The 144,179-nt window shown below is 37.1% G+C and overlaps 9 protein-coding genes and 1 pseudogene across 18 annotated transcripts; 4 read left to right on the forward strand and 6 right to left on the reverse strand.

Moving 5' to 3' along the window:
* Window positions 1-20,737: 20,737 nt before the first annotated feature.
* LOC133866816 (protein indeterminate-domain 12-like) lies at window positions 20,738-23,656 on the reverse strand. Of its 3 annotated transcripts, none has more exons than XM_062303465.1 (4): window positions 23,424-23,656; window positions 23,050-23,160; window positions 22,570-22,966; window positions 20,738-21,875 (listed from the first exon to the last, which is right to left on the reverse strand). In XM_062303465.1, the coding sequence occupies exons 2-4, from the start codon at window positions 23,147-23,149 to the stop codon at window positions 21,020-21,022; spliced, it is 1,353 nt and encodes a 450-aa protein (XP_062159449.1). In that variant the 5' UTR covers window positions 23,150-23,160; window positions 23,424-23,656; the 3' UTR covers window positions 20,738-21,019. The 3 variants fall into 3 exon arrangements, with proteins under 3 accessions (XP_062159449.1, XP_062159448.1, XP_062159447.1); XM_062303464.1 differs by having other exon boundaries at window positions 23,050-23,170; XM_062303463.1 differs by having other exon boundaries at window positions 23,050-23,270.
* Window positions 23,657-37,760: 14,104 nt separating this feature from the next.
* On the reverse strand, window positions 37,761-37,858 carry LOC133867529 (small nucleolar RNA R71; annotated as a pseudogene).
* A 2,361-nt stretch (window positions 37,859-40,219) lies between these two features.
* Window positions 40,220-46,768, forward strand: LOC133865818 (ATP-dependent zinc metalloprotease FTSH 4, mitochondrial). Its single transcript, XM_062302303.1, has 7 exons — window positions 40,220-40,487; window positions 41,889-41,976; window positions 42,448-42,711; window positions 43,436-43,672; window positions 43,757-43,881; window positions 44,471-44,947; window positions 45,536-46,768. Exons 1-7 carry the CDS (start codon window positions 40,461-40,463, stop codon window positions 46,466-46,468), a joined length of 2,151 nt encoding a protein of 716 aa, XP_062158287.1. The 5' UTR covers window positions 40,220-40,460; the 3' UTR covers window positions 46,469-46,768.
* Window positions 46,769-48,574: 1,806 nt separating this feature from the next.
* Window positions 48,575-52,920, forward strand: LOC133865773 (uncharacterized). The gene is made up of 7 exons (XM_062302243.1): window positions 48,575-48,832; window positions 49,547-49,665; window positions 49,774-49,856; window positions 50,661-50,782; window positions 51,324-51,488; window positions 51,789-51,882; window positions 52,213-52,920. The coding sequence occupies exons 1-7, from the start codon at window positions 48,781-48,783 to the stop codon at window positions 52,457-52,459; spliced, it is 882 nt and encodes a 293-aa protein (XP_062158227.1). The 5' UTR covers window positions 48,575-48,780; the 3' UTR covers window positions 52,460-52,920.
* Window positions 52,921-53,113: 193 nt separating this feature from the next.
* Window positions 53,114-58,533, reverse strand: LOC133865772 (UDP-sulfoquinovose synthase, chloroplastic). Of its 2 annotated transcripts, none has more exons than XM_062302241.1 (3): window positions 58,377-58,533; window positions 54,180-55,264; window positions 53,114-53,688 (listed from the first exon to the last, which is right to left on the reverse strand). In XM_062302241.1, exons 2-3 carry the CDS (start codon window positions 55,224-55,226, stop codon window positions 53,287-53,289), a joined length of 1,449 nt encoding a protein of 482 aa, XP_062158225.1. In that variant the 5' UTR covers window positions 55,227-55,264; window positions 58,377-58,533; the 3' UTR covers window positions 53,114-53,286. The 2 variants fall into 2 exon arrangements, with proteins under 2 accessions (XP_062158225.1, XP_062158226.1); XM_062302242.1 differs by having other exon boundaries at window positions 58,372-58,530.
* A 23,922-nt stretch (window positions 58,534-82,455) lies between these two features.
* On the forward strand, window positions 82,456-84,404 carry LOC133866880 (acyl-lipid (9-3)-desaturase-like). Its single transcript, XM_062303535.1, has one exon. The coding sequence runs from the start codon at window positions 82,567-82,569 to the stop codon at window positions 83,908-83,910; it is 1,344 nt and encodes a 447-aa protein (XP_062159519.1). The 5' UTR covers window positions 82,456-82,566; the 3' UTR covers window positions 83,911-84,404.
* A 2,240-nt stretch (window positions 84,405-86,644) lies between these two features.
* Window positions 86,645-88,060, forward strand: LOC133865330 (LOB domain-containing protein 22-like). Its single transcript, XM_062301717.1, has 2 exons — window positions 86,645-87,457; window positions 87,735-88,060. Exons 1-2 carry the CDS (start codon window positions 86,787-86,789, stop codon window positions 87,835-87,837), a joined length of 774 nt encoding a protein of 257 aa, XP_062157701.1. The 5' UTR covers window positions 86,645-86,786; the 3' UTR covers window positions 87,838-88,060.
* Window positions 88,061-88,978: 918 nt separating this feature from the next.
* LOC133866958 (probable leucine-rich repeat receptor-like protein kinase At1g68400) lies at window positions 88,979-91,941 on the reverse strand. The gene is made up of 2 exons (XM_062303623.1): window positions 90,680-91,941; window positions 88,979-89,806 (listed from the first exon to the last, which is right to left on the reverse strand). Exons 1-2 carry the CDS (start codon window positions 91,938-91,940, stop codon window positions 89,145-89,147), a joined length of 1,923 nt encoding a protein of 640 aa, XP_062159607.1. The 5' UTR covers window position 91,941; the 3' UTR covers window positions 88,979-89,144.
* A 9,766-nt stretch (window positions 91,942-101,707) lies between these two features.
* On the reverse strand, window positions 101,708-102,962 carry LOC133867347 (NDR1/HIN1-like protein 13). The gene has a single exon (XM_062304080.1). It carries the CDS (start codon window positions 102,726-102,728, stop codon window positions 101,931-101,933), a length of 798 nt encoding a protein of 265 aa, XP_062160064.1. The 5' UTR covers window positions 102,729-102,962; the 3' UTR covers window positions 101,708-101,930.
* A 2,871-nt stretch (window positions 102,963-105,833) lies between these two features.
* On the reverse strand, window positions 105,834-116,013 carry LOC133866844 (uncharacterized). 7 transcript variants are annotated; one of them, XR_009899931.1, is made up of 9 exons: window positions 115,758-116,013; window positions 115,550-115,649; window positions 115,334-115,454; window positions 114,758-114,879; window positions 114,523-114,644; window positions 106,991-107,150; window positions 106,503-106,617; window positions 106,112-106,287; window positions 105,834-106,004 (listed from the first exon to the last, which is right to left on the reverse strand). XR_009899931.1 is itself a non-coding variant. In XM_062303495.1 (7 exons), exons 1-7 carry the CDS (start codon window positions 115,909-115,911, stop codon window positions 106,590-106,592), a joined length of 807 nt encoding a protein of 268 aa, XP_062159479.1. In that variant the 5' UTR covers window positions 115,912-116,013; the 3' UTR covers window positions 106,350-106,589. The 7 variants fall into 7 exon arrangements, 6 of the variants coding, with proteins under 6 accessions (XP_062159479.1, XP_062159480.1, XP_062159483.1 ...); XM_062303495.1 differs by lacking the exons at window positions 105,834-106,004; window positions 106,112-106,287 and having other exon boundaries at window positions 106,350-106,617; XM_062303496.1 differs by lacking the exons at window positions 105,834-106,004; window positions 106,112-106,287; window positions 106,503-106,617 and adding an exon at window positions 107,521-107,651 and having other exon boundaries at window positions 107,020-107,150.
* Window positions 116,014-144,179: the final 28,166 nt, after the last annotated feature.

Here is a 144,179-nt window from a genome sequence, read left to right on the forward strand (position 1 = left end):
TTTTACCAGCATGGTTCACTTGGTCGTACATTTTGTGCGCGAGTGTAGACTCGGCGGACCCGTGCAATATAGATGGATGTACCCGGCAGAGAGGTAAAATTCGGCGTAATATGTAAATATATATTTTGATTTTATTGTAACCCTAATTGACGACAATTAAATTGTCGTGTATGTGTGTACACCAGGAGTCTGGAGAATTTCAAGTCTAATGTGCGCAATAAAGCTGCTCCTGAGGGGTGCATTGCGGAGGTGTACATAGCGACCGAGCTGGTAACGTTCTGTTCAAGGTATCTGAATCACGCACCAACATTCCACAACAGACCTCAGAGAAATCCTGATGGATCCAAGGGGGCGGGCACGCGTGTTACCCTGAACCGGTTGATAATGCACCAGATTCATCATTATATTGTGTTCAACTCTGAAGAGTTTCACAATTTGCGGACGTAAGTAATGTTTATATATTTAACAGAATTCGAATAACGCAATTAATAACAATTACTACATAATTGTATACGCTGAATGTAGGATGCACAAAGACGCGCTTAGGCGATCATGCACTAGAGGTCGCATTACGGAGGCTCTTATTGAAGCACAACATCATGAGCAGTTCTGCGAATGGTACCGTGCATATGTAAGGAAATAGTTGTAATTTTGAAATTGGATAAATTTATGCGGGTTCAATATGATTACCCAATGTGATGTTTAATATTTGTAATTATAACATAGGTCGATGGCCTTGACGATCAACGTAGGGAGGAATTGGGCCACAACTTGTTTATGCGTTGTAGAGGGCTGAAGGAGACAGCGGTCAAGTACAACAGGTACGTGGTAAATGAGAAATTGTTTCGCATGCTTGCCCATGATGTGGGAAGGAGGACTCAGAACAGCGGCGTATGTGTTCCAACCGTTGAAGGCGAAACGTACTACGGGCAGTTAACCGATATAGTTGAGGTCGAGTACTATGACAGGACTACATACGTCCTATTTAAGTGCAATTGGGCAGACCCTACGATGGACAAAGGATTCACAATAGACGAGTATGGTCTAGTGTTTGTCAATTTCAATCACCTCTTCCACAGAGGAGAACTGATTCAGGACGAGCCGTACGTGCTTACATCTCAGGTGGATCAAGTATTCTACGTCGAAGATGGAAGGAACCCAAATTGGGTTTGTGCGGTTAGGACCAAACCGCGCAACGTGTACGACGTTGGCTAGGGGGATGGGAGTAATGAGGATGGTACAACCTACCATGAGTGCGTACCACTCGTACTAGCCACTGATGACCTACCCGATACGAATGATGAATTCGAGTACGACAGGCCCGACATTGATCCGATTGAAGCTCTCGTGATACAATGATTGATGTATTTGTTGTGAGTATAATTAGCTTGAACTCAACACACTTGACTGATATATATATTGTTTGTACAATTCGCTTGAACTCAATACGAATTTTTATTATTTGCATAAATTTCGTTGTATAATTTGAATATTCATTAAAAATATATTAGAAAAAATATTCTAATTAATTTGTCTACATTTGTTCGCAGGTATTGATGGACCAGAGACTCCCTCCTTATGCATATCGGGCACCTTGCCCACCCGTGCCCCCCATGACCACGCCCACTGATTTGACGGCATTATATACTGCAGCGTGGCCACACCACCCAGACGGGGCTTATAGACCATTGTTGACGGGTATGGTGGCCGTACCCACGCCAGATCACGGGCAGACCAGCACAGCTGGACCTTGCAGCTCTCCATTGTCGGAGGTGCCGACATTATCTCAGATAGGGTTCACCCAATCGGGTAACGCCTATCGATGGTGGGTGCGAGAGGGGATGGGGTCACAGGGTTATGCGCCGTACCTTCCGTATACGTATAGTGTACCGTCGACGTGTAACCCTGATAGTGAGACGCAGGATGGTAGATTTCCACTGTCACAGACCGGGGAGATGCAGATGCCGGCTGTGGGGTTGGGACAGATACCGGCACAGGCGGCGATGCAGGGCCAGATTTTGGGGGCGAGACAGATGCCAGCATCGGGGGCGAGTCAGGGCCTGGGGCATGTAGAGAGCCAGATGCCTTTACCTGGTGAGAGCCAGGTGCCACTTTCCGGTGAGAGTCAGATGCCAGATGTGGGGGGGAGCCAAAGTACCCATGAGGAGGACGTTGCGACGTTGGGTACCGATCAGTTGGCCCCCGGTAGCCCCCAGGGTATGGATTCAGATGATGATCAGCAGCCTCCACCAGCCGGAGGGGTTGGCGAGGAGGTTGCAGGCGACCCAGCGACCCAGCACATAGGGATTGAGCAGATTCGGTTGATGGGTAAGTACATATTTAGACATCCTTAAAACTCATATTATGTTACCAACATATTTTTTTTTGTTTGGAAAAAAATAACTATTTGATTACAATTTGTTTATATATATATATATATATATATATATATGTTATTTAGTGTTAACCAATTAAATGTTGAATATTTTTTTCATTAGGGTACAACCCAGACGGGACCATTTATTATGAGGTGATTGACGACCCAGGGAGAAACTGTGTGCTCCCGAGGGGGAAGAGGTTGTATTGCAATACAATGCTGCTATACAACCTGTAGGATGAGCGTGCAATCGTTTTCGGCGGGCAGAGGGCAAGATGATCAGGAGTGGGTCCTACATACACATGAAGGACGAATGGGCGAGGGTAAATAAGCAGATTAAGCAGTCAATGTGGGACGCGCTGATGGTATGTTTATGAATATAATTTAATTATTTATTTGAATTAAACTTTAGATTAATGTTTTTCTTGAATTTTTTAAACCTATAATGCTTTGATTGAATGTGCAGGAGGAGTTCTATCTACCTGTATCAGTAGATGCGCGCAGGGCACAACAGGAGGCGTTGAATGATATTGGCCGTAAGCACCGCTCGTGGAAGTCGAGGTTCAAAACCAAACTATGTATTGGAGACGGTGACACGCCCGAGAGTATCCATGCGAGAATGCCGGACAATTTTTTTGAGGAGTATGATGCAGCAGATGTAGAGTTCCTGCTGAGAGATTGGTGCAGGGAGCATAAAATCGTATGTAGGCCAAAAAAATGTCAACTATTTTTTAATAACAGTTCATTTAATTTTAGTTTTAATTTAAGTGTGTCAATGCTTACATTTTTATTTTCATGTTCAATGCGTAGGCAACCTCTGAACGGATGAAGAGGTTGCGGGAGCAGAATGACCTTCCCCATTGTGCGGGATCTAAAAGTTATGCCAGATTTAATCACAAGGAGGTATGAAAATATATATGTTTATGTTTTTCATATTTGTTGGTAATTGTTTTTCTTTTTCTTTATACTATTTTTATCACTATCTGTTTGTTATATATGTCAACTGCATGACGACAGACATGTACATCTGGCACGCCCCCCACTCGCGCCGCGTCGTTCGTGAAGACCCACACAAGGAAGGACGGCACTTACGTGAACGAACGTACACGGGTCCTATGTGTATGCTACTGATTTAATTTACTAATATTTTTAAATTATGTGTGATATGTCATTATTCAATATATGACTTTTTCATGTTGACGACGTACAGGAGGGGATGACGCAGAGTTTATCCAGTGATCCAGCCGCCACGCAAAGCGTCTCCGCAAACACGGTGCGTTGGGCACCGAACGACGCTTACGAACAGGCGGTTGGGAGGCCTGAGTATACAGGGAGGGTTCGGCAGGTTGGGCCGAACGTCACACCTGTTCGGGGGACATGTTTCTCATATAGGCCTCGGTCACAGGGGGGACCATCTCAGGGCACGTCTCGGGATTGGGCCGAACAGTCTCGGAAAATGGAAGAGATCCAAGCGGAGCTACAGGCTGAGCGAGTGAGGAATGACCAGTTGGAGCAGCGCGTACAACAGTTCGACGGCATAGAGCAGCGCATGCGACAGTTTGAGGTCTTCATGTCCTCCATGGGAGTATCAGCACCATGTCTTGGTGCTTAGTCTTCACCTGCACACGTAGGTAGTACGTCGTCTGTTAGTAGTGCATCTGCAGGTATGATTTATATTGTGTGTAGGACAAAATTAATTTCAATTTGTTTTCATTACCCCTTTAATTTTGTAAGTAATATTATATACTTTAATTGTCTATATTATTTGCAGGTAATTCGACAACGGTTGGTACGTTGTCGCCTGTTGGACGACAGCTGAGCCAGCACTCCACTGTCGCTACACCTTCGCCCGCTACACCATTCATTGCGCAGCAATCGCCGGTTGGCGAGAACACGCCTGGGACGGTACCTCGTGATTCACAGGGACGCCCTTCAGATTTGTAGATATTTTTTGTAATTATTTTTTGTTCGTAAATATTTGCTTGTTAACGAATATGTTATTAACTATTGGTTTGTGTAATATGATTTTGTGCTGTTTTTGGGTAAAATAAATAAATATTGCGTTATTTGTGGTCGGAAATTATAAAATCTGAAAAAAAAATAAAAATAAAAATTAATTAACCCAAATAAATTTTAAAAAACAATAACAAAATTAAATTTAAAAAAAAAATCCAAATTCAGTTTTTTATTTAATTAAAATTTTTATTTAATTATTTAATTGTATTTTTAATTAATTGGATTTTTTTTTAAAAAAATTAAATTAAATTTGACACGTGTATTGTAATACACGTGTCAAATTGTGCAGTTAGTGACATGCACATTTGACACGCGTGAGACGCGTGTCAAAATGAACGTGTCAAACTGTTTGACACGTGTACGACACTGTACACGTGTCAAAATGCACGTGGCAAAATGAATTGATTTTTGTAGTGACAACACATGTTTTCTTCTCTGGAAAACACACGATTTTCAACATTTCCTAAACCAGTTGCAATTTTGATGTAGGACGGAATTTAATAATATTTTCGGTGCAAACGAAAATAGAAGAGATGCCAAAAATAATATTGAAGCAAAGCCGTTTGATTAGAAGTTTACCTGTTTGCAGACAATGGAAGTACAAAAGGAAAGACTTGATCATCAAACCAAGAGTTTATTTTATTTTATTTCCTTATTAGAATTAAGACTTTATTTCCTTTACTTATTAGGACTAGATTTGCTTTATTTATTTGATTTCCTTTTAGAATAAGTTTTACTTTTACTATTAGAATAAGGTATACTATTGCTATTAGGAAAGATTTACTTTTACTACTAGAATAAGGTTTACTATTGCTACTAGGAATAGGTTTACTTTTTCTACAAGTATTTCTCTCCTATAAATAGGCTTGCTTATTATGTAAAACTCAGAATCAATTGAATTGTTATAAAATCAGAGAATTCTCTCTCAAATACTCTGCGGAGTTTTATCTTTCTTTTAGCCTGCAGGCTTGTTTTATCTTTTGGGGTAGAAGACGAAGACGAAGACGCTTCTCCTTGCAGAATCGAAGACGCTGTTCTTTGATTAGTTACTTTAGTCTTCCGCTACGTCAGTTGGTATCAGAGCAGGCTTTATCCTGATCATGACCAATCAGCGCAACGGTGACAAACTTCTCCAACAACGCCGCTTGTAGGGGAGGGGCTCTTTTGAGAGCCAAATTCATGGGGTATCCGAGCCGGCGTTATCCGGGTTCAATGGCCAACTTATATCACAGTAATAACTTCTATAATGATGCCTTTTCCAACAATGAAAATCCCTTTAACGACACTGCTCGTGACAGGGAAGCTTTTTGGAGAGCTGAATTCCAAGAATTCCAACCGATCATGCAAACGATGCTACAAGAGATGCGACAGACGCGAAAGATGATGGAGCGCATGCTCATGGGTCCTATTCGTAATCACAGGTACAATGATACCCATGTTGACTATGGGATCCGAGTGAGGCATACTCGTCACCAACGACTTGCACCCATAAACCAACCACCGGTCTATGAAGATCTTAGCGATGATGATGTAAGTTGCGTTCAACCCGTTTCTAACCATATTTATGAATTTCCAAATAGGAAACCCATATATGAAGATAATGTTAGTTACGGTAAAAAAGTGGAGTTGTCGTTAGAGAAATAATACGTGCAACCACAACCATTGGTTCCAGCTACTGTACCAGTGAAAGAATATCCACCACAAGCGCAGCTCATCACGATCACCACAGAAATAAATGACAATTGTGATTCGTTTGACGAAGAAAATCAAATTGAAGATGACATCAAAGAAAAAATATTTGGAGAAATTATTATGAAAGAAGACGAAAAGGAAAAGTCATGTCTTAGTGCTATCTATGTAGATTTCTCAAAGTATCTTTCTCCAGAAGAGCCTCGTATGACTTATCGCAAAGAAAACTCGAGGACGAGTTTTTTTCAAGTGGGGGTGTCTGATGTAGGACGGAATTTAATAATATTTTCGATGCAAACGAAAATAGAAGAGATGCCAAAAATAATATTGAAGCAAAGCCGTTTGATTAGAAGTTTACCTGTTTGCAGACAATGGAAGTACAAAAGGAATACTTGATCGTCAAACCAAGAGTTTATTTTATTTTATTTCTTTATTAGAATTAAGACTTTATTTCCTTTACTTATTAGGACTAGATTTGCTTTATTTATTTGATTTCCTTTTAGAATAAGTTTTACTTTTACTATTAGAATAAGGTATACTATTGCTATTAGGAAATGTTTCCTTTTACTACTAGAATAAGGTTTACTATTGCTACTAGGAATAGGTTTACTTTTTCTACAAGTATTTCTCTCCTATAAATATGCTTGCTTATTATGTAAAACTCAGAATCAATTGAATTGTTATAAAATCAGAGAATTCTCTTTCAAATACTCTACGGAGTTTTATCTTTCTTTTAGCCTGCGGGCTTGTTTTATCTTTTGGGGTAGAAGACGAAGACGCTTCTCCTTGCAGAATCGAAGACGATGTTCTTTGATTAGTTACCTTAGTCTTCCGCTACGTCAAATTCGGCTTCCCGGGTACTCTTCATTCATTTGCTCGTAGCTATAGAGACACTTCACGTGTCTCCAAATCAAACCACTTTTCAAGCCAAATGAGAGAATGAAATTGCTTGTACGTTGCCTTATTAGTTATCTGTAACTTATAATACCAGAAATAATGACAAGAGGAAGAAATAAAGGGGGAAAATAAGTCCCTTTCATGTTGTGAAGTTGTGAACCATGCTTTACCTGTCAAAAGAAAATGGCCATGGAAAGAAATCGAATATTGTAAATCAATTTAATTAGAAAATGGGTAGAAAGGAACGGCTAGTGGAGTACTGATACAGATGAATATATAAGGTTCAAAGCAGCATCAGAAAGCAGGTGAATACATGTTCTTATTCCTTTTTGCTCAATCTCCATTAAATTGGAGAACCTCTTTTAAGGTTCTCTTCCAATACAATTCTTTCTTGCAGCTACTGCAAGCAATTCAAAATGCACTTGCAGACTTGTGCTCTGATGTTTATGATCAGTGACCTCTTATTCATTGTACGTTTTGATCAAAATCCCAATGAAAACCACAAGTTTATGCTTCGTTTGTTTCGGCACAAAATGTTTTCTAGAAAATTGATTCGGCATTTTTCAGTGTTTCGAGGGGGCGAAAAATAATGGTCAACGAAAATCATTTTCAATTTGACCGTAAAAGCCTCGTTAATTTTTGGAAAACGATTTATGGTTTTAAAAACCATAAATCGTTTTTTGAATTTAAATTCTTCATTCTTGCATGCATGTTTGTGAAAATCCGCTACCGTTGGGCACTGAAGTTTGTTGGTAATCCGACTCTACCATCGAAGATCTCCGAATTTTAGTATCCGATTGCTGGAATCCGGTGGCATTGGCCGGATTCTGGCAATGGTCGCTGGATTCCGGCAATGGTCGCTAGATTTCGGCTACGGTGGCTGGACGTCGCCAAATTTCATTTTACACTGTTGGTGATTTTTTCGTACGAGCCAAATGCCAAAAAATATTTTCAGAAAAATCATTTTTTTTTAATTTTTTTTTAATTTTTTTTTTCTGAAAAATAATTTTTGTTGAAAATATTTTACGACGGAAAACATTTTATGTCGAAACAAACATAGCATTAACAACAACATAAACAAAAACAAATTACCAAAAAGTGGAAACCATTATACATCAATTAGGGGGGCATAACCAATTTCGCCAACGCATCTAATCGTCGTTAAGGCTTCATTTGTTTCAGTGTAAAATGTTTTTTAGAGGAAAATATTTTTCAGTGTTTGGCATGTACAAAAAATCATAAATAATTTTTTATATTTTCATTCAATCATATTAATCTATAAAAATCAATTTTTATTCACAACATAAAAATATTAATATAATTTTTTTTTAAAAAAAAAAACCTACTAATTTGCATTCGGCTAGTGGTTTATAAAAATAAATTTAGACTCCTAAGTAACTTCAACCAGACAGTTAACCAAATATGTAAAGCAGTAAAAGGAATTAACATAGATATTTAGTTACGAAGTGGAAATTATTTGCATCAAAGACAAAAATCACTCCGGGGTAGCCAAACCCAGTAAATAAATTATTAGAAGAAATAGTTAATAACAAGAAGTTTGTACTCACAACCCTTTGCAGTAGTCATATTATTGAATTCTAACAAGCGTCTACTTGCATGCCTCTCTCTCAAACCCTTCTGGAGAGTGCTTCTATTGATCCCTTAAATGGAGCTCCTCTCCAATTAGACTTCAATAGTTGAATAAAAATACAAGCAACACTCTAAGAGAGATACATATAACAGTTTAAACTTAATAAACCTTCTCTTAACACAATAGAATTCTCTATAAGAATTCTTAAAGAGACACTGCCTAGAAGCCCCTTTAAATAGGCTTTAGAAACCCTAAAACAAGTCAGGAATGGATTTCTAGGCGATGGTGTCCGAACATGTCATCGTGTGTCCGGACATGTATCACAAAGTAAACTTTCTGTAACTTGTGTTCGAACACGGCTTTTGGCTATCCGGACACTGTGCAAGAAATTCAAATTTTTAGGAACAGTATTTCCAAATCACAGCTCTTTCATTTTCTTGATAAATATTATGCAATACTCTCCTTACTCAGCTCTTTCATTTCTTGATTAATATTCTGCAATATTCTTTTCATTTGGCTCTTTCCTTTCTTGAATAATATTCTGCAATATTCTTCTCACTTAGCTTTTTCCTTTTTTGAATAAAACAAATAAGTTTTGACACCGAATTTGCCAATATTAAAAACCTAACAAACTCTCCATTTGGCAATTCGGTAACAAAACTCAATTACAACTTATATTGAATTCTGAGTATAACATGTTCTCTGAAACAAGAACAAACCATTAAACGCATAGAGATTTGAAGTAGTAAAACTTAGATTAACATAAAGATAGATCATTGAATATATATCTAATAAACACAATAGCACAACTATGTTTAATCAATCACATCATCAAAAAGCATCAAAGTAATTACTCCCCCTATCAAAGTAATTCAAACATTCACCCCCTTTTTATCATGAAATGACAAAGGGTTTCAAAAGAACGATCAAAACACAAAAGCCAGCAATAAAAACAAACCAAAACAATAAACCATGTATGAAATGTAATACCATGAACAGTAGAACACATGATATGTAGAATTGAATATATATATATAATGAAATTCTCTCACTCAATGCAAGATCCAATATCCAAGAAAAACGACACAATAAAAACAAAGCAATGAAAGGAAATGGCAATTTAAACAAAAACTGACATACTAAACAGCCATCCAGGCACACCACACACAATTTTTTTACTCAAATGAAGATTGCTTTGCGACTGTGATTCGAGCATATTCGAATGCGGACAATATCTTGATCGGGAAGATGATTTTTGGGTTTGTCATAAAGACCGCATATTTTGAGTCTGATTTATGTGTTAGATTGCATTGATTGATATTTTGTAAAGGTAGTGGTGATGTGGATTTAACATATAAGGTGTTTCAGAAAATGCCTAAGAAAAATTGCTTAAAATCTTCTTCCTTTGTTTCTTCTTCAAATTGCTTAAATATGTGAAACTTTTCAAACACACTAAAAAAAATTCCACCTAAAAAAGCCTTTCATTTTAGAGCAAAATCAATCATATCAAAACTTTAAATTTCCACACATTTTCACGAATTCCAGCTAATTAAAGAACTCAAAATTGTTCTTCAATGGCGGACGAGAATTCACAAGTAATGGCTCCACAACAAACTATGCCCAACAATGTCAATGCCAATACTAGCGGTAATAGTGCAAGCTAAGGCCAACAACAACTAGCTAAGCCAATGTTCCATGACTTTCTTGGCATGAAGAAGCCCGCCGATTCGGCTCTGGGTTTTTCCCCCAAAGCTGCCGACTCACCGTCAACCTCAGAGTCTCTTGGGGCTTCCTCCAGTGGTGCCCGAGGGCTCATCTCTACCACCTCTGATCTGGGTTCCGAAAGACAGGTTGGAAATCATCTTGAGGGGATCCCCTTTTATGGTCCAAGGAGTAATATTTCTAGGCATGAGATAAGTAACAGAATAGTAGGAAGTAGGTGAAATAATCCTTATTCTGCTTTTATGGGGTCATCCAGAGAGGGAATCTTGGATCATGACTCTTTCGATAACTCGGAGTTGTTGTTGGCTTGTGACGCGAGCACCTTGGGCCGATTTTCATCGAATTGCCCAATCAATAGGTATCAAGACTGAACTTGGCTTCACTTTCTGTTGCGTAAGCACTCGCCCTTCGACATCTTCTTGCAGGAAATACCCATGGAAGGATTTAGGAGCCTTAGGTATTCCATTAAGCTTGTCTCCGACTCGACAACACAACTTCCATGAGATAGAGATATTCATCGAACCTTCGAGTAGTTTTTTTTTTTTTTTTTGAAGGGACTGAGGGGCATAACGGGTAGGGAGGATTAAAAAAACACGTGGGTCGCACGTGAGTCGGGTTTCGTCAGGATTTAACAGTGAATCCTGACTGAATACCCTTAAATGAAAGATTTGGATAATTGGCTACCCCAGTTTGAGACCTTTACTAATTCAGTAGGCTTCCATCTAAAACGCATATAATTCGATACTTTTTTGTGAAATTATCCCACGATTCTTTTAGACTCCACTTTTCATTTAGAGAATCAAGACCATTCAATTGGAAAACACAATAAAGGATGTGTGTGGAAAACAACTATTCATTTATGTTAAATTAATTCCCAAAATCATTCAAGTGAAACAAATTTTCCCAAAAGCTCCAGTAGGGTACGGTGTAAAGAATTCCCAAAAGCCAAGGCCTTTATCTTCTTCTTTTTCTTCATCTTCCTCCTCTTCTTCTTCTACAGGCTCTTCTTTCACAAACCCATCTTCATTAGACAATTCAAGGAGTTTGTCCACAAAAAAATCGTCACAAGCCATACAATTTTGCCCATTCACGGCCCACGCTTCATTCAGAACTGCCTATGGGAACAATTTCACGGCCAAATCCTTCCTGAAATTGGGCTTCAACGCGGCTTCCACACATTCCATTTTTGTTTCAACCTGAAAAACACGCACACACAAAACCCAAATGTTTAATTCAAAAATACACAACACAATCTCTGTCAAAACCCCAAAATTTCTTCCACTTTCAAAGCCCAAAACCCAAATGATCTGACCGGATCTCTCTTTGTATTCCGGTAAGAGATCCTGTCGCGAGATCCCGTCGTTCCGATCCCGCTGACCGTCTAGATCCCGTCTTCAGTCGCCAGCTAGAGAGAGAAGAAGAAGAATGAAAGAGATAGTTTTTTTTTTTTTTTAAGGGAACGAGAGAGATAGCTAGAGAGAGAGAGGATCGATGGTTTTAAACTTACAGAGATGGGAAAAAAATCGGACAGTTGTGATTTTGGCTAGGAAAAAAATTGGATGGATGTGGTGAAATTTGAGGGCATCACGTGGATTGATGACATGGCGTGGAAAAAGAAATTTCCAGACGATTTCTTTTGAAACCTTTTGGAACTGAAATTTTATGGACGGTTTGGTAAAAACTGTTCATAAAATTCCAGGCGGCTTTAATTAAACCGTCTGGAAATAACATTTACAGATGATTTCAGAAAAAAACCGTTTAGAAATGAAAATTTCCATATGCGCGGTTTAGTTAAAATCATCTACAATTTTATAGACAGTTTAATCAAACTATCCATAAAATTTTTTTACATACTGTTTTGGAAAAACAGTCTGTAAATTTTGTTTTCTAGACGGTTTTAGAAACCATCTAGAAAAAAACCATCCATAAATGCCTTTTTTTTTTTGTAGTGCCTTTTTTAGAGATTTTGATAATAAAAAGAAAAAAAAAAAAGAAAAGAAAATGAGAGTAAAAAATAAGGCCAGGTTTTAATCTTGTGGGATTCAACCTTGTGTCCTCATAATAATAGTATGAGAAAACTTTACTTAACACCCCGAATTTTGATCACTTTTGCAATATATTCCCTAAAGTTCAAAAGCTCTCAATTTAGTGTATCGAACTTTTAAAAAACTTCAATTACACTCTTCCGTTATGATTTTCTGTTAAATCCTAACGGAGGCTATTAAAATTTCTAAAATACCCTTATTTAAAAATAAAAATGTCATTGTAATTTAAGGGTAATTTTATATAATGTTTACAGAGGTATAAGGGTCATTTTATCATTTGATTGTTTGATTTAACTTCAAACCTAACGGGAGGGGTGTGATTACAGAAAATTGAAAGTTTAATACACTAAATTAAAAGTTTTTGAACGTTGGGAGGACATTGCAAAAGTAATAAAGTTCAGGGGGGTTAAGTGAAGTTTCTTCCACTAAGCTCACCCTATCATTTGACATAGAGTCTTGAAATTAATATATATTTTTATTCATAAACTATGATGTGATCCATTCCTTAGTATTTTTTTTTTTTGTTCATCTTAAAATGAACTTGCATTTATTCTAAGCTTATCTATCGAGGCTAATTCTAAAATCTACCTTAATAGAGAATTGAGGTTCTACAAATGCTGTCTTTGGCACATCCTCCTTATGGACTTGAATTTGATGGTAACTTGAACAAAGATCTAGCTTAGAGAATTGTTGTGCTCCTCCCAATTCATTAAGTAACTCCTCTATCACTGGAATTAGATATTTATCTTTAGCAGTGATGTTATTTAAAGCCCAATAGTCCACGCACATTCACTAAGATCCTTTTTTTTTTTTGCGTAATAGTAACATAGTGAAAAATAGGGGCTGATGATGGGTCTGATGATAACGGCGTCTCGCACTTCTTACACATTCCTTTCAATCTCTGTTTTATAAAAGTGAGGGTGATTGTACAGTCACACATTGGTTGGTACACTTCCTGGCAATAAAGGAATACGATTATCATGTGACCTTTGGGGTGGGAGCTTATTGGGTTAAGCAAAAATATCAAAAAATTCTAATAGCAATGGTGCTAAATTGCTAATGCCAAACCCGATTCTTCAGTCAACGTCACAACTTCACTCCTTAATTGTAACAAGTACCACTGACAAGTCTTCTTTAAAATTTGTTCCATCCTGTGCCTACTAATAGTAGTGACGTTGCTACCATGTTTCCTGCAGAATGTCACTATATTCCTATTCAATGTAAACTTCATGGTTAACTTGGATAAATTCCAAAGTGTTAGTGAACCTCCTCCAACCAGCAGCTCCACATCATCAGCCGACACTCAAGACACGGTCATCGACAGTAGGCTAGTGGCCTCAGATTATGAAACACATTTGAATTCAATATTAGAGAAAGGATAAAAACTTAGTTATCCTTAGTTATCCTTGTTTGTAATTCAAACTTATTTATCATCATGTGCAATTCAAATTAGGTAGTTTTACTTTCAAATGTACAATATTAGAGTTCAACATAAACTCTTGTAACACCTCTATATATACAACATTCACATTTAGGTTTTGATTAAGTTAATCAAACCTATTCCCTCAAAAGTCTTTCATGGTATCAGAGCCAATCTAGGCTAACCCCTTTATATATTTTTCCGTATCCAATGGCCTCTTCTTCTGTTTTTAATGTTTCTGCACTTCCAACTCCTACCCAGCTCATCAAGTTGACTGACACCACCTATCTTCTATGGACTTCTCAATTGGTTCCAATTTTGAAAACACATGATCTCATGGGCATTGTGGACGGTTCAAAGCCCTGCCCCCCAAAATTCTTGCCTGATGAATACTCTGTCTGGGTCAAAACTTATCAATACATTTTAAGTTGGATCACTCTCAATCTCTCTGAATCCGCGTTGTCTACTGTTTATGGATTGCACACTTCCTGGCAGGTATGGCTCTCTTTGGCCACTCAATATGCCTCTGAATCCAAGACGCGTATTTCTCAATTGAAGCGTCAACTTCAAACATTACATCAAGGTTCCAAAACCTATGCTGCTTATCTTCAGCTTGCCAAATCATATGCAGATCAACTTGCTGCTATTGGCCAACCTGTTCCTGATGAGGAGTTTATCTCCTATGTTATGAGTGGTTTAAACCATTCTTTCAACTCCTTTGTTACTGTCATTATGATCTCCACCCGCAAAACTTCTATGACTTTTGCAGATTTTCATGATGAACTGTTGAACCATGAACTTCTGCTCAATCAACAGACTGCACCATCTGCCAACAGTACTTTTGCTCTTATGGCTCAGAAACTATGAGGTAGCAATCCCTCTGGCTTTCACTCTAGCCCCAAACCTCACTCTGGCTCCAGACCTTTTCAGCCTCACTATCCTCAGAAGTATCCTCCGCGGTACAACAATGCTCGGCCTCCTATGGGATTGTCTTCGTTTCCCAGGAGTCCACATACCTCAACTCGTCCTGCTAGAATATGAGGACCTCCTCCCAATGGCTCTTCTGGCCCTAGTATTTTTAGCCGTCCACCCTGCCAAATCTGTGGAAAAACAAGTCATCAGGCATTGGACTGTTTCCACAGAATGGATTATGCTTATCAGGGTCGCCATCCTCCTACACAATTGGCTACCATGGTTGCTCAGCATAACACAGTTCTTGAAGATCAATAGTGGTTTGCTGACAGTAGAGCGAATGCCCACATTACAAATGAGCTCGAAACTTTGGCAATCCAAGAGCCATTCCAGGGTCCTGATTCAGTAGCAGTGGGGAATGGAGATGGTCTAGCCATTGCAAATACTAGTTCATCTACTCTTTCTTTCTACTACTTTTCCATATTCCACTCCTCATTTTTAAACTTAAAGACATTTTACATTGCCCTGCAGCTTCCACCAATTTACTGTCCATTCAAAAATTTTGCAAAGATAATACTTGTTTCTTTATTCTAACTGATTCTCATTTCTATGTGAAGGACAATCAGACTTGGGCGACTCTGCTAGAAGGCAGGAGTGAAAATGGCTTGTATCCTTTGCGGTTTCAGAAGTCTCTCTTCAAACACAACTGCTGTTTTATTGCTTTCTTAGGCTTAAAGACCACACCTTTTGTGTGGCACTCTAGATTAGGTCACTCGTCCTTTGCCACAGTGTCCACTGTAATTAAATTTTATCACCTACCTGTTCTAAGTGGTGATTTATCCAATAAAAAGTTATTTTGTGTCAACTTGGTAAAGGAAAATCATTACTATTTTCATCTTCCACTCGTGTTTCTTGTGCTCCTTTAGAACTCATACATTCGGATCTTTGGACATCTCCAGTGATCTCTTTAAGTGGATGCAAATATTATATTATCTTTGTAGATGATTTTTCACGCTACACTTGGTTTTATCCTCTGCAAGCTAAATCAGATGTTTATCAATGTTTTGTCAAATACAAGGTTTTAGTTGAAAACCAATTTTCTTGCAAAATCAAGAGTCTTCAGTCTGATGGTGGGGGTGAATATACCTCCCATTAGTTTCAAAAAATTTTGTCTCAACATGGTATTCTCCATCGAAAGTCATGTCCATACACATCTCAACAAAACGGCCTCGCAGAAAGAAAACTAAGACATCTTCTAGAGACTGGTTTGACTCTCCTTGCTCACTCAGGTCTTTCCAACAAATTTTGGGTTGATGCTTTTCTTACTTCTACTTATCTTATCAATCAGCTTCCCATTGTGGTCTTACAAAATATCTCTCATTTTCAAAAGCTGTTCAATACTCCTCCAGATTACAAATCTCTAAGGGTCTTTGGTTGTAAATGTTTCCCCTTACTTCATCCCTATACAACACAAATTGGAATTTAGATCAAAATCCTGCATATTTTTAGGATACAGTAATGCTGGCTATAGGTGTCTAGATATTGCCACTAATAGAGTTTTTCTCTCTAGGAATGTTGTGTTTGATGAGAACTGTTTTCCTGCAAAAGATCATGCCAAGCAGCACCTGTCTTCTAAGCTCAATGCCTCTACTGATGTGTCCTTTCTCATGCCTCCACGCATTACACCAATACTGTCAAGTTCGGCTCCACCTCCTCAACCAACTGATCTTACTTTGATCTCTCTAGCACCAGTTTCAGCTCCATCTCCACATGCCTTTACTGATTCTTCGTTGGACTCCAATGAGGTATCTCCCCAATCACTCATTACATCTCCTATTTTACATGAACCCTCTCCTTCTGTCCATCTTGAATCTGCTACAGCGTTACCCGACTCTGCCATTGTGCCTAATCATGTTCCTCTACCTGATCCCCTACCTATTCTTGCTCACCCTTCTTCTAATTCTTCTCAACCCCATCACAGTATGGTCACAAGATCCCAAACCGACTCCCTGAAACCTAAACCATTTTTAGATTTCCATCTTTTCTACACATCCAAGCATCCCCCTATTGCTCTTCATACATCCCTATCTCTAGTTGAACCTACTTGTTACACTAAAGTTGCTACTGATCCTCGTTGGAGAACTGCTATGGCTCATGAATTTGATGCACTTATGACCAATGGCACTTGAACTCTCTGTCCTAGACCTTTACACACCAATATCATTAGGAATAAATGGGTTTACAAGATCAAACAACATGCAGATGGCTCCATTGAACGGTTCAAAGCACGCTTAGTTGCTAAGGGATTTGATCAAAAATGTGGACTGGATTACACTGAAACTTTCAGCCCTGTAATCAAAACAGCCACTATTCGAATTGTGTTAGCTCTTGCAGTTCAGTTTAATTGGGAGATTAGACAATTGGATGCCTCCAATGCATTCTTACATGGCACATTGCTAGAGGAAGTTTTTATGGAACAACCTCAGGGTTTCCAAGATAAAGAGCAACCAGATTCTATCTGCAAACTACATAAGGCCATTTATGGTCTCAAACAAGCACCAAGAGCATGGTTTACATGTCTCTTGGCTGCACTGCTTAGTCATGGATTTCGGGCTTCTCTTGTTGATACTTCTCTATTTATTTTCCTGCATGGTGATATTCAAATTTTCATCCTAATTTATGTAGATGACATCATTATCACTGGTACTCACAGCAAGGTTATTTCATCAATTATCTCCAAGCTTCAATTGCAATTTCCTCTCAAAGATTTAAGTCCTCTCCATTTCTTCCTAGGTGTACAGGCCACCTTCTCCTCAAATGGACTTCATTTATGCCAGACAAAGTACATTTCAGATCTCTTACACAGGACTCGGATGCTTGGTGCTAAGCCCTCCAAATCCCCGTGTTCCTCAAGTGCCAAACTATCAAAATTTGATGGTGAGATTCTGCCAGATCCATCTGAATATCGTCATGTGGTTGGTGCCTTACAGTATTGTACTCTTACCAGACCTGAGATAGCATTCTTTGTTAATCAGCTATGTCAGCACATGCACTCTCCATCTTCTACACACTGGACTGCTGCTAAGAGGGTTCTTAGATACCTCAAAGCTACACCCTCACATGGTCTTTTCTACTCCAGGACCTCTGCAATTGCAAGCTTTTTGTGACTTTGATTGGGCTGGTAGCCCTGATGACCGCCGCTCAACATGCATCAGGATTTTGTGTTTTTCTTGGTAATTGTTTAATCTCATGGTCAGCCAAGAAGCAACCGATTGTCTCTCATTCTAGTACAGAGGCAGAATACCGTTCAATGGCCATAGCAACCGTGGAACTTTATTGGTTAAGAATGCTTTTTAAAGACTTGTCAATACCATTCCTACATGCTCCAATTCTCTGGTGTGACAATGTGAGTGCATTAGCCTTGGCATCAAATCCGGTATATCATGCTAGGACAAAGCATATAGAAGTCGACTATCACTTTGTCTGAGAGAAAATCATCAATGGGGATATTTTGATGAAGTTCATCTCCACCCTTGATCAAATAGCAGATATATTTACAAAGGGTCTTTCAACAACTCGGTTCACGTTACTAAAGTCCAAGCTTTTGGTTGATTCTCCTCCCATAAGCTTGCGGGGAACTGTTAGTGAACCTCCTCCAACCAGCAGCTCCACATCATCAGCAGACACTCAAGACTACTCTTCATCACGTATTATCTCCAACAGCACACCACAAGACACGGTCATCGACAATAAGCTAGTGGCCTCAGATTATGAAACACATTTGGATTCAATATTAGAGAAAGGATAAAAACTTAGTTATCCTTAATTATCCTTGTTTGTAAATCAAACTTAGTTATCATTATGTGTAATGCAGATTAGGTAGTTTTACTTTCAAATGTACAGTATTAGAGTTCAACATAAACTCTTGTAACACCTCTATATATACAACATTCACATTTAGGTTATGATTAAGTTAATCAAATATATTCCCTCAAAAGTCTTTCACAAAGCACATCACCAAGGGTCTTCTGCCATTATATACCTAAAACCACTTCATAATCGCCAAGTGGCAATAAAAAAAGAAAGATAAGCTTGCGACTCTTGGTCTTGCACAACCAACTTGACGTTCAAGCACTTATGTTGGCACATCAAGGTTCTTCCATTCGCCAATTTTACTTCAAACTGCTCGCAACGCTCTGCAAGGTTTGAGATTCTTTGAGCACGCAATACCTTCATCAAGAATGTTATTGGTGCTACATGTGTCGATCAATACTATAAATGGCTAACATTTGAGAAGGCCATTAACTCTCGTGGTTTGTGGGTTCGAATAGCCGGCCAAGGCATGTACAATGTAGGCCATCTCACCTTCATCATTGACAACTTCATTGTCTTCTTGATTTGACTCGTCACTATCTATTTCTGGCACGATCTGTTCCACCATCGACTCAATCATCAATAGGTTCCCCTGTTTACACACATGTCCTCTATGTCACTTCTCATCGCAGTTCCAGCAGAGCCTATTTGTTATTTCTTTAAGTTCATTCTGGATCGATCGGGCAATCTTTCTTATTGGAGCTGAGGAGGAACCACTCCCACCAACAACTGGCTTACATGACGCCATGGTCGTTCAACGAGTTTCTTCGTTAAGCCTCTCTTCCTACACTCTTGAGAACGAAAACGCATCTACAATGGTCCATGGCCAATAATTATTGACTTCATCTGATATCAGGTCAAAAACCTTCAATAAAGGTGACGATCAGCTGTCTCTCAGACCAATCATGGGCACGGTTGGTAAGGCGCTCAAATCGGCCTTGATATTCGTTGATTGGGAAGGTTTATAATCAAATCTTAGCTAATTCATCGTTGATATTCTCAAATGTCAAGGGGCCAAACTGTACAAGAAGCCCTTCCTCAAACTCCGCCCAAGTGGATATCCCATGGCATGACTCAAACCAATCGTACCATTGGACGGCTTCACCTTCAAAATGGATGGATGCAATTTCTACTCTGGATGCTTCTACATCCCGCGTAAACGAAAAAATCGCTCCTCTCTCGACACCCAACCGGATAGATTGTTTCCATACCATTGATGAAAGTCGATCTTCACGTGCAGAAAGATATGGTCATGATCTCATGCATATCCAAACATGTACAGTTCTAATATCAAAACTAGAATAACATAATCCCTTTAACTGGAACAAGTATATTCTTGCACTGGAATAGGAATAAAATAAAGCACACCTGGCCTTGTTAGGTTTAGCCTGTAGCCAAACACCCAATGTCTTCTTCAACTAAAATCGTTCCAGTAGTCTACGTCGCCCAACTCGTCACCCGTACTCCATCACCACGAACAATGACGGAGCAACATGCCACCGTCGAACACCAGCACGCATATATAGCACAATGACACCTCCCACGGATGAACTGCTATGATACTAGATGATAGGATCGATGGAAATTAAAAAAGGAAAAATTAATAGAAAACTTAAAGAGAAAGAAAAAGGGATGATCTCTTCGAGGGGATCGGGCCTCCAAATATGGCTCGAGCAAAGAGTGTTTTTCCTTGATGATCGGCCATACATGCAACATCTGCAGCTTATTAATTTATAGGATCAAATGCAAGCTTAAATAGCTAGCGCCTGCGCTGCCTCTAGCTACCACTAGTCATGGTGGCCATTTCTTGGCCTGCATGCCAAGATCTTATTGGACCTGGTTTAGGGCTCATTTCCAAAACCTCTTTTTTCCACCAGCACTATATATGAGACCTAATTTTTGTTTTTTTTCGGATTTCTTTTTGTACTCTCGTTGAATTGTTGTGTTTATATATATATATATATATATATATATATATTGGTAGTAATGGGAATCTCATCTTACCCATAAAAAGAGAAAAGTACGTGACCAAAATACTTTGATTTGTTGTTTTACTTGGGGAAAAATAAAATAAAAAATCAAACACCCGACACTAAGCCAAAAACTAAAGTTTCTAGTCCAAAAAAAGGGAAAGTAAAGTCGGAAGAGCAAAAAATTAAATAATCAGCAGGCACTTTCTCACAATGGAGCTGGACTTTACTAAGAAAAAAATATAAATTACTTCCACGTTCTCTGTGGAATGAATAAGCATGCTTATCGCTTGCATATTTCTCCATTTATAATAATAATAATAATAATAAACATATGATGAATTCCAACAACAAATAATTGATAATCGAAACAATTCCAAACCTGATCCAGCAAAATGATAGGTGCTGCTCTTTCTTTCTAGGGAAGGACTTAAAAGCTAGGTCACTAAAAGGTACCGAAGCAGAAGAAAGAAAGAAAGAAGAAAAGAAAGCAAGGTCAGCCAAAGGCTAACCTTGCCAAGGTGGTTGGTTCTGATTGTGCTGTCCATATGTTGAAGAAGGATTCATGTAATCAAAGCCAGCCATGTTGAGAAAATCTTTATGAGAGAATGCCCCAACACCCAAAAAGTCTCTTGTCAGTCCATCGTTGCCGCCACCTCCATTGCTTTTGCTAAATGGTGATTCCGTTGCTTTTGAGAGAGCATCCTGAAAATCACCCTCCCTTTTTGGATTCATAATCATCCTATGATAATCCTCTTCAAAGGAAGATCCTTCAAACCCAGTTGAAGAAGGCAAAGACCTCATCATCATGTCATGAAGAAGCTGAGAATGAACTCCACATGATCCTGAGTTTGCAGCAGGCACGCCCTGCTCAATGAACCCAGTACTACTGGTGACAACAGCAGCTTTATTCCCGAAAGATGCCAATGAATGAGACCCACTTCCCATTTCTTCACGTGAAGACAGACCCAAACAAGAAACAGCTGTAGGTGATGGTGAGGGTTTGCTCATTGTAACGCCCATTTGTGCTGCTTTTTGCAATAATGCAGTTGCCGACATGTGTGGGGAAGCTGCTGGTTGAAAGGGGGGAAGTGTAGAATCAGGTTTAGAAGAGTTAGGGCTAGGGTTTTCATGGTGGGCTAAATTTGTCGAAAATAGATGCGAGGAGAGATTTAATGGGGAGGGACCAGCCAACCATGGTTGTATTTCTGGTGCAAGATTTAGTTCTTGTTCTCTTTTCAGTACTGGAAGTGCTGCTTGGATTCCATGGCTATGGAGAAGTGAGTTTGTCGCTGTGATTGCTCTGCCACTCTCCTGTGCTAAAGCATCACAGAAGGCTCTGTGAGTGATGAAACTGTCCCTCCTGTGACCATGAAAACAAGAAGAAAAAACAAAAAGAGGAACCATAAAAATACTGCTTAAACAGTGTAAAAGTACTCTCTCTATCTCATCACACCTTTTTGAATTGTCGTTCTTTTTTCTCTGAGGACAAAAAAACTTAGCAGCAGTATTCTCTACCATTAAAGGTTCCTAATCAGCTGGCCACTTTACAGCAGCTATTACGAGTTAAAAAGTTTCAACCTCACTTCTCACTCTCTTTTCTCTCCGTGCTTCATCACGTTCACTGCAATAAGATGTTAATGGGTATTCGCATAAAATTTAAAGTTGATGTATATCTAATGATGTATGTTGATGCGTTTTTTTTTAAAAAATAAATAATATAACATGATAAATGTTCTAACTTTAAATTTTAATTTATAAAATGAATACTGTCAAATTTTATTTAAAACGAAAAATATCCTGATTCAAGTTAAATGCGGTGACTCTCGGAATTCTAATGAAATGAAATTTGATTTCTGCTATTAAATGGAGAGTCTTCTTCTTCTGAAGTCTGAACCCCCCCACCGACATGCAATACAATATACATGGCAGAAGAAGATGCAGATTTGAAAAGCTATTTGTTCAAACATGGAATAAAGATTTAAAAATGAAAAACCTGAACCCTAAATTTCTTTTCTCATTAATTATTCAATAGTATATATGCTGCTCGATCTTACCTAGAGAAAAGGGTTCCACAATCACATCTATACTCTCGAGTGCCACAAATCTTAGAGTGAGCTTTCCAGTCTGATTGAACTGCATAACGCTTTGAGCACCTTTCACACTTCCACTTCTTTTCCCCATGCTTCCTGGAAAAGTGCTTCTTGATTCCTGTGAGGTCCCCAAGAGCCCTTGACGGGTCATGGTGTACGCATGTTAGCTCTGGGCATACATACACCTTTTTCCTTACCTGTTCGCCTGTCCTTTGCTTTAACTTCCAGGGCACGTTATGCCCTCTTCTATGAAGCTGAAGGTTTTGATCTCTCTGAAACCCTTTGTTGCAGATGTCACATATGAATCTGTTTGTTGCTAAGAGACTTTTGGGGGACAAAGCTATCACTTCTGCTTCTGGGTCTGGTTCAAAACCAAGATTAAATGAAAACCCATCAAACAAAAATTGGAAAAATTAATCCTGGTTAGTTGTGATGATCTGAAACCTGGTTTGCCTGGAAGACTCCTCTTCTTCTTCGGTGGTGGTGCTAGATTTGTAGACGCAGAGGGCTGTTGAGAGTACAGAGTGGCAGAAGTCTCATTCATCCTCTTCCTTTCTATATTAAACTAAACAGCTTTGTGTGAATAACGACACAAATTAAAGTATGAGATTCATGAGATCATCTTTACATCTATGACATGGCGTCCTGAGATCTTAGCTCAGACCCTAGTTTAGAAAGACTTACATAAGTATAATCCCAACAAGGAAAAGCTGTATCATAGAGCTGATTTCAGCTTATCACAAACTTTCAAAACGCTTGGAAATTGAAGCAAAGAAAGAAAGAAATGAGAAAAATTAATAAATAGTTTAGCAGCAAACCTCTTGTAGCCTAGTTAGCTAGTTGCTGCTAAAACCAAGAAGATTCACCATTAAACAGAAAAACAATTGTAAAATATGAAAGATGAGAGAGATCTAGAGAGAGAGAGAGATGTGGATGAGATTGAGAAGAGATTCTTTTGAAACTCCCTACCCATCCAAGACCACAGCCAAGCCAACAGGCTTGTTCTGACGTGCGCTTTCTGTCTTTTCCTTTGTTCTCTTCCCAGTACCAGAAAATCTCTCCTTTATCATTTGTATTTAATTACTTTATTCAATTATATTTTCTGCCTCAAATATATATTATTAACTTACACCGCCTTTCCCTTCCCAGAAAAGAGTAGGCCGTATAGCAACCAAAGTAAAAAGAGGACAAGATTTTTCACCCCATCTATACAGTACAGACTACAGAGAGAGTTGATAAGGAGATGATAAGAAGTTGATTATGGGGTTTTAACTTCATGGCTAAAAGAGATAAAAGCAACTCCTCTTTTCTCTGTGCAGTTACACTTGGCATGATTGCTTCAGCGATTGAGTTCCAGCCGATATGCTCATGGGAAACAGTTCTCCATTCGTTTTTTTTAACAGTTATTCTCAGTAACTTTTCCAATTTTTCTTTCTTTTATTAACCAAAACTCAATAAGTCTATGAAGCCTGGCATTGAAACTCTGTTTTCAAATATTAAAGTAATAAACAAGTAGGTTGGTCCCCCACCCCAATGCTGCCCATCCCATCATTCACTTTATATTGCATGAGAGATAGAGAATCGGAAGTTAAAGGTCTATCTGGTTTGGCGCGGTATATATATATATATATATTTTTTCTCTGCCTTTTTTATTTTATTTGTTTTTTTATGAAAATTTAAATAGCTAACGAAAAGAAAAATATGTATATAAATGAATGATTGTATTTTCTTGATGATCAAACTGTACAAAGTTCAACTTATTTATTGTTGAATGAGGCTGATGAAATATGCATGGAAAAATAATATTCTACAATAATTAGGCTTACAGCTTACTCTTCACTTAATCAAATTCCCAATACGAATTCAAGGGCGAATTGAACACAAGATGAGACTTTATCACCGTGGAGCGGCTTTTTATATTTTGTTCGAAAAATTCACGATTTCAAATTTTATTGTTGTATTATAAGAAGAAAAAAATAGAATAAATCCTTTTTTTTATTGAGCGTGTTGCTTGTTCATTTTGACGACTTTATTATTATATTTTGTCATACTAATTTTTATTCTACCTTCCCAAGACAAGATTCTGCAGTAACTAAGATATGAAATATTATGACAATATTCTGAGAATATTTCTAAGAACATTATCATAATATTATGTACATAGTAGCATGAAATCTAATAATAAAAAATACATTAAGCAATAATATATTCTAACATCTCCGCTCAAGCATAAGGTATTAAGTTAAGAATCATCTTGAATTTGAAAATTAGATTACGAAGACTCCTTGAGAGATGAGATTTGATGAAGATATCGACATGTTGATCGAGAGAAGTATTGAGTTGTAAGTGTATACTACCTTGTTGAAGATGATGATAAATAAAATGATAATCAATCTCAAAATGTTTGGTATGCTCAAAAACCCTCATTTTCGATCTACAACAATCAACAAATCCAAAGAAGCTCAAAAGTTTGAGTTAGCAAGATCAGCTCGGTATTCGACTTTCGTACCGGAGAGGACAAAAACAAATTGCTTTCTTAATTACTATGCAAAGAGAAAAGTGATGCCCCAAAGTAAGAAAAATAAAACTGGCTGCTAAAGACCTAAGTCATCACAAGTCATCATAAAAAGGTTTTCCCCATGAAAACCTTTTTCTTAAATAGGAGTAGGAGGCCCTAGAGTTAATTAACCAATTGTCCTCTATTTTTTTAATCTATTCGAAAATGCTTCTTATTTAATTTAAAGGAATTCTCTTTTGTAAAGACACTATTGTTTAAAACCTTTTAAGTTTTTTAAACCTCTAATTTTTTTTTAAATTTTTTTTTTTTCATTTTCTCTTAGAAAATCACTTTGTCAAATTTTCTATTTTCAAAATTTCCAAAAAATCCAGAAACTCTTAAATTAACTTTTGGGACATCTAATTATTAGGGGACATTAATATCAAGATTGGCCCATCATGACCTTCTCCTAACTAGTTTCTAAGTTATTAAAGCCCAAAACTCTAAATCACACTAATCTCATGCAACTTGGGGCCCATAACCTAAAATAAATAGATCAATCACGAGTTTATGAACTAGATTATGAGATTCAATAAAATCAGTGCATGGTGCATGATTCCACATGAAAAACAGTGTCGGATGCTTCCTGAAAACTTCCTAGAATGATATGAATAAACTATACTAATCGAAACTCACTTTTTATTGATTTTAGAATTGATTTATGGACCTTTGAAGTTTCTATCTAGAACCCAAAATCCCACAAAAATCATTTAAAAAAAAAAAAAAATCATTTTTGAAGATTGAAGAATGACATTTACCCTATTTAAAGATTGAAAACATCAAAACAAACTCATATAGGACTCGGTCCTACTATGGCTGATGGTTGATCCCTATGTAGCGTTTTTGTATCATGTTCGTGCAACTAAAAATCAACAATCCAATGCACTCTCATGCTTAGATTATTTTTTAAATTACGAAGTTATGATTTTTATGAAACTATATATGCCTAGTTTATCATGTCCACAATGAAGTATGGTTTAAAACATGTTTGGATGATTGAAAACATGAACCAACCAGTATCATACACGTGTTTATATGATGTCTACATGCATGAAAACAGCAAGAAATCCAAGGTTTATGCAACTCACATCATATATCTATATGAACTAACAAAAACTTTCAAGATTCAAAGATATAGTCTAGTTTCATCAAAACTAGAATTTTGACAAAACTTTTGAGTAAAAGAGTTGAAAATATGTGAAAACTTACAATCAAAAGGTGAATATTTGAATGAAAACTTTCTCCCAAGGTTCTTCCTTGATCGAATAATTAATGAAGAGGAATTGAAGAAAACTTTGTTTTCTTCAAGAACTATATATATGGGTGGCCGATTTTCCTCAAGGAGTTAATTAGGGAGTTTTGTGTTCTCTTGTGATTTGAAAAATTTTGCAGGAATGAGAGGCTAAAGAGGGTACACAACCAAAGAAGGGTTTAAATTGGCTAGGAATCTAGGATTGTGTCATTTTGTCTCAAGGATTAAGGTTTTAACAGTCCAAATTAAGTTAGGATTGTAATTTTAAAAAAATAATTGACAGATTTGGACAAAAATGGCCCTACATAGTCAGCCAACTTAGGGAGCTTAAAAAAATTATTTTTTTCAACTTTATTTTAAAGCCAAAATCATGCTAATACCGTGGCAAAACATAATAAGAATGAATCTAATAATGCTCAATTATGCGCTAAATGTGACGCAAAAAAAATTATTTTTATGCCAACATGCTAAAAATTTTAATTGGTCATGTGAACCTCATTTGATCCAGTAACTTAGGCTAGTCTAACTAGGGTTGGGATGTTATATCGTAACATTGAGATCCCCACTTCACTTCAAGGTTTTGGAAAAGCCTGCAAAAGGCCATGGGCATTAAGCTGTTATTCAGTAAGGCCTTCCACCCACAAATAGACGGCTAGTCATAAAGGACTATTCAGATCTAAGTGGACAGGTTGCGGGCTTGAGTTCTAGACTTCAAGGGAAGTTAGATTCAATACCTTCCCTTGATCGAGTGCATTTATAATAATAATTATCAAGCGACTGTGAAGATGGCACCATACGAGTCATTGCATGGATGCAGCTATCTCTCACCTTCGTACTGGGACAAGGTGGGTGAGAAACAACTTTTGGGGCCGGAGGTTGTACAAAATACATAAGCAAAAGTCACCCTCATCATGTAGAGAATGATGACAACCCATGATCGTCAGAACATTATGCAGATAAGCGCCGACGAAGCTAGAATTCGGAGTCAAGGATTGAGTGTTCCTGAAGATTTTGCCTATGAAGTGCGTGATGAGATTCAGTGAAAATTGAAAGTTGAGGTCCCACTACATTGGACAGCTTGAGATGTTGTTGAGGGTAGGTTCAATGGCGTATAAGGCTGCCCTACCTCCAAATCTCACTTAGGTACAAGATGTATTGCATGTGTCGACGCTGCGAAAATAAGTGCCCAACCCCACTCACATCATTAGTTATAAGCCACTATAAATTCAAAAGAATTTGCCTTATAAGGAGATATCGGTAGAGATCTTGGATCAGAAGGAGCAGGAACTGAGCACGAAAAAGATCAAACTGTTAAAGGTGCTATGGAGGAATTATGGAATTGAAATGGCCTCGTAGGAGTTGGAACAAGAGATGCGCAACAAACACCTACAACTATTTGAAGATTAAGGTTTTCTTTAATATATAATTCATTGAGTGATTTTATAAGTTGTATGTAAGCCATGTGTAGAATGAAGTGAATAGTTAATTCTGTCTAGTGTTGGACATCATCTTAGTTGATCTTATTTTTCAAGGTGATTAGGTACATCCATATGCTCGTTGGACATCATATCGATTAGTTACGTGCCTATTGGAAGTGAGGTGCGCAACAAACACCTGCAGCTATTTGAGGATTATAATTTTCTTTAATATATAATTCATTGAGTAATTTTATAAGTTGTATGCAAGCCATGTGTAGAATGAAGCGAATATTTAATTCTGTTTAGTTTCAGACATTATCTTAGTTGATCATATTTTTCAGGGTGATTAGATACATCCATATGCTTGTTGGACATCATATCAAGTAGTTATGTGCCTATTGGAAGCGTGTGGAAGACGATGGGATTGAAGATGATTATTACGACATGTCTGACATAAACTATGATTACCTCAACAAGGATGAGACAGAAAATGATCAAGAAAATTGGGAAACGAATAGGAAGGTCTTAATGATTGGAGGCACGATTGGGACGAAAACCCACAGTTAAGAGTGATTCAAGACAAATGTGATGAAATTCCTCAAACGCAGATGGAGCACGACGTATTCACTTTCAACCCATATGCTTTTGTTGACCTAGTGGACTCAAGTAATTATTCTTATTGTTTCTCGATAAATTTCAAGGATGAAAAATTGTATAAGGAGGGAGGGTGTAACACCCCACTTAGAACAATACAAATATATATATATATTATTGATAGAAATAAAGAGAATTTATTGTGCAAATGGATAGAGATGAATAGAGCTTGTAAGCGTTTGATCACTATTATATATAGTCAACATTGGGTGTTCGTTTTTAATTAATATGAACAATTTTGAAAAAATTCAATCAGTCGAACTTGGGGTTCGATCTATCAAAATCGGATCTCCATGTGGCGAAACCATGCACGCTAGTAGGTGAGAAATGACCCGCATTAAACGGGTGTGACGTACTTTGATCGATCAAATTGGGCTATGTTCAATTGAACAAGGAATCAAGTGTGCAAGTAGGTGAGATTCGAAGTACATTTAATGAGAACTTTCATGTTTCGATCGATTGATATTGGATTCGATTGATCAAACTTGTTTTAAGTCCTCATAGTCTTATTTGATTCACATACATACTATTACCATTCAGACGATATTCGTATCGTTTGGACGTTTTGCTGAGATGGACCATTTGAATGATTTTCACAGGAAATTTTTCTTAAGCGTTTAAAATCTTATGTTCTTACATTTTTGGGACTTTTGACTATTCTCACGCTAATATAAACGCTTAAGCACTAATTAAGGGGGCTTTAATCCTAATTAAGTGCGGATATTACATGGAAAGAGAAGAAAAAGGCTCATATTAATGAATAGTATGAAAGTTTTATTAATATGTTATGAAATATAATAGCAAAAAAAGAAGCATGTGCCTATATATATTTATCTCTCTAATCCCACTGCCAACAGAGATTAGCATAACAGTCATAGATACTGTGTGAAAAAAGATTAGTAGACGAGAAAACATGATGCAACCACATTGACTTAAGTTGAGAAGGTGTGGGTTATCAACAAGGATTCCTTCCTTGAGTATGCCACTCATAGCGTCAGCATAGTCATGGTTGTGTGTCTCCCATGGCGTTATCATAGTCATGGTCGAGCAAGGATGCTTCTCCTTAGTTAGTTTAGTGTGGCCTGCAGTCGCAGAAGTGTTCAAATGCCCAAAGGGGCTCGTCAACCCTAAATTGTAAAGGGGTAAGTGTACGGTATCAGGCCAATGAAGAAGGCTAGAATAGTTAGTAAGAAAAGTTCAAGAAATAAAGTATTTTAATGGTAGAGTAAGTTCAGGTATGTTTGTTATTGTATTTTGAGTGTATTTTTATTTTTTTTTTCAAAAAAAAAAAAAAAAGTGTTTTGATGTAACATAAATGTAAAAATAATTTTGAGTATTTTTTGTTTTGGATTGTTTGTTAATGTTTTTTTTTTAAAAAAAAAAACATATAATAATAATAATAATAATAATAATAATAAAAGCATATGAAGAAAATTTTAACAAACCAAGTCTTCAATTTATGATGTAAGCAAAGTTTAGAAATAAAAAGGATTAAATGATAGAATATTTTCTAACATTGTTATGCATTCAAGTTTAGAAAAGAAAGAAAGTTTGTATATTAGAATATTTCTAGTTCTATTATATGTGTTAGAAGAAAACTCTCTTTATACGTTTTAAGAAATGAGAATTTTATTTTTGGCTTTTCAAACAAAGTGAGAGTAAATTATTTCACAATTTTTCTCGTAGTAAGTTATTATGATAAACTAAAATGTTATTACTTTTACATTCAAGAAAAAGATTAAGAAATATATTTTTATTAGAAAAAAGAAAGGGATCGCACCACACATTATTTTGAATAGTTGTTTACTTCCTGAGCTTTGAATTCACGTTTTCACTTATAAAATATTGTTTTACAGAGATTATAAATGCAAAAGAGGGTAGAATAGATGGTAGGCATAGTCCTTAATATTTTGAGTGTACAACTTTTGGTCCAACTTGGAGCTTAATTAGTTGAATGACACAGTAGCATTTTGTTATATAATTAAAACTTATTTAATTTGAGTGACATATTTTAATATGTAAATTGCAATTTTGAGTACTTGAAGTACATAGGTGTGAATGACTGCAACGATGATTATGCCCTGGAGCTTTATTCCATATATGCTAGTGATTTTAATTATATAAATAATTAAGGACACTACACCTTTTCTCCATGACAATTTTCTCTCATACTATTTAACACATAAATCTCTCATACTAGGCCAAGTAAGCTTGCAAGCTAATTTTACCATTTGATAAGCTTACACAGTCTTCACCCCATATTCACACTACACACCAATGTTCGTCCTTGAGTTTTCTTTTATTAATCTAATTATTTCTTACTTCTCTCTTCTATTTGTTAATGATTTTAGGGTAGGAGTTGCCAAGAAAATTTTTGGTGAAGCTCAATGTTTATGCTAATGACTCAATCCTTCCAATGTAGAAGATGTGGGCATACTTCTATCTATAAATCTTCTTCCCATTTACCATAGATTGACACAACAGTTTCTATTTCACTTTTATCGATGATCATTTGTCATGTGCTTGAAGCGAAGATGCACCCTAATAATGTGATAGTCACCCTGTCCAAAAATTTCTCAATTCAAGGGAATTGAAAAATAAAAATAAGTTTTGAAAATGTTTAATAACCCCCTAAATCCCCTCAAATCCTCAACGCTTGCCCAAATAAAAGAATCCAAACAAGGGAGAGTGTAATGCCTCCATCCTTTCTTATTATATCGTGTATCCCTCTATTACTTAGAAAAGAAAAGAAAAAGAAAAGAAAAAAATTTAATCTTCTATCAAAACATTCTCTATGAGGGTCATCAAGTCATAAAGCACTAGTCCAGCTACTTGAATTAAGGCTAATAATTTTTTTATACGGCTGGTAAATTTGACACGAATACAGTACGAAATTAGTGAGTTAGATTTTAGTGTAATAAGATTTGATTCAAATCGGGTTGATCCAATTAGACATAGTAAATAAATAGGTTATTTTTGGATCAACCCAAAATTGACTCACATAACCCATATAAATTTAAATTATATTTTAACTTCATCTACCTCCCATCATGTTAATAATTAATGTTGATGCTTACTGAGGAAGTCAATTCATAATATTTGTTGGAATGTAATTCTTTATTGCTATAGGTTTGTTTATGTTTTTGAATAAAACTTCTAGGCCTTCATTAACTCAATAAGAAATATCATGCTCAGCAAGTACAATACTTTGAATAAATATAGGACATTTTCTCCATCCACATTTGTTATAGAGATTGGTGAAGATCTGTTTTTGCTAAATAATGCGTTGTTTCATTAGCTTCCCTTTTAATATGCCCTACAAACCATGACTTAAAACCATTCAACCTAGTTTTTACATCTTCAATTAATTAGTTATACCAACTCCAACAACCTCATTTCTATTGCAAAACATGCACAATTTTAAGAGCATTTTCCTATACTATTACTCGTTGGATCCCCAAATCTCTATAGAATTCTACCGTCTTCCATACTGCTATTGCCTCAGTTATTGTTGGATCAAACATGCATGTTTACAACTCATATGAATTTGTATAAGTTTAGCAGTGAATTTGATTTGAGTTGGGGGTGGGAGGAAGGGGAAGAATCCTGGTGGAGAATTTGGGTGACTATGAATAAAACTCATACGGATATTTGTTATTGATATAATTTATGTTTATAAGAGCATATCCAGAAGGAATAGGCAAAATAACTAGTGAAAAAAATACAAATTTCTATTTTAGCTACTTATTTTTCTATACATAGTTCAACATATTTGCTATTCTATTCTCTATTTTTTTTAAATATTATTTTTGTGTGGGAAAAAGTGGGGGGAAGGGGAAGAATCTTGGTGGAGAATTTGGGCGACCATGAATAAAACTCATACGGATATTTGCTATTGATATAATTTATGTTTATAAGAGCATATCCAGAAGGAATAGTCAAAAATAACTAGTGAAAAAAATACAAATTTTTATTTTAGCTACTTATTTTTTTATACATAGTTCAACAGATTCGCTATTCTATTCTCTAATTTTTTAAAATATTATTTTGTGTGGGAAAAAGTGTGAAAGAGAGGAGAGGAGAGGAGAGGAGAGGAGAGGAGAGAGAGAGAGAGAGAGAGAGAGAGAGAGAGAGAGAAGGAAAGCGAGAGAAATAAAATAATAACAAACTTTTTGTAGTGTGAATAGTGAATAGACAGAAGAACCTATTTAGAGCATATTCAACAGAATAGACAAATGACTCAAAATAGTCAAATTTGACTATTATGAGCTATTTTTCGTCTCTAGCAGAATATGCGTAGTATAATTTTTTTTTTTTTTTCTTTTAGTATGAATGGTAATTAGGCTCTTCTGCATATTCACTATTCACACACCTATTTATAACATATTCAACAGAATAGGCAAATAGCTCAAAATAGTCATATTTGACTATTATGAGCTATTTTTTGTTTCTAGCAGAATATGCATACTATAATTTTTTTTCTTCTAGTGTGAATAGTAATTAGGCTCTTTTGCATATTCACTATTCACACACCTATTTAAAGCATATTCAACAGAATAAGCAAATGGCTAAAAATAGTTAAATTTGACTATTATGAGCCATTTTTCGTCTCTAGCAAAATATACATCATATAATTTTTTTTTCTTCTAGTGTAAATAGTAATTAGGCTCTTCTACATATTCACTATTCACACTACATTAGTTTTTTTAAAAAAATTATCTCTCTCACTTTCCTTCTTTTACTCTTTCTCTCACTCTTTCTTTCACACTATTTTCTACACAAAATAATATTTAAAGAAAATAGAGAGTAGAATAAAGAATCTCTTGTAGTGTGTATAGAAAAATGAATAGCTAAAATAGAAACTTGTACTTTTTCAGTAGTTATTTTGGTTAGTCTTGCTGGAGATGCTCTTATTATTCACACAAAAATGAAAAATTATATTCTGCCTATTATGTTGGAGACGAAAAATGGCTCATAACTGTTAAATTTAACTTTCATGAGTCATTTGTTTATTCTATTAGAGATGCTATAAATTATGTGTTAATAAGGTCATAAAATATGTGTTAATGCTATCAAATATGTGTTAATTAGGTCATACAACTCTAACAATTTTTTTTAAAATCAATCATTGGATGTGTAAGACCCACGTGTAGGAAAACATATCCAATTGTTAGTTTGAAAAAAAGTTGTTGAAGTTGTACTAGAGTTGTCTCAAGAGTTGTACATGCAACTAGGGTTGGAGGGTCGGGTTCGTGTCAACCCAATTGACCTGTTAACATAATCGGGTCCAACATGAACCCGACCCGATTATTAATCGGATTAAAACATGTAACTTGAACACGACTCGATTGTGAACCGGATTACCCGACACGACCCGATGAAACCCGTTTAGTTAACGTGTGCTCACCCCACAGGCCACTAAAGCAGGGCCGGAGAGCCCAGGCCTTTGGCTCCAACGACCAAAACCGAGGACTTTATGAGGTTTGACTAGGCTTGGACCCCGAAAGATGGGAGCAAGAGGTGCCGGCTGTAGCGGTGGATCATTTCAGGGGTGAGATTGTGATCGTGATGGTCACTGAGGACGGAATCAACGGCGATGGAGATCGGAGGAAAAGAGCCATTGGGGACAACGCCGTTTTGGAGGGTTGCGTGGTGGACACCCACCTGTTTCATAAGACGATACTATATGCTCTAATTTCATCAAACAAAAACCATAATTCAGTAAAACAGAAACCCTAATACTTACCTATCCAAAAATTTATACTTGTTCCCATGGCAATCAAACGGCAAAACCCCAAACCACCCACCACCCAAGAAGAAAGAGATCGAGAAAACCCAAAACCAAAAAGAAAAAAGAACTCACAAATCTTATCAGCTATCACCTCCTTTACTCCTTCATCAAATGTTTAGTTAATGGTGAAGTGAAAAGAAAAGTGATGGTGAAACTGTGAAAGTATGAACTGTGAAGGAGTAAAGCAGCCAAGGAGGCGTGCCGCATGAAGACGGTGAAGTGAAAAGAAAAGTGATGCGGCTAGGGTTTTGGACCTGAAGTGACTTTAAAAAAAAAAATAAAAAAAATCGCGTTAGCGGGTCAACCCGCGCAGGGGTGGACCCACGTTCAACGATTCGTCCCCCTAAAAGTTTTTTAAGTCCCTGTTATTAAGGGGTTTCAATGAGGATCGTCCCTCCAATATTTAATATTTGTCCCCCCTAACTTGTCTTTTCTTCTCTTTTGGAATGAATTGTTCTATCTTTCATCTTCTCTCTCAGCACTTTATAGGCTTACCACCTAAGAATTACTTTTGAGAGTCTACTAATGTTTTTTCTCCCCTGCCACGTCTTTTCTCCTACCTTCTCCTCTATTCTTCTATTCCCATAACTCATAAGGTATTACTCATATATAGGTTATTGGGTATATGCAAAACCTAGGGAAACTCTCTCTCTCTATATATATATATTGATAACTCTTGAATTATTCGATTCAAGACCCCTTAATTTGCATTTGTTAGACCTATTTGTGTTGTATATATAACGTTTTGTTGTAGTTTTGTTTTATGTCTTATTTTCAGGTCCTAATTGAAATCTAGTTCAAAACACTTGAATTAGACCTGAAAATACATCAAGGGCATTTTGGTCATTTCCAGAGTTCGAGGCTGATCATGAAAAGATGAAAAAGTGACCAAGGCAAATCGATCGATCGATTATTTCTTCAGTAAAGAAATCGATCGATCGCATTTTCAGTCGAAGAAAATCGATCGATCGATTATTTATGCAGCCACGAAGTCAATCGATCGAACCTGGATATTTTCCGAGAAAATATTTGGATGTCGACATGCTTTGTGTGGATGAAATTAATCCAATTTGGGCGGTTCACAGAGGATATCGACACTATTTTGTGCGGCCAAAAATTGTTCTTTGATGTTTCCTTTTGTAAATTAAATTTCTATATATATGATATTAGGGTTTTAGGTTAAAACATGCATCTTTTGGAGTTTTCGGATTTTTTCAGGTGTATCACTTCATTTCTTAAGTAATTTTCTAGTGCTTTTCATTTCCTTTAATGCACGTTTTCTGGGCTTAGTTCCAGAGAGCAACTTCTTCTTCTTTTCCCTTTTTTTTCTTCAAGTTTTAGTTTAGTTTTTATTTTTTTTGTAATCCGAATTTTATGAATTTATTCTAGTAGTTTTTAATTCATTTTCTTATTGTTTCTTTACTGTTTTTCTTAGATTTCATACATAATTTAGTTTATTTCATGTCTAGCTAAATTAGTTCTTAGGGTTTGCTCAAAATCCTCTCCAAAAACCATGACGTGTTCTTGAAGTTCTTAGGATTTTCTTGATATGTTTGATGATTGTTAAGGGCTAGAGGATATCAAAACTCATGCTAAAAGGTTTTGTTATCAATATTCCAATCTAATTATTCATGAAAAAAGGATTGACTTGTCTATAAGTTTTCTTGGATTTTTGAGTAAAACCAACGTTCTTGAAAACAAGAATGATGTCTTTTGCAATGGTTCTAATTTGACATGATATATGTTTACCTGTTAGAGTCACCTTTTAGGGTATACTAGGGAGCACCAGTCGTATCACACATTTGGTAGTTTAAACCGTTTTTCAATTATAGTGTAACTTTTATGTGATGTGATCGGTGTGAAACTAGATACTTTATCATTGTGGCCTAATTAGGGTTTTCATATATTGCGTATGCTTATTAGGATGTGTTATAGAGTAGTAAGTTAGGAAGCATTAATCATTTCACACCTTTGGTAGTGTAAACATTTTTCAATTGTAGTTTAAATCTTTATGTGAAGTTGTTTAATGTAAAACTAGGTGCTTTATGATTACGTCTTAACTAAAGTATTTTCATTTCGAGGTCGTCATAATGGTTGACGCCCATTACGTGCTCATATCATGCATGTTAGGAAGATCCATGTAGACCTTAAGCATTTCATCGGTTGAGGATTGGATAAAATCAATACCCTCCGTTTCCTTTAAGTTGTTTTCATTTCTTCACTTTACTTGTTATAGCTTCAATTCTACAACCTTTACTTTTATTTTTATTCTTAACTTAAGTTAGATACGTTCCTTTAAATATTCTGTTACGCAAAACAACTCACAATCTCTGTGGTTCGATAACCCTTACTATAGTACAATTGATTCGTACTATTGCGAAGTGGTTCAATATATAAAATTAAAATCCATGTAGCCGGTTTGCGACTACCAATTTTTGGTGCCGTTGCCGGGGATCTAACGGTTGTTTATGGGATATTTAGGACTGTATTTAGTTTGATTTAGTCCATAAGCTGTTTTTGGTTCTGTATAAAAACTATTTTTAGTGTTTTTAGTGTTTCAATTCGGTTCTGTCTGTTTTCTGCAGAATTCTGTTTCTGCAAAAAATTTGATCGATCTATTTCAATAAGCTAAATTTTTTGATCGATCGAATTTCGATCGATCGACATAAAATCCGATCGATCAATTTTTGTTTTGAGCAGCATTGCTTTTATCCTGTCTCCAAACCAAATTTACAGTTAATTTCTTACTTTCCTTTGTATATTTAACATTTAACTTTGTTTTAGATTTATTTTTCTGCATTTTTCTTGCATTTTTCTTTTCTGCAGAGAATCGATCGACTAAAAAAGTAGATCGAGCGACTTTTCCTACAGTAGCACTCCAATTGTTGCTGCACTGCAGAACCGGTTAGTTTTTCTTCCTTGTTCATTTTATTTTTTTTCTGTACCTTGCATATATAGATTAGTTTTTGTTGATGCATGTTTGGTTGTCGTTCATTGTCATTGTATATTTTTCCATATGACCCAAACTTAGAGCGGATTTCTAGACGGAGTAGATCCAAACGGAACTCACGTCTAAGAGCACATTCTAAATCACCATTGGCTGAAGAAACAAAGCATGTGCTGTTGAGGGACCACTATGTTCCCTCAACATACATACCTACTTCAAGCCTTCAGTTGCCGAACATTACGGCAGCTCATTTTGAAATTAAGTCCGGATTCATTCAAATGCTTCCATTATTTTACGGACTTAATACCGAGGACCCTTATAAGCATTTAGTCGAATTCATTGAAATCTGCTCCACCATAAGGTTGCAGAATTTTTCAGATGATGCTTTAAAGATGCGCCTCTTTCCGTTCTCCTTAAAAGAAAAAGTTAAGTATTGGTTGACTTCCTTAGAGACTAACTCCATTACTTCTTGGGCTCAAATGCAACACGAGTTCCTTAAGAAGTACTTTACCATAGGGAAAACCAATCATATACGAAAATTCATAACTGGTTTTTCACAAATAGAGGGAGAACCATTTCATGAAACTTGGGAGAGGATGAAGGACCTTTTGCGAAAGTGTCCACATCATGCTGTTCCCAAGTGGCAGCTTGTACAGTGCTTCTATGATGGCTTGACCGAGCCTCATAGACAGATGATAGATGCCTCATGTGGGGGTACTTTTATGTTGAAGAGTGAGGATGATGCATGGACACTTTTTGAAAATCTTTTTGAAAACTCTTTACACCACTCATCATCCGGTCGTAAGACAAATGCTAAGACCCAAACTCTTTATGAGGTATCCCAATCTTTAGACTTGAATGCCGAAGTGGATGCCTTATCTAGAAAATTAGATCAATTGTTAGCATCTGGTTTTGTGCCTGCGACCGCATCTCATATACACACACCACATGATGCATGTTCATTTTGCTCTAACCCTTCACATCAGGCCGAAAATTGTCCTATTGTTGGACAATCTTCTGAGCCCCCTATTGAGCAGATGAATGCAGCTTTCTCTAAACCGGGTAATGATCATTTTAATAAGAAAAGTAGTATTTATGTTGTTTTGTAGAAATTAGTTGATTTATAATTGTGATTTGCTTTTCATTGACAATTTTAAAATTTTGAACACATGATCACATAATTAGAGATTCTAAGTCTGCTTGATTACTTTTGGCTATGAAATTCACTTGTAAAATTTGAAAATCATGACATACATTGGCATATTGTTTGTGGGGTATGTACTTAAGTTAATACTTTGCATATGGTTTTTAGTGTTTCGGAAAACCAAAATTACCTGTTAGATGAATATCGTGGGCATATATAGTATTAAAAAAAAAACTTCATTGAGTAACCAGACCTCTTGCCTCATTAACCATTGAGTGTTCGCGTCAAAAGATGTAAGTAATAAAAAAAATGGTTAGCTTGACTTCGTAGTTCTTTTTGACTTGAGTTATTAAGCCCTTAGAGATGTTTTACATCTAGTGCCGTAAAGCCATCTGGTTTGGGAGTCACTGGCCTAACACTTGGTACATAGGTCATTTAGAAGCTTAAAGGAGTTGAGCATTGCACAACCCTAATAATGTAAATAATATTAAAGTATGTCTATGCCTTAATTATTCTATCTAGCAAGAGATATAAAGAATTTTGAGACACCGGAGCATGTATGTAGGTTATATTCTTTGAAAGCCTCATAACTGTATGCTAATATCAAACTGCATCATTTTAACATGTGAGATCTTAGCCGGCCTTTTGTAAGCAAGTAGACTATGATTTTCTTAAACTGTGTGAAGATGGAGTTTATTAGTTTAAAGTTGTTCATTAATTTTGAACCATTGTTGTGATAATACTTCTTTTTATTAGGTAACATGTATGTTTTGTAAAGATAATGTTTGTAGGTAGCATTTTTGCTAAACCTTCACGAGACTTCACTCGTCCATTATGGTAGCTTAAGGGTTTAAAATGCTTATTGCATGTGCTAAATGCAATCGCGTTTCCCACGAAAGATGATATAGATTAGTTGCTTATATTTTAATTTCTAGTTGTAATGCTAGGGACTAGCATTATGTAAGTTTGGGGGTGAAAAAAAAAACAAAAAAAATGTTCTTTGACTTCATAATTTTGAACCTGATTTCAGTGATTTTTTTAATAAGAAAAGTAGTATTTGCAATAAGTAGTGCACAATCTCACCATCATTTCATGATTATTAATTTTGACACTTATTATCTTATTTTATTTTTAATCTAACATGTATTAATGGGATTGTGATGAAATTATACATGGCTCATGTACAATAAACACCATTATTTTTTCAATGATAGGGGGATTAAGTCGATCAAATTATCATTTGTCTTAAAAACTGAAATGTGATAAAAGAGAAATACCATCAATTTTTAAGGATTAGAGAAAGTTCACGTTAAATTATTAATTATTCTAAAAGTTTAAAACTATAAAAAAATAATAAATTTAATCATTTAGCTACACAAATTTGATAAGAAAGTTCAACTCTTCGTCATTACCACAGCTACGTCCACGTAAGTTCGTCTCCCCACATAACAAATCCTAGTTCCGCCCCTGAACCTGTGAGTTGACCTGCCAGACATAATTATCAACCCGATTATGACCCGAACCCGATAATACCAAAATCAAATTCTGTATTTTCGTGTCGGGATTGCGGATTGTGTTAAAAATTACCGGCCCTACATGCAACAACCATTTCTCTTACGCTAAACATGTCTAAATAGTTGAATAGAATTTGGGTCAACCCAATGCAATTTATTTTTCAAACAGATTATGCAAGTTATATTATTCATTTGGGTCGTGCTAGAATTAAAATATTTTGACCCGTTTAATTAGACCAAAATTAACCCACATGATCGTCGATTATAGCTATGGGTCGACACAATTTCTTGGCTGACATCTTGTCACTACAAATATCCTTAAGCTTCCGGGGTTATCATTGACATTTCGCGTGTTCCTACAACCTTTCTGCGAAGACTTGAGGTGCGCAGCAAAACAGCGCGTGCAACTTAGAACTCAACACCTGCATCACACGGTCTTCCAGCATCGTTCGATTGTTCCTCGTTCAGAACCCAACACAGAATCGCACAACGCCGAGTAACTTAGAGAGAGAGAGAGAGTTTTGTAAAGGGGAGGTTCCGGACTCCGGAGAGGGAAAACTTAGACCTTTTTGGTCTCTATGGCTTTGAGGCGCCTCATCACTCAGGTTTGTTGAATCTTCGCTGCGACTCGTAAATCTTTTGTTTTTCGTCATGTAATTCGAAGACTTTTTTTTTTTTTTTTTTTTAAACACAGGAGTATCAATAATATTTTTCTTTTCGATATTTTGGTGAATTTTCGGAAACCCTAGTCTCAAAATAATTTTTGGGTTTCAAAACGAGTCTAGTAATTTATTTTCATCTTTGTGGATCTATTCCGTGTTTGTTTGTTAATTGGTCTGTTTGTCCTAGTTTATTTGATTCAGGAGCTATATGGTCTGTTTAAATGCTCGGAATACGTATGAAATATGAATAACCTTTGGTTGTTTAACATTCCAAAATTGTTTCTTTAACTGGGTTTCATAAGAAAAATAACAGAGGGTTGTCTGAAATCTCTGGTTGTGTTAATCCAAAGATGAGTGTTTTATTTTTGGTTGGGGTTGGGGGGAAGATTGCATCTTTCTATTAAATTGGAGTTTGCTTCGTCACTCATCTTGTTCGGGGCATGGTTTATTTGGTTTCACAAATGAGGGACGTCTCTTGCATTATATTTATGAAAAGTTATTAGCTTCTTGCAGCAGTTTTTATTGAATTCTATAAGTTATGTTGCTAGTTTTGTGCTTGAGTGGAGTTCTTGTGCTGTTTGGTTAGCATCTTAAAAGTATACTTTGGTCGCTTGTAGAATCACTATTAACGTTTTTTTTTTTTGTTTTTTTCAAACCCAATAAATTGGAAAGAAATTGCTTCCTTATTATTTACTTGAGTAGAATCCTAGAAGCAGAAGTTTTGCTTTCCTGTTTCTCTTTCTCCCCCATTTTTTCTATATGGTCAACTTTTTGTCACTAATGCGCTGCCACTATGGATGCATATATGAGCATGTGTGTGTGTTTATAAAGGACTTTTATTGTGACCTTGCTTGCTAGAGTTAGGATTAGTTTGCTTGAACATACTAGCAATTTTCTTTGTCATTTATATGCTTGTAGCATGCTTTTTTGTATTACCTAATTGCATGCACAACATTATATGCTGTCTATTTCTCTATATCTGTGGACTTTGGCATGGGTTTTATGGATGTCAGTTCCCTAAATCTAGACTAGGGGACACAGCTATAAACGTTTCTCTTGGTTAATATATACAGCAAGTATGTGTATATATATATTAGGTGTTACACAGTTATGTGAATAATGATTAATGTACAACTTTCTTCACAAAAACGCATAATATAATCTGCAATATTCGCTAAATGATAGCAAGCACATTCTTTTGTTGGTCTCCATGCAAGTGTCAAACATGGGTTGACAATAGTGTCATGTCCCCAATCATTTGAAATGCTAAGTTTTCAAGAAAAATGTCTTACAACTAATTGCTATTACTTGGTGTATTAAAGTTCATGTTCTTTATTGCACCAGGTTTCAAGTCATCGATCAGAGTTGGGAAATTTTAGAAGATTCTTTGTTGGAACTTATTTCCCTGTCAATAAGTTTGGACGTGGTGGAGGTTTGTGTACTTCAGGCCATCATAAGTCTCGTATTTATTATATCTTTGCGTCTTCTACTCATGTCCAAATATATAAAAGATTTTATTTCTCACTTACGACTACAAGCTTTTGTCCTTTTTTTTTGGTTCTTTTGTTGTTCTCTCTTTTCTTTTCGCTTATCAAGGCTAGCTTTTCTGTAGTTGAATATTGTTATGAGGTTCCAATCAGAAATATCTTTTTACTTATTCTAAACCTTAATTATTCTCCCTATGCTCCATATTGTTGGTCTTGTTTTGAAATTCAACTTTTTAAGGGGGTATTGACTTTTGAAAATGAAGTGGTAAGGTAGGATAATATTTTGGGGACATCCCAAAATGGAATGGAGGACCAACAATATGGGATAGAGGGAGTACTTTCTTCCATAGGAGTGAAGCCTATGAAGCTTTAGTTATGTTTTGGTTGCATCTTCTGATATTTTCCTTTTTGTGCAGGTAATAGGTTTTCAAGTGCTCAAGAGCGGTTTCAGTCTAGTTATGTTGGCAGTTTGGCTCGCAGAGTACGTGATGTAGATGAAGCAAGTGAAGTTGCACACCTTAAAGAACTTTACCATCGAAATGATCCTGAAGCAGTAATAAGGCTATTTGAAAGTCAACCATCTTTACATTCTAACTCTTCAGCACTCTCTGAATATGTCAAAGCATTAGTCAAGGTTGACCGGCTAGATGAAAGTGAGTTACTCAAGACACTGCAGAGAGGTTGGTATAGGAATAGAGTTGTTTCTTTCCTTTTAATTAATTCTTCCCCCATACTTTTTCCTGTGATTTGTTTCTTTTAGATGTGTTTTTGGTAACCTAATAACCTTATTTATCACGTGGGAATCTAAATGTTTGCCACACTACAAAAACGAGGCTTGATAAGACTGCCTGTCCTTTCTACAACAGAGAACATATTTTCATTCAGAATCTGTGGAGATTCTGAATTTCTATTAGTTTTAGGAAGATAAGGATGGTGTTCTTCCGATTCTCTTTCTAATTTTATGTGCAGTTAAAATTACATTTGGTTTATTATTTCCCCTTGTTTTTCCTAGAGGGGAATTGGTTTCCATATTTAAGTTGAATATTTTGTTTTAAAACAATACTGCTGGTTGGCTTGGAGACATAAAGCTAGCTTTAAAGTTTTTTACAACTTATAAGAGTCATTGCAGATATCTGCAGACGGCAGCAGAAATGAAAATAGCATCTTCAAAACTCATATTTCATCTGGAAAGCACATGGTATTCATGGTGCTCTTTGGACCCATGTATGTGGTGCTTGAACATGCAGGGTTCTCCAATCTAAAACTTAGTTTTTGACTTGATATCCTTCTATATCTAATGTCTCCAATAAAATCTGAAGAGTTCTGTTTACTTCGCATTCTCACCCTCCCTTGTCTGTCTTATGATTTTGAGCTGATGAGCAAAATGTGTCTTTAAATTTGCAGGTATTGCAAACACAGCAAGGGAGGAAGAAAGTGTCGGTGGTTTTTCAGCCTTTAGGAATGTGGGAAAAGCTACAAAAGATGGTATTCTTGGAACTGCAGGTACTCCTATTCATATGGTAGCTACTGAAGGAGGGCATTTCAAAGAGCAGTTGTGGCGCACAATTCGCACTATTGCACTTGCCTTTCTCTTGATGTCTGGTGTAGGAGCGCTCATTGAGGATAGAGGAATAAGTAAAGGTATAACTATGTCTTGCTACTACAGGTGCTCCGTCATGTTAAGAATCCGATGAAAAGCATTCTTTGCTTGTTTCCATTTTTCAGGGCTTGGTCTACATGAAGAAGTACAACCTAGCATGGAATCTAACACAAAATTCAACGATGTAAAAGGTGTAGATGAGGCAAAGGCAGAGCTTGAAGAAATTGTTCACTATCTCCGAGACCCTAAGGTTAATTGCATTTGTGATGCCTGTTTATTATTTCTCTCTCTTCCCCCCCCCCCCCCCCCCCCCCCCCCTCTCCAAGGGGCCCCTCCTTGTTCTTCTATTTTTGTGTGTGTGTGTGTGTGTGACATGTTGGACATGCTAATTGTTCATTATTTACCTATCAGATTTGTCCAATTTAGTGAGAGACAATCTTAATCCTTGTTTCCTAAGTACTCGCAATAGTTTATGACTTAAGTGTTTTTTTTTCTTTTCATTGCACTATTTTGGTATAAAGGATCACCTTTGCTGTACAATCAGTGACATTTTCATTTACTTTTTTGACATTTGTTATTTCAGCCATGACCCAAGTACCCTGTTTTTGGAGATTTAAGGAGAAAAGACATGTTCCTAGAAGATTCTTGGTAGTCTGTGTAATATAGTTCTTGTCTCTCTGCTTGCATGGTCAAATCTTGTTAGGATGTCATAAGTAGTTAGTTTCTTCCTTTGTTGTTCTACTCTAAGTTTTCTGGTCGATCTTGTTCCATAATGATAATTACAGTTAGAGCTTGATTTTTACTTTCTTTGTCTTTTAAATTGCTTTCCCTTGTTGCAGCGCTTCACTCGTCTAGGTGGAAAGCTCCCCAAAGGTGTTTTGCTTGTTGGCCCACCAGGCACTGGCAAAACAATGTTAGCTAGAGCTATTGCTGGAGAAGCTGGGGTACCTTTCTTTTCATGCAGTGGCAGTGAGTTTGAAGAGATGTTTGTTGGTGTTGGAGCTCGGAGGGTGAGGGATCTTTTTTCAGCTGCAAAGAAGCGTTCACCATGTATAATATTCATCGATGAGATAGATGCCATAGGAGGAAGTCGTAATCCAAAGGACCAGCAGTACATGAAAATGACTCTGAATCAGTTGCTTGTTGAACTGGATGGCTTCAAACAAAATGAAGGAATAATTGTGATTGCTGCTACTAATTTTCCAGAGTCATTAGACAAGGCATTGGTGAGACCTGGACGGTTTGATCGTCACATTGTTGTTCCTAATCCAGATGTTGAAGGGCGAAGGCAGATTATGGAATCCCACATGTCAAAGGTATTCTTTTTCACTCCTAAAGAAATCTAAAGTATCGTTTTTGGAAGACTAAGCTTGGGTTGGCCATGACTAACCGTCCTGTTTTCACAATGTCTTTTGTAAACCCAGACCAACAACTTTTTTAGTGGATGGAATTGGAGTGGGTGGGAAAGGAAATGAGGGAACAAGACTTTCTATACTGGGAGGTCCATAATTGGTGGATTTGGAGGGTGAGGGAACTTGTTTAATGATCAAGTTGCCCTTCAACTGAGAGAATAAAAGAGATAAGTGATGAGCGGTTTAGTAATCATTAAACAGCAAGACTTATTAAAAAAAATGAAGTGATTGATAAAAGCCTGGCATCAGGTTTATTATCATGATTCATCCATCACCACATGAGGATAGATTATAAAGCTCCGTAGAGGTGCAACAAGTCAATAGTTTCGATGGTAACATTATATTATAGATCTTATAATATAAAATGATGTCTTCAATTCTTGGCTGATGCAAATATAGACGCATCTGATTCTTGTTTTTGACAAATATCCCAAACTACTAGTAATTCAAAGTCCGACTCTGAATTTTCTATAAAAATTGCTCTTTTTACAGGTTCTGAAGGCAGACGATGTTGATTTGATGATTATTGCTAGAGGAACTCCCGGGTTCTCAGGTGCAGATCTAGCAAACTTAGTCAACATTGCTGCTCTAAAGGCTGCAATGGATGGTGCTAAAGCAGTGAGCATGGAAGATCTAGAGTATGCAAAGGACAAGATTATGATGGGAAGTGAACGAAAGTCCGCTGTCATATCTGATGAATCACGAAAGCTGACGGCTTTCCATGAGGGTGGTCATGCCCTTGTGGCTATCCATACTGATGGGGCTCTTCCAGTTCACAAGGCAACAATAGTTCCCCGTGGGATGTCACTTGGCATGGTTGCCCAATTGCCTGACAAGGACGAAACTAGTATCTCTCGCAAGCAGATGCTTGCCCGGCTTGATGTTTGCATGGGAGGGCGAGTTGCAGAAGAGCTCATCTTTGGAGAAAATGAAGTTACTTCTGGTGCATCTTCTGACCTCCAGCAAGCAACTTCTCTTGCAAGAGCGATGGTTACAAAGTATGGTATGAGCAAAGAAGTTGGGGTAGTCGCTCACAATTATGACGACAATGGAAAGAGTATGAGCACGGAAACTAGGCTCCTTATTGAGCAAGAAGTGAAGAACTTCTTGGAAAGGGCTTACAACAATGCGAGAACCATTCTTACCACCCATAGCAAGGAGCTTCATGCGCTTGCTAATGCTTTGCTCGAGCAGGAGACACTTACAGGAAATCAGATTAAGGCTTTGCTTGCCCAAGTCAACTCTCACCAGCAGCAACAACAGCAGCAGCCGCAAATGGTTACAACACAGAGTAGCTCACAGTCCAACCCAGTACCTCCCTCAACACCTAATCCAGCGGCATCGGCTGCTGCAGCAGCGGCTGCAGCGGCTGCTGCTGCAACTGCCGCAGCCAAGACTAAAGGCATTGCTCCTGTGGGTTCATAGCATGACAGAGGTTGGTGTGACCCCTTGCCCAAGTGCCTAATTATGAGATTCAATGTGCACATAGCAATTTACGTACCAGCCTTCCGTGTTTGAGTACTGTAGTCTGTTTGCCGCACTGTGAGGTTTTATTCATGTATCACTGGGAGTCAAACTGACTGAATACTGTGGAAGGAATCAATTCCATTGATTAAGATGGCACCGAGTCTAGTAGTAATGATCAAGCAGCGGATTGGAAGATAATTGTCTTTTAATTTTTCTTGTTTTTATTTTTTAAGTCATTACTTATGCAGTTGAGAATAATGTTTGTTTTAAAGTTAGCTTCCCTTAAGACTAATTGTAGAGCTAAATAAATTTACGAAATGGTCATCGTACACATGTTACTTACAAAAAAATGGCTCCCACTTTCCACATTAGATTTGTTAGTCCTGTTTCGTCCTTCTCAACATGGAGCAGCCAGGGCCACGTATATTCAATGTAAGACATGTTAGATAGCACTGAGTACCAGTGAAACATTACAGCACAGAAAAGGGAAACAAAAAACAAGAAAATCTGGCACGTCTATTGGGGGCGGATCCGGCTTGTGTGCTGTAGTTAAAACTATAGTACACATGCTGTGTAAAAGTATTCAACGGCATAGATGCTGTAAAAGTATGTAAAAGTATTCATAGCCCTAGATGCTATAAAAGTATTTAACGGCCAAAAAGGCCTAGATGTTATAAAAGTATTTAACGGCCTAGATGTAACAAAAGGAAATTTGTTTTTTCATCCCTTCTCTCTTTTTGATCATGTTCTTGCGTTAGGGCTCAGAATCTTCAATTTCTTCATCCTCTGGTACCAAGCAAGAACTAAGAAGGTTTGAAATTTGTCTCAAAAAAATGAGGACTTTGGTGGGGCATGTTACGCCAAGCTATGGCTTCTTTCTCATTGGCTTATGGCACCTCTTCAACTACATCAAGCTTCATGCTCGGTACCCAAATTCTTATACCTCTCCCCCATGGTTTCCCACCTCAAGATTCATGTACTTGGAGCTCTTCTTGATCATGGCAGGTTGCTCTGCCTCCATAGCCATGGCTTCATCGGCCCCAGCCGCTTGACCCTGATGGAACCATCACCTCCAACCATCTCTACAACTTCGAGCACTCCTCCATCTCAATGACTTTCTTGGTCTACGCCGCTTTGCCATTGTTTTTGACAAAATTGGCCCAGAGCTCAACATCGGCTAACCCAATTGCTCGATGTCATAGTCTTTTTTCAACTTCTTTTTCACCTTCACTCGGCCGACCACAAAAGTAAATTTTCTTTTGTTACAGCTAGGCCGTTGAATAATTTTACAGTACGTGTGCTGTAGTTTTAACTACAGCACACAAGTCGGATCCATTGGGGGCAATAAGACACTTATTATGCTAGCCAAATTTTTTGTTTTTGTTTTTTTAGGAGCTGAGCATCACAAACAATGTGAAAGTCGAGAATTACATATGGACTCCAATATGCAACCCTGGTTAAACATCTACAACTTTTTTCAAAGAAAAACTTTTGTGAATTGAGAATGAGAGAACTAGACGCCTAGTCATTAATCCAAGCCCAAAGACAAACTCTCAGTCTTAGAGAAAAAGAAAAAAGGTTAAATCCTTTACAAAGACGGTAGTTTAATGTGAAATCAAACACAGTATTATACATAGTACATGTAAAGATTTGATAAACATAGTTCGTCTTTCTGTCCAATAATTTAACGGCGTGTCATGTCAAACTAATTAGCAACTGTCATGTGTCACGTATATCTCATTAATATTATTATCATTTTTTAAAAAATGGGTACCATATGACCAGCACACCCAAATGGCCAAATGAGGGTTGGCGAAAACTACTCTCTGACTATTTAGGAGTGGCTTGGCCACCCCTATTTGGCCAATGGGGTTACTCGACCACCCCTTAAATTTTAATGTGGCATATGGAATACATGACAATCGCTGCTCAATTTTGCGTTTCACTCAGACAGAAGAATCAGGGTTTGTCAAATGTTCACAAATACCATATGCAATACTTTTTAAAATAGAAGGGTCTATTTGTTTTCTCATTACACCACAAATACTCAAAAGAGTTTTAACAGAAAACCATAGACAAGCTTGAGAATTGAGTTTCAGGGTCAGTTTAACTGCCAAACGCGCCTCAAGCAACAGGTGCCAACTGCCAAGTGGTTCACGAAGCTAAATTCCACGCAAGCTGACCTTAACACAGCACTGTTTCTTCGGTCTGCACAAGGTCCGACTCGTCCATCTTTCCTTCGCGCCATAAAGAACCCCAAAGCCTAACCCATGTCGATAACTCGGCCGGGTCCGACTCAGGAAGAACGGGCCAAACACTCTGGTGAGCCATATTTATCTTCCCACGCTTCAACATTCTTTCAACTATTATCTGACAACCAAAGTTTTATCAAGGATTGTTCTTTGCCCATTCCCCATTAGTGGAATATCTCAAATTCAAGGTCATTTTAGGTGATGTCCTGAAGGGCTTGCTTATGAAGTTTTCTGATATGGGTCTTCTTCGACAATAAATAAACTGATCCATTGCGTGATGGATTATGATTCATACACTACATTGATGGTTTTTAGGTTTACTTTCACAAGTAAAAGAATTTTCTTCGTTGCATTTTACTTGGGATAATGATTCCTTACATGCCAATTGTTGCTTAAGATTAGTTCCACCTTGTTTGTGTTTCTGGGTCTTTGATTCTGTGGCTAGTAGCTCTCCCTTTCAAGATCTAGTCTGCCCATTTGGGGTCAAGAGCCTTAATAATTTGCTATATATGTCTATATTTGTGCCCCTATAAATATAATTCATCAAGCAGACAGAGATATCTGGTTGATAGGTTCGCTGTTTCAATATAATTTATTTGTGCTTGATAAAACTTTTTCTTATTGCAGGGACAAGTATGTGTAACAGTACATCTAATTGGCTTTGGCACCTAATTTGGCATGCAAAATGCATATTCTTTTTCCTTCTCTTTTATATTGTATGCATGTTATTCTAATAATTCAATTTGGATCACACCCGTGTCTTCTCCTTTTGATCTCTCTACAGTGACTCATCCGTGGAGGGTTACTATAAAAAACAACCACGGTGAAGAGCTTGTGGGAATATTACATGATACAGGTTCAAAGGATCTTGTTATATTGTGCCATGGATTTCAATCCTGGAAGGTTATTTTTCCTGATAAGCAGATGTATCCTTCGAATGTTTGTTCCATTTTTTGGGTCAAATTTTGGGGTGGATCAATCTGATTGGATTGGTTGATCGTTAATCTCTAGGAACGAATTCCAATGGTGAACCTTGCTGCTGCTCTAGAAAAAGAAGGAATCAGTGCCTTCCGCTTTGACTTTGCTGGCAACGGGTAAGCTGTTTGCACTAAAAGGAATAGCAAAAGGGCTGTTTCGTTTGCTGTATAGAATGAACTAACAACATATGTTTGGAGGTTCTTTTCTGTATTTGTGTGCCATTTTTCTTTTTTCTGTTGTCCAGGGATGAATCTTTGAAATATTTTAATGGCCTGTCTCGAGTGATAGGCATTCACTTCAGTACAAAACCTTTGCAAGTGTTTTTTGGCTGATTGGATTCAGATTACTTGCATAACAATATGTCATTGTTTCAGCTTTTATTTAACATGAATCTTACATAAATCTACAGTGTGCTAGAACCGTCGTGTATTCTCTGGAAGTTGCCTTTTCCTGCGCTCTCAATTTTCTGAGTTAGCCAAACCAAATATGCTTTTTGCATCTGCATATATTGCCTTGAAAAACTGTGTGAATTACTTTATTGAGATTGAAATTCAACAAGTTTGTTTCACAGTTGCGGTGTTGCAGTCTTTGAAGTGCACTTTTTCCCTCCTTAGCATTTTTGTTCATTTTTCTTTACCTGGATTCTGCTCCTAATATGTGTGTGTGTGTGTGTGTGTGTGTGTGTGTGTGTTTATGAGTGTAAGGAAGGAGGGCTTCTAATGGCCAGAAACAATTTTGTTGGCCCCTTTTAAATGCCTTCAATTAATAAATAAGGCTGTAGCTTCAGAATAACGAATCAATTGATTACAAAATTTAGTTTAGAAGCAATTCTTTCTTCGAATTGCCTTTAGATACTCCAAATGTTGAAATTTAGGATAATATGAATACTTAATGATTAGATGATGTTACGTCTTTTGCAGGGAAAGTGAAGGTTCCTTCCAGTATGGTAACTACCATAGAGAAGCTGATGATTTACGTGCAGTAATTCAACACTTCCATAGGGAAAAACGTGTAATAACTGCAATCGTTGGGCACAGTAAAGGTGTGTTAATAATTCATGTCCAATCTATAGGATCCTACTTATAAGGCAGGTGAAAATTTTGAACAGAGTACAGTATAGTAGAGTGTAGCTGTCATCTCACTCCTACCCAATCTTATTAGATGTTTAGGTGTTGTCAAGATACTTGTAGATTTTTTTCCCTGGTGAAAGAATTACGGTTTTACACTGCTAATGGTTCAACGCTTTTTCTTTTTGTCTGCTTGTAAAATCTTCCCTAGTTATCAGATGCAAGGGTTTTTTGGTTACTACCATATGTTTCTACCAGAAATTCTTAAATTTGAAGCTCTAGTTTCTTCTTGAGCAATGATAGCCCCTTCCAAGGAAGTCACTTGTCATGCCATAATGATTTAGAGGCAATGCATTTCAAAGGGTTTGTCTAGAGAACAACTTTTATTGATCAGCAAAGAAAATGATAATTGTTTCGTCTCTCTGGTGCCTCATTGATTTTTGATAGTTTAGAAAATCTATTTGAATAATCAAATTTTTGGATTTGTCTACTATACGCTTGAAAGAGATCTTGCAGGGGGCAATGTAGTTCTCTTGTATGCTTCAATGTTCAATGACGTTTCAAAGGTTGTCAACATTTCTGGCCGTTTTAATCTGGAGAGAGGCATTGAAGGTCGCTTGGGTAAAGATTTTTTACAAAGAATCAAGCAAAATGGATTTATTGATGTTAAGAATAAAAGAGGTAAGTAATCAAATGTGATTGATTAGTCTAATAGTTATATCATTTACATAGTTTGTTTTTGTCATTTGATAACATGTTCAGTTCTACTTTGTCTTCATTTTTCTAACATCGCATGGAAGCTTTTGTTGTTACATTGGTTTTCAAAATTGAATGCTGATAAAAAATAAAAAATAAAAAAATTAAGCACATATTCTTGGTAATAACAACTCACGCTTCAGCAGTTCTTTGGTATTTATGAAGTTCCTGGATTATATTTCGTTTAGATTGACAGTTACCTGGTTGATTGTTTCTCATTCACAGGGAAGTTTGAGTATCGAGTGACAGAAGAAAGCTTGAGGGACCGTCTAAGTACTGATACTCATGCAGCCTGCCTTTTGATTCATCAAGACTGCAGGTCAGTGATTTCTTTTTTCCTTGTTGGCCAGACAGGTCAGTTGATTCAAATTGCTTCAATGGATTTCTGCAATGTTTGTGATATTGCATAATCATCTCCCTCAAGTTTCAACAATAAATGTCAAACAAGGACCACTTTGCAAGGCTAAAAACTCTTGGGTATTTGCGTCCCTCCATATTATGGAGTAAAAATATTCTGTAGAAAGTAATATATGACCTTTCACTTTGCCATCTTGTAGAGTATGTAAAATATCATTCTGTTTGCACTTAATATGATTAAATATTGCTTCTACCAATATCTAGAACCCTTTCCAATGCTATTTATTTACAGGGTATTGACAGTTCATGGATCCATGGATAAAGTTGTACCAGTTGAAGATGCTATGGAGTTTGCCAAGTTCATATCTAATCATAAACTACATATTATAGAAGGAGCTGATCATGAATACACTTCATATCAAGATGAGTTGGCTTCAGTTGTTCTCAATTTTGTTAGGACACATGTTCCTCGAGACGGAGATACGTCTGAGCAGCTACCGTTACGGACAAGAGTTCGATCCATTCATTCACGATTGTGACAGATTTCCATTTGTATCATCAAAATAAATAAGTAGAGAACAACATGAGAAATTTGTTGTTAACGAGAGTTATTCTACCTTGTCCTGACCTCAAGTTCATCACTACAGGCAGTTTCTCAACCCACAGAGGCAAAGCTCAGGGCTTTTGCTGCTTGGCCATTGTGCAAGTTAAATGGATTCGGTATTCATATTGTGTTATAAGCATGATCCATATCCGTTGTTCAGAGCCCAATGATGCATACTTGTATTGTTACAGTGGGAATAGTCGTGCCTATTGCATGCGTATGGTTTTAATCCCATTGAACTTAGGCGAGAAAAGCACAAAAGTGAGTTGCCATGAACAAGATTAGATGAATGAAACAATAAATTGTACACTTTGGAATATCTCTATGCTTACTTCCTTCAAAGATATTCACTTTATTATTATAATTGTAGCATAAAAGCACATAATATTGGCTATTGGGTTATGAATTTAGTCAACGCAGCTCATTAACCACTTCCTAGACTGCAACTAAGCAATCACGGACTATATTTATGTCGAAAGTTCATTAAGGTGCAAATAAAAAAAAAAAAGACATTAAGGAGGCTAATTCAAACATTGTTTGTCTAAGTTTATCGAGGAAACATTCTCTCTATCAAAAGCTATAAATCAAGTGCTCATTAACCACTTCCTAGATTGCAACTAAGCAATCACGGACTATTATTATGTTGAAAGTTCATTAAGGTGCAAAACAAAAGACATTAAGGAGGCTAATACAAACATTATTTGTCCAAGTTTATCGATGAAACATTCTCTCTATCAACAGCTATAAATCAAGTCTACTGGATTATGTCGTAATGGTCCTAGGCTTGACCCCCATTTTTCTCCAAGAAACACTGGGCATCATCTGTTTTGTGTCAACACGATCCTTAAACTTAATAGCGTAGTTGAGCAACGAATCCACAAGAGAGTCAGAAAGAAGGTGTGGTTCAAGTCCCAACTCAATAAGTTTAGTGTGCTTCGCGTTGTAGTAATGTTCCTCTGCCTCTACTCTTGGGTTTGGGACAGAAATGCTTTCAACATTCAGCCCAAGCTTCTCTCCAGCTTTCGTAACAAGGGCGGCAAGTTCATTGACAGAAAACTGCTCAGTGAACTGATTGAAGACCCGAAACTCACCGGACTGCCCGGGGTTTGCAATGGCAAGCTCAACGCACTGCACTGTGTCTCTTATGTCAAGATATCCCCTGGTCTGAAGATTTTTTTTTTTTTTTTGATAAAAAAAAAAAGAAAAAAAAAAAAAAAAAAGTTTGCACAAAAAACCAGGTAAGGCACATTTATAAACATGAGCAGCATGAATAACAAGAAAATTGCTGCAGTTGATGGTAAGTTCCTAACCTTATCATGTTTTACCGCATCCTAATAAACAGCAAATATTAACTTTGCCGAAAATGATCAATTATTACATTGTATATTAACCTTCTTTCAAAGAAATTCTAGAAGACATGATTAAAGAAGCTTAATATACAACTCTTCGAATATTGCAAAAGAAGATTCGTGCAGTAAAGCTGCAGGCTAGTGCTACAATTAACAATGAAGAGCTCTTCTTGTAAAATAAAAAACAACTGAAAATTGTCCTACAGCCATAAGAAATCATTATTCCTCATAATTGCTTCTAAAAATTCATTCTTATCTTATAGTAATGCAGCAATGCCATCGTTTTATCGAGTAAAAGATTCTTACCTGGCCCCCTTTGCCATACACAGTAAGTGGATGACCAACAGCAGCCTGAACACAAAACCGATTCAGTGCAGTTCCAAACACTCCATCATAATCCAACCTGTTACAGAGCTCCTCATGCATCCCAGTCTCATCAGTTTTCATCCCATAAACCACCCCTTGATTCAGATCAGTGGCTCTAATCCCCCAAGCCTTGCAAGTAAAGGCTATATTATTTGAATCGTGAACCTTGCTCAGATGATAGAACGAGCTAGCTTGCTTAGGATAAGGTAGCGTATCTGTTCTTCCATTATGAGTAATTGTAATGTAACCCTCCTCAATATCGATATTTGGAGTCCCATATTCTCCCATGGTCCCAAGCTTCACCAAATGACACTGCTCTCTGAATTCTTTTATAGCAAAGAGCACATTGAGTGTTCCAATCACATTGTTGTTCTGTGTAAAAACAGCTCTTGACCGATCAATCATGGAGTAAGGGGCAGATCGCTGTTCCCCAAAATGGACAACAGCATCAGGCTCAAATGACTTGAATGTTTCTGATAAGAACTCAAAGTCACAAATATCGCCAATGTAGAGTTCAATAGTTTTTCCGGTTAGAGATTTCCAACAGCGGAGGCGGTTGTGGATTGAGGCGATTGGAGTCAAGGACTCGAGGCCAAGCTGGTGGTCAAAAAGACGGCGTACAAGGCTGTCAACTATGGCAACCTCATAACCTTTGTTGGATAGGTGGAGGGCAGTGGCCCAACCGCAGTAGCCATCTCCACCAATGACCATGACCCGCTGTGGCTTGGATGGTTCATTGACGGACTGATGGGAGCCAGAGCCGGGTTGAGTAGGAGCTTCCTTGCTTATAGGAAGCGTGGTTGCGTGGACAGTCAAATTTCTTTGTGGCTTCTCTCCATATGATACAAGTCTTCCAAATGGAGATTTGGAAGCTTGCAAAGTAGAAGAGGTAGAAAATGCTCTTAAGCCTTGGTTCAATGGAATATAATAAGGTTTGCAGCCAGACGAGACATTTATCATGCATGAAGTTGAAAGTAAATGTGCCATCTCAACGATTGCTTCCCCCCACCTATATGCACATAAATCTGCAAACGAATTATGGAAATTGTCAAGTTATAGAGTTTCAATGTCCTGCCAACTTTACTTCAGACGAAAAAGTGAGTGCAGCTTCCACCAAGTATTAGTGAAGCTGCAAAGTGGAAGAAACTTGAGAGAGAGAGAGAGAGAGTGCTGAAATTAAGTAAGGTCATACTTATACTCCTAAAAAGTATGAAGGGGAAAAAATAAACCAAGTTATCAAATCTCCTAACAATGCCATTTAACATCTAAGGCTTCCCAATACGCTATTCGTCTCATCTGCAATCTTTAAAAGTCTCTTTTACATGCATGCCAGTGCATCTGAATGTCCATCCAACCATCTTAAGTTTAGCTCCAACAATCATGAAAGTGTTTAGTTATAATCCCCAAGTCAAACTTCAAGAGGTGAAAAGTAATCACACACACCACAAGATTACTTTCAACTGCAACTGCACTAGTGTTGTTAAAGTGCACCCATGCACTCTTAAAGCAAAAAGCACTAGAGAAAAAGCACTTCTTACCCCTAAAGCAAAGAGCACCTAAAGCATAAAAAGCATGTGATTTTTTGCAAAGCGTTACACACTAAAGGGCGTGCATCTTTTATTTCTTGTTAAAAAACTAACTTCAATTAAAGATAACAATTGGATCTGAGCCCAAATAAAACTTGTAGCTGATTATTTGTACCAACTCTAGTCTTGTGGTCTTCAACAGCAACATTAATTTGTGATCGAGTCTAGAAGAAGAAGAAAACAAACAACAAAAGTGACTTGACACGTGTTTCAAATTGTTTTCTTTCCTTCGGGGTTGGGGTGTGGAAAATAATTAGGAAGGGGTGGGGGGATTTCTATAAATTTGTTAGATTCGAGGTGGGAGATGGGTTTAAGATCAGGTTTTGGATTGATGTGTAGTGTGGGGATCATACCTTGAAGGCAGCTTTTTTGGAGTCATTTAGTATTGCTCGCTGTAAGAAGGCTTCAATGGCTGATCATGTACAGTTTTCTAACGACACTCTATAGTAGAATATCACTTTTACCATATTAGTACATGATTGGGAGGTGGAGTTGGTCACTTCGTTCTTTAATCTTTTGTAGTCTCTCAGGTTCAGACTAGTTGACAAGAATAAAATTTGTCGGATCCCATTCTAAAAGGCAGACGTTCGAGGTTAGATTCTTTTATCATACACTTAGTCCCCTCCTTGACTAAGGTGTTTCCTTGGAAGAGTAATTGGAGAAATAAGGCTCCTTAGAGAATGACATTCTTTGTATGGACAGCAACGTTAGGGAAGATTTTAAATATGGATAACCTGAGAAAAAGGCACATTATAGTGATGGATTGGTGTGGCATGTGCAAGAAGAGTGGTAGACCATTGATCATCTTATTTTTCAGTGCGAAATGGCTAGAGATTTATGGGTATTAATTCTCCATCTTTTTGGGATAAAGTGGGTCATGCCCCAAAGGGTGTTGAAGTTGTTGGCTAGCTAGAGAGGTCAGTTTGGAAGCCACCGCAATGTAGGAGTCCGGAGGATAGCTCATTTGTACTTAATGTGGTGTATTTGGGGAGAACATAATGCTCAAAACTTTGAAGACCGTGAGAGAATGTTGATTGAGTAAAAAGCTATTATGTTCAAATCTCTTTATGTTTGGATGGTTGTCTACAACAGTTCTTGCTTTTCTAATTTTCTAGAATTTCTAGATTTGTGAATAGGAGGACACTTAGTGTGATGTCCTCCTTTAACCCACCTAGGAAACAACTTACCATGAAGGATTCAGTTAATCCTTCTATTCTATTGGCCAAGACTTCAAGCTGAGATTGGTATTGCTCCACAGTTGAGTGTTGTCGAAGCTTGGTGAGAGATTCAGCAGGGTCCTTATAGGTAGTGAGACCAAATCGAATTTCTAAAGCTATGGTAAAGGCTTCCCAACTTGTAAGAACTGCTGAGGACTCCATCCACTTCTATCAGCAAGCCTTCCATGTGAAAGGAGGAGATGAGTAATCAGAGAAGGAGTGGAGTTTGATGGTAGGTGAAAAACTTATGGGCTCTATACAACTATCGTGTAGGGTCAGAACCATCAAACCTTGGAAAGTCTATTCTGACTGTTCTAATTTGCATAGCTCCTGCCTTTTCAAACAATGGATTGTCTTGGCGTGTATGGTCCCCCAGACTCTCTGGTTGTTTGGTTTGGGCACGGGTCAAGGAATCAAGGCTTGAGGCTAAATTGCTCATTTGTTGACTGATTTCAATGAGAAGTTTCTGATGAGCAATTTAGCCTCAAGCCATGATTCCTTGAAATAATGTTTAGCAAATTGAAGACTTGGGTCTGAAATAATGTTTATATTTTATTCAGGCTTTTAGGCAGCAACATTTTCAGACGTTCAACATAGATAAGTGAATTGGTTAATTTAGTACTTTTTCTCAAAATGCCCGAATTTTTTTTTCATAAAATAATAAACTCATGTTTTTCTTTAGTACTAATTCGAGTAGAATTTATTGCATGTTTTTAATTACGGAAACTATATTTTGTGCATGAAAATGTGTAATCTGAGCACGTTTTGAGAACTATGTTATCAAAGGAAATGTTTACATGCATTGAGATGATACCTAGCCACATATTTTCCTATAGATTACATACGTTTATATAAAATGAGTGTTCAAATGAAATGATAGGATCAACATGTGATGTGATGTGTTTCTATGAATGAAAAGACGATATGATAATATTATAACCCATGACAGAACACCTACATTCCTGAAAAAAAAACCTGCGGTTTATATCTTCCCACATTGCAAATGTAGCAATAACAAATAAGATTTGTAAAAGGCAGCCGTCGAACAAATAAAAAAACCAAAGAGTCGAACACAAAAACTAAAAATTAATTAAACAATGGCTCGTAACATTTATGGGTCATAAAAATTACTCTGTTCGATCGGAACATCATAACAAGCAAGCTAACACACCCGCAGAGACAGCAAGACGTAAATTGTCAAATAATCAATTCATTTCTAAGCAGTTTGAAGATCTTTCCGCGCTCCTCAAAGCCCAGATTAGGATTCAAGAAAAGCACACACAACAGTAGAAATAGCAAGAACTAGTTTAGTTGAAAGAGAATTGTTACCTTACCTTTGATGGGATTTCTGTGAGTTCAGTATAGTCCGTACAAACCGGTGAAATGGGTGCGACTGAGTGAGTATCAGATTGGAACGAAGAAAAGAGGTTTTTGTATTTTGGATGTTTGGGGGACAAGACTCAAGAGTGGGGTTATTGGAGGAATATTCGTTTTATCCGAAAGAGAAAAGATCCTCCACAGTTTGAGGAGAAATCATGCGGTGAATTTTGGTTGATCTGGACCATGCTTGTAAATCGAAATAACGGTGCAGAACATGCCACGTACGCACAACCTTATGAATCATGGAAACGGCACCGATTTTCTAAGTCCGATATACTATTACTCCATTTCCTCCTCTCTCTCTCTCTCTCTCTCTCTCTCTCTCTCTCTCTCTCTCTCCATTTTCTTGTAATTATCGCATAATGTTAATATCAACCTTTGATTAATTATTGTTTTAAAAAAAAGTTCACATTCCCATCAAATTACTACTTGATTGTCAATGTTCTTCCAAGCTATAGATTGCGTCAATTTCTACTAATGCTCCATTTGTTTCGGCGTAAAATGATTTCGGCATTTTACAGTATTTGGTAGGGGCGAAAATAATGGTCAACGAAAATCATTTTCGGTTTAACCGTAAAAGCTTCTTTAATTTTTGGAAAACGATTTACGTTTTTAAAAATCGTAAATCGTTTTCCGAAATTAAACTCTTTGTCCTTGCACGCACGTTTGATATCCGATTGCCGGAATCCAGCAATAGTCGGTCGTCAAAATCCAGGTGGCACCAGGATCCGGCAACATCCAGCCACCTTCACCAGATGCCGGCGGACCAGATTCCGGACGAATCTAGCCGGAATCCGGCCATGGTCAGAAGTCGGCCAGATCTAGCCAAAATGGCCGGGATCCGGTCACTAATCCGGCCGGATCTGACCAGATCCTGCCATTGATCCGGTCGGATCTGGCCAGGATCCGGGCACTGATCCGGCCGGATTTGGCCAAAATGGCCGGGGTCCGGCCAGATCTGACCGATCCGGAGGAGTCCGGCCGGAATCCGGCCATTTTAGCCAAATTTGGCCAAACATGCTCCCCGAAATCCGGCAACGGCGACCGGACGTTGCCAGATTCCGACGACAGTTGCATTTTCATCTTTCGTAATTTTTTCATACAAACAAAACTTCGAAAATATTTTACGACAGAAACCATTTTACATCGAAACAAACGGAGCATAAACTACCAAAAATTGTTAATGTCTCTTTAAGAACAAAAATACCCTTAATAAAACAATTTTAATAATAATAATAATAAAAGATGTTGGAACAGCCGAACAGGGGGTAGTCGAGCCACCTCTTGGCCAAATGGGAATGGTTCGATCACCCCCTGCCGACATGGGGTGAATGGCGGTTTGATTCTTTTGATGCGAATGCTAAGAAAGAATTGAAAGAGCAAAAGGAAGCCATAGGTCAAAAAGCAAACTTAAAGATGTAAATGAAAATGTGGAATCTGACATGGCGTTTTCTCAATTAAAAAACTTAGAGAGGCGTAGACTGACGTGATATCTCTTTACTGTTCACATCAATGTACAATTTTTTTTTTTAAAAAAAAAAAAAAGAGAAGAAGAAGAAGACTGATTGTTCATCTTCCTGAATCTTCCTACTTCTTCCTAGACGGCCTCTCTCTTAAATCGTGCGGTCTCTCTCCAAGTTTTTCATAGAAGAGAAAAACAAGACTGATTTCATCGTGTAGTCTTCATTTTCTGTGGGTCTCTCTCTCCAAGTTTTTCATTCTCTCTCCAAGCCCCTCTCTCTCCAAACTCTTCATTTTCTAAGAAAAACCAACAGCAATTTTGGTTTTTCTTCCTGTTTCTCTCTATCTCTCTCTCAGAAATTTGTTCACTCCCAAAACTACCCACACACAGGGCTCTAAGGATATTATCTGCTCCGACCGTTCTACAGCAAGAGAGAGAGATGATCAAGCTGAGAGCAAGAGAGAGTTTGTGTTTGACGGTTGAAGGCCGTGGCACCACCTCGTTGGTACGCCAGCCACCGTGCGGTTAAGGAGAGAGAGATGCTTAGTGGTTGAGGCAGAAAGCTTAAAATCGTTTTTGGTAGGTAATTTTTGATGATTTCATTAGGTTGTGTTTAAATTTTTTATTTTCTATAGTTTTGAGTTTTGATTGATTTGGTGTTTTTGACTTTCAATTGGTGGTTGATTTTCTGTAGGTGTCGATGGTGGTTGATGGCCGATTGAGGTTGGGGTGGCCAATTGTTCTTGATAGTGGTTTTCTATAGTAACTTGAAGCATATCTACAATTGAGACTAGGGGTGTACAACCAATTGCGGTAGCGGTTATTTGCTCATAACTGCTACCATAACCGGGGTCTCCGATTATTCATATTTTAACAACAGCAACCGCAACCGATAAGTCGGTTGCAGTTTTTACCAACCGCCAGTTATCCGGTTATTTTAAATCAGTTATTAAGCGGATAACCGGTTTTCTTTTAATGTTGCAATTTTTATTTTTATTTTTATTTTTATTAAAAAAAAAAAAAAAAAAACCAATATTTGGCTGGGTAAGATGGGGATGGCTTCCATCCACTTAATATGGGAAATCTCGCCATGAGAGGACGGGAGCCTTTATTCATTCCCTGCACTCCAAAGGGTTGCATTGAGTTATTGATTAGGTCTGGTTTGGAAATCATAGGGAAGAAAGCTGTGGTGATTGGAAGAAGTAATATAGTTGGATTTAGAGGTGGGCACGGGTCGAATCGGGGCACCTTTTTGCCCTTTTTGGACTCACCTCGCACCCCTACGGGTTGTGTAAATTGGACCCGTGACCCTCATTTTATACGTGATACCCGTGCGGCGCGGGTATCAATGGGGCGGGGGGGGGGGGGGGGGAGCGGGTTTGAGAGGCAGGGCGGGTTCGCCATTAGCAACGAAAACCAAAAATGAGATTGAATATCTTTGAATCTGAGAGCAACGAGAAAAAAGCAAAGATTGACGGGAACTGAAATGGAGTAGATTTGAGGGAGTGAGAGTAATATAAGCAACCGTTTTCAAGCGAAATGCAGTAGATCTGAGGGAAGCAAGAGACGATTTGACTCAAACCTTGACCACCTCGCGAACTTGTGGACCTCCAGCAACCTTGACCACCCTACAACGTTCGCAATGCTCGCCATGGACTTGGAGATCTTGAGAGGTTTGTGAAGACTCAGAGGAAGGAGTACTACCGGAAGAAAAAATGAAAAATGAAGAGAAGAGGAGGAGTGCGGTGCTAGAAGAAAAGAAAGGAAAAAATGAAGATGGGTTTAGGAAACGCTAGGGTTAAGTGGTTAGCTGGTTATGGGTATTTTTATTCTTTTATTTTCTTTTCATGCAGTGCGGGGCAGGTCGGCTCGAGTCCCCGATTTTTTTTAACATCCCAACCCACAAACCGCACCGCACTGCACTGTTTGCGGGATTTAGGAACGAAAACCGGTTATAAGGTGCGAGTTAAGCGTTTTTGCGGGGCGTGCGGGTTCTGCACACCCCTAGTTGGATTGCCTACATCCTTGCTATTGCAGGTGATACCCACCCTTTCTAAATTTACTGCATACAATGCCTCTCTTTCTAGATTAAGTAGGCATTGGTGTTCAATTTGTTTCGCAGAGGCACCATGCGACTGTCAGCATCAAACAAGCATTTACGTGGTTATTAACCAGTTTATATATATATATATATATATATATATATATATATATATATATATATATATATATATATATATATATATATATATATAACATTATAATTATATATAATAATAAAAACCGGTTGCGGTTATTTTCCGTTACCGGTTATTTTCGGTTAATAACCGGACCGCTTGTACACCCTTAATTGAGACTAAAGTACTCTCTGTCTTTGTTATTAACAACTTACAAGATACTTAACATTGAAAATAATTGTTCATCTTTCTAATTTCCAATATCTTTCTAAGCTCTCACGTCCATCAGAACAAATTTGAGAATCAGTAGAAATTCCTTTAAGTTTAACATTTGCAGACGAGGGAAATAATGAATGTATATAATGATGAAGCTCTTGACCCTCCTCTTGGCCCTCCAATTGGTTAGTAAAAAAAATTGCTTGTATTGTATGATTTGTTCAACTATGTTAATTGTTTCCTTTTAATTTATTTTTTTTAAAAAAAAAAAATTATAGATGGGAAGCAAATTGAATGTGAGTTAGATATGGATGATAATGAGAACAATGATGGACCAGAGGAAATTATTCTTGGAAATCAAATGGTTGAAGAAACGAAGATTGCTATGATGTTCGATTCTGAAAAAGAGGTTTTATCATATTATAAGCAGTATGCCAAGCAAGTAGGTTTTGGTGTGACAAAAAGAAGCTCTGCAACTGGAGATAATGGGAAGTTAAGATACTTCACCATTGCATGTGTTCGTCAAGGCACGTTAAAAAACAAATTATCTAATATTGTTATGCCAAAACCAATGGAGAGAATGGGGTGAAAGGCGAAGATCAATGCAAAATTAACAAATGATGGAAGGTTTACATTGTCTACTATCAAGCTTGAACACACTCATATTGTAAGCACAAGCAAAGCAAGATATTTTACATGCCATAAAAAACTAGATGCTCATGTGAAAAAAAATAAAAAAAAATAAAAAAAATATAGTAAATGGATAAAGCTGGAGTCCGTCCGAGTAAGAACTACAAAGCTCTTGTTGTTGAAGTGGGTGGACATGTGAATCTTTCATTTGGAGAGAAAGATTGTCAAAATTACATTAACAAAGTAAGGAATGAATTGCTTGGAGAAGGAGATGCTGAATCATTGCGTAACAATTTAATGAGAATGCAAGAAAAAAATGACCGCTTCTTCTATGTCATGGACCTAGATGAAGAAAGTTGTTTGAGACATGTATTCTGGGCAGATGCACGAAGTCGGGAAACGTATAAATCTTTTGGAGATGTCATTACATTTGACACAACATACTTGACTAATAAATACAAAATGTCATTTGCACATTTTGTTGGAGTGAATCACCATGGCCAGTTCATTCTTTTTGGGTGTGGATCACTATCAAATGACACTGATAGTTTTGTGTGATTGTTCGAAGTATGGTTGAAATGCATGTCAGGTCGAGCTCTTAATGCAATTATAACTAATCAAGATAGAGCTATGTAAGCTGCAATTGCGAGAGTGTTTCCAAGAGCCAAACATAGATTTTGTTTATGGCATATCATGAGGAAACTTCCACACAAGCTTGGATCACACTCTGAATATGAAAAATTTAAGGGCACTCTATTAAATTATGTATATGACTCTTTGACTTGTGTTGAATTTGAAATCAAATGGCAACAAGTAGTTGAGAGTAATAATCTTCAGGAGAATGCATGGTTGTGTTAGTTATATGGTGAGTGGCATCAACAGGTACTGGCATATGTGAAAGATACATTTTGGGCCAGAATGTCTACTACACAACGAAGCAAGAGCATGAACGCCTTTTTTGATGATTATGTGGGGCCAAGTACCCCGTTGAAGAAATTTTTTAGGGATTATGATAATGCTTTGATGAGAATGGTTGAGAATGGGCGTCTAACTGATTTTGGTTCGTTTAATAAAATGTTTACACTCATAATTTTGCATTCTATTGAAAATCAACTACAAGGTATTTACACTAATGAAAAGTTCAAATAAGTTCAAGAGGAGTTTGATGGATTTATGATGTATTTTGCATCACTAGCGAAATGAGAAAGTACAATTTCTACGTATGAAACTGATGATTGTGTAAGAGTTAATGATAACTTCACAAAAAAGTAAAGTATTGTGTTTATTTTAATAATAATGAATGTGAGGTGAAATGCACTTGTAGATTGTTTGAATTTAAAGGAATCTTGTGCAAGCATGCACTTATTGTTCTCACATTGATAAAAACTGTGAAAGAGTTGCCATCTAAATATATTCTTGACCAATAGAGGAAGGACTTGAAAAGAAAATTTACCCTCGTTAAGAGTAGTTATGATGATTTGAGTAACAACCCTTGAAAATAAATTTAGACTCCTAAATAACCTCAACCAAACAATTAACCAAATATATAAAGCAGTACAAAGAATGAACACAGATATTTGGTTACGAAGAGAAAACTCTTTGCACTAAAGAGAAAAATCACTTCGGGACAGCCAAACCTAGGAAATCAATTATCAGAAGAAATAACTAATTACAAGAAGTTCATACTCACAACCTTTTACAGTAGTCACTCTCTTGAATTCTAATAAGCGCCTACTTGTCTGCCTCTCTCCTAGACCCTTCTGGAGAGTTATTTTATTGATCCCTTAACTAGAGCTTCTTTCTAGTTAGACTTCAACGGTTGAACAGTTACAACAATAACAAACAAAAACTCTAAGAGAGATACATATAAACGTTTATGCCAAATAAACATTCTCTTAGCACAATGGAATTCTCTACTAGAATTCTTAAAGAAACACTGCCTAGAAGCCCCTTTAAATAGGCTCTGAAAACCCTAAAACAAGACAGGAACGGATTTGTAGGCGGTGGTGTTCGGACATGTCATTGCATGTCCAGACATGTATCAGTAAGTGAATATTTTGTTGAAGCGTGTCCGAACATGTTGCCCTAGTGTCCGCACATGCGCATGGCAAATCCTCTATGTCCACAGTCTTCACTTCTGTGTCCGAACATCTTGGAGACAAGGACTTTCTGGAACTTGCGTCCGCTGGGCTGTCCGGACATGTAGGGTACACAGACTTTTTGTAACTTGTGTTCGAACATTGCTGAAGGCTGTCCGAACATGCGGCAGAGAAATCCAAATTTTTGGAACAAAAAGATGTTCAGAATATTTTCCAAATCAATGCACCTTCTGATGTAGGACAATCCCAGGAGGCGCCTCGGAACATCGATGGTATTATCTCGGACAATATCCAAGACGGAGATTCTGGATCGGCACATAGCCAAGATGTGTTGGGAGCTGTCTCGGTGAAGAGTCGATATCCAATCTCGGCAAATAACCGAGACCCATCTCAGTCCCATTCGGCAAATAACCGAGACCCAACTCATTGAATAGGAGCAGAAGACTTCTGCGGAAGGATCAGCCAAGCGGATTTCCGGGAGGATTTTGTGCTGATTTCGTGGAGATTTTGTTGACCTTCTATATTTTCTTTTTGTTAATTACCATAACATGTATTTCCTTAAATAAAGGGATTTCCTTGTCAATCAAATCTCCCTTGATTAAGGAAGATTTGCTGACACCTTTATTATTGTTTATTTCTTTTACAAGCCTTTAGGGCTTCACTATAAATAGGGAAACAATGTAAGAAAGGGATGATTATTGATTATCATTGAATTGAAGTTTGTTTTTTCCCTTTAACTTGTGAGTTGAATGTTTGTGCTTAAAAACACAGATTTCCAATCACGTCTATTCGCTTGCGCTACATCAATTGGTATCAAAGCCTTGACTATCCTGGTCTGATTGCGAATGACGGAAACAACGGCAATCGCTCCGACGGCAAAGAACATGGAGTGCAGGCCCTTTGGGCAGCCATAGATGCCAGAGATCAGCAATTTCTTCGCATGGAACGCACACTTGAAGCGTTACAGCAAGTAGTTGTCGGATTCGAAGTTGACAGCAACAGGAACCATGAACACCTCCAAAATCGCGTCCACGAAGAGGCTCGTGGCCATCTTGGAGGAGAACGTGGCCCTGGACCTCAACGAAGGCATCAAACCTTCGAAGAGTCATCAAGTGAGGAAGCGACCACTTCCGGAAGGAAGTTGGCGGTAGAAGAAGACCGGAAAACTCCCATAATTTTTGGGTAAAAATTGACCGGCCTTGTTTTAATGGTCATCTCCACGTCGAGAACTTCCTTGATTGGATTCTCAAACTAGAGAATTTCTTTGATTACATGCAGACACCGAAGGCATAGTAGGTGAAGTTGGTGGTGTACAAGTTGCGTGGAGGTGCACTTGCCTGCTAGGAACAAGGCAAGCAACCGATTCGAAAGTGGTTGAAGATGAAGAAGTTAATGAAGGTTCGATTCTTGCCCCCAGATTACGAGCAGATGTTGTATTAGCAATATTATAATTGCCGACAAAGATCACGGTCGGTTACGGATTATACTGAGGATTTCTATCGCTTGGACTCTTGGAATAACCTATCGGAGACGGAGGGACAGCAAGTAGCTCGGTATATCGATGGGTTGTGCTTGGCTATTCAAGACCAAGTCTCTTTACATACGGTGTGGAATTTATCCGAGGCAATAAAACTGGCCATGAAGATTGAGATGCAAATGGTGTGTCAACTATGTCGATCACAAGCTTTTAAGCAGACCGAGAAGAAAGTTCACTTGGAGGTTGTACCGAACCAGCAACAAAGTTCACAGCCCTGAAGGTTCCAAGGTGAGAGTAGTAACACCCAAGCGGCTAAAGGAGTGTCCTTTCCACATCGGGAAAAGGCTATCGACGGAAACAGTAGCAATCCATATGCCAGACCCATTCTCGGAAAGTGTTTCAGATGTGGTCAACCGGATCACCAATCTAACGAGTGCCCGAACCGATGCCCAGTGAATAAGGTGGACTTGGTAGGAGAGGATGGATGTCAACAAGAGGAGGTGGGAGATGCCGACGAAGATGATCTCGGTGAATATGTTGGGGGAGAATTTGCCGAAGGTGACGATGGAGAGTTTGTCAACTGCATGGTCCAGAGAGTGTTGTTAGCTCCGAAGCTTGAAGAACCAACGCAATGGCACAACATTTTCAAGACCTGTTGTACTATCAATCATATGGTGTGCAATCTGATCGTTGATAGTGGGAGCTGCGAGAATATTGTCTCTCGGGGATTAGTTGTCGCGTTGCAGCTAAAAATCGAGAAGCATCCGAGCCCCTACAAGATCAATTGGATCAAGAAGGGAGTCGAGACGAAAGTCACGGACACTTGTCGAGTACCTTTTTCAATCGGGCAGTCCTACCGAGAGGAGGTTACATGCGATGTGGTAGAGATGGATGCCTGTCATGTGTTGTTTGGACGATCGTGACAGTACGTTGTAGATGCCACATATAAGGGTCGGGACAATGTCTACCTCTTTTGGTGGCACGGGAAGAAGATCATACAAGTACCTATCGGGACTAATAACGAACTTCAAAAGAGTACCACGACGGTCAGACAGTCTTTCCTTACCCTCGAAGAAGCGTAGTTTATGGAGGAAGTGAAAACTGCCGAGACGATGTTAACCCTGGTAGTTAAAGGTGTCAAGTCGGATTCAAAGGCAAAAATTCCGAGATTGATACGACAGATGATGGAGGAGTTTGAAGATCTCGCGCCAGCTGAGTTGCCTCCCATGAGGGACATTCAGCACCAAATTGACTTGGTGCCGGGAGCAAGTCTTTTTAACCTACCCCACTATCGGATGAGTCCTGAGGAGCATAAGACTCTTCAAGATCAAGTGGAAGACCTGATCTGAAAAGGTTTGATCAAGGAGAGCCTAAGTCATTGTGCCGTACTGGCCCTGCTTATACCGAAAAAGGATGAGAGTTGGAGGATGTGTGTTGATAGTTGAGTCATCAACGAAATCACTGTGAAGTATCGGTTCCCCAAACCTATGCTAAATGATATGCTAGATATGCTGACCGGGGCCAAGGTATTCTCTAAACTTGACCTGCGCAGCGGCTATCACCAGATTCGGATCCGACCGAAGGAAGAATGGAATACAGCCCTCAAGACGAATGAGGGTTTCTATGAATGGTTGCTGATGCCATTTGGGCTTTCAAACGCACTAAGCACGTTCATGCGAGTAATGAATCAAGTGCGGAAGCCTTTCATCGGTAAATTCGTTGTAGTTTATTTCGATGATATCCTGATTTATAGCCAAAATATCAAGGAGCATCTGGAGCAGGTACGAGAATTTTTGAGTGTGTTGAGGGCCAACAAACTATACCTCAATCTAAAGAAATGCACTTTCCTCATGGAACAGTTGTTCTTCCTCGGATTTATTGTAGGTGTCGAGGGCATACAAGTAGATGAGGAGAAGGTCCGAGCCATTTGAGAGTGGCCAACCCCTATTGATAAGCGTCGAATGTTGCGCATTCAAGCCCATTAACTTATATATATTAATTCCTTAGCATTGTTATTTGTTTGATTTTGTGTTGTTTTAATGTTTTCAGGTTTTAAATAAAGGGGATAATTACACTTAACCCCCCTGATTTATCCACGATGTGGCGATTTACCCCCCAATGTACCTAAATTGGTACATGACCCCCCCGAACTTGCCAACGTGTGGCAAAATCAACCTTCCGTCCAATCGACCGTTCGTTTGGACGGAAAGTCGGTCACGTGCAAGTCACGTGACTTGGGGAGGGTCTCTGTCTTAAACGGTCACGTGACTTGCACGTGACCGATTTTCCGTCCAAACGAACGGTTGATTGGACGGAATGTTGATTTTGCCACACGTTGGCAAGTTCGGGGGGGTCATGTACCAATTTTGGTACATTGGGGGGTAAATCGCCACACCGTGGATAAATCAGGGGGGTTAAGTGTAATTATCCCTAAATAAAGATACAATTAATTTCATTAATTTTGGGTTTAAAGCACACTTTGAGAAGACCTAGAAGATATGTTTAAGTTTAACCAATCATAATAGAAGACCTATATGATGTGGTTAAGTTTAATCAAATCAAGTGAAGGATTAAATTGGAATTTCTCCAATAAGAGTCAAAATTGGATTGGATTCAAATTTTGATTCTGCACATATCTCAGTGTTTTGATTATAACTTTTGGTTCAAATATTGGATTTCAATGAAATTGGTGTCGTTAGAAAGCTTATAAAAAATGAAACAAATATGTCAGAAATAGATTTTCCCTAATTCGGAATATTACTATGCCTAAATTTCCCCGCAATAAAATACCACAATTTTGGACGAATTTGGAATCATTTTCCTACTACTTGGACAAGAAGACTCAAGAGATGATTTTTCTGGAATTCCAAGAGCTTCTAGGCCTCTCCTAGTCTCTATAAATAGACATTTAAGCTTCAAGAGAATGTGTTTGTGCTTGTGCTTGAGCTTAATTTTAGATAGAAAATTCTTATTGGATGCCTGGCAAGTTGAAGAGGAGATTACCATGGCAGGAAGCCATCCCAGCACCACGATGAGCGGCTGAATTCGTACTAGAGTGTTGATGTAGCTCTTTTCAAGTAACGATGGTTTAATTGTATTTTAATTTGAGATTTTCTATATGCATGATGGTTGTATAACTGTGAGAATTGATCTTAATATTTATTATATTCAATCATTATGAATTTCTCATTTTGTCTTAGAAAGTTTTTTTATATTGATTGAACTCAATCCTTCATATTTTCTGTAATTATGTGAATGATTGTTATACAACGGTTTTAATTGATATATGATCAAGAGGATTAGATAGACTATACCTAGGAAAGACGAATTGTACTACACCCTAGTTTAGTGTAATTTAGGTAGACAGTTCATACCAACTGAAGATGGGTTATACTATTCCATTGATTGTGTATATCCTATTAAAGACGTAGCTAATCCATACCTAGGAAAGACAGGTTGTACCACATCTTAGTGGTTAGGTAGACAGTCCGTGCTAACCAAAGATGGATTATACTTATTCTTTAGAGGTAATTTCTTAACTACTCGAGTGAGACGAGCCTTATATCATGCATAGTATGAATTTCCCTTGTTAATTTATGATTGACTATTGTTATGCGGTGAGTGGTGAAATCAATCTTCTATTCTTTATCTCATCACTCTTCTCTTTACATTTATGTCTTTTTACTTTTATATTTATTTTTAGAAAAATCAAATCAAACATCTTTTAATTAAATTATATTTAATCTTGAAAAGCTTGATAACATTCATACACAGTCCTTGAGGTTCGACACCCTCAATATAGTCCTATCCTATAAGGATTCGTACTATTGCGAGTGGTAATTTTATTATTGATATTTTTGTACACAAAACGACCACATCACCTACTACTGTCGGACACTTTCGAAGCTTCCACGGCTTGGCAACTTTCTACCGAAGGTTCATTCGGAATTTCAATAGCTTGGTAGCTCCATTTACCGAGTGTTTGAAGAAGGGGCAATTCTGATGTGGAGACGAACAGGAAACCAATTTTGTCGTGATCAAGGAGCGACTGTCGATAACACCGGTCCTAGCATTGCCAGACTTCGAGAAGTTATTTGAAGTAGACTGTGATGCCTCCATTGTAGGGATTGGGGCAGTGTTGTCAAAGGAGGGTCGGCCAGTCAAATTCTTCAGTGAGAAGCTGAATGAATCTCGACAGAAGTGGACAACCTACGAGCTTGAGTTCTACGCAGTGATCCGAGCCCTGAAGCATTGGGAGCGTTACCTGATTCATCAGGAATTTGTTCTGTATAATGATCACCAAGCTCTGAAGTTCGTCAACACACAGAACACTTTGAATCAGATGCAAGCCCGATGGATTGCTTTCATGCAGAAGTTTACTTTTGTACTGAAGCACAAGTCGGGAAAACAGAACAAGGTGGCGGACGCCTTAAGCCGAAGAGTGACCTTACTTGTGACGTTGCAGTTCGAGATAACTAGTCTTGAGAACTTGCAGGCTCTATATTGTGAGAATGAAAATTTTAAGGAAGATTGGGAGAAATGCCTGTCGAAGCAGCCGAACTTCGACTTCCACATTCAAGAGGGATATCTGTTCCGAGGGAATCAACTTTGTATTCCCCGAACCTCTTTGTGAGAACAGATATTGCGAGAGTTACATGGAGGAGGACTTGGTGGTCATGTGGGTTGGGACAAAACCATTTCCTTGGTTTCGGATCGGTATTATTGGCCACAGCTCAAGCGAGATGTCGACAAGTTTGTGCAGAAGTGCCATGTGTGTCAGACCGAGAAGGGAAGTACGCAAAATATCGGGCTCTACACTCCTCTGCCAGTGCCCAAGACCATTTGAGAAGATCTAAGCATGGATTTCGTGCTTGGACTTCCGAGGACCCAACGAGGTATGTATTCTATCTTTGTAGTCGTTGATCGGTTCTTCAAAATGGCACACTTCATCCCCTGCAGGAAAACCCCAGATGCTACCCACGTAGCCCATCTCTTCTTCCAAGAAGTGGTTCGGTTGCATGGTGTGCCAAAATCCATCACTTTGGAACAAGATGTCAAATTCCTTAGCCACTTTTGGAGGACTTTGTGGCGGCGGTTCGACACCTCCCTCAACTACAGCAGCATTTGCCACCCGCAGACGAACGGACAGACCGAGGTGACCAACCGTACTCTCGAAAATATGCTTAGGTGTGTTTCCCGAGACAAACCGAAGCAGTGGGACATTAACATTCCTCAAGTAAATTGACGTAGCACAAGCGAATAGACGTGATTGAGAATCTGTGTTCTCAAGCACAAACGTTCAACTCACAAGTTGAAGGGAAAAAAAACAAACTTCAATTCAATGATAATCAATAATCATCCATTTCTTACATTGTCTTCCTATTTATAGTAAAGTCCTAAAGGCTTGTAAAGGAAATAAACAATAATAAAGGAGTCAGCAAATCTTCATTAATTAAAGGAGATTTGATTGACAAGGAAATCACCTTATTTAAGGAAAAGCACGTTATGGCAATACAAAAAGAAAATATAGAAGGTCAACAAAATCTCCACGAAATCAGCACAAAATCCTCTAGGAAATCCGCGCGGCTGCTTCTCCAGGAAATTCGCTCGGCTGATCCTTCCACAAAAGTCTTCTGCTCCTATTCGCTGAGTTGGGTCTCAGTTATTTGCCGAGTGGGATCGAAATGGATCTCGATTATTTGCCGAGATTGGATCTCGGCTCTTTATCGAGACAACTCCCAAAACATCTAGGCTATGTGCCAATCCAGAATCTCCGTCTCAGATATTGTCCGAGATAATACCATCGATGTTCCGAGGCGCCTCCTCGAATTGTCTTACATCACCTTTCTTTCTTGATTAATATTCTTCGATACTCTCATTGTTTAGCTTTTGCATTTCTTGATTAATATTCTTACAATATTTCTTTTAATTCAGCTCTTTCCTTTCTTGAACAATATTCTTGCAAGATTATTCTGAAAGTCTTCTGAGTAATTTGTGTCCCACTACAGTAACCTTTTTGTCAACAGAATTTAGTCAGTAATTAAAAACCAACAACCCTGAAGCACAAAAATATAACGATTTGTGCAATGATTTTTTAGAAGTAGCATTGATCGCATCGAAAGACATTAATGAAACCTATATGAAGGCGAAGATTAGTGTACGTAAATTAAAGGGGGAATTGCTTCAGAGTGAGTCAATGGGTGAAAGCAATATAAGTAGTCCACATCCTCATCACCTTCCAGGTGCATATTCCATTTGTAATGAAGCAATTCATGGAAGACCTAAAAAATGTGATAAGTTACGGAGTCCTTTAGTTGCAAAAAGTAAAGGGAGGCGGCGGTCAACACGAATACAGTCTGTTGTAAATAAGGTAGTTAAAAAATTAAAATTCAAAAAGATACAATAGAAGAAAAGACAAAAACAAGTTATTTGTTGGTCTTTATTTTATTTGTATATCTTGCTCGAAAAGCAAGTGCATATTCTAAATATTTTTTTTCATGTGTTTTGTAACACTTGTTACTACTTGTTTATGTACATATATGATATCTCAATAAAACACTTCCCAAGCAACAAGATGAAGTGAATTTAAATGAAGCCATCTTACCTTTTATAGCCGATTCACAACATGATTATATAATTGGAACTCAAGACAAGGTAGTTGCTCAGGTACAATTTATGTTTTTAAGTTACGGTGAATAAATGATCATTGATGCTTTGCACATGGAATTGTATGTCCTCATTTCTTTCATGAATTTGAAGCTTTTTTATAAAAAATATATATATTTGCCACATTGAGAGATGGAATGAGCAAAAGGAAAATATAAGATTTCAAGGTTATTTGTAAACGAGGCAATAACAAGCATCATGCCAATATTCTGTCATCTTAATTCATTTTCAGAAATAACTAAATTGATCATATGAGTTTATATTAGGTTGGTACATGGTCTATATATTATTTTGTATGTTTTTTTTTATTGTATTTTTAGATATTTGAGTGATATTAGCTAACTTTCTCTTGTTTTTGGACTCCTTAGGAAGGATGATTCAATGGAACACGACCTTTTAACGATGGGCAAATTCAGAATGTGCTAAACGTAAAAAGAATGAATATTATATCTCCTAACAAGAAGATGAAGTTTGTGTTGAAGTTTGTTGTGTTTTGATCTTGAACATTGATGTATTTTGTTTTTAACAGTTATGGATGTTGGTGGCATTTTGTTTCCTTTTATGATTGTAAGAAATAGTGAATATGTGAATGAAATTCTTAGTTATGAACTTTTCAAATGTGTATGAACTAGCCATATTAATACTATGCAAAATTGATCATAGGCCCCCCCCCCCCCCTTTTTTTTTTCTCAAGTCTTATACAACAAAAATCAAACATTTTAGATTATCCATTTCTTTTCTTTCCTTGCAATTTATCAAGAATCAAGTAGGACACAAAACAAACAAGGAAATAGTACTGATCCAACAGTGCAGAAGGAAGATAAAACATAGTAATAAGAATCCATTTTAATGGTTTTTCTATAAACCATTTACAATTACAACCCACACATTGACAATTTGAACAAATGGAATAAATAAGAAATAGGAAAAGTTAAAAGCATAAATGAATTTGACAAGTGGAAGCAATATAAGAAACAAACTGTACAAATTATCTTATGAATTTCATTTGGTTAAATGTGTTCAAGCATGCCATATTCAGCTTTTGTGACAACATTTACAATATTATTTTGAATGATATAAAAAAAAAAAAAAAAAAAAATTCCATCAACAAATCTCTACTGCTGTGAGAGCCATCTGGTCTGCATGTATACGAAAATATAGTAGCACACGATAAAGTAAACCAAAACAACCAGACTAGTTAGCAAGACAGCAGACTCGCAACACATTAGTTCTAGACGAACATTTATATCTCTTCCACTCTCTGAGTATCTTCAATCCAACACATGGGGTAGCTTGAACATTTGACCCTTCCTCTCAAGTTTCTGCTTCAGTTCCTTGGACAAAGCTAACTCATTGCAATTCCTAAAACTTTCCGCTTATGTTCTTCCTCAGTTTGCTTTTGCATCCAAACACCAACATCCTAGATTGAAAGGAAAACCTCAAAAAATTTAGAATTAGAAGCGAACTAATTCAAAGAAAGAAACTTGAAGAAACAAAATACCACAAAAAATTTGGACAAAACCCAGCCAAGCACCAAACAGAATTAACCCAAAATCAAGCCTCAACCTCAATCGGCCATCAATCACCATCAAGAACAAACACCCGCAGAAAATCAACCACCAATTGAAAGTCAAAAACACCCAATCAATCAAAACTCAAAACTATAGAAAACCAAAAATTTAGAATTGGAAGCGAACTAATTCGAAGAAAGAAACCCAAAGAAACAAAACACCACAAAAAAAATTCGGACAAAACCCAGCCAAGCAGCACCAAACAGAATTAACCCAAACTCGTGCTTGAACACATTTTCTTATGTCATGTAAATATGCTTCAAGTTACTATAGAAAACCACCATCGAGAACAATCGGCCACCTCAACCTCAATCGGCCATCAACCACCATCGATAACAAACACCCATAGAAAATCAACCACCAATTGAAAGTCATAAACACCCAATCAATCAAAACTCAAAACTATAGAAAACCAAAAAAATTAAACACGACCTAATGAAATCGCCAAAAATTACCTACCAAAAATGATTCCAAGCTTTCTGCCACAACTACAACGCCTCTCTCTCTCCTCAGCAGCAGGGTGGTCGGTGTACCAGCAAGGTGGTGCCACGGCCTTCAACCGCTAGACATAAACTCTCTTTTTTGGTTCTCTCTCGGTTTCTCTCTATAGCACATCAGTCCCATATTGGAAAGATGAGTAGCCCACATAAAGTGGGTGGTTTATAAAGACAATCATGAGCGCTGAGTCCCACATTGCCTATTTATTAGGTGAAACTGGGATTTATAAAGGATTCTAGGAAAGTTCTAAATTGACTAGTCATTTTGAGGTGATAGCGTAGATGTGGCTAGCAATTTTCCTTGGGTCGTTACACTCTCTCTTGCTCTCGGCTTAATCGTCTCTCTCTTGCTGCAGAACGGTTAGAGCAGATAATGTCCTCAGAGCCCTGTGTGTGGGTAGTTTTGGGAGTGAACAAATTTCTGAGATAGAGATAGAGAGAAACAAGAAGAAAAACCAAAATTGCCATTGGTTTTTCTTAAAAAAGGAAGAGTTTGGAGAGAGAGAGAGAGAGAGAGAGAGAGAGAGAGAGAGAGAGAGAGGCTTGGAGAGAGAATGAAAAACTTGGAGAGTGAGAGTCACCCATAGAAAATGAAGACTCCATGATGAACTCAGTATTGTTTTTCTCTTCTATGAAAAAGTTGGAGATAGACCGCACGATCTAAAAGGGAGGTCGTACATGAAGAAGCAGGAAGATTCAGGAAGATGAACAGTCAGTTTTTTTTTTTCCCCAAAAAATGAAAAGCTTGGAGAGAGAAAGAACGCAGCCTTTTTTTTTTTTTTTTTAAAAAAAATGTACACTGACATGAACTATAAAGAGATATCATGTCAATCTACGCGTCTCTAAGTTTTTTAATTGAGAAAACACCACGTCGGATTCCACATCAGTTAGTAAAGCTCCCTTTGTAAAAGTTTAAATAACTGTAGCATTTATCGATGTAAATTATAAAAGACCCTCCCTTTATGGCTGTAAATGAACAAGTTAAGTCGACAACTCAGCCATTCGATACCCATTTATATAAACTTGACTCGAATTCGATTCGTTCAATAAATGAGTCGATCTTGAACACAAGATTATGCTCGATTATTATATGAGTTTATACAAGTATAACTCATTTAAATGAGTTATACTTGTATAAACTCATATAACTTCATTTTTAATTATTTTTTATAATATTATTTTAATTTCGTAATTAGAATATCTTAAGTGAAAGATGAATTATCTTCCTAATATAATAGATTATAGCTTGAATTTTTTTTTTTTTTGAAAAAGAAAGGATCTTATATCATTAATGAATAGGAAGATTACAAAAACTCATCATTAACAATAGCATGTAAGAAAGGCAGACAACCCTCCTTCCATACCATTTCGTGATGAACTTCCAACGCATACTTAGCTAAACAATGGGCTACTTGATTTGCTTCCCTCCGTGTAAAACTCACTGTCCAATCTGGGTGTTGCAGTAACCTCTCCTTCAGAGCCTCCACCATATTTCCACAAGGCCTGCAGCAGACCTCAGAAGAATTAATGGCTTTTACCACTTTGAGAGAGTCACCTTCAAAGATAGCTCGATGCCCTCCTAGCTCTTCACCGAAAAGGACCGCTCTCCATACTGCGATAGCCTCGGCCACCTCCGGATCACAAATATACGGCTCGGTTGAAATCAAAGCCGCCTTAAATGCCCCTGACTCATCTCTGACCACTATACCCACCCCCATCCGTTTACCTGAGGAATCCAAGGAAGCATCCCAATTATACTTCAACGAACCAAATGGAGGTTTAGACCACCAGATAGTCACTGGAGATAACTGGGGAGCAGGCATTACCCGAAGGATGTTTGCTGACTCAAATGCCTCCCTGGAGTCACGGGCTTGTTGGACTAGAAGAGAAGGTGGAGAAAACAGACCATCAAAGATAAAGGAATTTCTCCTCAGCCAGATTAACCATGCCACCAGAATCATGTGAATAAAATCGTGTTCTTCCAATTTCTCATGAAGAACCTGCAATAGAGCCATTCCATCATCTTCAGCTAAGGAAATCTTCTGAATTTTCCTGGAGCTCTCTTGCCAGACAGCCTGAGAAGAACGACAGCCCCATAGGATGTGACCTGTGGTCTCTCGCTCCCGAAGACATATCGGACATAAAGGATCCTGGGCAATCTTTTTTCGGTAAAGGTTGTCCTTGGTAGGTAAAAGGTTGAGGCTTACCTTCCACATAAAATTCTTAAGAACCCCTGGGACATTCATAGCCCATAAAGACTTCCAGAATAATCTGTTAATTCCCCCATTAGAACTCTCCCCTCCCTCCTGTTCTTTTCTTTTCTTTTCCAAATAATAGGCACTTCTCACAGTGAAGATGCCTTGCTTGGTCGAAGCCCATACCAATCGATCTGGAGGCCTTAAAGGACTTAAAGGAATACTACAAATATTGTCCACCTCTCGAGGAGAGAACAAAGAATAGAGCAAATGAGTATTCCACTGGTTAGAGCTGGGATCAATAAGCTTAGATACCTTAGCTTCAGGAAGAAGAACAGACACCGGGGATTGAGCTTTTCCATTTCCGAAATTGGGAATCCACTTGTCCTTCCAGACTGAAATCTTCTGCCTGTTCCCAACCCTCCACACCAATCCAGCCTCCAGAATCTGACGAGCTTAGGAGATGCTCATTGTGCATTGTGAGTCTCAATACAAATATATGTATGTTTATGTATACACGAATGTGTTTATATGTATGTGTGTGTATGGGGGGGGGGGGGGGGGGCATTAGGAGACTAGGGTGAGTTGGTGACCGGCCATTTAGGGTTTTCTAGCCCTAAGAGGTTTTGTATTTCATACAAAGTGAGCTTTAAAAAGGAGCACCCATATTTGGGCTAATTAGGCCCCTAAACTCTTATTATTCTCTTGACCCAAAGGCTCAAAACGAGGTCCAAACTTTATGCCTACAAAATAAGTCACTTTCCTAAGAGTAATGCTAGAAAGTACATTTTTATTCTACGGTTATCTCACAATACTAACGTGACAGTCCCAACCAACCATTGTATCAATTATTATTAAAAATAAAAAAAAATCAAAAATCAAAATAAAAAAATCAAAGAGTTGGTTGATACAATCATATCAATATTGTGTGATAGTTGTATGATAAAAATGTGTTATATAACATTATTCTTTTCACAAATATGTTAGTTTCCTAATCCGGACCCTTCTCGGTTTAGGAAACCCTAAATGCTGTACTTTGAGCTTTTACCCTAGACTAAAGCTTACTCTTAGTTAAACTAGCTCTGATGCAACAAAAATAATAAAAAAAATGCAAACAAAAAAAAAAAATCACCTATTAAGGTTTTAGTCTTTTAGATGTCACACAACATACACATGTTAGAATGTTTAGGGATTGATCATCGTGTTAAAGTAAGGTGTTATCGAGTTAAGGGTTAAGAACTGACAAGGGGGTGGGTTGTGGACTTGTGGACTTGTGGTTGAGTGCAAGCCACCAAAAGTTGAGTTTGAAGTCCAATAAAGCTTGTTTGTTCCTCCCAAAAGTGAAAGGTAACCTCCTTTTGCCTAGGTTCTTCTCTTCCATGAATGATTTGTGATCCCTATGGTGGAAGATTTGAAATGGTTGGCTTAATTAAATAGGGCTAAGAATAGGTAAATCACTTAATTAATCAAAATTTATGATAAACTGAAATCATAGGATTTTGTCTTATTGTCCTATGTGTCATGTGTCATGAATTAAACCATTAAATTACAAAATTCAATGGCTCTTATGATTTCCGAAACGAAAATTTTCAATCTTATTAGTATTAGCCTCATTGATGCCCTAATGAGGCTGTATCAGGCTATGATTCAATTAGACTTGAGAGAACGCTTGCTGTTTCCACCGCTTAGGCCTCTTACATGCAGTTCTCAGTGGACAGATGCTATTATGGTCACCTCTAGATAAAATAATTATATGTTGGTCTCCCACCTGCCTTTTGGCTAAAAATTAAAAAATAAAAAAGAGCCTGCATTTCAAAACCCAACACTTTGCCCTAATTCTCATACTAAGGCCTACACCCAAATGTGAGGTGTTGTGTATCAAAGAAATTTGGCTTTGTACATAAAGAAAAACCATGTCGCCTGGCATATAAAAGTGGAAGTAACTTTTAAAGCTTTTTGGACTCATTCGATAATATTGTGCTATCATCATCTTTTCATTTTGATCCCCACAACATGTGCAGGCGGTACGAGAGAGAGAGGAATAAACTGTAGATACCAAAAAGAACCATTGATTGTGATAGCTGATAAGGAACAAGGAAGCTGGATAATTTTGGTCTTGTCTATAGCATATTCAATCGGCATATTCTAAAACCCTGTTGGATGTGAATCAGAGTTGGCACATCGACAAACTCATTCCAGCTTTAAAAAGAACTTTTAAAAAAATATAAATTAAATAAAAAAAAAACTACCATTCAATGCCAGTTGTTTTCCTTTTTGCCTTACCATATCCAACATTTCAATGTTGCTTATGTGGCCGGCCAACTACCATTCAATTTACCAATATATATTATATAACAAAAAAAAAAAAAAAAACTACCATTCAATTTACTAATTTTCATACCATATCTAACAAACGTAGCCATCATTCACATCCGATCAAATTTTCAAATCACTTGCATCTCTCTTTTTTTAATTATTTACTTTCAATAAATATAAAATAATTTTTGTCGTAAAATAGTTTCAACTTTCAAGGAAGTCATTTTTCAGAAAAATATTTATCGCCGAAAGCATTTTTTGGTGTTTAGCGCGTACGAATAATCACAAATATTTTTTATTTTTTATTTTTATTCAATCATATTAACTTATAAAAATCAATTTTTATTCACAACGTATAAATATTAATGTAAAATAATATAAAAATCGCCGGTAACGAGATTTCATCACTGATCGGCAGGATTCCGACCACTTTTATCAGATTCTGGCTACTATTGCCAAAATTCAAGATAAATGCCAGAATTTGGATTGGCTGGATTCCGGCAAAAGTGGTTGGCATCTAGCCTTTTGTGCTAAAATCCGGCACAAAACGACCGAATTCCGGCCAGTAGGCCGAAAGCCGACTGTTCTGGCCAGAATCTTGCAAAAATGGTTGGAATTCGGCACAGAACGACTGGGATCCGGCCGTCCTAGCGAAATCCAGCCAGCTAGTGGGAATCCGGCCGTTCTGGCCGAAATCCGACCATTTTGGTCGTTGGAATTTGGGTTGATCAGATTCCCGCAAAGGTGCTAGGATTTTGGTCGCAGGAATTCGGCGACAATGACCCGACATTGTCGAATTCCGCCACTGGCCATATTCCAGTGGTGGTCTACTGCTTGAATGTGAATGTCAACTGCGTAGTTTAAAAGAGGGTCGAATGCGTCTACCGTTTGGAGAAAATGATTTACGTTTTTAAAAAGCGTAAGTCATTTTCTGAAATTTACTAAGCATTTTTGGTCAAACGAAAATCATTTTCTGGTTGACTATTATTTTCGCTCCCACCAAACATCAGAAAATGCCTAAATCATTTTTCAGAAATCATTTTACGCTGACACAAACGGAGCATAACTTTTAATGATTTCCTTATTCTTTATTTGAGAGAAGAGATAATATTCACTTCATAAAAACATATTAAATTTAGAAAGAAATTTCAAATTTTAAAAAAATTTGGCGGCATAGGGTGGGGTTATTGTTTTGAATCATAAACATATATGCCATGAGTCATAATTATTTTGTGCTTTTTTCCATCTAATGTCAATGTTGAATTCTAAGTTGATCAGGATACAACTAATTATAGGATGAGTATAGATTTAAGAGTCCAAGTAGACAAAAAGTTTGTAAAGCTCCAATATTCTGATCGAGATACGATAGGTTTACAATTTCTATACAATTTCTTTTTTAAAATTAATCATTGGATATGTAGGACCCATATGTAGAAAATAAATCCAATGGTTAGTTTGAAAAAGAAATTGTTAGAGTTGTACATAAGTTGTAAATGTATAGGAAATGAGATATAGATATGATACATGTACAACTTCTATACAATTTCTATATAACTCTTGTACAACTCTAACAACATTTTTTTAAAAAAAATTAACCATTTGATATGTAGGACTTACATGTCGAAAAACAGATCCGATGGTTAGTTTGAAAAAAAGTTGTTGAAGTGGTGTCAAGAGTTGTACAACAATCATTTCTCTTATAGTGAAATTATCCCCAAAAAATACACTTATCATTATCAAATTATCACTTAATTTGCAATGTCCTCCAAACGTGCAATTGACTCTCCAAACTATCTATATCTTTCACTTAAATCATTCAGTTAGAATTTCTTGTTAAATCCGTTAGAAAATAAGTCACGTGTGAAACATATGATGTAAAATGACAATAGTATCTCGAAATCAGATAAATAATTCAAATAAAAACAAAAATAAAACCCGTAGTGGCTCCATGGCTAGAAACCCCCAGCCTAACCATGGGTCTCCAGACCCTCGGCAAGAGAGCAAGTCGTGTGTCTCTCGCCAAATGCCAAAGACCCACTATAAGAGAAATGATTTTATTTTCATACAACTCATGTTTTATGGGAAATAATTGTTATACAACTCTTGCCATAACTCTTATACAACTTCAACAATTATTTTTCAAACTAACAATTGGATCTGTTTTCCTACATGTGGGTATTACATATCAAATGATTGATTTTAAAAAAAGTTGTTAAGAGTTGTAGAAGTACAATTTTTTGAAATTTTGAAGTGACATTATAAATTAGGGGATAATTGAGATGCATTTGTATCTATATTAATAATCAAGAAATTCTAATAAAAAGAATGAGAGATAACAAGAAAATTACATAGAATATTAAAATATTATACAATTTTTTTTTTATTTTTTATTTTTTTAATTTGAAATTAAATCTCTCATAATCCCTTTTTGTCAACCCTTCAAAATTCCAATCCCAATCCCATAGAACCGAGTGGTGAGATCGAATTTGGCTCAGGTGTTGCAAACAAATACAGTACATTTTTTGTAATATTTTAAATGATTCAGATTTAATTTTAAAGTTTTTTTTTTTTTTAATGGAAAAACAAAAATGAAATTAAATTTAAACCATTAATTGATGTTAAATGTTTTTCCCAAAATCTAAACGAGAGAAGTAATTAAATAACTGAATGGGGGTAAAAGCGAAATTTCGCCAAAAGCCGAGAAGGTTTAAACTATTGTGGCGCATCTTGAACCATTCTTCGGAAAGCCTCTTCCTTTCGCAAGCCAGCAGGAAGAGAAGAGAGATTGGAGGGAGAGAGTTTCAGATCTCTCTCTGAATCCCTTCAAGTTCAGCGCCAATGGCAGAGTCGAAGAGGTACATTTCACAGGAAGACCTTTCGAAGCACAACAAAGCAGGAGATCTGTGGATCTCTATACAGGGAAAGATCTACGATGTGTCAGATTGGGCTAAAGACCACCCAGGCGGTGAGCTTCCGTTGTTCAATTTCTCTGGCCGAGATGTCACGGACGCGTTCGTTGCGTACCATCCCGGCACTGCCTGGCAGTATCTTGACAAATTCTTTACTGGGTATTCTCTCCAAGATTACTCTGTATCGGAGGCATCCAAAGATTACAGAAAACTTGTCTCAGAGTTCTCCAAGATGGGCCTGTTTGAAAAGAAGGGGCACACGGCATCCTTTACGCTTTGCGCCGTGGCAATGCTTTTTGCTGTTAGTGTTTACGGTATTTTGTTCTCTGATAGCACGTTGGTGCATCTGGCTTGTGGGGGTTTGATGGGGTGTCTTTGGATTCAGAGTGGGTGGCTTGGACATGACTCTGGGCATTACCAAATAATGTCCTCTCCTAGATTCAATCGCTTCGCTCAGATCCTTACTGGGAATTGCCTTGCTGGGATAAGTATTGCCTGGTGGAAGAAGAACCACAATGCCCATCACATATGCTGTAACAGTCTTGATTTCGATCCGGATCTGCAGCACATTCCTTTCTTTGTGGTATCTTCGAAACTCTTCCATTCGATTACGTCTTACTTTTATGAGAGGAAGTTGAAGTTTGATTCTGTTGCTAGGTTCTTGGTTAGTTACCAGCATTGGACATTTTATCCTGTCATGTGTCTTGCTAGGATTAACTTGTTTGCGCAATCGATCTTGCTGTTGTCATCAAAGAGAAGGGTGCCCAATAGGGGCCAGGAGATCTTGGGAGTGCTTCTTTATTGGATTTGGTACCCTTTTCTTGTTTCTTGCTTACCCAATTGGGGTGAGAGAATAATGTTTGTTCTTGCAAGTTTTGCGGTCACGGGAATTCAACATGTTCAGTTCTGTTTGAACCATTTCTCATCCAGTGTTTATGTTGGCCCGCCTACTGGAGGTGATTGGTGTGAGAAGCAGACAATGGGCACGCTGGATATATCGTGCCCGTCTTGGATGGATTGGTTTCATGGTGGGCTGCAGTATCAAATTGAGCACCATTTGTTTCCCCGTTTACCTCGACGCAATCTCAGGAAAGTCTCTCCATTTGTTAAGGAACTATGCAAGAAGCATAATTTGCCTTACAACTGTGTCTCATTCTGGATGGCCAATGTATTGACAATCAGGACACTCCGGACTGCAGCCATACAGGCCCGTAATTTTGCCCATCCAGTTCCGAAGAATTTAGTCTGGGAAGCTATCAACACTCATGGATGAGACGGACATCTTTTGAAGCATTCTAAGAGTTTGATGTTGAAGTATTTAAAAGCCTCTTTGACAATTGATGTTAGTGGGTTTGATAACTTCATTTCGCTTGATATCTGAGGGTGGCCATCCTTGATTTCAATGGAAAAATAATAGTCATCTTTCTGATTGCTTGGAGGCTTCAATCCTTCATTATTCGATCTGCATCGTGTTTGTGGGTTTGACAAACAAATCACACTAATTATTTGCAGGCTGCTAAAATTCCTTATCCTCTTGTTTGTTCTAAACACCGCACATAGGATTAGAGGGATGTAAAGTGTTTGTGTTTTCATTCAAGTGTTTGCAGTTGATAGCCCTTAGAAGGTTTCGGGGTCTCTCTATATTTTAGGGTTATGTTTCTAATTTCATTGTTGTTTGAGACCAATGGTGTTGTTGGTTTTCATTCAATGCCAAAGCTATTTTGAACTTCAATATCAATATGGGCATTTCTTTGTTGTTTTTCAGAATTGCATATCTTGGTATTATATTTCTAATTCCCGCTTCATAATAAGATCAGTTTGGTTTCATCATTCATGATACTGGTTTGAATGCAGAAACAATTCCAATAAACCTACATTTGGCCAGTTATGAGTAGAAGCTATTCTGGTTCTTCTCCTGAAAGCTACTGTGATTCATAAATTGTCTGTAGGAATCCTACTGAGTTCTTAAGTTTGAGTTGGCTGCAATTTTCAGCTGAAAAAACTCAATTGATATGCGTGTGTGCTTTATATCTACTTTGGCCTACCACTGGAGCCACTGTGATTAGTAAATTCTCTTCATATTAATTTTAACTCAATAGCTGCTGCAACAACTTGGACTGAGATAAGCTTATTCTCTGCAAGATCCTAATCCAGGATCTTCCAAGAAGCCAAACTGGTATTCTGCAAAGTGGCTATTTATAGAATCCATAAGCTTTGTTGTATTCCAAAAACGATTTTTTAGCAACTTGTTAACAAACTCTAATGGAGTGGGGGCAAATGCAGTCTTAAAAATAGCGATTCAATGCACCTCAAAACCAATTTTTATTTATGATTCTTCTTCTTTCTCACATTACTTTTTAACAACACAGTTATCACATAAATTAACTTGAATTCAAAATGAATAGTATTGATAAGAAGTAAGAAGTTATTACATTCACTTTATACTGTTGTCACATTAACTGGTAAGAAGTGAATATAATAAAATGATTGTGAAGAATATACATTACCTGGTAGTAACAATATTCCACGTGTTCACATTCCTCTCTGATTTTATTGGGTTGTGACACATGCATTATAAGTGCACTTATAATTCCAACGTTACATTGGGGGTGAGGTCCTTCTAATGTGTCTTAGAGTTGTGTACTTGTAATGTACTTTTGTAATTTTAACATTTCCCGATTTCATTTCGGTACGTAACAACAGATTTTTTTTTGAAAGATTAGAATCAGTTACGACAATATAAAAAACACTAAATACTAAAATCACACGGTTTAAGTGAGGTAAAAAAAAAATTACAGCAAATATGTTATAATTTTTTCAAGATTTTAGATCCGAAAATGATTTACTTTTCAATTTTTTTTTTTTTCAAAAGTGATTTTCAAATAATGAGTCATCATCATGTGAGATGTGACACATTTTTTAAAATAGTAAATCTCATCCATGATTAATACAATATTTAGGAATCAATTTTTGAAAGAAAAAAAAAACTTAGTTTTAAGTTTCTCTGATAAATAGAGAAAACGTATAATTAAATTTGGATCCTTTAAAAATTACGATATAAGTGATGTAGGTTTTTTTTTTTTTTTTTTTTTTTAAGCCAAATCCAAATTTGATTAAATCATACTCTTTACTTGATAATTATTTCAAATTGAATGCTAAATTATCGTAACATTTTATATGAGCAACAATCAGACGGAGACTTGATTTTTGAGAAAGAAATCAAATTTCCTTTATTTTTTTTTTGTTTTTAAAGACTATTTAAGAGGAAGGCTTGATTTCAAAAAAAAGAAATAAAAAAAGAAAAAGAAAGAGGAAGGCCAAGCTATATTTTAAATTTTGCACCAGGTAATTTATTCAAAATTTGTAGTTCTTAATGAATAACTTAAAATATAAAATAATCTTTTCTTTTTAATAAGTTCACATAACAAGTTTTTAACTTTTGCCGGGATAAAAACTAACTTATTCTCTTAAAAAAATTAATTAGAGTGATCCTATGGCCATTCTAAGTAGATCGGGGTGACAACATGACCACCCTGATTTGGTTACAGTGGCCAAGCAGCCACCACAACAAACTTAGGGATGTTGCGTGGCCACCCATCTTTCTCTATTGACGGTTGCCCATGACTACGTACTCTCTCTCTTTTTCAATTTTTTAATATTGTTATAAGTAGCCCTACATCTTTGTAGGCCTTCTAAAAATGAATTGGTGTAATTAAGTGCCATAAAAAAAAAATAAAAATAAAAAAAAAAAAAAAAAAAAAAAATTACAACTATAATTTTTCCAACGATTCAGATTTAATTTAAATGGGTTTCTTGATTTTATCAAAAAAAAAAAAAAAAAAAAATCTAAAAATTATCTAAACAATTCAAAACCAACAACTGATTTTGAAATCTTTGGATTTTCAAAAATAGAAAATGACACAAACACGTAGCTAACACGTCCCTGATTTATCTGGGTGTCCAGTACGTATATCGATCCAGTTCGTCGATCAGAAGGCCATGTCGGTTACGTTCCTTCCGCTCTCTCTCCTATAATCTCTCCTCCAATCTCCCCCCCTATTTGCTGAATTTACTGCAAGAAGCCAGAAACTTTGCGCGTAAAACAGGCCGATATTCTCTTAATGAATGGAAATTAAAGTCTAGAAAGGGATGAACAATAGGGCTGGCAACCACAACAGCCCCACCGGATCGCAAGCTTGCGCCGCATGTAAATACCAACGCAGAAGATGCGCCCCGGATTGTCCTCTCGCCCCATTCTTCCCTCCCCATCAACAAAAGGATTTTCTCAACGCCCACAAACTCTTCGGTGTCAGTAACATCTTGAAGATCATCAAGAACCTCAACCCCGAAGAGAAACACATCGCCATGAGCTCCATCATTTTCGAGGCCAACATGCGCGCCAACGACCCCGTCGGCGGTTGCTACCGCATCCTCTCCGGCCTGCACCGCCAGATCGCACATTACAAGGCCGAGCGCGACCTCGTGCTTCAACAGCTCTCCATTTGCCGAGCCACGCTGGCGGGTCCGATGGCAATGACGACGACGACGACGACTCATCACGCCCAAAACATCACCCTGGATCCTCTCAGCCTGTACGGGGTGTCTCATTTTCCAACTGATCAAGAACAAGAACAAGAACAATGCAGCGTCGTCGTTCCAGATCACGCTTATCATTCGTCGCAGGATTACAACAACCTGCGTTCCATCAACAACGAAGCATCTACGTCGTCGTCTTTGTCCGAGGATATTAAGCCCCTTCTTGTGTTCGATGAAAAGGAGGCTGCTGCTGCTTTTGATGCCAAAGACTCTGTTCAATGCAGGTACGTACTCGTATAGACTTTTTCTGTTTTCGACGTTTTTGGGTAATTATATCAATTATTGGGTACATTAATTACCAACATTTCAAAAACAAAAATATTAATGTAATGGACTAATTAAGGTAAAGGGTGAGAGTTTAATTACCCCCATTAAAGCCTTCCTCTTTCTCTGTTCAGACTGTTCCTCTTCCTCTGTTTTCCCTTAATATAATTAACTATGGTATGTAATTGCAGTATAATTAATTACTCACACAAAAATTAGTTGGTTTTATTTTTCCAGTGACAAGCTCGTGTTGAAAGATCTTGACTCGGTCCAGCAAGATCAAGAACAGGATCTAAAGGGTGCAGCTTCTCTCTTTAATCTCACAAGTCTTGAAGAATAAGTTATATAAATTAAGAGTATAAACAAATTTCCAATAGGTCAGTCACTTTGATTAATTTGTTGTGTAGATATCTAAAGAGAGCAAATTCTTTTTGTGACACAGAGTCGAGTTGTATTTGCAGAACTTGTTTTGTCTCACATTCTTATGATCGAGAGCATTCATGCTAGTTCTTGTTTTCTTAATTTCTTTCCTCCCTGTAATTGGCAAAATCTAGTTTAAACTAAACTCTAAGATCTGTACCATTTGGTGCTTAATTGTGGGTTAAGATTAATTTTTGAACTTGTTTATATACGTGCATGCATTCAAACTTTGTGACAACCTTTGAGATTAATTTCGGCATTTTGTCAACTGTTGTGTTGCATTATATATATAATGGGGGTAAATTGGATCGGGGCAGCAACTGTGAAGTGCAGGGCATGCAAGAAGAAGAAGAGGGTAGAAAAATAGAGCCAAAAGAGTCAAAATTCAAACCTTGAAATTAAAAATTTATTTATATAACCTAACCGTCGGTTTGGTTGGTAGTTATTTGCCCCTATCCTAGTATTGCTATTATGGGAAAATTTTATTAAACTTTTCCTAAATTGGCATCACATTTGTAATTATTCTTTAAACTTAAAAATTCCCAATTTAGCATATCTATTTTTTTAGTTTTTTTTTTTTCCAATTTTATTCTCGATCGATCAAGTTTTTAACGGAAAATCTTAATGAATGGGTAAAATTGAAAAAAATTTGAAAGATGGTTAAAATTTTTTAAATTTAAGGAAGATGATTAAGTGAAGTTTTCCTTTATTTTTTTTATTTTTTTATTTTTTTTTACCAACCTAGAGATCAAGAACACAAAAGAGATCAAGATAAAGAGGAACACAATCTATGATCAGATAAAGGTATAGTGTTTGATTTCAGTGTTAAACTATACCTTTTGCAACAATAAATTTACAATAGAATTCTTGTAAACTGCAAGCAGAGAGTCCTTATGTAACACCGAAATAAGATTTTTTAATTTGTATAAAATTCTACTGCTCATAAAAAAAATTAAAAAAAAAAAAAAAAATTGCAACAAATTCTTCATGCTTAGGACGCAAGTAATGCTATATATATATATATATATATATATATATATATATATATATATATCATCATCATTTTATTATCTCCATAATTCACTTGGCATTTAAAATTACGATTAAATCAAAATTTAATAGTGATGGATGCATCCAAAACTCAATGGTATTTTTTTGAAACCACTTCAATTTTTAAAGATAAAAGGTGAATAAAAGGATTATTATTCTTAGTAATTAATAAATAGCTTAATTTAGATGGTTTCCGATAGAGACGGCCGGCGAAGAATCAAAAGATAAATCGTTGAAAATAGACTTTGCCCCAACTTCTCCCCCAGTACCCCTCATCCGAATATCTTCGATCATCCTACGCACCATGCTCATCTTGGGACGATCTCTTGGCGACTGGGCGACGCAAAGCAAAGCCAGTTGCAGAAGAGCCATCATTTCCAACTTCATCTCTTTGTACGCCAACAGCTCAAAATCAAGCACTTCCCATGGACAGCACTCTTCTCTTGCCACGCGTTGAAGAAGAACCCACTTCACCAAATCCATTTCTCCCTCTTCCACTACTGCCATTCTTCCCGTCAAAATCTCTAATAAAATCACCCCGAAGCTGTAAACGTCGCATTTTTGGGTGAAGTTGTTTCTTTGGCTGAGAATGAGTTCTGGGGCTTTGTAGGCGTCGTGCGAGGAGGATGCGGTGGCCGGGAAAAGGTGGTGGAGACCGACGTCAGATATACAAGCAGTGCCGGAGTGATCGAGTAGGATGATGTTTGATGATGTGAGGTGTCCGTGGAAGAGCTTGGCTTTGTTGTAAGAATGGAGGAATGCAAGGCCGTGCGCAGAATTTGAGGCTGCTTTTATCCTTGTGCTCCACTCCAATGGAGTTCTTCCCGGTCCTCGATTTCCTGACATTAATGTAGCACGAATGAAGAAATTAGACTTTGTTGATGACACTTAATTATGCATTAATTACGCTCCATTTTTTATTTTTTATTTTATTATATTAATTTGGACACAATCTAAGGAAAAACTTGTGTAAATTGGTTAACAGCTTGCATGTTTCAAAGGGCAGAAAAACAAAAACAAAAACAAAAACATTTGGTTTGTGTGAATGTTAATTTAACATGGTATTATAGTTAAAAGTTTGAATTCGAACCTTGATTCCGTTATTTACTTTTAATTTTAATTAAATATTTCACGTGTTGGGCCTCACATGTGAGGGTGAGTGTTAAAGTATTGATTAAGTGATTAAATATACCTCTTTCTATCAGCTTAAGCTTTTGGGACAAATAGTGATTTAACGGTAAATAAAAAAAAATAAAAAATATATAACTCTTACGAAAAAGATAAAATTTTAAAATATGACCGTTAGAAAAAGTCAAATTTTTTAAAAATATAACCATTAAGAAAAGGACAAAAACTTGCAAAAATATAATGGTTAGGAAAAGACAAATTTTTAGAAATATTACCGTTTGGCAAAGACAAATTTTTGAAGATATGATTATTGGAGAAAGAATAAAGAAATTTTTTAAAAATTAAGATTTAATTAGAATATTTATAGGAAAAGTAAAAATAAAAAATAAAAAATGTTACTTTTTAACTAAATTCAACTTCTTTTTAAATAAAAAAAAAATTCTCAACTTCTTTTTGCCCATTTCATTTTTTTTCCTCAATTTTTTTTCTTCTTGAATTTACAGAATTTTTGCAGGAATAATTGATAATGGAAAGCAAGCGTAATGGAGTAACAATCAAACAAGAGAAAAGAAAGAAGTACAAACCATGCAAGAGAGAGTGTAGGCTTCCATTGGGTAGAAAATCATAAACCAAAAGCAATTGATGGTTGGAGTGATGGTATGCTCTGAGGCTCACCATATTACCATGCCTCATCCCACCGATCAACCTCAACCAATCATCAACCTCTTTCTTCTTCGTTCTCCCTCTCACCATCTTCGCTACCACCACATCACCACCGTCCATCACAACCTTGTAGCTGCTCCCCATGCACCCATTGCCCAACAATTCGGCCGAAGCTTTCAACAAATCGCCGACTTCATCTAATCCTTTACACCCTTCAAACACCACCATTTCCTTCTCCTCCCCTTTACCACGGGTACCACTTGTTTTCCCCGAACCGAACCCGAACCCGAGCCCGTGTACCATCACCGTGTGGGTCCCGCTGCTATTTCTCCTCTTGATAACACAGCACGTGACGGCCACGATTATTCCCAACACTGCCGCTGCATCGGCACATATGTACACGGGCGCCAGCGGATCTTTTTGTCCCCGAGTGCGAATGTGATCAGCTTTTCTCGAACCACTGTCGACCGTTAGATTAGAGCACTCGTATGGTAATGGCTTGCCGCAGAGGTGCTTGTTCCCGGCAAACGAACTCGCCGGGAACTGAGAAAGCCATCTTGGAATTTCTCCGGTGAGATTGTTGTTAGAGGAGTTGAAATCCGAGATTGAAGAAGAAAAGGACGAGTTAACTGAGTTTAGATCACCTGTGAACGAGTTAGATTCGAGTCGGAGAGTTAACAAGTGCGGTAGCCGAGTCAGCTGGCTGAGCGGAATTTCGCCGGAGAATGAATTATGCGAGAGGTCGAGTCGTCGTAGGCGGTGGAGGTGGGATATTCCGTTAGGGAATACTCCGCCGAAGCGGTTGTGGGAAAGGTAGAGGTGCTTGAGGTGTGGCCACGAGGAGAGGTTGAGAGGCGAAGAAGAAGAAGAAGAGAGGAGGTTGCGCTTGAGGCTGAGGTGTCTGAGATGGGCGAGTTGAGTCAGCGGCTGAGTCGTACCGGCGAGGTTGAGATCCTCGAGGAAGAGCCCGGTGATCCGATGGGTAGTGGGGTCGCAGGCGACGCCGAGCCAGGGGGCGGAACACGGGTCGGACGAGTTGAGCCAGGAAGAGAGCGAGTTGGAAGGGTCTGAGGAGGCCTTGAAGGCTAGTAAGGCTGCCAAGTCTTCTTCTGGTTCAGAGAGGGAGAGAGAGAGGGAGACACAGAAAATGAGTGCGATGGTAGAGAGTTGTTGCGCTGACATTTTTCCGGGTAAACACTGGAAGATAATCTCTCGTGCAGAAACAAGAAGGTGGAGTAGGTGCCCACTAGCCGTTGGGAGAGCCGTTGGGAGAGGACCAAGAGGAAAACTGACTCGAGAAATGCGGTGGTATTTGATAACCGTTTTTAACAGGTTTTATTTATTTATTTTAATTGAAAAAGTGTTTTTGCGTTATATATATATATATATTATTCAAAATTGAAAGAAGTTTTAAAGCTTTTTTTTGGAGTGTTTTGTGAGGAAAGTTAATTATTAACGTTCTAATTTAGTAATTTTTTTTTTGGATAGAAAAAAAATAAAAATAAATAAGAGAGCCAGAAAACAAGCCTATTAATGTTAAGTTTAGAGCGTGTTTGAAAATGGGTTGAAAAATAAAGTTTTTAAGTTTTTCTAAAATGCAATTTTGTATTTTTAAGAGCAAAAGAGTAACCGCCCCTAACCGCCAATTATATAACCATATGGGTGGGTGGTTGCATAGAAAAAACTTAGGAAATAACACTTAGCTGACTGAATTATATATCTCTAATAATTTATTAAAAGTCATTTAACAAACACAAAACATATTTCAACAAATGTCACTGATGACACATAAATATACAAAGAAATTCTACTGAAACATACATACAGCCAGAAATACAATACAAACGTTTACAATAAAATACAACTTGCTAAATAAATGTTAGCCTTATAAAATCCTTAAGCTAGCATAAACCGTTTCTTCATCTTTAGAACCTACACCAATAAGTATGTAATTGCGGATTCTTCCACAATCTCATACTTGAAATATTTTCAAGTGAGTCAACAACCTTCAATAAAATTATGACATACTGATTTACTTAAAAGCATATAATGCAACAATATGATGACAGTTATAAGCACTTATGCACATCTTCATTAACAATTCCATATTTGTACAATCTTATTCGTTAGTGCCAAGGGCCTCTAACTCAGAGTCTATCTATTTATTGGTCCCAAGGGCCTTTAACCCAGAGTCTACTATCATTTTGTGCCAAGGGCTTCTAACCCAAAGTTTCATATCCTTTTGTGCCAAGGGCCTCTAACCCAGGGTCTTAGCCTTATTATATAAGTCTATGTTCCATTATTATGTTATTACCCTTTGAACCTTTGGTTTATCCGTCAGTCTTATCAGTGAATTGATGCATTGGTACCTAAACTTTTGGTTTATCCGTTGGTCTAGTCAATTGCTTGACGCTTTGGTGCCTAAACCTCAGTTTATTCGTTGGTCTACTCAATTCACTAACGCCTTGGTACCTAAACCTCCGGTTTTTTTTATTCCTAACTTGTAACTCTAACACATGTAATTCTCCAAACAACTTGCATACTATTAAATAAAACAGAAATCATAACATTAAAGAAAACCACCACGTATCATTCTCAGTGAGTAAGAAATATTCATAGTTATTTTCTGCTTCCAAAACAGGTTCATAGATAATTGTTCACTGCAATATATTTTTGTACAAATAATAGTGAATTAGTATAATTCACTAAAAATACATTTAATTACTATTCTAATTTCTGACCTTTAAATCCTTACTTAATCTCATTTAAATATTATCACAAAATATACAATTTGTCTATTTACATATTATTATTAATCTTTTATGCAGATCTTGTTACGACATTTATTAAAGCCTTTAAATATAATATTCCCTTTTTACTATTTTGGATTTCTAATTAATATAATGTCGTTTGGATATTATAACAACATATAAAATTGGTTAATTATAATGCCACATATTTTATGCGGACATTAAAACTGCATTTTTAACTAATAACCAAAATACCCTTTTATATAAAAATAGCAAAAATTGATCATAATTTTCACAATAGAGTTTTGCAACCCAAAATAACTTGAATCTTTAATTAAGTAATATCAAAGCAGGTAATGTTTTAGTTATTTTAACTGAAATAGTGAGATACCAAAATAGATTTTAGCCAACATATGGCTTATTTTACATCAAATAAACTTAATAACTTCGTTAATATAATTAATGTCTAAAAATACTATTTAAAATTTCAAGCGGTGTAACGCGCTTTTGTAAAACATTTACTTTTTACTCGGGCATCACAATGGCATGTTTTATAAATCATTTGTGCCATTTGAAAAGTCTTGCTTAAAACACAACATTAAAACAGATAACTTTAAATAAACTTATAAAATCACAAATATTAAAACACGCAACACTTTATTTAAAACTAAATATCATTTTCCTTATATTTTCTTCTTCTTTCTTTTATCTTTTCCCTTATCTATTCTTTTTCCAAAAACCAAATACACAAGAGAAAGGAGGAAGCCTGTTGTGTTTTTGGGTGTGGATCGAGTGATGGAGGAAGGGAGAGGTTTCTGGTTTACATGAAAGAGAAACAAGGAGAATAAGAGAATTCTGCTACTACTGCAACAGAGAAACAAAGAAGAAATGAATTTCTATTGCAGCACCTTGCTGCACTTTGAGAAACCGAGAGAATTTAGAGGAAGGAGAAGAAGATGATGTGTGAAATGAAGGGAGGAGTGCCTTCTGTTTATAGTAAATTGAATGGATTAGATCTCTTTGGGTGAGTTTGATCCAACGGCTGGGACACCTTCTTGGGCAAAAAGTTGGGCTTCAATTCAAAGAAGAAAAGAGAGGTGAACGAAAGGGCTGCACCTTGCTTAGACGGCCAGGATCAACATGGAGCTAATTGATCAAAGGTTGGGAGTCTTGCACTTGGGTAGATGACTTATCAAGGAATCTTAAATAGTCATAACAGCCCAATATCATCAATCTTTAAGAAACGAGAAGTTCATTTCTAACTAATCTAATGTTAACTTATTAACCAAATTTTGCTAAGTTGTTTTAATGTGTAAGAAATGGACTGGGTTCTAGTAACGTGTGGGCTGGGTGCCTTTTTAAACATGTGGGCTGAGTTCTTGAAGAAATAAAATGGGCCTACAAATTATTAATGTTCAATTTTTCGTTCAAATCAATGGTAATTTTTTTCGCACCTTAAACGGAGTCCAAAAATTATGAAATTTGGAGGATAGCTAGAGGACTTCAAATAGAGTTTCATAGTTTTTAAATCAACTAAAATAGAGTTCGTTTGACCCGGCTTCAATCGTTCTAAAGTTTAAGGTCCATTTGAACTTTTATCAAATTGAAATTATAAACGCTTCTTAATAAATGAATATTTATGAAATTCATATTTATTATTTTGCATTATTATTATGTCTTAAATTCTATTTTAAGACATTATATTTTATGTCTTAAAATCTGAAGCGCTAGAAAAATAATAAAAGAGTTATAAGTGAACTTTTCCGTAATAAGTGCATCCATTGCTACGAGAGGTTAGAAAATCGGATCAAATGTGTTAGGATGTAAGCTAATTTTTAATTTAATAATATTTAATAAAATTGTTTTATTACCCTTTGCTCCCTGTCACTTGAGGCTATTAGATCTTACTTTTATTTGTTCTGATGTACATGCAGGATAATTGGAGCACTATAATTAATATACCTTGTGTGAGGAAAAAGTGAAAAGAGCAAGTTTGGGGAAGAAAAGGCCGCAGTTAATTCCCACAATGAAGGGGAAAAGTTGTACCAAATGCTTCCCTCATCCGACCATTACTTCACCAGATATAATACCTTTATAATCTTTGTTTAATTTTTGTACAATTATAATTTTTTTTTTTAAAAAAAATTAACCATTAAATATGTAAAATTCACATGTAAAAAAGAAAAATTATTTTTTAATTTTTAGCTCTAGCACTTAATTCTACTATAAAACCATTTGCCAAACACGGCTAGAATAACCTGTTTTTTTTTTTCCACAAGAAACCTTTTGTTATATTTTTTTCTAGGCAAAACAAAAAGAAAATTTGTCTCCATCGGTGGGTTAGCACTTTGAAAAATTACTATTAGATCTTTAAGGTATATGTAGGTCTCATATATGGAACCCTATAGATCTAATAATAATTTTTAAAAGTGAAAAGATGAGAGAATGACAAAAAGATGATGTACATCACATTTTTTTCTTCTTTTTATTTGTCTAAAATAAAGAAAAAATTTGGTCATTCTTGTGTTGTTACCAAACGATCAAATATGAATGGTCATTGCATTACAATTTTTTTTTTTTAATTCCTAATTATATCCCTTTTTATTCTTAAAAACAATCATTCCAAAATAATAAACGTATCCTAATTTTATTTTTGTGAATTTTTGGGAAGGGCTACTAACCTTTGCCTATTTCCGTCGAGATTATTGGGTGTAAGTTGAGCCCAGTTACTCGTGAACGTGGCTCGGTTCGGTTTGGTTAAACTCGATTTGGTCTCAGTTCGAATAATAAATAAGTCGTTCATGAACACAACAATATATTCGAATATTAAACGAGACATATTAGTATAAACTCAGCTAGATTTGGATAAGCTGGCTTATATAAACTCGTATAACTTCATTTTTACACACAAAAAAAAAAGGTCATATTATTTTAATTTTGTAATAAAAACATCTTAAGTAAAAATGACTTTAATTTTATAAATTTGTGTGTACATGAGTGTATTTGTGTGTATGCATGCACGTAATTTGTATATGTGCATAATGAATTTATATACATACATATAAACTTGAGATTATATTATTTAAGATTCAAGTTAATTTATTTAACGAACTCAAATGATAAAATTTTAACAATACTTAATTAATTAATGATTAGTATAAATTTACAAAAATGTAAACAAACATTATATTTACTTTATATAATAAATGAATAAGTTAATTGAGCAGCTTGTGATAAAATCAAGTTCGACTCATATTCAAAATAAAATTAAACGAGCTAAGCTTGAACAAATTATCTAATTCAATAATATATTTAAGTTCAACTCGTATTTAAAATAAAATTATATAAACTAAATTTAAACATTCAATGGAGATCATAATTCAACTAAAGAGGCCCAACATACTCTTTCCTTGTGTCCCTCTCCTCTCTCCATCTGTGTGTAAAGAGGCCTGACAACCTCTGCGGAAATTCGAACTGTTCCTGTCAACCAGACCAAACTCCCCTGAATCACGTGCACCCGAATTTAGCAACCCTCTGCCAACCTCCTTTTGTTCAGCATCACGCGGTTAACTTGAAATTAATGAATTATGAATATATACATAGTTGAAAATAAAAATGTGAGAATTATAGAGATTAATGAAAGTAAAATAAAAGGTTGTATAAAAAATGGCTGAACTTACATGTGTTTTTTATGTGATAATCTTATACGTGGATTGTATAAAATTTCTATTCAATAATAAGAACGTAGCTCGTGTGTGCGTCTAAAGCGACGGTCAGTACGAAGACAACTAGCATGTATATACTCAAAATATAATCTAGCTAGTATAAGAGTAAGATAAATGATTATAAAGCACACAAAAAGTTCATAACTTTTTAATGTGGGACAAAAAATAATTAAAAAAATAGGAAAAAAGTTAAAATATTAAAATTGGAAGGAAAATTAAATTTTTATGAAATAATTTTCAACGCACACGAATCATATATGTGCTCTATTGTCTTGTCAATGATTTAACATCGATAAATTTGATAAATTCTCTCATTTTGATCTTTCAAGAGGGAAGAATATAAATTTGGTTTTGAGAAATATCCTCTAATTTTTGGTGTGAACATGCTTATTAACATTAAAGGTAAAGTCACACTGAAGTCATTGATGTCTGGGGGTCTGTAATTGGGGATCAGGATTCGTATTGATTTTGCATATTGGATCACAAGATAAAGCTGAAATGCAGCACACCCAAGATGAAGATAAAACAGAGCATCATCAACATAAACCTTCAACAAACCAGAAAAAACACAAGATCAAGAGTCTCTGGAGTAGATTTGTATAGCTACAAGATAATAAAATGATATTGAAATTCAAACTTCCTTGTGTAAGATTAATCTGTATTGGGCGTTCTATAAATATGAAACTCACCTCCAGTTAAAAAAGTGTGAATTGTCTTTAAGCAAATAGTACTTAGGCATTACATCAAACACTTCAACTACATCTTTTACCAGCGATGGCGATGATTCAGTAACTTTAAGAAATTTTTTAAAGTGGTTGAACGTATACTAGGGAAGACTCTTGAAATAAGAATCATTAATCATATTAGTATTAGCCACTTTGGATCTTACTGATGCTCAAATGAGACTGGGTCAAGTTATGGCTGAATTGAACTTGAGGGAGTGCTTGCGGTGCCTGTTCCCACCATTTAGAACCCTTTTGTGCAGCGTCCAGCGGATATGTGCTACTATAGTAACGCCCAAATAGAATAAATAACTACAATTAATCTGAACCGCCTACTTTTTCATCAAAAAAAAAAAAAAATATTTTTCTTTCTAAAAAACACTACATCCTTTATATTGCATGTGGCAGTACTATAGCATTATCGATTCTAATTTCTTGAACCGACAACTTATGACATAAAATCAAACTTGGTCACCCATTGCATGAGTCCATTAAAAAGAACAAACACCACAACCATGTAGTGTGTAAAAATATATGCACTCCACTGAGTTGGGGGAGGTGCGATACAAATCTCGAATAGAAATCACTCTTGACGTTTATGATGACCTATTCTATTTTATAAGTTACTCATTTTGTAACTCGAACCCGTGACATAATGATTGACTGTGACATGATCTGTCAGGTGCCCATCGGCAAAGAAAGAGTTACTCATTTTGTAACTCGAACCCGTGACATAATGATTGACTGTGACATGATCTGTCAGGTGCCCATCGCCAAAGAAAGAGATTAGCCCACGATGACTTCCGTTATCTTTGATGACGTGACCATTTTTAGGCCTTAAACTAGCCATTAAATGACACATCCATTTCACTTAAATGGAGAGGACTCCTCATCCGTCTGGTGCCCATCACCAAATATATAGCCTCTTGTGCATAATGTTATCAATCAAATCTTGCATGATCTCAAAAAGTTAAATAATTATATTTATGTAAATATTGTTTTGCAGTATAGATTTTAGACTTGTTATTTATTGAATTATTAGTTCCATCTTATTATATATAATTTATTTTTGTTTAGGTTGTCTCAAAAATTATTTAACTATTTTATCATTAAATTTGAATTTATACAATTTCAAATTTTGAGCATATTTTTCTTAACCCATCTAAAATTATTTTTTTAAGATTATCTGAAAATAGATATGGTTTGTAAACTTTTATTGATAATAAGTAAATTAAAATGGTTCTACCTATTTAAAAATTATAAACTGAAACTTTCCCAAAAGAAATTAGTGGTAATGCCATGCACGCAAAGGGCAAACAACTTTAAATGATGCGGACCCACAATTCACAATAATCAAGTTAGAAGCAGGAGTTGGTTTAAACTTCATTAATTCATTTCGAATATGAGAATTACTGCCAAGAAAATAATACCATTTTTTATAAAGTCAACGTGTTTTGGAGAGTATTTTTTATTTTTTGTTTAAAAAATTATATTGATATAACATAAAAAGGAAATATATATATATATTTGTGTTTTTAAGAGTGTTTTATAGTTATATTTGTTAACATTTTTATTTGTATATTTTTAAAAAATAAGGGAGTATAAATCTTTTTCTTGAGGGGCGTTGTGCTAACTATATGAACGGAAATTTTGGTAGTGTGATTCGGTGAGGCCTTGAATCTGAAGCCGTCAGCTGACTCAAGTGACAAAACCTGGACGTGAAAGCAAAAACGCCGTGCCAAATTTGAGATCATGTATTCTCTTCGTAGAGAAATGTTACACACATTCCCAGTCGAAAATTACAATTAAATTTTAGATGTATGACTATTATATTTCGAATCTAATGATAAATTTCATTGTCACGTTAAAAAATACGTATTTAAAAATATGGAAGTGAGAAAATGTGTAGTATTTCTTCTTCTAAATAATATCTAATTTAAGAAGCAAAAAAAGCCTCAAATGTCTCTGATTCGGGCGTGATTGGTGTTTTATTTGTGTTTCTACTGCTCTGTTTTGTTTGTTGTGTTGTATAACATGTTTTTTGTTGTTTCTTCTCATCGAGGGGTATGTCCTTGATTAGGAGTTTTGATCTAATTTTTTTTCGAATGATTGTTTTATATGAGCTTGGTTTATAAAAGGTTTTAATTCATTTAAAAAAAAAAAGTCCCACATTTAACCTTTTTTTTTTTTTTTTCTTCCAATAATTATCCTGCAAAAAGAAGGAAAAACATGATGCCGCCAACTAGAACAGGGAATTTAGTTTATTACAGAATTTTTGTACTCTAAACATTAGACCATTTTTGTCTCTTTTTATACATTGAAAAGGATCTTTGAATTAATAACAAAAAAATAAAAATAAAAAAAAAAAATTGAAAATACCTCTCTTCTTTCTCCTGATATTCGTCTTCTTCGTGCAACAAGTGAGGGAGGCTCTTCTCTTCCCTCCTCTCCACTCTCATTTCCTTTATGTTTTTTGTTGTTTTATTTGCTTTGGTTTATCTCCTATCCTTCTAGGAAGCTTTGTTCTCCCGGACTAGATCCGGTGGTAGTTGATGTTCTCCTAGTCCTTCTAGGGCTATGGAGGTTGCTTTTTAGTTTTTCCTTATGCTTTTTCTATTGGTTTTCTTGGCATAAGGCTACACGGGACGTCTGTGTTGGGGAGCGGCTTTTCTGGTGTGTCTCCTGCGAATTTTTTTGGCTGTGCTTTTTTGATGTCTTTTTTAGAATCAGGTCTGTGTTTTACGGCTGGGTCCTTCATGACACGCACCTCTCTGTGGTGGAGATCGGTGATTTTGGTGGTCGTCTGCTTCAGAGGGAGGTCCCCGATGAAGGCACGTGTTTACAGTTTACATGCACTAGTGCCGATGACAACTTTTTCCCGACGCCAGTTTCGTTTGGTTTATGTTTGGGTTTTTTTTTTTTTTTTTTTTGTTCATAGTCTATCTTTGTAATGCTCAATTGTTACTGGACTATTTGTTGGCATAGTAGCTATATTTGCCCTCTTTTTCTTTGTTTAGATTGTGTTTAAACATAAAAAGCGGCTCAAACGTTGTTTATGTAATGTTTGTGTGTTGTTTAGATAGCTGTTTTAAGTCAGATTTTTTTGGCTTAGGGTGTATGAAGTTTAGTACCTCTATTCTCTGTAATTGTCTTCGGGTGTTCTTCAGTAATATATGGTATGTTATCTGTTAAAAAAAAAAAAAGAAATTATTGGTGGGTACACGCTCAAAATAAAAACCTTTGCTTATGATAAAGGTTAATCGAATTCACTTTCGTCGTCGATTGGTCCGCCAGCCACAAAGGTCAAATAACAATTTTTTTTCTTTTTATTTTTTTTTGCCGTGGTTCCTATAAAGTAATATGTACAACCCGACAGAAGAGCACGCATCTTACGGTTACGGCCCACTCGTTTTCTTTAAAGACGTAAATTTAAGAAACATACAAATTCTGGAAAAAAAAAACATTATCCACTAAATCTTTACAAAACAAATCTTCATCAAATCTTTCTAAAAATGAAAATAATCAATATTTTTTTTTTCTTTGTTTTTTGCTGCTTTACTTCCTGTCGGTAGCTAAAGGCTAAAGAGCCTCAAGGCATTTTGGTCATTTGGACCTTTCTTCTACTTATGCAAGACTTAAAAGATAATCAAATCAATCGCAATTTGATCATTCCCCACTTAGAGCAAGTGTTATAATTAACTAATTAAGATTACAACAAAATTAGAAGAAATGGAAATCATAATTCTATCATCAAAGTATAACGCAATTAATGCATTAATGGCAACCATTTGGAAATCAGGAATCGAACAAACAATAATAGTAAAAAAGTTTACTAAAAAGAATTCTACTCTTAACCCCTCTTCTTCTCTGTAATCTCCTATCGACCTCGATTTTCTCAACTCAGTCTTCATCTCAAAAGTCATGCAAGGAAAACCCAAAGAAAAAGAAAAGCAAACAAACAAAATCATAATTACTTTAAAAGGTAAATTTCCAGATCTTGATCCGAAGATCCACCTTGCATTTCGACCCAGAAACCGAAGCCACCGACGGGGACTTGGATTTCGGTGCAACCCCGGTGATACCCTGACACGAAACTCTAATCCCGACCTTCTTGCTCCTCACCCCTCCTAGCTTCACCTTCACTTTCGTGTCCATCTGAATCTTCATGGGGACACCGCTCTTCCGCTTCAGATCCGACCTCAGCGACGTCACCGACTCCGTGTCCAGATCTGTTGACGCCGTCAGGATCGCTCTGAAACTCGTCTCGTTCTTCTTGTCGCTCGTGAAGGCGGGGATAGAGCCGTTGGCGATTTGCACGGAGCCGGAGGACAAGCAAGACAGGGTAAAGGGGTCGTAGAAGAAGGTGATGTGGGAGTTGGGGTTCTTGGAGGAGAGCGTGAGGTTGAGGAGGGAGGTGAGGTGGGAGGAGGAGGAGTCGGCGGCGGTGGTCAGGTTCAGCTTCGCAATGCGGAGGGAGGAGACCCAGAACTGCGGCCGCTGCGGGCGGTAGAGCACGTAGAGGGCCGCCCCGGCGATGGCTGCCAGGAGCCCCAGCGCCAGGAGCAAAAGCAGCGACCAGAAGCAGCAGCAGCAGCAGAGGTTGCGGCGGCTGCGGCGGCGTCGGTGGCTGTGGTACTGCGGTTGAGGGCGGTACGGGTGCCGCAGTTGGGGCTGCTTGGCGGCCGCCGATGGAGCGGCGGCGTTGTTGGCGGCTGCTGCAGTGGCTGTGCCGTTGGTGGCGGGCTTGGACGAAGGGTAGACTCTGTCTGTCATTGTTTTTGGGATTTGGGAGATCGAGGAAGAAGAGAGGGCTGTGAATTCTGTGTAGAAACGAAGGGAAGAAGAGAATGAGAAAGACAGCTAGACAGAGACGAGACGAGACTAGATTGGCAAACTCCAAACAAGGAATCTCTTCACTGCTAGTTTTCTTCTAAAAAATTCCTTTTCTCTACACTCATATTTTCTTTACTGTCTCACTTGAATGCCAAGATTGCTTACTTTCTGATCTCAATCGCACATCTTACACGTAGTTATAGCTTTTGTCTCGGTGCTTGACATGTGATTGAGTGAATTGTCAGAAATGTGGGGTCCTGTCTTTTTTTGGTCTCGCACATCCGACGGCTGAGACGAACTTTGATCAACAACGTTTGCGAACGAGTGGCGTCACTGTTTGGTTCGCCTCCTACCTTTTTGCCCTTTTCTTCTTTTTTTCTTTTTTTCTTTTTTTTTTTTGCATTTAGGTCAAATTTTCCTCTAATTTTGGGCGCCACAAATCTCACTAAATTGATTACTAGAGTATTTTATTGGATTCCAATTGGTACTTAATTAAGATTTTGTAGACATATACTTTAACAAATTGTCAATTAAGATATTAACAAATAACTTAAACATAAAACACCTTTTTTTTTATTTCACAAAAACAAAATATACTCTAAAAAAAAAATTAATAAAAGGAGCACAAATGCATGGTAGCGGATAGAAGTTCCACCGACGACCCTTGATAATTGTTCCGAAATTATGGTTGGATTAATTAATAGTTATGCATTAAATTGACTCCAGAGTCAACAAATTAATAAGAATGATGGTTTCGAGGTTGAAAACTTTGTGTCCACCTATAAAAAAGCACATTGTAATCAGAAAAAAATAAATAAATATTCTTATGATATAAAAGTGGAATAATGAATTTCGTACTTTGAACTTCCGCGCACGCATTCCGCATTAACAAAAAAGGCAGCCAAACTAACAAAAAAAGAAAAAAAAAAACATAATAGTGTTAATTATCTTTTGCCATAGTGAACTACCAATCATATATAAGAGAAATGATATATATATATATTTATACATATATATTTTTTTTTTTTGTACATTTACATTCAATCAAATTTTAAATTTACCATTAAATTTGTAAAGTTCTAATGTGAATTTCTTAAATTTAAAGGTAGATTTAAAAATGAGATGTATAAGAGATATATAGAAGATGTAAAAAATATCATTTCTCTATATATAAATTGTTCTTATAAACGGACACTTGTCACACTCAGTTGTATTGAACTATTATTTTATTATAAAAATCTTATAGAAATGATTAATGTTGTACAACTCTAACAATTTTTTTTTTTTTAGATCAACCATTGGATCTGTTTTCCTATATGTGAATCCTTAAATATCTAATGGTTGATATTAAAAAAAATTGTTAAAGTTGTACAAAAGTTATACGAAAGTTGTTTAAATAATAATAATAATAATAATAATGAAATTTAATATCTAATAAGAGAATATTTCGTTTAATTTAACGAGATTTTCTAACGATAAATTTGTTTTTTTGTAATAAAATAATAATTTAATGCAGCTAAATGTAACACGTATCACTTCACGTGGACAACTTATAAATGCGTGGTGGTTTGGCAAAAGATAATTTATTAAAAAAAAAAAAAAAAAAAAAAGGGAAGAAAAAAAATGAAAGAAAAAGAAAGATGGCTAAAACTGTAGGGATTGATACTGTGGACAAGTATAATTAATATGGATGGCTATCCAATTCTCCAATAAGATAAATAATTGCACAATAAAAGATGGGGCAGAAGGGTCAATAATGCAGTAGGCAATTGATTTTGAAGCACATGCTATTATCCTGTTCCTCCACTTTCACCTTCCATCATTCCCCGTCAAATCACCTTCAAATTTCCTTCTTCAGTTCAGGCCGCATCACCAAAATGGAAATTTTTTTTTTTTTTTTTTTTATTCCTTTTTCGGTATGGGGTCCTATTCTACTGTAGAACGTACAACAGTAGGGGCAACCTGTTTGGTCCTTTGAGGTGGATTTTGAGAGGTAAGAACCCTTGTCCTAGTCTTATAATCTCTTAGTATTTACTGTCTTCCCCATAGTAGGTGTTCTAAACAAGGGATCTCGAGAAAGGTTATTTGTTGATTTAATCGAACTCAATAGGTTTAAATACAAGCTTTATGCTCTGTAATGTGTGTATATATAAACTGTCCGCCGAAGCTTTTGGAGATTTGTTAATGGTAAGTTTGTAAAGTTGAAAACTTCATGTTTTTAATGCAAAAAGGTTCACACTTTGTGTTAAAGGGGACATCTTTTTGAGTCTATGGCCTTTAGAGACATCACCGGAGCTAAAAGTGTGATTTTTTTTTTTTTAAGATTTAAGACGATTAACATCACCCCCACTGTAATCATTCACATAAATTTACCAATTCAACTTGAACATTAGAAATTTTCCAATCAAACTTCAAGGACAGCTCTCACCCATCGTAACACTCGCCTTACACCCTCAAACTTGGGTTATTGTTTTCCTTTATGGGAAACTACTGTATTTAAAATTGTTGGTTTCTCTCCTTCCTGTAGTCCTTTTTTCAAACTTCTTTTGATGGTTGTTGCAGGTCTCAAGTAGAGATGCCGTTAGGATTGTCTTGATCTGTTTTCCTTTCACTTTTGAAACAGTCTTGTGTAGCCATTTGAAATGATCGGGTCATTTATTTGTCCCATTTCCTACCTTTTATAAATATTTCAGCACTGTTTTACTTTAATCTGGATCTACTGTTGGGCCCATCCCTATTTCTTTAACACGATTGTCCGCTTCTTCCTTTGGGGTTAGAAGTAGGAAGTATCCGCCCTTGTAACCCTTTCTTCAATCAATTATATATATATATAATGCAACTGATTAGAAAATCTAATGTAAATCAATCATAATACATCCCAAGAGACAAATTATAATGCAAACACATTAACACATTGCAGCTTTTGTTTTCGTTTTAAATATTAAATCTGGATATTAAAATCCTATGCAACTATAATTATCTACAAAATGCATGTGAAAGCATGTGTATGTTTGTCATGTAAGCCCCCCCCCCCCCCCCCCCCCCCCTCTCGTGTGCCAAACATGCATGAAGCTTTCCCCATCATTGCCTTGGGTGCTTGGAAAATTGAATTCAATATAATTGGCAGATCAAAGTAGAATTTAGTACAACATATCATGTCAAAAAACCAAATAAAGTTCCAAAATATTGCCCCCTCACTGCCTCTGTCTCCTAAACCTGAAACCAATCATAAACACACCACATTACAGTCTGAAAAGCAGTCCTTATAGTAAGAGCATTAAAATAAAATAATAATAATAATAATAAAAAAGGAATAATTTTACCTTTCTGATCAGTAGATTTCCCCCTCCATGCAATGATTGGACTGTAGAGAATCCATTTACAGTGGCACCAAGATAACCAGATTAATACTATGAATTACCTTCAAATGGAAGAGGGCCAACCTCAACAAAATTTTCAAAATTTCTACATGCTGGCAATAGTCCAGCAATGGACACCTCTGTTGAAAGGAAGATATATGGTAGAACCAGCATCTTATGCAAAGTTGAGAGGGCACAAAAGTATAGAATTAAACAATTTCATTTCCAGCTCAGTTTTGATTAAAAAAACATCTTAATGCTGGATGATAGTAAGGGAGAAACAAATATTCATTTAGTTCCTCATCCGCACTGATGTTCTTGGCAATAACCGATGATAGAATAAATCACTTGTTACCTCCAATAACCTTAATCCTTGACTAAAAACTCTTAGGCACCAACTAGCCAATGCCCCACGCATGCCTTCACCGATCGTTCCTACTCTTCACAGACGCTCTTTATGATCGTCTAATCTGTTAGAAATCCCACTAACATGTCAGAACAGGGAAGACCTCCAGCTTGTGTCTAAGGTATAAGGAGAGCCCTATAATCACAATGGTTAGGCATAAGAGCAAAGATATCAAAGGAGAAATTTGACCTCTTCTCTCACACAGTAGGACAATGGTTATGGAGTGAAATGAAAAGGTACTATATAAGTAATATTTTCTAAATGGGAATTGGTAAAAATAAATTTAAAAATGCAACCACATCCTTGGTATCCCAAATCTATTCTTGACTATACCATTAAATGGGCTGGAAAACACTACGATTGGCTACTTTCAGTTCCATGAGACACTAAAATGCCCCTAAAATGATTTGTGTAACTTAACAGCTAAACTCAAGTACCTCTGAAATTTCATCCTTCTATACATGAGCATAACACTGAGCAGAACAGGGACCATTGCTAAACATAAATGCTCCAAGGAGTGCCCACTGATGAAGTAACAATTTACTCGGTATATTTTCCTGTCAGCAACACCTTCAAATTTGGCTAGAATGTGTGCCCCTGTGACAAAGTTTTTCCAGATTTTAAATTAATCGACATCCACATGGGCTAGACATGGCAGGTGTATTAACAAGGGTGATAAACATCAAGGTGTTTATAGCTACACTAATTCCTCCTAACAATATAATGGCAAACCAATGCCAGGCAATGAACAAATATATCAAATGGAAAAAGAAAGAACAAAAAGGGAAAATGAAATAATACAAAAGATGAGTTTGGCAGATTGTAATCAAATGAAAGCTGTTATATACCTACCCATAAATGCTTGCCAAATAATGGGGGAAAACATTAAAAAGGTGAACTTCCATTTTCATATTTGTGAAAAGCAACTATCTACAGTACCAACAAAAGAAAAAGATTGAGACCAAACCTGTCCACTTCCTTTTCAGGAGATGCCGGTAAGCAATCAAATTTTATTAAAAAGCGAAAGAGCACAGCCCAAGTGCCTTTTCCAGCAAGCGAGGAGATCCACCACCCACCTAAGCATGACCCACTCTAACCCTATAAAGGCCAAAGATAGAACTCCATAAGGCATAAGCAATTTCGCAATGGAGTTGGAGGCAATCTAAAATATTCCATATTCTTCTTGCATATGCAACACCAATCTACCGCTATGAGATTGTTACGATCCTAGGTGTCCTATATGGCTTAAATGTAATCTTAACCACAGATATGTAAGCTTTTAGGCACCCTCCCCTTGCAAACTGATTTATCAAAAAATGTGAGTTGTACCTTAGGTTTGTACTATTTGGCATCAGAGCCGCTGTTACATCGAATATGGGATCGAATGAGTTGCGGCTTTGTAATCAAGTCACGGAGGGGACAATCTATAAACTGGATTAAAATGTCTACGTACCATGTATGAGCATAGTGTTAAGTCATTGAAAAGAGAAAAGGCTACCATCAGTTAGTATCGATATAGTGGGCCACCGATAATGTCAACTGCAGAAGAATGTGGTGGTATATTATGATCTTAAGTGTTCCACATAGCCTAAGTACACTTTTAACCATGGGTATGTACGCTCTTGGGCACCCTCCCCTTGTAAATTGGTTTTTCAAGAGTGAGTTCTACCCAAAGTTTGTATGAGAGATGTCGTTTCCTTAAGGTATCTAATATGAGTATCTTCCCCAAAGCAGTAGACCAAACAAAAAACGTGACTCACGAGGGAACCTTATTTCATCAAACAACCCTCTCTTGGAAGGGCCCCAACACAACTTGTCCTCACCACCCCATCTTAGATTGAAGAAATACAACAAATTGAAAAATGTGATGAAGACATTCACCTCACAATCTTGCACCGCTCTGATAAAATTAATGTTCTCTTGATGAGAGTCATAAGAAATAGTCTACCACAATAGCGTCTTTGTAACAAGCTAAACTGAATAAATCTGGAAATGCTACCTTAAGGGACTGCTCCTCACGCCATACATCATGCCAAAAACTACTTGGATCCATCCCTCATCTAGTGTATCTAGAGAACTCCTCTCAACCCTTCCTAATAAATTTCCATAAACCAACCCCATACGACCCATTAACCTCACTAGAACACAACCCACCCCACAAGCTATCATATTATCCGCTACCACTCTCAACAAAGCCTTCTCTAAAGCATAACACCATAATCATTTTCCCACGAGAGCACAATATACCAAATGAAATTTGAACTCTTCACTAATACCTATCCACAGAAAATCTCATTGTAACTTCTGAAAACGATTTGAGACATCAAGATGGGAAAGAGCTCCAACCGACCAAAAGACGCTTTATCTTCTCAATGATGCCATCCCAAATAGATCTAGCCTTAAAATGAGCTTCCAACGGAAGACCTAGATACTTCAAAGGCAAGGAGGAAACTCTCCAATCCAAAATGCGAGCCAAACCTTGTACATTACCGACATTGCCAACAAGGGCCAACTCTAATTTAGCCAGATTGATCTTAAGGCCTAAGACAACTTCAAAACACAGGAATAAGCAACATAAATAACAAAGGTGATATGGGTTTGCCCCACAAAAAAATTAGTATCATCCGCAAACAAGATATGAGCGATGTTAAGCTCACCAACATTCCTAGACCCCAGGGAAAAGCCTGATAAAAAACCCCCATTCATTGTAGTGGAAATCACTTTTCTAAACGCCTCCATAACGATGACAAACAACAAAGGAAACAAAGGGTCTCCCTGTTTCAAGCCACAAGAGCTGCTGAAAAAATCCGTCGGAGTGTCGTTGACCAAGATCGAGAAGCGCACCAAAAAGATACAGTGGCTATCCAATTACACAATTTCTCCCCAAAATAGCACCTCCTCAACATATACAACAAAAAACTCCAACTCACATGATTATAGGCCTTTTCCATATCCAATTTACAAAGCACACCTAGCTCCCAGACCTAATCCTGCTGTCAAGGTGTTTATTAGCAACGAGGAAAGAATCTATGTCCTTCCTCCATGTTGACATAGATTGATAGGGAGGAAATCCTATCAACATGTTGATCTTCTCCAAAACCATTTTCAACATGTTGACAACTTCGACTACAATTGATAGGGAGGAAATCCTTTACATCAAGGGCCTCTAATTTTTTCAAAATAAGAGCTATAAAAGTGGCATTAAGGATTTTTTCAGCTCGCCTATAGCATTGAAATCATGGAAGACCTTCATTAAGTCATCCTCAAAGACCTCCCAGCAAACTTGGATGAACGCCATAGCAAAATCGTTAGGGTCAAGGCCTTTATCACTATTCAAAGCTTTCACCATCTCATAAACCTCACCCTCCTCAAATGCTCTCTTCAACCAATTGGCCTCTACCACTCCAATGGAGACGAAAGAAAGGCCATCTAGCTTAGGTCACCAATTGAACTGCTCAATATACAAAATACTATAGTACTGCACAATGTGGTCTCTAATCTCAGAATGATCTGTAGAACTGTGCCATTGACCAACAAGGACTCAATGGAGTTATTTCTTCTATTCGAGTTGGCCACGCAATGAAAAAACTTGGTGCACATGCTGCCCTCTCTTAACCACAAAGTCCTCGATTTCTGCCTTAAACTCAACTCCTCCATAAGATTGGACCCCTCAAAATCACTCATAACTTTAGCATTCCTTAATTTATTTTCATCACATAAAGTTCTCTCTTCTTCCTGAAGATCAAGCTCTCAGCCTCTCATAACTCATCCAAAAGGAAATTTTTGTCTCTATATTGCCAAACACCTCCTCGTTCCAGACTTCAAATCAGCTTTCAAGGCCTTTAGTTTACTAGCCAAAAAAAAAAAAAAAACTCTAAGACCATTGGAAGTGATAGGAAGACCACCATTATTTCACCCTATCCACAAAACCCTCTGACCTTAACCACATATTCTCAAACTTCAAATACCTTATGCTTGGTGAAAGTCTCCAGAATCAAGAAGAAGAATATGGATGCTGGTAGAAATTAAAAACATGTAACCTTGCTAGCAAGCCTCAAGAGTGATGCACTAGGATAATCATATAAACCACATTTAAAAATGACCACTTTATTAACCATCATTAATGTTTCAGAAAATACTTGAAAGCATTCTATAAAAGCTTCCTACGATATGGCCTATATTGAATTCTTTTTTTTTTTGATAAGTCTATATTGAATTCTGACACTAGCCAAAAAAAAAAAAGTTCTACAACTTTTAATACGAGAGATGCAAGCAAACAAAATACCCTCCTTAGATGTTCCACTGCTTCACCCACCTTCAGTTGCAGGAAATATATACATAGGAGTGAGCACATACATAACACACCCTGAGAGGGAGAGATGGGCCTGCTTGAACAATTTCATAGAGAAGGGTAGTTGATGCAATCAGAAGTGTGAAAAGATACAGGTTTACTTCAATTTTCCATCAAAATGTATGTTTCTTAGAAAGAAACAAACGAAAAACATCTTTGGTGCTTAACTAAGCAAAAGTCAAGCTGTCTTACAAAGCTGTCATAACCTCTATTTATTTTTTAAACCCTAAAACCATGGTAACATCAAGTAGCAGTCCTTAATTAAATGTTATACTAACCATACACATCAGCTTAAATAAAAATACATAAACACCCTTATGTTGTAGCTATATTAACACAAAATACTTCTCAAGATCTCGTCATTAGTTATCCCCACGTTTTTTCCAACTTTCTAGGGTCTATTGGAATCCAAAATAATGCTTTCCATCCTTTTTTTATTTATTGTCTTCTATACATCAAGAAATAGTTCCATAGCCTTACTATGCCAATAAAAACTTGTACATAACAAACTTGAGGAAGAGAACTCTTTTTAAATTGGCAACACAACAACAAATGATCATCATCACGTACCACAAAACCTTATTCTGAAAATTGGCTCAGTCTCATTCTTGCATTCCTAGAATTTCATCGAATTAAATCAATCTATAAATTGTTCCCAAGTGCGATCAGATTTCAACTCTTCATTATCATAAGAATAAAGCATCTCAGTATTCATTATCATGTTGAAGAAGATATATAAAAGTATTCATCTCTTGAAGAAAAAGAATCAATCTTCACTAAAATTAGTCTCTTTGCAATTCCATCAAACAATAGTTCTCCAATCTAAAAATGCTGTTTGAACTTCAAAGCCATAATGATCACTTTTAGGTCACAGAACAAACACGACTTACACAATCCTTTGGAATAATTCACAACTAAGGCCGCTTTTGGTACATGGGATGATTATTGCTTTAGGAAAAGGAATGGGTATTATTGGAAATACAAAAGGTTGGGGTGGAAAGACCATCCATATTCTTTTGTTTGGTGACAATATATGATGTTCTCACCAGAATTGAATCAAAATTACTAAAATACCCAAGCACCAAAAATTATTTTCCAAAAAGACCTTTTTCTATTTTTTTACACCCAAAAATTGAAAAAAGTAATAACCACAACATGGGTGGCCGGCCACCCTAATATGAAACCGGCCCCTGAGGGGCTCTAGGAGTGGTGCGACCACCCCCAATGCCATTGAGGGTGGACAAGATCACCACCGGTATTCTGTTAAGGTGGCCAGCCACCCCTTGTGTTGGTTGGCCACCCATAGAATATTAAGATTTTTTTTAATAGATTTCGGATTTAAAGAAAAAAAAAATGGGTTTTTGGAAACTTCATTATGTTCCTTTAGGAATACCTATTCTACTCATTTTCAAGGGTGATCTTATAACAACCTAAGAAAAAGCGTTAGCCGCATCTGCACTATCATCGAAAAGGACTAGTCAATTTGGAGCTTCCCTAGAATCACTTATAAAGGCTAGTTTCACCTAATAAGTAAATAATGTGGAACTTAACACCCATGAGTGTCTTTATAAACTACACTCTATATGGGCTACTTATTTTCTCAATGTGGGACTGGAGTACTACAATCTTCCCCCTTAAACCCCCCGATGTCCTCGTCAAAGCCACGTCATACAGTACTCCAGTACCATATGGTGTTACAACCTGGCTCGCTCTGATACCATTTGTAACGACCTAAAGAAAAGCATTAATTACATCTGCACTATCACCAAAAAGAACTAGTCAATTTGGAGCTTCCTTACAATCATTTATAGAGCCTAATTTCACCTAATAAGTAAGCAATGTGAAATTTAGCATCCATCAGTGTCTTTATTAACCACCCACTCTATGTGTGTTACTTATCTTCCCAATGTGGGACCGTAATGCTATAGATCTAGTCCACCACCGATGGTATTGGGGGTGGTTGCAGCACCCCAGGTGTTCTATTAAGGTGCCGAGCACCCGTAGAATATTAGGAAGTTTTTTTTATAATAATAATAAAAAAAAAATAGGTTTGAAGAAAAAAAAATAATGGGTTTTTTTTGGAAACTTCAATATGTTCCTTCAGGAACGGCAATTCCTCTCATTTTTTTAGAGGAATAGCTAATTCTCTTTGTAAAGGTGTGCAACCAAACAGAGGAATGGGAATAGCCATTCCATTCCAGAAGTCTATTCCGCATATCAAAGGTGCCCTAAGTGTGGAATTCATTTCCCTTACCTCTACCTTCCAATTTCATCATAAGGATGGACAAAACTAATGATGAATCCTAATCAATGGAACTATCACTCTCAAAATTTTCACCTTTCAATCTGCCTCTTGCTACGTATTACACAGATCCAGCATTGCGAAGAGGTTTTTTTTTTTTTTTTTTTCCTTTCTCCAAATCATAATTTCAATTCTTGAGACTAAATTTGGTATGTCAAAGGGTCTGCAATTGCCTTCTAAAACCTCCATGCAGGTTTCCAATTCATTGGGCCGCTTCGATAATAGCTGGAGTTCGACCTCTTTCAAATTTTGCGATATTCTTTGTCGCGAAGCAATGGATCATCTTCCGCTGTAATACCAACCAATGCAGATATAGGTTTACTTCGATTATCTATAGAAGCCTATATTGCTCAGAGGGAAACAAAGGAAATATCGCTTTTTTAGCGCTTAATTAAGCAAATCCTAAGTTCTTAAGAGAAGTTTAAAGCCAAAAGCTATATTCTTATTGATAATAAAAGTCAAATTGTCTATTGATACTACTGTCCTGCAAAGTTGTCACAGCCTCTATATATAAGAGGATTGAACCCTAAAACCCTAGTTAACCTTGGTATGGAAGTTATGCATGAATGTAATGCTCATAATTTCCCTCTTGAAGCTTTTATCGAAGCTCTATCTACAAATTAAATCCTAGTTCTTGGTTCACTCTAATCATAGCCATATGCATTAGCTAAAAAAAAAAGTAAGCGAAAAAACAAAAGTGCCTTTAAATACCCATAGCCATCAGCACAACATGTCACTGCCAAAACACTGGTACAGTGTTTGTGAACAGTACCCGTGAACAATACTTTTTTCACAAGATTTTGTCCTACATCAGTAGTAGAAATTAAGAGCACCGATCTTTAAAGAAAAATCAATGCAACACTAACCTGCCCGAAATCAGAAGTTAGGAATGTCTTCTAAAGATCAGTTGACACATTCAAGGCATCTCCATTCTTCTGAAAGTTCAAATCTAAGAAGTCACTGTGAATTTAGGTGTAATGACGATTGATTCGCAAAAAAGTGGTTATATCATGTGTTTCATGCATATAAATATATTCATACTTAAAACATATGCTCCAATAGCTTGTCAAACATTTGCATCCATACCAACGGAATTTCCACATAAGTACCAGCTCCCACTGTGTTTGTATAGTCATGTTATAATGACCATCTTTGCTTAAAAATCAGTTTTTTCCCTTCATTTAAGTAGAGCTCAATAAACAGATAATTGCAGGAGTTCTCCAAGGCAATACCAAGAAAAGGAACTTGCATGTCTTACCATCTTTAACAGATCAGATACAATACATAAAATGAAAGATTACTAGGACATGGCATACCTGCTGCAAAAACCCAATATCTTGAGTGAGTATATTTGGGTTGGAACAAGCACGCCATGCCTGGGATGGCTATCGACGGAATCAACTGGAACACCATGCACAACCGAAGATCATTATATTTTCTGCAACCAACTAGCAAACCACAGTTAGCAGAGAACTAAGGTATATTTTAAGACATAGGAGGTGGAGGAAATCAAATAAAAGGGTGCTATGACAATTAATACTAATAAGTTACCTTTCATAACCCGTGCTAAGTAAAGCGAGTAAAAGGAGGGCAAATAGACAACTCAATCCAATCCTCTCCCCCACTCTTTCCACTATAAAACTAGAGTAAAGCGAGGAATACGCGATCATCATCTGCATATTATGATGTACTTTAACATGAATAAACTTAAAAATAGTAGAAAGAACAGCAAAATTAGGAATTCCTGTGGACAGGTCCTCTATTATTGTTTCCTTTTTCTCTGTTTTGGGCCATCGATTCCTCTAGTCCATTGCTCAGGAAACTCAAGATAATTATGTTAAATTTTTTGGGATTATGAGCCTTTTTCTTCTTTTTTTTTTTTTTCTAACATAATAAAAGAAGAAAAACCTCACCTAAACTAGGAAAAGTCGCATTGGGCACAAATTGTTTATCCTTGCCTAAAGAAATACTCAGTCGTACTTCAGTGGAGACTGTCGTTTTTTTTTCCAGTAAAATATAATGAATAACCAACACCATGCTATTTTCTTTTTCTACAATTTCTCAGAGGAAATAAAAAATAATAAACACTTAAATTTGAGAGTGCTGGAACACAATTGGAATGCTAACCGGCAAGGTGTCCCACATTACTCTATCGTCATCGGGCTTCAAATGATAATAAGCAGACCCAAAAGCCACCCCTGCTGTGCCTGCATAAAATAGAGCCCAACCCCATACCTCTCCTCGCAAACTACACCAAATCCATTTCCAAACAGAACCCACAAAACATCAACACAAAGAGCACACCAATAAAAATACTAACATTAAAGATCATAAAGATCAAACCTTATGTTAAAAAGGTTTCCTTGGAGACAAAGAACAAAACACAGAACACCCACAACCAAAAATGGGAAATTTGTAATCACATTCAACGAGTTAGGCACTCCTGTCAAATACCCAGATGAAAGAATCATACCAATTAGCCAGAACTCGAGCATGCATTAACATATACACAGATACATATAGAGGCCTGGGGGGGAAAGAGTTTGGTTACCGAGAAAGTTGCGCATGTCAGCGAAGAGATGGTGCTTGGGAGAGTGAGGGATCTTGGGGGTGGCCAACATGAGGCAAAGCCAACACAGGAATGCTCCTCCCCATATCCGAGTTCTCTTCCCTCTTACAAGCTGTTGACTCGCAGCCCACACCATCTCCTTCTCTCTCCCGCTCCGAGTAAAAAAAATCCCTACCTTTCTTCTTCTCCCAAAAAAATATTCGATTTTTCTGTCCCTGTGCACACTGCTTTTCGCTCCTTCTGAGATTCGAATGTCGTCAATGCAATTTTCATTGTCAGATTTTGGTGACGTCAACGTAGAGTAATTTTATATTCGACCCTCTTTATTCCGTTCCATTTTTTAAAAGCTGAGGCGTAATTTTCATTGCATTTTAAAAGCTGAGTTGTAATTTTCATAGCATTTGAATGCTACATCTTCATCATCATCATCCACCACTTAACACCTATGTGGTATGGTCCTCGTAACGTTGTTGATTGATTTTTTGGTTTGAGACCAACTTCTTTTTTTTTCTTTTTTTCTTTTTTTCTTTTTTAATTTAATAGAAAAAAAAGGCTATAAAAAAAGATCTTTCTGGATGAAAGAGAAATGCATGATAATAGAGACAATGGCAGAGCCAAGATTTTGGATAAGTGTCAAGATTTTTTTTTTTTGATTAAATAAAAAAATTAAAATTGAACAAAAATTAATTAAAATTATTAAAAAAAAAAAACTAACGCAATAAAAAAGTAATTCGCTTAAATTTAATTATTTTTTAAAACATATAAATGTAACTTACAATTTATTAATTTTGTCACGCCTTACGTTAATTAATTTAGTTGTCATAAACCAGTCTTCATACCTTGAGATCGCTGTATGATTTTTTTTTATTATTATTAATAGTCTTGAATACATCATTCTCAAGTAATTACAATTATATATTTTATACAACTAAAATATAAAACAAAAAATTATATACATTCACAAACAATTAAATATAAAAACAATTATAAAAAACAAAAGCAATCCAAATATATATATATATATATAATTTAAAAGAGCAAATGACAGAGAGAACAATTTTTGTTTTGTTTTTTTTTATTAGGAATTCGGTGCCTTTAGTGCCCTTGTCACTTCTTTGTTTCATTGCCCTGTCACTTCATGTTGCGAAGTGCAAAGTTTTTTCTTTTTAAAAAAAAAAAACTGTGATTCTTACACAATAAGAACTCATCACATGGGTTACATCCTATGCGTGTATATTGTGTAAAAATTGTGTAAATTTATTGTATAAATATCATTTCTCTTTTCTTAAAAAAAAGGTGTAAACTCTACAGAATGCAAAGTTAAAATAAAAAACAAAAGTTAACATACGTGCCTCACTTAAGTACGTTATATGGTGCGTTTTGAAGAGAGAATAAAAAATATGCTTGATTGTCTTCGATCTTGATCAACCTTTGCAATTTTTCTAACCTAATTACATAAATTCTTTGAAGGCTTGAGCTTTAAAAATAAAAGAAAATCAAAGCAAATGGTGGGCAAATTTGCCCCCTAATGAGTTTTTGAGGGTGGGCAACTGGAACATAGGTAGAAATTTTACCATGGGTAAAAAAAAAAAATGGAGTTGAGGAGGGCATGTGACCCCCTTCAACCCTCTCTCCCTCCGCCCTTGCATAGGGGTGTACAACCGGTTGCAGTTACAGTTATTTCTTTATAACCGTAATTGCAACCGAAGTATTCAATTATTTCGCTTTTAAATAACTGCAATTGTAATCGATCTACTGGTTGCGGTTATTAGTAACCGTTGGTTATCCGATTATTAACCGGGTAATCAGTTTTTATACCTTGTTGATTTTTTTTTTTTTTTTTTATCCAACCATTCAATCTTAAATACTACTGGACGTGCATAATTTCCTTTATCATTCACCATTCATTCATCTCAATGAACTGATTGAACTAACAATCAACATAGATTAAATAAAATGATTACAAAAAATAAAAAATAAAATAAACAAACAAACAACATTACAAATCTAAAATCAATCCGAAACCAGTTTTCTCTATTAAGAATTAAAAAACATTACAAATTCAATAATTAATAATCAACGGACTTTAATTTCATAGTGTATGACTTCTTTCATAAAAGTCATTTAATTTCCATGTCTCTCATGAGTCCACAGGGGATGGACAACTGAAGAAGTCCCCTCAAAAAGTGTTTGATGCCTTGAAGAACTAGACTTACTCTAGATTTGGTCCTAACTGCACATCCCGGCCACTCAGTGTGTGCGAAGATCTTTGCTTCAAAAGCATGCAAGCTAAGGTTTTTTCACCACTTACCTTGATATTTTGCCTCATGCAAGAAGAGCAATTAATGCAGAAGTCTACTGGGCAAGGAGTTCGCTTAGTATATGTTTACCATCTGCCTCAGTACGCAAGATTCATGTTAATGTTAATATATGTTGCTTTATTATCTTTTCAGGGTAAGGAATTGTTTAACCCAGTTGTATGCCAAAAATATAACTCCTGATGATAAGCAAGAACTTGATGAGGCTTTGCAAAGGGAGGTATGTAGATACCAATGATGGGATACCTTTTCCTGCTATCGTGTACATAAGTTTTATTTTATGGTTTTTTATAAGCTTATTTTCATAATATATTGCACGTTCTATTTTTTTCATATTGTGTAACCCATGAAATATACATTTTTAATATACATAAAAACCGGTTACCCGTTACTCCACTACAAAAATCACTACAATTGGACGCGTGTCTACAGTACCGGTTACTGTAGACACGTGTCCAATTAGACACGTGTCTAATTGTACCATATTCACAAATTGACACGTGTATTAAATACGCGTGTCCAAATGGACACGTGTATTATTACACGTGTCAAACTGTTATTTTTTGCCAAATATATATTAAAAAATAATAATACTGTGTTGTGTTAATTTTTTGAAAAAAAAAACTCCTTATCTTATTAACAATACAAATCTGTGAAAATACAGTGCACATAGCTTACACACATAAAATTATGTTTGAAATCTATTTGCTATATGTAAATTCTATAATTGGAATTAAATACTTATAGTTTAGTCACTTATATAGTACATACATTTAGGGTTTGTGGCTATATATAGTACATACACTTAGGGTTAGAGTTTATAGCTATATATAGTATATACACTTAGGGCTAGGGTTTATACTTATATATAGTATATATACTTAGGATTATGGTTTATCGATATATATAGTATATACAATTAGGGTTTTAGGGTTTATAGGTATATATAATATATACACTTAGGACTATGGGTTATAATTTAATTGATTTTACATTTTATGAATAATAATGTCAATATATTTTTCACGTGTCATTATTGTACACTTTTAAATATATACATATATATTAAATCATGAGCAGTTCAAAATTAGATTGTTCCGATATATATAGTATATACACTTAAACTTAGGATTTATAACTATATATAGTATACATACTTAGGGTTAGGGTTTATCGATATATATATAGTATATACACTTAGGGTTAGGGTTTATAGCTATATATAGTATATATACTTAGGGTTAAGGTTTATCGCTATATATAGTATATACACTTAGGGTTAGGGTTTTAGGGTGTATAAGTATATATAATATATACACTTAAAGCTATGAGTTATAATTTAATTGATTTTACATTTTATGAATAATAATGTCAATATATTTTTCATGTGTTATTATTGTACACTTTTAAATATATATATTAAATCATGAGCAGTTCAAAATTAGATTGTTCCGATATATATAGTACATATACTTAGGATATGCAGTTACGGTTAGAGTTTAATTTTATAGTTAAGTTTTAGTTTTTATTTAGGGTTTAATATAGTATATATACTTAGTGTTAGAGTTTAATTTTAGGGTTAGGGTTTAGTTTAATTTATAGTTTATGGTTTAGTTTTAGCGCTTAGGGTTTAGCTATATGTACGGTACATACATTTAGGGCTGCATGAGTTTGTATTTGTATTTACTTGAATAAATTATATATATATTTATTCATATATTATTTTATATATAATTATAATATATTTTTTAATTAAAAAAAAACTACAATTGGTATATGCAGTTACGGTTAGAGTTTAATTTTATGGTTAAGTTTTAGTTTTTGTTTAGGGTTTAATATAGTATATATACTTAGTGTTAGAGTTTAATTTTAGGGTTAGGGTTTAGTTTTAATTTATAGTTTACGGTTTAGTTTTAGCGCTTAGGGTTTAGTTATATGTACGGTACATACATTTAGGGCTGCATGGGTTTGTATTTTTTTTTTTTTACGTTGTTAAATTATATATATATATATATATAATTATTATTTTTTTTAATTAAATACAATTTATACAATGGGCGACGTGTATTTTAAATACACTTCGCCCACTGGGGATGTGTATTATAGGACACGTCCCTGATTGGACACGTGTACTTATTACATAATATATATATATAGAAATTTTAAAATTCAAAATAATATATAGTACAAATACTTAGGATTAGGGTTAGGGTTAGGGTTAAAGTTTTTTGCTATATATAGTACATACACTTAGAGTTAGGGTTTTTTGTTATATATAGTACATACACTTAGGGTTATGGTTTTTTGCTATATAAAATACATACACTTATGATTAGGGTTTATATGATGAGTTATATATATATATATATATATATATATATATATATATATATATATATATATATATATATATATATATATGGTATGCTTATAAGTACGTAAACCCTAACTAAATTGACATATTGTACTATATGCATAATTAAACCAAATTTCTGCTATATATATGTAGACCAAAAAAAAAAAAATTGCACTCATGAGTTTAAGTTAGGGTTTATAGCTATATATAGTATATATACGTATAGTTAGGGTTTATGGCTATACATAGTATATAATATATACACGTGGGTTTATGGCTATACATAGTATATAATATATACACATAGAGTTATGGTTTATAACTATATATAGTATATACACGTAGAGTTATGGTTTATGGCTATACATAATTTATAATATATACACGTAGAGTTAGGGTTTATAGCTATATGTAGTATAGGGAATTAGGGTTTATAGATATATATAGTATATACATTTAAGGTTAGGGTTTTTAGCTATATATATATATATAACATACACTTAAGATTAGGGTTTATAGCTATATATAGTATATACACATAGGGTTAGGGGTAGTATAGTATATATACTTATACTTAGTGTCATGGTTTAAATTTAGGGTTTATATTTAGTTTTAATTTATAGTTTATGTTTTAGTTTTAGGGCTTAGGGTTTAGCAATGTGTACATGCAGTACACACACTTAGGGTTGCATGGGTTTATATAAAATATATATAATATTTTATATATAATTATAATATTAAAAAAATAACATTTGGAGACGTGTATTTCCATACACGTCTCCAATTGGGCACGTGTACTACGTACACGTGTCCAATTGTTTGGCCAGGTACTGCGCGGGAGTTCTCCCGCGCACCACCTGGCCAAACGGAGACAGATTTTTTTAAAAAAAATATAATAATTTTTAAAGAAAAGAGATTATTTAAATTAAATATATATTTATATAAAAGAAATGGATAGCTTGATTATTTAAATTAAATATATATTTATATAAAAGAAATGGGTAGCTTCCTCTAGAAGCTACCCATTTCTATACTCTCTCTCTCTCTCTCTCTCTCTCCGTCGAGCTCAGCCGGCCGACGACAGCCCCGTTCCGGTGCCTGTCCGCCTTGTCTCCGGCGTGGTGACCTCTCTCTCTCACCGACCCTCCCTCTCTCTCACGTGTATATACACCGAATCTCTCTCTCTCTCTCTCTCTCTTTCTCTCTTTACTGGGACGTCTCTCCGGCTGCTTGGCCCGGCCGTCAGCTTGATTTGCTCCGGTCAGTGTTTATCTCTCTCGATTTGTTCAGTGGCCGGTTGATAACATATATATATACATTTGCTAACTTATTTTTTCTTCACAAATTGGTCCGAATATGCAGGTACATATATAAGGAATCCTAAATCCACAAACCGGCAGCTTGGCAGTGAGTATTTTGCCCCTTATTTGTTGTATTTCATTTTTTCTTCCACATGTAAATTTCTACTAACTATATATATATTGTAATAATTTTTATTTGTTCTTGATTGATAATTGTAATAATTTTTGGACTATGTTCTATTTTTTTATTGCAATGTTGCTAAATTAGTGTAATTTGTATGCTTATAATTCTGTTTTTATTTTTTGGTTTTTATGGACTAGGTATTTTGTGTTTTTGTTTTTAACAATGCTGCATGTATTTTTGTGTTAGTACACATTTGATAATTTTTTTGTGTAGGCGTTTGTATTTTTGTGTTATTTAGGGTTATATGTATTTTTATTTTTTTGGAAGCCATGTACTTTTTTACCATGTTGTGTTTTTATTGTTTTTAATTTTTTTTGTCCTAATTTTTTATTTGAGAGGTTTTATATATATATATTTGAATGTGTTATTATGGATTACAGAGTTTTTTTGTTAGTGAAACAAAATCAAACAGTGTCTGATATTAGTTTAGCGTTATAAACCAACGATGACACTTTTGAAAATAATAAATGAAAAAAATAAATAAAATGGGTTTGAATAAAAAAGGAAAAAATTAAAATTGACCGTCTACTTTTTAAGAAATACCTAAACTCCAACCCTAAACTTTATATCCTAAAATCATAACCATAAAACCAACACAATAATAAACCCTTAAATAAACTCTGAATCCTACACTTTCTAAAAAAAAACCCTTACCCTAAATCCTAAACCCTAAACCCTAAAAAAAAAAATCTTACACTTTCTAAAAAAAAAACCCTAACCCTAAACCTTAAACCCTAAACCCTAAACCCTAACAAACCCTAAACCCTAAACCCTAAACCCTTACAAACCCTAAACCCTAAACCCTAAAAGAAAAATATCCTACACTTTCTAAAAAAAAAACCCTAACACTAAAAACAAAAACCCTAACCTTAAACCCTAAACCCTAACAAACCCTAAACCCTAAACCCTAAATCCTAATAAACCCTAACCCTAAACCCTAACAAACCCTAAACCCTAAACCCTTATAAAAAAAATAAAAAAAAAATCCTAACCATAAACCCTAAACCCTAACAAACCCTAACCCTAAACCCTTATAAAAAAAATAAAATAAAACCCTAAACCCTAACCCTAAACCCTTTTAAAAAAAAAAAAAAAATCCTACACTTTCTAAAAAAAAAACCCTAACCCTAAACCCTAAACCCTAACAGACCCCAAACCCTAAACCCTAAACCCTAACAAACCCCTAAACCCTAAACCCTAACAAACCCTAACCCTAAACCCTAAACCCTTATAAAAAAAATAAAAAAAAAACCCTAACCCTAAACCCTAAACCCTAACAAACCCTAACCCTAAACTCTTATAAAAAAAAATAATAATAAAACCCTAAACCCTTAAAAAAAAAAAAAAATCCTACTCTTTCTAAAAAATAACCCTAACCCTAAACCCTAAACCCTAAACCCTAACAAACCCTAACCCTAAACCTTTATAAAAAAAATAAAAAATAAAACCCTAAACCCTAACAAACCCTAACCCTAAACCTTTATAAAAAAATAAATAAATAAATAAAACCCTAAACCCTTTAAAAGAAAAAAAGTTCGTACACGCCATATTGCGTGACATGCACAATTTTTTTACAAGTTTATACTGTAAGACGTATGATTTGTCTCGATCTCTTAACCCTATACAGAGAAATATGGACAAGTCTTGGATGTCAGCACGTAGGGATACGACACGGTATAACGACGGGTGTAGGGCATTTGTGGCATTTGCCGTTAGTAACTGTACGGCCGTCGATGGCAAAATTTTCTGCCCATGCAAGTATTGTCGAAATAACCAGCGTCACACTTCAGATTACGTTCTTGCCCATCTGACTGGAGGTAGGGGGATGAATCCGGGATAAAATTTGTGGTATATGCACGGTGAGACTACGACTGGGTCCGCTATTCGTGGTCAGTGTTCGAGTTACCACAGTGGCACAGATACCGCTGCCTGTAGCACTGAACATGGTGAAGTCACAGAACAGGGGGGTGTGGCCGTGGAACAGGATGATGACATGCACGCCATGTTGCGTGACGCCTTCGGCGAGCACGATGTTGATGAAGCCGTCAGTACGGATCCGCAACAAGTTGACGAAGATACCTCTTGCAGGGACGCATTGAAGTACCAAGAGTTGTCAAAGATGGCCGAGAAGCCCCTTCACCCTGGTACCAAGCAAAGTAAATTGAGTGCTACTGTACACATGTACAATTTGAAGTGCGTTGGAGGTATTAGTAACAAGATCTTTTCAGATATTCTCGAATTTATCAATCAGCTGTTGCCTCCTTGCGATGAGACATTGCCAGATAATACGTATGAGGCGAAAAAGTTTCTAAGTGTCATGGGTTTGGGGTATGAAAAGATTCCGGCGTGCCGTAATGACTGTATGTTATTCTGGAAAGACAATAAAGAATTAGATTCATGTACCGTATGTGGAGAATCTAAGTGGAGGGCTGATACACATACAGATGAGGATGGTGAGGTCATATCAGCGAGAAAAAAATGCCCGGTGAAGATCTTGAGGTGGTTTCCACTCATCCCACGGTTACAGAGGTTATTCATGTCTGAGCATACTGCGCCCCATATGAGATGGCATGCAGAAGGCCGCACTAGGGATGGCGTATTGAGGCACCCGGCCGACGGTGAGGCATGGAGATCGTTTGACATTTTACATCTAGATTTTATGGCAGAGAATAGGAATGTTCGGCTTGGTTTGATAGCAGATGGATTTAATCCATTTGGGAACATGAGCACATCCCACAGCACATGGACCGTAATGCTTGTACCGTACAATTTGCCATCTTGGATGTGCATGAAACAGACGTCGTTCATCCTGTCACTGGTTATCCCTAGACCGAGCTCACCAGGTATGGATATTGATGTTTACCTTCAGCCATTGATTGATGAGTTGCTGGAACTGTGGAATGTAGGGGTACGAACATTCGATGCTTCAAAGAAGGAAAATTTTATTATGCGATCCCAGTTGATGTGGACAATAAACGACTTGCCAGCGTATGCAGATTTATCTGGTTGGCCTAATAGGGGTGCGAAGGCATGCCCTTGCTGTATGCAATCGACACGTTCTAAACGCTTAAAGAACGGATGTAAATTTTGCTATATAGGGCATAGGAGATACTTGCCGCCTCAACATTTGTGGCGGCTGAACAGGAGAACATTTGACGGTACTGAAGAATTTGACAGCGCGCCGATTGTGCCATGTGGAGACGAGGTCCTCCAACAGTTGGACGGAGTTGCGTTTGGAGATGAGATCGCGAGTAAGAAGAAGAAATGGAAGAAGGGTGCAGGGAGTTCCGATGTTATATGGAAGAAGAAAAGTATCTTTTTCAGATTGCCGTATTGGAAAGACAATTTGCTTTGGCACAATCTTGATGTTATGCACATAGAAAAAAATGTCATGGACAATATACTTGGCACTATTTTGGATATAAAAGGGAAAACGAAGGACAACTTGGCAGCTCGGCTGGACTTGCAGGAAATGGGGTTGAGACCTAAGTTGCATCCGTTCACGGCCGCAAATGGTAAAACGTATATTCCCGCTGCCTGTCACACCATGTCTAGAGAGGACAAAGAAAATTTTCTAAAGGTTCTTCAGAATGTGAGGGTCCTGGACGGATACGCCTCGAACATTTCACGATGTGTTCGGCTCAAGGACCGTACAATTTCCGGGTTGAAGAGCCATGATAGCCACATACTGATGCAACAGCTTCTCCCAATTACACTGCGTAAGTCATTGCCAGATAAAGTTGTTAGACCTCTTGTGGAGATTTCTGCATTTTTTAGAGGCATATGCTCAACCAAGCTATCACAAGAAGATATGGACCGATTGCAGGGTGACGTCTGTATCACTTTGTGCAAGTTAGAACAGATATTCCCTCCAGGGTTTTTTACCAGCATGGTCCACTTGGTCGTGCATCTTGTGCGCGAGTGTAGACTCGGCGGACCCGTACAGTATAGATGGATGTACCCGGCAGAGAGGTAAAATTCGGCGTAATATGTATATATATATATTTTGATTTAATTGTAACCCTAATTGACAACAATTAAAATGTCGTGTATGTGTGTACACCAGGAGTCTTGGGAATTTCAAGTTTAATGTGCGCAATAAAGCGGCTCCTGAGGGGTGCATTGCGGAGGGGTATAGCAACCGAGTTGGTAACGTTATGTTCAAGGTATCTGAATAACGCACCAACATTCCACAACAGACCTCAGAGAAATCCTGATGGATCCAAGGGGGCGGGCACGCGTGTTACCTTGAACCGGTTGATAATGAACCAGATTCATCGTTATATTGTGTTCAACTCTGAAGAGTTTCACAATTTGCGGACGTAAGTAGTGTTTATATATTTAACAGAATTCGAATAAAAGTATTAATAACAATTATTACATAATTGTATACGTTGAATGTAGGATGCACAAAGACGCGCTTAGGCGATCATGCACTAGAGGTCGCATTACGGAGGCTCTTATTGAAGCACAACATCATGAGCAGTTCTGCGAATGGTACCGTGCATATGTAATGAAATAGTTGTAATTTTGAAATTGGAAAAATTTATGCGGGTTCAATATAATTACCCAATGTGATGTTTAATATTTGTAAGTATAACATAGGTCGATGGCCTGGACGATCAACGTAGGGAGGAATTGGGCCACAACTTGGTTATGCGTTGTAGAGGGCTAAAGGAGACAGCGGTTAAGTACAACAGATACGTGGTAAATGGGAAATTGTTTCACACGCTTGCCCATGATGTGGGAAGGAGGACTCAGAACAGCGGCGTATGTGTTCCTACCGTTGAAGGCGAAACGTACTACTGGCAGTTAACCGATATAGTTGAGGTCGAGTACTATGACAGAACTACGTACGTCCTATTTTAGTGCAATTGGGCAGACCCCACGATGGACAGAGGATTCACAATAGACGAGTATGACCTAGTGTTTGTCAACTTCAATCACCTCGTCCACAGGGGAGAACTGATTCAGGACAAGCCGTACGTGCTTACATCTCAGGTAGATCAAGTATTCTACGTCGAAGATGGAAGGAACCCAAATTGGGTTTGTGCGGTTAGGACCAAACCGCGCAACGTGTACGACGTTGGCCAGGGGGATGGGAGTAATGAGGATGGTACAACCTACCATGAGTGCGTACTGCTCGTACTAGCCACTGATGACCTACCCGATACGAATGATGAATTCGAGTACGACAGGCCCGACATTGATCCGATTGAAGCTCCCGTGATACAATGATTGATGTATTTGTTGTGAGTATAATTAGCTTGAATTCAATACACTTGACTGATATATATATTGTTTGTACAATTCGCTTGAACTCAATACAAATTTTTATTATTTACATAAATTTCGTTGTATAATTTGCATATTCATTAAAAATATATATAAAAAAACATATTCTAATTAATTTGTCTACATTTGTTCGCAGGTATTGATGGACCAGAGACCCCCTCCTTATGCATATCGGGCACCTCGCCCACCCGTGCCCCCCATGACCACGCCCACTAATTCGACGGCATTATATACAGCGGCGTGGCCACACCACCCAGACGAGGCTTATAGACCATTGTTGCCGGGTACAGTGGCCGTGCCCACGTCAGATCACGGGCAGACCAGCACAGCTGGACCTTGCAGTTCTCCATTGTCGGAGCTGCCGACATTATCTCAGATAGGGTTCACCCAACCGGGTAACGAGGCTCGATGGTGGGTGCGAGAGGGGATGGGGCCACAGGGTTATGCGCCGTACTTTCCGTATACGTATAGTGTACCTATGACGTGTAACCCTGATAGTGAGACGCAGGATGATAGATTTCCACTGTCACAGACAGGGGAGATGCAGATGCCAGCTGTGGGGTTGGGACAGATACCGGCACAGGCGGCGATGCAGAGCCAAATTTTGGGGGCGAGACAGATGCCAGCATCGGGGGCGAGTCAGGACCCGGGGCATGTAGAGAGCCAGATGCCTTTATATGGTGAGAGCCAGGTGCCACTTTTCGGTGAGAGTTAGATGCCAGATCTGGGGGGGAGCCAGAGTACCCATGAGGAGGACGTTGCGATGTTGGGTACAGATCAGTTGGCCCCCGGTAGCCCCCAGGATATGGATTCAGATGATGATCAGTAGCCTCCACCAGCCGGAGGGGTTGGCGAGGAGGTTGCAGGCGACCCAGCGACCCAGCACATAGAGATTGGTCATATTCGGTTGATGGGTAAGTACATATTTAAATATACTTAAAACTCATATTATGTTACCAAAAATTTTATTTTTTGTTTGAAAGAAAAATAACCTGAATTTACTTATATTGTTTATATATATATATATATATATATATGTTTTTTAGTGTTAACCAATTAAATGTTGAATATTTTTTTCATTATGGTACAACCCAGACGGAACCATATATTATGAGGTGATTAAGGACCTAGAGAGAAACTGGGTGCTTTCGAGGGGGAAGAAGGTTGTATTGCAGTACAATGCTGCTATACAACCTGTAGGACGAGCCTGCAATCGTTTTCGGCGGGCTGAGGGCAAGCTAATCAGGAGTGGGTCCTACATACACATGCGGGACGAATGGGCGAGGGTAAATAAGCAGATTAAGCAGGCAATGTGGGACGCGCTGATGGTATGTTTATGAATATAATTTAATTATTTATTTGAATTAAACTTGAGATTAATGTTTTTCTTGAAGTTTTTAAACCTATAATGATTTGATTGAATATGCAGGAGGAGTTCTATCTACCTGTATCAGTAGACGAGCGCAAGGCACAACAGGAGGCGTGGAATGATATTGGCCGTAAGCACCGCTCGTGGAAGTCGAGGTTCAAAACCAAACTATGTATTGGAGACGGTGACACGCCCGAGAGTATCCGTGCGAGAATGCCGGACAATTTTTTTGCGCAGTATGACGCAGCAGATGTAGAGTTCCTGCTGAGCGATTGGTGCACAGAGCATAAAAGGGTATGTAGGCCAAAAAAATGTTGTGGTTTTTTAATAACAGTTCATTTAATATTAGTTTTAATTTAAGTGTGTCAATGCTTACATTTTTATTTTCATGTTCAATGCGTAGGCAACCTCTGAACGGATGAAGAGGCTGCGAGAGCAGAATGACCTTCCTCATTGTACGGGATCTAAAAGTTATGCCAAATTTAATCACGATGAGGTATGAAAAAATATATGTTTATGTTTTTAATATTTGTTGCTAATTGTTTTTCTTTTTCTTTATACTATTTTTATCGCTATCTGTTTGTTATATATGTCAACTGCATGACGACAGACATGTACATCTGGCACGCCCCCCACTTGCGTCGCGTCGTTCGTGAAGACCAACACAAGGAAGGACGGCACTTACGTGAACGAACGTACACGGGTCCTATGCGTATGCTACTGATTTAATTTACTAATATTTTTAAATTATGTGTGATATGTCATTATTCAATATATGAGTTTTTCATGTTGACGACGTACAGGAGAGGATGACGCAGAGTTTATCCAGTGATCCAGCCGCCACGCAAAGCGTCTCCGCAGACACGGTGCGTTGGGCACCGAACGACGCTTACGAACAGGCGGTTGGGAGGCCTAAGTATGCAGGGAGGGTTCGGCAGGTTGGGCCGAACGTTACACCTGTTCGGGGGACATGTTTCTCATATGTGCAGTTAATGACTTGCACATCTGACACGCGTCTCACGCGTGTCAAAATGAACGTGTCAAACTGTTTGACATGTGTACGACACTGTACACGTGTCAAAATGCACGTGGCAAATTGAAGTGATTTTTGTAGTGCTCGGTTATTAACCAGTTTTCTAAAACCTTACAATTGATAACCACAACGGACTTAAGCGGTTATCCAGTTGCAATTATTTTCGATTATCCAATTAGCGGTTATTAGTGGTTACCGGTTATTAACGGTTAATAACCGTCCCGCTTGTACTCCCCTACATGATGATGTATAGAATTACTCACATTCAAATGGGTTTAAGTAATGCTAGGTGTGTTTGGTAAAGATTTTTTAGGTAAATTTTTTTTTAGTAGTAGTAAGAAGTAATTTATGTGATATAAAGTATAAAGAAATTATGAATTTTTTGTAAGGAAAAGTGGGGGAAAAAAAATTGTTTTGTAGTGGTTTTTTTGTTTAAAAGTGATTGATGCGATATAAAAATTGAAAAAATTTAGAATGTTTTAAAATTGATTTTTTATTTATTTATTTTTTTTATTTTAAGAAAAGTGGGGGTGGGAAAAGGGGTTACAAAACATAGCCGTTATACATCACCCTTTATTCCACATCCCCAAAAGTTATGTGGTGTGGTCCTTTATAACATTTGTTGAATGGATATTAATTTTTTTGGTTAACTTCACGAAAGGATATCGAATTATCCACATTTTTTTACGGAATGGTACCAAACTAGTAAAGCTCTTGAATCGAGGTATCCATCTATCAAAAATGCTCACTTAAGGGCATTCCATCATGATTCGATGTTAACTCCTGATGGAGCCCAACTCACGTGTGACCCACGCTTTTTTTTTTTTTTTTTTTTAACTACATTACCTGTTGTGCCCCTTCTTCTTGAAGACGTATCTTCTTCTTCTTTGGACGAGAATGCACATGTCTTCGGGATGTGGTGTCGGCTCCGTTGGTGCAACTAGATCTCGCCGGAGGTGGAGCACCGGCCGTTCACAAAGGAAGAGGACCAGACATATTACAGACTTATTGTTTTATAAAACATCTAATATTAGTATTTGATCTAATTGTAGCTAGGGGCCTTTTATCCGTTTGCAAGAGATTACTCGGAGAATTATACTATTCGTCAAGAACTCTATCTATGGGATTCAGTTGCGGCAACAGCTAGGAGGGTGTTGGGGCTTCGCTACTAGCTTTTTCCCTACTTTTACACATTAATGTATGAAGTGCACAGAAGAGGATCCCCATTGCAAGGCCTCTTTTCTTCTCAAGCCCTCAAGATATCAACACTTATGAAATCAGTACACAATTTCTGATTGGTAAAGGCGTAATGGTCTCACCAACATTAAAGTCAGGAGCACTTTTAGTTGATGCATACTTCCCTGTGAGAAACTGGTTTGACCTCTTCAACTACTCGAATTCATTGAGTGTTAAATCAGGCATATATCAGGTTTGATGCACCGCGTGAACATATGAACGTGCATGTTCAGGAAGGCAATATTCTGGCTGATGAGTGCTAAATATTGTGTATTTGGACCCCTTGATTTATATTAGTTAGACCTTTGGCCTTGTTGTTTTTTGATATTTTGATTAGTTTTTGTGTTTTATAGGTCAATAAGAAAGGAATGACAAATTTCATGAGGAAATGCTTGGAAATTCGGAAGTCCTGGAAAGTCGATCAATCGAATGTTAAGTTCGATCGATCAAAATTTCCCAGAACTGACTTTTGCATACGCGCACCAGAACGCCTAATCAGGGGCTTCTCCATGACAAAAGGCATTTCTCCCTCTGATTTTCGTAGGATAACACGCTGGTTTCGTGACCTTGGTTGTCTCTAGCAAGAGAGGAACCCTAGAGAGGATAGATGAGTCATTTTACATATGTTTCTAACCCTAATTTCCTTCTATAAAGCCATAAACATGCCTCCTTGTTGGAGGACGATCTCAGAACAGTAGCTAGGTTTAATTTTCGTGCATTTTGTAGTTTATTTCAGTAACTCTTTTCTTTAGATACTTCTCTTTGTAAAGTTTTTCTTCTATTTTGATGTTTGTTCTTCAAGTTCTTGTGGTGTTCTTAGTCATGGGAGGCTAGAATTCTCAACTAAGGTTGAGAATGAAACCTCTCCATTGATGACACTCACACTCTTATTGTACTACTTGCACATTTAATGCTATATCATTATGTTGCTCAAGTTCCATTCAATTTAATGCTTTATCTTTTGCAATAAATGTGGTTGGTGGTTGAAGTGGGACATTTAATGTGTTTCAACTTATGGATACATTGTTTTATCAGTTTGAAAGAGGATATCCATTGTGATTTATTCTTTGAATGGATACAATGGATGATTTGATTTCAAACGGGTACTCTTTGTGATTTATCTTTGAGTTGGATTCATTTAATAGTTCTAAGATTTGCGGTTAAGAAACTTGAATGACACCTTAAGCTTAATGTTCTTTGGGTGTTCAAGTAGAAACCAAGAGTGTGAGTTGTTGGATTTGGTTTGGTGGATTCCTTAGCCTTAGTTCCTTTTTTTTTACATATTTCATTTCATCATCTTTAACTTAGTGTCATTTTGCATGTTTAAACCTCAAACCTCAAACATTTGGAACTAGGTTAAAATGAGGTTAATTAAACAAGACACTGATTTTTGACCATTTCCCTGTGGATTCAATCTCGCACTTGCACACACTATATTGCAAACGATTCGTGCGCTTGCGAGTAATCTTTTAAACTCACAACACTAGCCATGCAAAGAGAGGCAATGACAACACAAAAGTTACAAGCTATGATAACCAGATCTCTGTTTATGGGTCATTTCATAATCATATATTGTTACAAGCTATCCATAATACACGTAAAGAGTACAACCAATTTACAAGAGTTTAAATTGTCATCTGAGATTCGAATTTTGTGTTTGCTTGGCATTATCTCCTTCAACTGCATCCATGTTATCCTTGGTAGCTGAACTGACAATTGTTGTCTCAATGGTGTAGACTATTTTACACTGATGGGATCAATAATTGTGCACCTCTAAGTTGTACAGGTCGTGAGGTGGTTATTGGATTGTAGAGTCCTTGTGAACCTCAAGAATTTAGAGGGTTTTACTACTCTAGACATCGTGCAAGGGCAAACACAGGTGGACAACCAAGAGATGAGGAATGAAGCTCTGTTTTAGAACATGAAAACAGAGATGAACAGAGGAAAAAATGGACTTCGTGGTTTTTCATCCACCGAACTCGGAATCTCCCCAGAGAACGAGTTCTCCTGCATTATAAACTTTTGTAACTTCTCCAATCTCGTTATACACGTCGGAAGCTCGTCGAAGAACTGTGGCTCAGGAGAAGTCATTTGCTGAGAATGCAACTATGGAAGCCAAGCTCAGAGCATAACGTGCCACAATAGAGAGGGCAGCTGCAGAGGCTTAAGAGCATGTCGTGGAAAGAGTGATGGCTGAGAAGGCTGCTTTTGGGACAAAAGAATGAGTAGAAAGATCTGTTTCTAATAAATTTCCAGTTTCTTTCAGAAATAGTGAAATGAAACAGAGCTCCTCTTCTTTACTTTATGGAGGTATGCGAACCTGAAAGCATCTACTGTAGATTTCTGTTACTGTAAAATGTTTTCTTTAACTTCTTTTCATTCTCTTTCAATTTTCAACTGCCTTCTGCTTGACTACTTCTTCTTTTCTGCAAAAGCTGCCTATTATGTGGAGAGATCTGAAGGAGTTGAAGGTGAATCACCTTAGAGTTATAAAGCTATATTAGAGAGGCATCAGCGTACAACTGAACGTGCGGTATGACTTTCTTCCTTGTGCACGACATTTGGATTGTTATTTAATATGTAACAAAAAGAACCCAAGTTTTCTAGTGTTATTTCAGGCAAATGCTCTTGCAGAGAAAAATATGCGTGATCTCTTTGCTCAAAGAGAGCAAGCTAAGAGAAATGTAAAAATCTTTTTAAACAATCATGAAAAATATAGAATTTCAAAGTTTGTCTGTATTTGTAATTGATAGTTTTGGATGAAATATTGTTTGCAGAGATTAGCAGAAACATTGGATGCTGATGTCAGGAGGTGGTCAATTCGAAGAAGAAGATATGATCGAGGGGCATAATAGGTAGTTTAGCTAATTTGATAGATGGATACCCCAATTCGAGAGCTTTGCTAATTTGGTAACATTCTGTAAAAAAAAGTGGATAGTTCGATACCCTTTCATGAAGTTAACCCTAATTTTTTTGGTTGGAAGACAATGCCACATAAGCTTTGTGGAGATAGGGGTGGAGGGGTGATGTATAGCACTACTCAATAGATTTTTTGGTTGGGAAGACCACACCATATCAACTTTTGAAGGATGGAAGGGGGATAAAACTATGGAGTACAGAATTACTCTAACATATCGCCTCTTTTGATGAAAAAGAAAGTAAAGTGTGTTTTCATATTACAAGGTAGGCTTGTCATTCTTATGGTCACAGACGCTTATGTGGTTTTAAATGACACCATACATTCGGTAAAAACAAAGACACAAAAAAAATCTAAAATAAGCCCAAAAGAGGTCCAATGAAGGTCAAAGACCCAAAAATAGGCCTAAAATGCCCAAATCTAAAAACACTTATGCAATGCGGTTATAGCTTTAAATAACCACTAACCGCCTAAGGTAGGGCGGTTGCAGTTATAAAAATAGAATAACTGCATTTTCACCCCTACATACGGTCAATTGACCCCTGTAATCTAGGTCCAAATACGTTTACTTTCATTTACTTCTTATTCCCATTTTCTAGTCATGCTCATGCTTTTCATGTTGAATGATCAAGCCCACTTTCTTTTACTTTCAATTCCAAATAAAATTTAACAAAAAATATTTTAACACAATTAAAAGATATATCTTAACACTTGTATAGTCATACAAATACTCATGAAACATTCATCAATATCATGAAATCGTCGAAAGTACCAAAATCACATAGTATTATAATATTTCATCGGCTCGAAGTTAAACATTTAAATCATTTTTGAATTTTATTTTAAAAGTCAATCCCTTTGCTTAGCAAGTAAAACGCTTGCTAAACACCTAAATCATTAAAACATTTGAAATGTAGTATCATTCTCAGTAAGTATAAATACTTACAACTTTTCGCTTTATGTCGATGTACAACTCTTACTCCAAAGTGTGCAATGCCCAACTACATTAATACATTGCAAACACACTATTAAAAACTAATCACAATTCTGCTTTACTCTAGAAAACACATTGGCATTTGAATATCACAAGTTACATCTACCCATGATAACCCGTAGAGATTCTAGGGTTTCGTTTAACACCCTATTAACTAATAACATTAATGCATACAGAAACTCTAGGATTAAACACCAAAATCTCAATTAACAACGCATAGAGAAAATCTAGGGTTTAAGGTCTCACCTTGATTAACGGTACAATTCAAAGTTTCAAACCACGAAACTCCTACCTGTAGCTTAAATGTGGCTTGGAACTCCTCTAAACATGAAATCTCTGAATAAATTTGAAGGATTAAGCCAAAACCCCCAAAATGGACTCAACTTCATGCAAAACTAGGGTTTGGAGATTTATCTCAAATCAATCGGTGAAATCAAAGTTTCAACATCAAGAATCACGTTTTCGGTGTTAGATTAGGCTTTGTAAATTCTCATAAATCAATACCCAAGGTTTGAGTACAAATCCTAGGTGAGAGAAAAGAGAAAATTGGATGAGAGAGGAGACAAAGGTGAGGAAATGAGTTGAAATCGCTTGCTGCGTATTTATATCAGTGCGATGCGACTCTTATGAATGAGTAAATGCTTGTACGAACGAGTAAATGCTCGTACGAAACTCTCTGGCTGAACCACGAGTACAATGCGTTCAGACGACCATTGTGGATGAGCCATTATGTTCTAGCTTCAACTGCAACATGTATGTATGAGCATTGTAGGCAAGCAGCATTGGGCAACTCTGTTGCACTCGTACGGATGAGAATTTCATATGATCCCACTGAAAAATGTTTTCCCTTTCTTATTCCCTAAAGTCAAATTTTATTCTTAGCAGTTTGGATTAATTCTAAATGTTTTCCTAATTATTCCAAAACATTTTTCTTGGGCATTACACATCTTGCCTTGGCCATGGGCCATGCTCCCTAGGGAGGGTGTTTTTAATTAAGAGATTAGGTTGTCATTGTGTTTAAGCATTATGTGTTTTCTATGGGCTTTCATATTTTATTTGTTGCTAAAGTATATGCCCTGATAGATGCTCATGGCTAAATATTTAAGATTATAATGTCTTTATTTAGTATTTTCTCAACTATTTTGAATCAAAATAAGTTGACCGATCCAAATTATGTGGACTGTAAACGCAAATTGGACATTTTGCTCACAGCTGAGAGGCACAAGTTTGTGCTAGCCGAAGCTAGTCCAGCTTTGGATGCATCTAAGGAAGAGAAGTGACAATGTATACCCTGGCTGAAATCTGATGAGATGGCCAAATGCTAGATCTTGGCCTCATTGTCAAATGTCATCCAATATCAATTGCAGGATGTATAGCATGCTTCACATAGTGATGAATATTCTTAAAAAAAATGTTTGGTGAGCAGATTCGTGCTGCTAAGTCAGACACGGTGAGATCTTTGTTGAACACCAAGATGGTTGAAGGCACTCCAGTAAGGGAGTATTGCTTGAGCATGATAGCAGTGCTCTACACACTAAAGGTTTTGGGTGTATAGATTGATGGTGAATCTCAGGTGGATATGATCCTCTAGTCCCCGCTTGACTCCTTCAATTAGTTTAGGCTAAATGTGTCCATGAGTAAGAAGGACTTTTCATTGGTTGAATTGATGAAAGAGCTTAACGTAGTGGAAGGCATCGTGAAGACTAAGGCTTCAGTAAATACGGCTCAGGCTTCTACTTCTAAGTCAAAACTTTGGAAGAAGAAGAAGCAAACCAAACAAGTTGGAAAGCCTGTTGCCAAGAAGGTTAAAGATGGAAAAGGGACAAAAGCCAAACAAATAGGAAAATGTTTCCATTGTAACAAAGTTGGGCACTAGAAGAGAAATTGCACCAAGTATCTAGCTGTAATATCCCAAAATATTATATAGGGTTAATTGAGATTTGGAATGGCTAATGGGTTTGATAAGGTTAGTTAGGGATTGTTGGAAGTAAGAATTTTCACTTTTGTTCATGGCTGAATGCTCGAAGTGGGATAGTCGAACATTCGAGTCAAACCCTAATGCTGAAAATTCGATGTTGGAGGTCCAAACGTTCACCTGTAAATCTAAATCTGAACTTTCCATAGAATATTTCTAACGTTCAACTGTATGTCGGGTCATATGTCAAGAAAGTACAGACCAGGCATGCAGGCGTATTTCCAAACAGTACATCGAACATTCAAATATAAATTACAGACGTTTGCCTAAAGTACACTGAATGTTTGACGGTACACCTAGAACGTTCGATAGGTGGCAGTACTGTGTAAATTAGTTCGTCCTTATCCTCAGCCCTTTGGTCCCCTATAAATACTTCCCCCACTACCCTTTAAGCTCAAATTTGGTTTCCTCTAGTGCCAAAACCTTCGTAAGAGTGAAAGTGACTTGGAGAGAGAGACTGAGCTCTCTTGGTTCTTGTTCTTCAAAAGAGGTATCATTCCTAGCCCAACTAGTTTCTTAAGTTGTTGTTAGGTTGTTCAGTTAGATGTACACCCTATTCTTTAATCTCTAGTTTGTTTTTGGTTTTAATGCAAGATTAGCCGCTTAATAGGTTTGGAAGTACCATGTTTTGCATAAAGATGTTATTGTGGCTTAGGACTTTGTTAGGGATCATGTTAAGACCTGCCTAGAAGTGGTTTGATTGAGTTTTAGTTCGAAAATAGGTTTCTGCCTAGCACCGACCGAACGTTCGATGTTGGGTCGAACGTTCAACCCTCTCTGTCCGAACGTTCGATGGTCAAGCGGTAAACCTATTTTGAGTGTATTAGGACTTAAGGCTTGTTTTAACTCGAGATTAGGACTAATGATAGGTCGTTTTACAAATTTTGAGGTTGTAGAGTCTTAAGAATATTTTACTGAGGAGCCTTACGATACAAGTGAGTAAAACTCACTCGATACTTGTTATTATATTTTTCACATTGTTAGTTTTTAATTGGCCTCATTCTGATTGGACAAAATCACTTGTATGTAAAGATACTTTTTAACAGGGATTCCGTTATTCAGAAGTGTTCCAGAGATTCTGCACTGTTTGCAAGTCAAGAAAAATCGGTTCCCTACTAGCCGCCCGGAGGACGTGCCATCCCGTCCGGACGCTCATCTGTCCATAGTTCCAGCCGTCCGGACGACGTGCCATACTGTCCGGACGTCCGACAAACCAAAGCATCATCTGTCCAGACGACATGGATTTCCGTTCGGACACTCATCTGTATCGAGAAGCTTTTGTTCCAGCTTGCATCCGTCCGAACGATTCAGCAGCCCGTCCGGACGACTCTCAGTGTTCTACCAAGCTTAAGATTTTCTTTCCAAAATCAAATTTGGGAAGATTACTGCAATCGTCCGGACGACGTGGATTCCCGTCCCGACACGCTACTCCTTAAAGGCAAGTTCGCAATTCAAACTCAACCGTCCGGACGTTAGTCTGCCATGGTCCGGACACTCATTCAACAGATATGAAAATTGCGTGTAGAAGATCAACGGTCTAGATGGCCATCCCCTATGGTCCGGATGCGCGAAGCCTTAGTAAGGAAATTACTTGTAGTGGACGTGCGACCGTCCGGACGACAATGCCTTACCGTTCGGACGCGGCTCTCAAACATGAAAGATTTTCAGCGAAAATCTCAAGATTTTGGTTGCACAGTTGTCCGTCCAGACGGCCCATGTCCACCGTCAGGACGGCGCCCAGCTTTATCAAGCCAGACGCTCATTTGAGTCCTCAACCTATAAATAGAGGCCCCTGTGTTTAAGTACTGCAATAATTCGATATTGAATTCCACTAGAGCTTAGAGAGTTATTTTGTGAGGTTATTAAGCTGATTTGTTCTCTCTAGAGCCATTGTTTGTGTGTGCTGTTGCTGCGCTTAAACTGAAGTCTATGTTAGGGGTTGGCCCTAAGGTAAAGGATTCCATTGAAGACCTCTTCAGGTAGGAGACCTGGTTGGGAGGCGTTCGTGTTGGGTTACACGTTAGAGAGCAAGGTACGACCATTGCATCAGGGGTATGTGAGTGTTATTATCTTGTATCTAGTCTTGTCTTCTGAATAGTGGATATCCTGGGTTTGGCTGCTCCGGAGTAGTTTTTCTCATCTTGAGTTCCACTTCGTTAACAAAAATTTTGTATTATTTATTTTCCGCATTATGTTGTTAACACATTGTGCACACACACTTGCCTTTTATTTTAAGAAGTCAATTTCTATTTTCAATTGGTATCAGAGCTTGGTACACTCTGTTTAGATTCAATTCTTGAGTGTTATTATTTTGACTTCTTTGTGTTAAAATGTCTCAAACTCTTAATTCTGTTCCTGCCTTTGATGGTACGAACTATGGCTATTGGAAGGCACGTATGCGTTTCTTTCTGGAATCTATTGACTGTTGGAGTATTGTTGAAACTAGTTGGACTGAACCAGAGGATGCAACACTCGAACTAGTCCCTCATAAAACTGCACGTCTTTCAAATGATAAAGCCCTTCATGCTCTGTGCCAAGCACTTTCACCATCTGAATTTATAAAAATTTCAAATTGCGAATCAGCCAAAGAAGCATGGCAAATTTTGGAAATAACATATGAAGGCACTAAGCTTGTAAAATTTGCCAAACTTCAAATGTTGATTTTGAAATTTGAAGAAATTAAGATGTTAGAAGAAGAGACATTTGGAGAGTTTTACTCCAAGATGAATGACCTAAGAAACTCCATGGTGAGTCTTGGGAAGCCTGTCTCGGATGTAAAACTCATCCGAAAGATTCTAAGATCTTTGCCTAAGCGTTTCATGATCAAGGTGACGACAATTAAAGAAAGCAAAGATTTTGAAGAAATGAAGATTGAAGAGTTGGTGGGATCTCTTCAAACGTATGAGCTGTCTCTGCCCCCGGTCAAGAAGTTGAAGACCATTGCCCTAAAGGCTTCCAAGAATAAGGTAGAAGCTTCATCTGAAGATGACTCTGAGGAGGAAGAAAAAGTTGTGGCTATATTAGCCAAGAATTTCAGAAGACTGATGAGAGACGACCGATTCAAGAAGAAGTTTTCTGAAAAGGGAAAGAAAGCTCATAGAGAAGCTGATCTTGAGGAAGAAGAAGAAGAAAAGGATCCCAGAGGGCCCAGATGTTTTGAGTGCTCAGGTTTTGGGCATATCCGAGCCGATTGCGGGAACCTTAAGAAGGGCAAGGGGAAGGCGTACAATGTGACTCTCAGTGATGAGTCAGAAGAAGAAGCTTCAGAGTCTGAGAAATTTCTAGCCTTTGTAGCCCCACACGTTGAAGAGGAAGACTCTTATTATTCGAAGCATAGTGATAATGGGAAAGAGCTCAAAGAGGCTTACAAGACACTCTACATAGAGTATGAGAAGCTGAGGGAAGGTCGTAAGTAGCACCTTTATGATCTGAACAATTTGCAGACTGAGAAGAGTTCATTGCTGCTCCGAATACAAGAGCTCGAGCAAAAGCTATTAGAGACACAACTCCAGTTAGAAAGAGTCACTGATGAGAAGCTGACTCGTATGCTGTCTATCCAAAAGAGCCCAACTGACAAGACCGGTCTAGGGTATGTAGCTCCCTCTTCTGATGCTCCCTCTACTTCAAAGATTGTATTTGTGAAACCTGCAGTCCCAGAGCCTCCTCCCACTGCTGAAGATAAATGGAAGGACAAGATCAATGATGATGTTCCAGGCACTCAGAAGCCTCATTCCATCAGAAGATCTCCCATATGCCATCACTGCGGTCTAAGTGAGCATGTTCGTCCTCAGTGCTCCCTCCTAAAAGCTCAGAAAGCCAAGGCCAAGAAAGAAGTGCCCCGATAGGCTAATCATGGCACTAGACCTGTGGCCCAGTTTTAGACTCCATGGTATAAGGCTCCTTATCATCAAGCAACAAGATTTCAAGCTCCTTGGTCTCGTGCATCATGATACCAGGCATCTCAGCATCAGCGGCCTCAGCAGTGATTTGTACCAGCCAATCACAGTGGCAACTCTAAGAACAAATCCAAACAGTTTAGAAGGCCTTAGAAGGTGGAAGAAGATCAATACCACAGTGAGCCACCTATCTGGATGCAGAGCATGATGGAGTGGATGATGAAGTCCTCCTAGTAACCACCCTCAAGAAGGCAGGCTCGGATTAAGAAGGACAGTCACCCCATGAGGGGGAACAGACGCACCTAGCAAGTTCGGGTGTTCATGCCTAGGATTTGGTTCCTAATCCTACGGCATCAGGTTTGATTGCTTATCTTCTTGCTATATTTTGTATGCAATCTAGGAACCAGTTGTGTTCTTACCCCTATTTCTCTTGAGAGAACTGTGCATGTACTTGTTGGGGAAGTCAGAAAAAGCAGGTCGAGCGACTATTTTTCTGTATTGGCATCATCAGGTTTGATCTTGCATTGCATATGATGTCATTTTCATATTGCATTTTTTTTAATAATGAAAATAATAATAATAATAATAATTTTTCAGGGAGAATTTGCAGGATATTTTTTTTCTTGACATATTAGATAATTGCATGTATTTTCACCTGATATCTCAATTCTTTGGGTATTAATTTACTTTGCTTAGATATAATTGAGAGTTTATGACTATAATTTGCCAAGTGTTTTCCTGTATATGCAAAAGTAGGATAGATTCTTTCCTCATGCGATGAAAAATGTGTACTATCCACGCTCCCCTAAAGGTACATCTTTCCTTCTCTGACTTTTTGTGTCTATAATTTTTGGATAAGAGAAGAAGTCTTTGCTAAGATGGTCAAATTGACCACATGCTAGTTAAACCTAAAATCTAAAAACTCTGGCATTCTCTATAGGTTGCAACACCATAAGAATCAAGCAGTAAATCTTATGTATTCTGCGCTCTAATTGTATATTCACTGCTCATGTGCTGAATTTGCAATATGCCTTGCCCTTTACGTGCAAATAAAAATTTATCTTGTCCTTCATGGTACAAGTAAAACATTTATGTGCTGCATCTTAAGGAGAGTATATCAGATGAGGGTAACTACGCCCTAATAAGTTATAAGGTTTGACTTTTGACTTATCTTTCACTAATTTTCTCTCTTGTCTAGAAAATCTGGTTGCTATTTGTCATATCTGTGATAGTCATACCTTGTGGGTTAAGTTTTCACACACACGCATTGCATGAGTTGAGTCGTCTATTTAAATTTTCTGTGTCTAGGAAAATATTTGTGCTGATTGAATTCTCAACTCTCTTTTATATCTCTACTTAGTTTTGAGATGCTCTCTGATTGTGTTATCAGTGGATTATACATGCGTGTTCTGAAACTGACTTGAGAAAAATTAAATTCTTCAAATTTTTCTTCAGTTTTCTATTTTTCAGTGTGAAGCGTCCGGACGGTCTCTCTTGGCGTCTGGACGGGTGGAGCTTAGTAGTCCAGACGCGCGCGGCACCAACGGCTGGACGGTGAGGGTACCTGTCCGGACGCGCACGACCTGTCCGCTTGTTTCCAATGCAGTGCGTGTTCGGACGGCATTAATACACCATCCGGACGGGGACCCCACAGGCCCTATAGCTGGTCACCGCATTTTTACTCTTCCCCACCAAAACCTCTCTTTTTGGCATCTTGTGAGTAATTTCTTGCGAGCTTTTGGACTTATCTTGCTCCTTCTTGTCTTTTTTGTGCATTAATCTCACATTCCAGGTATTTTTCTTGTCTTTTTCTCTTTAGTTTTTTTTTTTTTTCAAAAAAAAAAAAAACTGTTAGAATATTAATGCCTTTTAGGAATGTTTTTGAGATTATGAGATGCATATATCTGTTGTGGTGATATTTTTAGGACTACAATGTGTGATAATTTCTGTCTATATTTGTGAAAAAGTCATTTTTATTGCTGTTATAATGCTCAAATTTTTGTGACCTAACAAGTATACTTTTGGATTATTTGTCTTGGCAAATCTTGTTGGTCTCTTTTGCCGAACCATGTCAGCAGGCAGTCCACAGTGCAGAGTCCACCAGAGGACAGAGGGAGACAGAACGGCTCTCAGAGCCAAAATTATGGACCGCACAGTCATTGCTGAAAGAAATGTGGTTCGGTTAGACATTATGGTGGCACCTCTGGATAGTATCCACGACATCATCCAGACATACCACTGGGGATACCTTCATAGTTGTGCCTGTGTTGTCTATACCAGGCTGGTCAGACTTTTCTATGCCAATCTAGAGGTGGTGCAGGACGATGACAGCGGGTTGGTATTTCAGTCCACCGTTGCAGGACATACCATCACTGTTGATCCCCAGATCATCAGTCACTTCATTGGAGTTCCTGTCCTCCAGCTATCTGACAGCCCATATAATGAGGTAGTCATTCCTCCCTCTATGGACGATCTCCAAGAGTTCTTCCACGCTGTTCCCCAGGGTGAGGAGCGCGCTAACACCATCAGGATCGGTGCTTTATCCCCCGCACACCGCATGTTGGCCAAGATTGTTTAGCACAGCCTCTGGCCAGTTGTCAGGCGCAATGACCTGATTTTGAAGAAGGCCTAGTTTGTTTATGCCATCCATCTCCGCTTGCCTTTCTGCACGTATAAGCATATTTTGGGCGTTATTCTGGAGGCCTGCGATGAGAGCAATACCGGTCTACCCTTCGATTGTCTGCTTACACAGATTATTCTTCAGTCCGGCATCAGTATTGCTGGAGAGCCGAAGATGAAGATTCAGAATCCTATCGGCAAGCAGACTTTGATGAAGTCCAATGCACAGCTGCGGAGAGATGATTCTGATGATGATGTACCTGCTGCCATGATTGTAGGCTTTCTGGATATGGCTTCCTCCTTTCAGCCGTCCCGCCTTCTGAGCCGGAAGTCAATTATTCTCAGATAATGGAGGCCCTAGCTGCCATTCAGGGAGGGATGAGTACCATGCAGCAGTCCATCTCCACCATGCAGCAGGAGGTGCACTCCATCAACCTGCGGGTAGAGCAGAACCAGCTGGACCACCGGGAGTGTCTCAAGTTCCATCATCCTACCAGCAATGACGATGAGGATGATGCGCCTAGGACTGTTCCTATGGCAAAGGATGCTTGAGTTTCCTTTTGTTTAGTTGTTTTTTTTTTTTCTTATGTATTTGAGACATTTGGTTTATTTTCTACTATGTTTGTTAAACTCTTGGACTAATATCACTCTGTTTACCCTGGTCCTTATGAGACCGTTAGGGAGAGTAATTTTTGTAATGGTGGTTTTTATTACTCTATTTTACCTTTTGTCCCTTTGTGACAAAAATGGGGAGTAATTTTTATTTTTTGGACCGAGAATGTATTTTCAAACCGGTCAAGTGATTTTTGTCCCAGAATGGCCAAAGGGGGAGTTTGTTAGTTTGTAATTGGCCTCATTCTGATTGGACAAAATCACTTGTATGTAAAGATGCTTTTTAACAGGGATTTCGC

This window comes from Alnus glutinosa, chromosome 4 (assembly GCF_958979055.1).
Source record: "Alnus glutinosa chromosome 4, dhAlnGlut1.1, whole genome shotgun sequence".
Taxonomy (NCBI): Eukaryota; Viridiplantae; Streptophyta; class Magnoliopsida; order Fagales; family Betulaceae; genus Alnus; species Alnus glutinosa.

Coding starts and splice junctions, on each gene's coding strand:
- LOC133865772 (XM_062302241.1), bottom strand. CDS start 55,226: ATGGCACATTTACTTTCAACTTCATGCATGATAAATGTCTCGTCTGGC. Junction 53,689..54,179: donor TGTATGGCAAAGGGGGCCAG/GTAAGAATCTTT, acceptor AAAAATCTTCAG/ACCAGGGGATATCTTGACAT.
- LOC133865818 (XM_062302303.1), top strand. CDS start 40,461: ATGGCTTTGAGGCGCCTCATCACTCAG. Junction 42,712..43,435: donor ACTCAAGACACTGCAGAGAG/GTTGGTATAGGA, acceptor TTAAATTTGCAG/GTATTGCAAACACAGCAAGG. Junction 44,948..45,535: donor TGGAATCCCACATGTCAAAG/GTATTCTTTTTC, acceptor CTCTTTTTACAG/GTTCTGAAGGCAGACGATGT.
- LOC133866816 (XM_062303465.1), bottom strand. CDS start 23,149: ATGAATGAGACTTCTGCCACTCTGTACTCTCAACAGCCCTCTGCGTCT. Junction 22,967..23,049: donor GAGTCTTCCAGGCAAACCAG/GTTTCAGATCAT, acceptor GTTTTGAACCAG/ACCCAGAAGCAGAAGTGATA. Junction 21,876..22,569: donor TGTGGAACCCTTTTCTCTAG/GTAAGATCGAGC, acceptor TCATGGTCACAG/GAGGGACAGTTTCATCACTC.
- LOC133866958 (XM_062303623.1), bottom strand. CDS start 91,940: ATGTCAGCGCAACAACTCTCTACCATCGCACTCATTTTCTGTGTCTCC. Junction 89,807..90,679: donor CCTACACTCTCTCTTGCATG/GTTTGTACTTCT, acceptor CATTAATGTCAG/GAAATCGAGGACCGGGAAGA.
- LOC133866880 (XM_062303535.1), top strand. CDS start 82,567: ATGGCAGAGTCGAAGAGGTACATTTCACAGGAAGACCTTTCGAAGCAC.
- LOC133865773 (XM_062302243.1), top strand. CDS start 48,781: ATGTCGATAACTCGGCCGGGTCCGACTCAGGAAGAACGGGCCAAACAC. Junction 49,666..49,773: donor ATGGATTTCAATCCTGGAAG/GTTATTTTTCCT, acceptor GTTAATCTCTAG/GAACGAATTCCAATGGTGAA. Junction 50,783..51,323: donor AATCGTTGGGCACAGTAAAG/GTGTGTTAATAA, acceptor GAGATCTTGCAG/GGGGCAATGTAGTTCTCTTG.
- LOC133867347 (XM_062304080.1), bottom strand. CDS start 102,728: ATGACAGACAGAGTCTACCCTTCGTCCAAGCCCGCCACCAACGGCACA.
- LOC133866844 (XM_062303495.1), bottom strand. CDS start 115,911: ATGGTGTGGGCTGCGAGTCAACAGCTTGTAAGAGGGAAGAGAACTCGG. Junction 107,151..114,522: donor ATATTGGGTTTTTGCAGCAG/GTATGCCATGTC, acceptor ACTTTGTCACAG/GGGCACACATTCTAGCCAAA. Junction 106,618..106,990: donor AGAAGGATGAAATTTCAGAG/GTACTTGAGTTT, acceptor GATTTCTAACAG/ATTAGACGATCATAAAGAGC.
- LOC133865330 (XM_062301717.1), top strand. CDS start 86,787: ATGAACAATAGGGCTGGCAACCACAACAGCCCCACCGGATCGCAAGCT. Junction 87,458..87,734: donor AAAGACTCTGTTCAATGCAG/GTACGTACTCGT, acceptor TTATTTTTCCAG/TGACAAGCTCGTGTTGAAAG.